Here is a 144,179-nt window from a genome sequence, read left to right as displayed (position 1 = left end):
CAATTATTGGTAATTGTGATTTATACACAGCATGTTTGTTACAATGAATGTTTTATTATATCTTTCAGAGTGGAATCCTCGGGGATGATAATATTGATGTTAAAGAAGAGTATAAAGAGGAGGATGAGGAGTATGGAGTGATGGAGGAGTTTTCAGAAGGACACAAGGATATGATGGAGCCACCTAATACCAGGAACCCACCAGAGAGATGTCCCCGTCCTCTGTACTCCCGGGATTCCACACAGGAAGGTCACACCATCCCTCACCATTACAAGGTTGGTGGGATGGAGCATCTAGAACATGGACTTGTAAAGATGATGTGTGGATTGTTTATGTGACCTTATATTTTACAGATGATATTTTCTCTCATTTCCTTGATTTAGAGTGGAGATCCAATCGATATAGAATTTGAGGTGAAAGCAGAAGAAGAAGAGGCGTATGTGAGGGATGATCAGCAGTCTATGGAGGAGGATGGAATAACGGGGACATTTATAGAGGAGGACACTCCTACAGAGATCAGCACAGGTGGGTCATGAACACTAAATCCATTCCTCCACCCATACTGCTCACTGATTGGTCCAGAGTAGGGCGGGGACTGGGTGATATCAGCCTGTAATCCCCTGGTCACTTTCCTGAGCTGTGTTCCCCGTCCTGTATTCCTGGATTTCTCTCGGATAATCTTCCTTCTCTGTGCTGCAGACACAATTTATGTATCTACAACAAAAAATATAGAAAAAAGCGCCAATCTATGTGTCAAAGAAAAATATATAAACCTTGTGTATAAAGCAGCAACACCCCAACCAAAATTATAAATAATAAATTCTGCAAATTTAAACAATATATCATATAGGCATGCGCTAGAAAAATATATACAACACCAAATAATTAAGTGTCCATAATAAACTGTGAAAGTCCAAAAAAATCAATTTGAAATTCCAATGTGAACTGTGAATGATCCACCACCAAATGAATTAAATAAACTCACCAGAGCTAAATGCTGATCAGATTATAGACCAGCACTTGTGCTCTGGGAGCGATGAATGCAACGATTTCCAAATATTAGATGAAGTAAGTAATCAAATCCCGATGATCAATAATGGCAGTCGGCATAAAGAACAGCATATCTCTATCAGAAGCAATACTCTGCAGCCACAAGGTCTTATATCTCTCCTTTCCAATCCATCTCTCCATAATGTATAGGGTGCACTCAGGGACAAAAGAAAGAAATATAATGGTGGAATACGTTTCATAAAAAGTATATATTTAATAGAATCTCCAATACACTCACAAGAAAGGTGTCCAGACAGACACCAGCTTAAACAGCGATCCACAGCAACTGAGGAACGAGGATCTCCGCTCACCGCGGATCACCTCCGACACACAATAGGAACAGAACGTCCTGACGTCAGCATCGAGTAGTCCATGCCCAACGCGTTTCGTCACCACAACGTCATCAAGGGGCGGTATTGATCATCAGGATTTGATTACTTACTTCATCTAATATTTGGAAATCGTTGCATTCATCGCTCCCAGAGCACAAGTGCTGGTCTATAATCTGATCAGCATTGAGCTCTGGTGAGTTTATTTAATTCATTTGGTGGTGGATCACTCACAGTTCACATTGGATTTTCAAATTGATTTTTTTGGACTTTCACAGTTTAATATGGACACTTAATTATTTGGTGTTGTATATATTTTTCTAGCGCATGCCTATATGATATATTGTTTAAATTTATGTATCTAGACTGGATTTCTGGAGATTCTGGGGTTCAGCTGGCAGCAAAATCTTCATTTCACCATAGACATTACTAGACCTAGGCACCTGGGGTGTGTCTTGGATCTTCTTTTTCATGACCGCGTCTAGTAAGATCTCTGACAGAACAATTCTCCCAGGATTACTTACTCTGTGGTCTGCTGGCTGTGCCGGGTGGAGGGATATGTCTGTAGTGTCTCAGACCCAAGTCACTGAGTGCAGTCTCAGGAGATGGGAGGCAGCGGTGTGGGATCTCTGCAACTTGTCTACAGTAAACATTTAATCTTCCACTGATTACTGAATACAAATATTATGAGTCCTGACCCTTACACTGTATAATTTATATTGTACATTACATACTCCTGACCCCTGCACTATATACTCCATGTTGTACATTACATACTCCTGACCCCTGCACTATATACTCTATGTTGCACATTACATACTCCTGACCCCTGCACTATATACTCTATGTTGTACATTACATACTCCTGACCCCTGCACTATATACTCCATGTTGTACATTACATACTCCTGACCCCTGCACTATATACTCTATGTTGCACATTACATACTCCTGACCCCTGCACTATATACTCTATGTTGTACATTACATACTCCTGACCCCTGCACTATATACTCGTGTGTTGTACATTACATACTCCTGACCCCTGCACTATATACTCGTGTGTTGTACATTACATACTCCTGACCCCCACACTATATACTCTATGTTGTACATTACATACTCCTGACCCCCGCACTATATACTCTGTTGTACATTACATACTCCTGACCCCTGCTCTATATACTCTGTTGTACATTATATACTCCTGACCCCTGCACTATATACTCTGTTGTACATTATATACTCCTGACCCCTGCACTATATACTCTGTTGTACATTACATACTCCTGACCCCTGCACTATATACTCTATGTTGTACATTACATCCTCCTGACCCCTGCACTATATATCCTATTGTACATTACATACTCCTGACCCCTGCACTATATATTCTATGTTGTACATTACATACTCCTGACTTCTGCTCTCCCCCCTCCCCCCACTGCTATATATACACATAATATGGATTGTCTTTTGTTCCCCCCATTTCCTCCCACCTGGACATTTTATATTGGATGATGTGATTGGAGCACAGACTTTTACATGGTGATAATAATCTGATCACATCCTCCAACTTTGGACCCTTAAACAGAAAGCGATAATGAGGGAGGAGTCAATACCCCAATGATGGTGGTCTTCAGGATCAGTCCAGTCTTCATCTTGGTTGTTCTCCCCCCATCCTCACTCTCTGACCTCTGGTGGGGCTCAGCCCCGCTGTTCTTCATGACTAAATCATGGACTAAATAAGGAAGTGCAGTACTTCTTGTGTTGGGAAGATGGTGATGAGTGATAGAGGGGGTGGGGACCCTCGTCCTATAATCCCCTCATCACTGTCCCTCCTATAAAAGACAGTTCTGGTTGTTTCCTCACTCTCTGACTAAGGTCCATGAATAAAGAAATGACCTGGTAGGAGATCAGAGGAGCCATTTCCTAGTTCCCTTGAGGGTGGAATTGTAAGCTCCTCAGAGACCAAGCTGCCTGATGTGGGCAGAGTCCTGGTTTGGGGGAACCAATCAGCTCCTGTCTAGTAATCCTCTTTGTCTTTGTATTTTAGTCCATGGCCGGGAGATGAGGAAAACCTCCGAGGATTGTCTCACTTTGTCTCCAGACTGGAAAGTAGAAGATGAGGACATCACACAGTATAGTCCAGGAGAAAACCCGGCTCCCTCCAATGTCCATCCGGCACCACCCAGTGTAGATGGACCATCGGATTCCTCGTATCCTGAGGAACCTCAGACTGTGCAGGACCGGGCCGGCCTTCCAACAGGGAAGAGGTTCTCCTGTCCTGAGTGCGGGAAGGGTTTTTCATTGAAGTCCAGTCTTTACAGACATCATAGATCTCACACAGGGGAGAAGTCATATTCCTGTCCTGAGTGCGGGAAATGTTTTTCAAGGAAGTCTGATCTTTACAGACATCAAAGATCTCACACAGGGGAAAAGCCGTATTCCTGTCCTGAGTGTGGGAAATGTTTTTCACATAATTCCAGTCTTCAAACACATCAGAGATCTCACACGGGGGAGAAGCCGTACTCCTGTCCTGAGTGTGGGAAATGTTTTTCAGAGATGTCCAATCTTCATAAACATCAGAGATCTCATACGGGGGAGAAGCCGTATTCCTGTCCAGAGTGCGGGCAATGTTTTTCACAGAAGTCCCATCTTTACACACATCAAAGATCTCACACAGGTGAGAAGCCGTATTCCTGTCCTGAGTGTGGGAAAAGTTTTTCAGAGAAGACCAGTCTTTACACACATCAAAGATCCCACACAGGTGAGAAGCCGTATTCCTGTCCTGAGTGTGGAAAATGTTTTTCAGATAAGTCCAGTCTTCACAGACATAAGAGATGTCACACGAGGGAAAAGCCATTTTCCTGTCCTGAGTGTGGGAAATGTTTTTCACAGAAGTGCCATCTTTACACACATCAAAGATCTCACAAGGGAGAGAAGCCGTATTCTTGTCCTGAGTGTGGGAAATGTTTTTCAGTGAAGTCCAGTCTTTACACACATCAGAAATCTCACACGGGGGATAAGCCATATTCCTGTCCTGAGTGCGGGAAATGTTTTTCAGTGAAGTCCCATCTTTACACACATCAAAGATCTCACATGGGGGAGAAGCCACTTTCCTGTCCTGAGTGTGGAAAGTGTTTTTCAGATAAATCCAATCTTTACAGACATCAGAGATCTCACACAGGGGAGAAGCCGTATTCTTGTCTTGAGTGCGGGAAATGTTTTTCAGTGAAGTCCAATCTTTACACACATCAGAGATCTCACACAGGAGAGAAGCCATATTCTTGTCCTGAGTGTGGGAAATGTTTTTCACAGAAGTCCCATGTTTACATACATCAAAGATCTCATACGGGGGAGAAGCTACTTTCCTGTCCTGAGTGAGGGAAATGTTCCTCACTGAAGTCCTGTCTTCCTGTACATCAGGGATTATAACAGGGTAGACAGATCAGACAGGGGTCAGTACTTATTGGGGGGTGGAATGGGAAAAGATGGGGGGAGGGCTATGGCAGATGATAAGAAGGTTCCCATGTTACAAATAACCAGTGGAATTGGTACCATTTGTATGAAAATAAAAAATACACAAAATCCGTGTAAACAAGGTGTCGGTGAATGAAAGTGTTTGCTCACCAATGCCAGAAGTCTGCCCAGCACAATAGGTGAGTTGGAAGGTTTGGTGCATGAAGAGAACTAGGATTGAATTGGTATTGCTGAATCTTGGCTTCATTCCTCACATGACTGGGACATTCATATTCCTGGCTAGGTTCTCTTTCGGAGAGACGGGGGAAATAGGAAAGGTGGTGGTGTCTGTCTCTATGTGAGAAGTGATCTCAGAGCAAGTGTGAAAGAGGACCTAGTTGATGGAGAGTGTAATGAGGCTGAAGTATTATGGGTGGAACCAGGGGTGGACTGACAACTCCTGGTGCCCCCGGGCAATAGGGGATCATGGGGCCACTTTGTCCTTGCCCAAACTCAAAATAGCTAATGAAAAAGGTACCAGGGGCATCTCGTGGGTCCCCCTACTTACCCCGGGCCCTCGGGCAGTACACGAGTTTCCAAATAGTCAGTCTGTCCCTGGGTGGAACTGCACATGGGGGGGCGTACTACAAAGGTCATCATTGTATTTTGTTATAGGCCTCCCAGTGTTAATGAGGAGGTGGAGACTCCGCTCCTCGCAAAGATGGAAAGGGCTGCAAGGGCTGGGACAGTGATAATAATGGGGGATGGGAACTACCTGGAAATTGACTGGAGTAATGGTACTACAGGAACAGTTAAAAGACAGGAATGTGTAAACCTACTACAGGACAATTCTATGGTCCAGTTCATAGAAGCCCCAACTAGGAATGATGCTCTGCTGGACCTGGTCATCTCCAAACATGCAGAGCTTATTACGAATGTCCATATAAAAGATTATCTGGGTAGCAGTGACCATAACATGATTTCATTTATTGTTAGCTGTAAACAGCGAGCACATACGGGAAAAATAAAAATGCTGAATTTTAAGAGCTAATTTTTAAAGGCTGAGATCTGCTTTCCATGACTTAGATGGTTAGGGAATATTGGCATTGATGAACACAACACAGAAATGGGAGTTCTTCAAAAAGACTGTATGTGACCACACTGCAAAATATATTCCCATGGGCAACAAGTATAAAAGGCTACAAATCCAACCTATGTGGCTTACGGCCAAAGTTACAAAAGCGATAGATAATAAGAAAAGAGCTTTTATTAAATATAACAATGAAGGAACGCGATCATCGTTTACACATTACAAAGAATATTATTTACATGTTTCCCTCTGTACAATGCACATCCTCTGCCATTGAAGTGTTACATTTGTTGGAATGGGATTGTGGATCCATCAATATGAGTTCCGGGGTCAAGAATGGCTACATTTGATGTCTTCTTATCAGGCGGACTTTTCCCTGAAGGAACAAACTGAAACAGAAATGTATTCGCTGTTTTTGAGGTTGGGAAAGCTCTTGGAAAAGAAATCGGCACTTTTTTGTCATATTAAAACATTCGATAAGTATGCCCGAGAAAAGATCAACCCACTTGGGTGGAGGATCCAGATCTTTCCCAACATTGAAAAAATAAGTGAGCAATTCAAGAGGGAACGGGAGGAAAGCCTACAATCATGCTCACAGCAAAAGATGTCCATATTGGCTCCGGAATATAATAAACAGATGTTATCATTGGAGAAGGATATTGGAGATGCAGAGAGATTGTTATCTGCATTCACAACACTTTCATTGTATTCTGATTTGGGGAGGAAACTTAGGGAAGGCCTAGCAGATTTGTACAAACACTTATCAATGAAAAAAGAGAATACATTTTGGTGAGATAAAATAGTGTTTTTGGAAGGAAAAGCATAAAGGTGGACGATCCTTCAGTACATGAACCTCCAGAGGAGGCGCTATCACCACTCTACACAGGACACCTTAGAACAGTGGTCGGCAAGCCGTGGCTCGCGAGCCACATGCGGCTCTTTACACACTTTAATGCGGCTCTTCTGTGGGCCGGGCGCCTGCTCCCCTCCCTCCTCTCGGGCGGTCGCCCCAAAAGTCAGGACTCTGCAGCTAGCCTCTGTCAGTGCGCGCCCTGTGTGCAGCCCCGGCGGCCGGCTCTACACAGCTCCAGTCGGGTCATGTGGTATAGGGGGGGCGTGTATTTCTGTGTAGCGCCGCGGCGGCGAGGCAGCATCCTCTCTCTGTCTGCTGCCCTCAGAAGAAGACTGTGCCTCCCAAATCAGCAGCGTGTCATCCGGTAGGTGTAGCAATGGCCTGGCCTGCCTGCCTCTGGGGACTCAATTTCTGTGACAGAAAAAGGAAGGGTTGGGGGGGGGGAATGGAGGGGGGGAGGGGATGAATATGAACTATATGCCTCTGGAACTTGGAAATGAGAGATGTGGGCAGGGCCAGGGAGAGACAAATGAAAGGGGTGACTGATGGCCATCATGGAGGGGGGGGATAATTATGAATTATGTACTCATATGAGAGATGTGAACTGTGAACAGGGCAAAAAGAAAGGGGTGACTGATGGCCATCATGGGAGGGGGGGGTGGTGATTATGAATTAAGTGTGCCTAACTATGGAAATGAGAGATGTGAACAGGGCAGGGTAAAAAGAAAGGCGTGATGGCCATCATGGGGGGGGGGAAATGCGACATGAGGGGGGAGAAATGTGACACGAGGGGGAGAAATGTGACACGAGGGGGAGAAATGTGACATGAGGGGGTGAAATGTGACACGAGGGGAGAAGTGTGACATGGAGGGGCAGAAATGTGACATTGTGGGATTGACATAAAAAGGGTTGATGTGAAAAGGGGGTTGTGGACATAAAATTGCGGAATATCGTAATCTAGGAGCCAACAAAATAAGTTAGTGGCCAGGTTCTGAGGTCAATATATAACAGTACCAGTGAGGACTATTTGAGTGTGTTTTCACATACTTTTATATGTACTTTTTTAGTTGTATCTTGATTTTTATTTCATTTTATGTTGTCATTTTTTACTTTTATTCAACTTGACTGCAGAGCCAGTGCAATGTGTGCATGCCTGTTTTATTACTTTTACTTCTTGCCTACTGTTTGGGTGTATCCATCAAGGTGGAGAACCCTGCTTAAAATATCCATGATGAGCCCCACTCATTTTATAATACTATTTACACACACATAAGATGCCATATATGCGTCATCCACAGATAAATACCAGTGCGTCATCCACAGATCCCCCATAACAGTGCGTCATCCACAGATCCCCCATAACAGTGCGTCTTCCACAGATAAATAACAGTGCGTCTTCCACAGATAAATAACAGTGCGTCATCCACAGATCCCCCATAACAGTGCGTCTTCCACAGATAAATAACAGTGCGTCATCCAATATTACTTCTTTTATGTGATTAAGGATGCCGGTTTGGTGTTGGTGGCTTTATTTTAAAATGAAACATTTTTATAGGTGCCCTGTTTGACATGGCTACAAAGAAAAAACAACGAAAAACGGAAGACGAAAACCGTGAATTTAAAGTGGAATGGACCGAGACTTTCGCGTTTCAGAACGTAAGTGGCTTTCCGACCTGTCTTATTTGTAAAGAAAAATTGGCGCATAACAAAAAATCTAATTTGGAGAGACACTTTACAACAAAACACTTGTCCTTTAGTAATAAATATCCTGTTGGTGATGCAAGGAAGAAAGCAGTTGAGGAACTTCTGAAGAGTCAAGAAAAATCAAGTTCTGCGTTTAATCAGCGGGTGCAGTCTTCCAACTATGTTAATTTTGCAAGTTTTGCGGTTAGTCAAGAGATTGCTAAGAGAGGCAAACCATATACAGATGGCGAATACATAAAACGTTGTTTTATAAGTGCATCAGAAGAGTTATTCAGGGATTTTAAGAACAAAGAAGAAATTCTAAAAACAATTAAAGAGTTGTCATTGTCTGCTAAAACAGTGAAGGATAGAACAGCCAAAATGTCTTCCAATATAACCAACCAACAAGTTGATGATCTTAAAGTGGTTTCAGCTTTATCAATAGCAGTTGACGAGTCTTGTGACTTAAATGATACAGCTCAAGTTTCACTTTTTGTAAGATTTATGTCAGCTACAGGTCCCAAAGAAGAACTTTTAGGATTATTGCCACTGAAAGGTCAAACACGTGGAGAGGATATAGCAAATGCTGTAATTGGTTGCATTGAAAAATATCATATTCCACTTGATAAAATCGTCTCAATTGCAACAGACGGGGCAAAAAGTATGACCGGCGTAAGAAATGGATTTGTTGCTATTATGAAAGAAAAAATTAGTCACGAGATACTTACATACCATTGCATCATAAATCAAGAAGCACTTTGTGCGCAGACATTTCCAGAAGAAATGTGCAAAGTTATGGAATTGGTGACTAAGATGATCAACTCCATTGTAGCTAAAGCTCTTCATCATCGCCAATTTAAAGAATTTTTAGTTGAAATTGAGAGTGAGTACGCAGATCTTCTGCTGCATAACAAGGTACGTTGGTTATCAAGAGGAAACGTTTTGAAACATTTTGCTTCCTTATTATCAGAAATCAAAGCATTTTTCCTCGAGAAGGGTGTTCACTATCCAGAATTAACAAACGATCAGTGGACCCAAAAACTGTATTTCATGGTGGATGTTACTTCCCATCTAAATCAGCTTAATCATAAACTACAGGGGAAAGGAAACACAATTTTTTCGATGTTAGAAGAAGTTATTTCGTTTGAAAACAAATTATCTGTTTTTGCTCAAGATTTTGACAGAGAAACTTTGATTCACTTTCCAAGCCTGTTGAAACATTGCCAAGAAAATAATTCTGATATTGACATTACCTATTTTAAAACAGCACTTTTAAATATGAGGGAAGCTTTTCTCAAGAGGTTTCAGGAATTCAGAAACAGCAAAGCGACGTTGGCCTTTGTTAAAAAACCTCTGGATGCCACTGTAACGGAATTAAATTTTTCTCCCTTTAATATCGACATTGGCAACTTTGAAATGCAATTGCTGGATTTAAAAAACAAAGAACTGTGGAGCTCGAAATTTGAACGTCTTTGTGCTGATTTAGAAAGATTGGAGAAAAACAAATGTGAACTTAGTTCACAGAACAAGTGGTCTGCTTTGAAAGACCTGGAGAAGGAAGATATTTTGATTTTTAACACCTGGAATAGTATTCCTGACTCATTTAATCAACTAAAAAAGCTAGCGTTTGCTGTTCTTTCCTTGTTCGGGTCTACATATTTATGCGAACAATCATTTTCAAGCATGAACCTTATCAAGAGTAAATCGAGAAATCGTCTCATCGATGAGAACCTGGAATCGTGCCTAAAATTAAAAACAACAACATACAAACCTGACTTACTCAAACTATCCAAGGAAATGCAAGGCCAATGTTCACATTAGTGGTTGTGACTTTGTCAGTCATTGTCAGGATGTCATTTTCTCTACATTGTAAGGCAAATTTTACGGAATTTAACGTTATCGATAAATAATATCGTTGTAAAGTTTTTGTTTTATTAGTTGTGTTATTTGTATCCTCCCGACCTATGTGGATACTTGCATGCAGAATATTCTCAATAAAAACTTATTGAAACTAAAAACAGTGTACCATCCTATGTATTTTCAGTTTTAAAAATGTGGCTCTCAAAATAAATTTCAATCGTGGTTTTGGCGAGATTTGGCTCAGTTGAAAAAAAAGGTTGCCCACCACTGCCTTAGAACATGAACCTCCAGAGGAGGCGCTATCACCACACTGCACAGGACACCTGAGAACATGAACCTCCAGAGGAGGCGCTATCACCACACTGCACAGGTCACCTTAGAACATGAACCTCCAGAGGAGGCGCTATCACCACACTACACAGGACACCTTAGAACATGAACCTCCAGAGGAGGCGCTATCACCACACTACACAGGACACCTTAGAACATGAACCTCCAGAGGAGGCGCTATCACCACACTACACAGGACACCTTAGAACATGAACCTCCAGAGGAGGCGCTATCACCACACTACACAGGACACCTTAGAACATGAACCTTCAGAGGAGGCGCTATCACCACACTACACAGGTCATCTTAGAACATGAACCTCCAGAGGAGGCGCTATCACCACACTACACAGGACACCTTAGAACATGAAACTCCATAGGAGGCCCTATCACCACACTACACAGGACACCTTAGAACATGAAACTCCATAGGAGGCCCTATCACCACACTGCACAGGACACCTTAGAACATGAAACTTCTTAGGAGGCCCTATCACCACACTGCACAGGACACCTTAGAACATGAACCTTCAGAGGAGGCCCTATCACCACACTACACAGGACACCTTAGAACATGAAACTCCATAGGAGGCCCTATCACCACACTGCACAGGACACCTTAGAACATGAACCTCCAGAGGAGGCGCTATCACCACACTGCACAGGACACCTGAGAACATGAACCTCCAGAGGAGGCGCTATCACCACACTGCACAGGACACCTTAGAACATGAACCTCCAGAGGAGGCCCTATCACCACACTGCACAGGACACCTGAGAACATGAACCTCCAGAGGAGGTGCTATCACCACACTGCACAGGACACCTGAGAACATGAACCTCCAGAGGAGGCGCTATCACCACACTGCACAGGACACCTTAGAACATGAACCTCCAGAGGAGGCGCTATCACCACACTGCACAGGACACCTGAGAACATGAACCTCCAGAGGAGGCGCTATCACCACACTACACAGGACACCTGAGAACATGAACCTCCAGAGGAGGCGCTATCACCACACTACACAGGACACCTTAGAACATGAACCTCCAGAGGAGGCGCTATCACCACACTACACAGGACACCTTAGAACATAAACCTCCAGAGGAGGCGCTATCACCACACTGCACAGGACACCTTAGAACATGAACCTCCAGAGGAGGCGCTATCACCACACTACACAGGACACCTGAGAACATGAACCTCCAGAGGAGGCGCTATCACCACACTACACAGGACACCTTAGAACATGAACCTCCAGAGGAGGCCCTATCACCACACTACACAGGACACCTTAGAACATGAACCTCCAGAGGAGGCGCTATCACCACTCTGCACAGGACACCTTAGAACATGAACCTCCATAGGAGGCCCTATCACCACACTACGCAGGACACCTTAGAACATGAACCTCCAGAGGAGGCGCTATCACCACACTACAAAGGACACCTTAGAACATGAACCTCCAGAGGAGGCGCTATCACCACACTACGCAGGACACCTTAGAACATGAACCTCCAGAGGAGGCGCTATCACCACACTACGCAGGACACCTTAGAACATGAACCTCCAGAGGAGGCGCTATCACCACACTACGCAGGACACCTTAGAACATGAACCTCCAGAGGAGGCGCTATCACCACACTACGCAGGACACCTTAGAACATGAACCTCCAGAGGAGGCGCTATCACCACACTACGCAGGACACCTTAGAACATGAACCTCCAGAGGAGGCGCTATCACCACACTACGCAGGACACCTTAGAACATGAACATCCAGAGGAGGCGCTATCACCACACTACGCAGGACACCTTAGAACATGAACATCCAGAGGAGGCGCTATCACCACACTACGCAGGACACCTTAGAACATGAACCTCCAGAGGAGGCGCTATCACCACACTACGCAGGACACCTTAGAACATGAACATCCAGAGGAGGCGCTATCACCACACTACACAGGACAACTTAGAACATGAACTTCCAGAGGAGGCGCTATCACCACACTACACAGGACACCTTAGAACATGAACCTCCAGAGGAGGTGCTATCACCACACTACACAGGACACCTTAGAAGTATGATGAAAAATAAAATACAAAGTGCAGCACTTGAAATAAAACTAGAGGGGTGGAATCAGTCTAAAACATAAGAATAATCCCAAAATCCACCAATGTAGATAATAGCTGTCGAAAATGGTAGGATTGTGCGCTCACCAGATGCGCATCGAAATGCACATATAAAAATTCCTCCTTAGGGACTAATGGTGATGATGTGTGATGGTTATCTGTAGAACATCCGTCTAGGAATGGGCAGCTCTGCGGTCGGTGGAAGATGCTTAGCTCCAGAGGTCTCCTTTAGGGTCAGCCACCTGTTTTCAGGGATTCCCTTCCTCCGGGTACTTGTTCAGACTGGTACTCCTCACAGGCTCTGCAGGCTCCATAAAGAAGCCATAAAGATTGTGCCCATAGTGTAGTAGTATTAAAATCACTTCATTTTATTCAGAAACCGTAATCAAATATAAGGGGTGACAGGTACACTGACCATTCCAAAGATGAATGAAACACAAATGATGCAGCACTACTACCATAACAATTCTTCACATATAAATGAATAAGTGAAACAGTGCAAAATTAGTGACACAAATAACATAAACACACAATATTAAATAGTGCCAAAAAACTCATAAAGAATCACGTGTGACAAGTGTCAATACGAGGTCCTAAAAGGACCAAATACCATAAATGGTGCCCCAAGTAATCCAATAGGATCCAATAGTGCTCCAAATCAAACAAGTCACAACAGGACTCAATGTGCTAAAAAACCTCCCACCGGAGCTAAAAATCAGTTCCCACCATATAACACAAAACGCATGTGCATCCCAATAAACGCATAACCTAAGAACTGATCATGCAAACAAACATAAATAAATTAATAAATATATAAAGTCCTGTGAGGTGTCAGGGCAGGGCTGTGGAACGGACAGGTAGGCCTAGTGGCAGGGTAACGCACTGGCTGACGACAACCACCACCAACAGACTGAAGTCCCTCAGGGCGCGGAGTCTAAGTCCCAGGCTGCCCTTCACCAGGGCCCCTGATGGTGGGGATGGACTTGACGCAACCAGGGACCAGGTCGCGGCCCCCGAGACACCCCAGCTGCGGTAATGGCCGCCGCCAATGGCGTGTAGTTGGTGAGAATGACAATAGCGTAGTCAGACAAGCCGGGTCAATAACAACGGGACAAAACAGTACAGAACAGTAGACAGAGAATCACAGGTCACGGGCCGGGTTCAGCAACAGAAGGTCAGATCAAAGGGAAACGCAGAGAATGGTCTTAGTCACAAGCCGAGTCAGAATACCAGAAGAGTCACAAGCGTATACACAGAGCTGTAGCAAGACAAAGACACAAGACACAAGTGCAAAGAGCATGTGCAGATCCCAGGCTTATATGTACTCAGCCACACCCCTCTGGGGGATGGACCTCAGAGACCTGAAGGCATAAAAGATTCCCATCATGCTCAGCAGAAATCCAAGATGAATGCTAGCACATGGAGTAACATAACCTCTGGGAAAAGGTAGGACCTTGACAGTACCTCCTCCTCAAGGGCCCCTCCCCCTCCGCGGCTCAACAAAAGGTTTCCGAGGAAAGCGGGTATGAAACGCGCGGAGGAGGGCAGGAGCATGGACATCCGCGGAAGGAACCCAGGAACGCTCCTCGGGACCATAACCGCGCCAATGAACCAGGAACTGTAATCGGCCGCGCACCAATCGAGAGTCCAGGATCCGGCTCACCTCATACTCCTCATGACCGTCAACCCGAATGGGACGGGGCCGAGGCAGAGAGGTAGTGAAGCGATTGCAGATCAGAGGTTTCAACAGTGATACATGAAAGATATTGGAGATCCGCATCCCAGGTGGAAGGGCAAGGGCATAGGCCACCGGATTCACCTTGCGGAGAATGCGAAAAGGACCGACAAAACGGGGAGCTAGTTTGGGTGTGGGCACCCGAAGATTGAGGTTACGAGTAGACAACCACACCCGATCGCCGACCTGGTATGAAGGAGCGGGCAACCGTCTGCGATCAGCCTGGAACTTCTGACGCTGAGCCGAGTCCCTCAAAGCCTTCTGGATCTGCCCCCATGAAGAACGCAGGGCAGCAAGATGGTTCTCCACAGCCGGAATGTCCTGTGGTGAGAACCTCTCAGGTAATACCGCGGGTTGGTACCCATAGTTGGCCATGAAGGGGGACATCCCGGAGGAGGAGTTGACCGCTGAGTTCCTGGCAAACTCAGCCCAAGGCATGAGATCGGCCCAATCGTCCTGATGGTCCGAGATATAACACCGAAGGAATTGTTCTAAGGCCTGATTGGAACGCTCCGCAGCCCCATTGGACTGCGGGTGGTAGGCTGAAGAAAAGGAGAGACTAATGCCCAACTGGGAGCAGAAGGCGCGCCAGAATCTGGACACGAACTGACTCCCGCGGTCCGAGACAATCACCTTGGGCAACCCATGCAGGCGAAAAATCTCCCTGGAAAAGACCGTGGCCAGTTCTTGCGCTGTTGGTAATTTCCTGAGTGGAATACAATGGCACATTTTGGAAAAACGATCGACGACCATGAGGATGACCGTATGACCCCGAGACACAGGGAGGTCTACAATAAAGTCCATGCCCAGGTGTGACCAAGGACGCTCCCCATTGGGAATGGGTTGCAGAAGACCCATTGGAAGATGCCGTGGAGATTTATTCTGGGCACAGATCGAACATGCCGCTACATAAGAGGCGATGTCGGCACGGAGAGTTGGCCACCAGAACAACCGAGAGACGACCCAAGACAACTGGTTCCTCCCCGGATGCCCGGCAGTTTTGGAGTTATGGTAGGTACGCAGCAGACGGGTGCGCAACCCCTCGGGTACAAAACATCTACCCTCCGGTCTCTCGGGAGGAGCGTCAGTTTGAGCCGCCAAAATCTGCTCCCCAAGGGGAGAAGTCAGACTGGTACGAATGGCAGCCAGGATATGATCCGGAGGTATGACCGAGGTTGGCTCAGAGTCCTCCCTGGACAACTCAGAGTATTGCCGCGATAATGCATCAGCCCTGACATTCTTGGAACCAGGCAAATAGGAGACCACATAGTTGAACCGCGACAAGAACAAGGCCCATCTGGCTTGACGGGGTGTCAATCTTTTGGCCTCCGAAAGATAAGTCAGGTTCTTATGATCGGTAAGAATGAGGACCGGAACTGCGGAGCCCTCGAGCAGGTGCCTCCATTCCTTGAGAGCCAGAATGATTGCCAACAACTCCCTATCTCCAATCTGGTAGTTGCACTCTGCAGAGGAAAGCTTCCTGGAGTAGAACCCACAGGGAAGTAGGGGTCCATCGGGCGACCGACGTTGAGACAGGAGAGCGCCTACTCCTGTCTCGGATGCATCAACCTCAAGGACGAAGGGCAATCCAGGATTGGGATGAGACAGTATCGGAGCCGAAGCGAAGGCGGATTTCAGAGCCTCAAAAGCTACGATGGCCTCGGATGGCCACTCGTGAGGATTGCTGCCCTTCTTGGTTAGGTCTGAGAGAGGTTTTGCCAGCGTGGAGAAATTTCTGATGAATTTCCGATAGTAGTTGGCAAAACCTAAAAAGCGCTGAATGGGCCGAAGGCCATTGGGACGAGGCCACTGCAGAACTGCCGAAACCTTCTGAGGGTCCATGGAGAATCCCTCCGCAGAAATGATGTAGCCTAAAAAGGCAACTTGGGATCGATGGAATTCGCACTTCTCAAGTTTACAAAAAAGTTCGTTCTCACGTAATCGTTGCAGCACCTGCTTGACATCCTGGATATGGGACTCCATGGAGGCAGAGTAAACCAGGATGTCATCCAAGTAAACTACCACGCACTGCTGCAACAAGTCACGAAGGACATCATTTATGAATTCCTGAAAAACTGCGGGCGCGTTACACAACCCGAAGGGCATCACCAGGTATTCGTAGTGACCGGTTCTGGTGTTAAACGCGGTCTTCCACTCATCCCCCTGTTTGATCCGTACGAGGTTGTACGCCGCCCTAAGGTCAAGTTTGGTAAAGACTGTTGCCCCCTTAAGGCGGTCGAACAACTCAGTAATCAAGGGAATCGGGTAGGCATTCTTAGTGGTGATTCGATTGAGACCCCTATAATCGATGCAAGGCCTCAATTCACCACCCTTCTTCTTTACAAAGAAAAAGCCCGCTCCTGCTGGGGAAGTAGACTTACGAATGTGCCCCCGGGAAAGCGCATCCGCAACGTACTCCTCCATGGCCTTATTCTCTGCAACCGAGAGAGGATACACCCTGCCACGCGGAGGAGTGGCACCGGGTTGCAAGGATATGGCGCAGTCGTAAGGACGATGAGCAGGTAAGGCACCAGCGCGTACCTTATCAAACACGTCCTGGTACTCCCCATAATCAGTGGGCAACGCAGAGTCTGAGGAGGCACACAACACCCTAACCGGCCCACGGATGCACCCGGCCCCACACTGTGAAGACCACGAGAGAATCTCGGCAGTTTGCCAATTGAAGGTTGGATTGTGCATCTGGAGCCAGGGATACCCCAAAACCACCGAATAGTGCGGAGAAGAAATCACCTGGAAACAGGCCAACTCCCTGTGAACAGCCCCAATAGCTACCTCAACTGGCATAGTCTCGTGGGTAACCTGCGGTGGTTGCAGGGGCCTGCCATCTATCGCCTCGAGAACCAATGGGGTAACTCGAGCCTGCAGGGGAATGGAGTGCTGGGCAGCAAACGAGCTGTCCATAAACAACCCGCCAGCCCCAGAATCTACCAACGCCTGGGCCGTCACCGAGCCCTCCGCCCAAGAGAGGACAACGGTGATCAGTGGCTTATCTCTGCGGAACGCCGGGGACGAGGAGACTCCACCCAAGATCTGTCCCCGACAGGATCTCAGGTGCGAGCGTTTCCCGGACGGACCGGACAGGACTGCCGAAAGTGCCCACCAAGACCACAGTACAGGCAGCGACCCTCCCGACGCCGAGCGGCCCGCTCCCCCTCGGAAAGGCGAGCAAACCCCAGCTGCATGGGCACACCACCAGACAATCTATCCCCAGGAGGCGTGGGAGGAGAGGGAGGAATGGGTGGGATAGAAAACGCAGGTGCCAGTCGATTGGAAGGCCTCCGCAGGCGTTCCTTGAGTGAAGGCCTCTCCCTGAGCCTGGTATCAATCAGGATCAGGAAGGAAATTAGTGCTTCCAGCTCCACAGGCAATTCCTTGGCTGCGATCTCGTCCTTCAATGCATCAGAAAGACCCTGAGAAAACGCAGCCACCAGAGCCTCATTGTTCCAACCCACCTCTGCTGCCAGGGTACGAAACTCTATGGCGTACTCGGCCACGGTCCGTGGACCCTGATGCATAGACATGAGCAGCTTGGCAGCCGAGGCGGAGCGAGCCGGTACATCGAATACCCTACGGAAGGCATCGACAAAACCGGAAAACTCGTGAATCACGGGGTCATTCCTCTCCCATAAGGGATTCGCCCAGGCCAAGGCCTTGTCTGAGAGTAGTGAGATGAGGAAACCCACCTTTGACCTCTCAGTCGGAAAAGCGTAGGGGATTAATTCAAAGTAAATCCCCACCTGGTTAAGGAACCCACGACACTGACTCGGCTCACCCCCAAAGCGCTGTGGAAGAGGGGCTGAACCGGTCATACCTCTGGACACCGCGGGTGCCGCATCAGCCGCGGCGGTAGGCACAGCAAGCGGAACAGCAGCGGGAGCGACCACCGGAGTGACAACCGGCCTAATAACACCAGGAGTAAGGTGCGCGGTGCGTGCCAGCAGAGTTTGCAACGCCTGAGCGAACTGATCCAACAGGAGATCCTGTTGATCCAGTCTGGCAACCAACATAGGAAGTGAAGGCGTACCTGCACCGTCAGGATTCATGGCACTTGTGTAATGTCAGGGCAGGGCTGTGGAACGGACAGGTAGGCCTAGTGGCAGGGTAACGCACTGGCTGACGACAACCACCACCAACAGACTGAAGTCCCTCAGGGCGCGGAGTCTAAGTCCCAGGCTGCCCTTCACCAGGGCCCCTGATGGTGGGGATGGACTTGACGCAACCAGGGACCAGGTCGCGGCCCCCGAGACACCCCAGCTGCGGTAATGGCCGCCGCCAATGGCGTGTAGTTGGTGAGAATGACAATAGCGTAGTCAGACAAGCCGGGTCAATAACAACGGGACAAAACAGTACAGAACAGTAGACAGAGAATCACAGGTCACGGGCCGGGTTCAGCAACAGAAGGTCAGATCAAAGGGAAACACAGAGAATGGTCTAGTCACAAGCCGAGTCAGAATACCAGAAGAGTCACAAGCGTATACACAGAGCTGTAGCAAGACAAAGACACAAGACACAAGTGCAAAGAGCATGTGCAGATCCCAGGCTTATATGTACTCAGCCACACCCCTCTGGGGGATGGACCTCAGAGACCTGAAGGCATAAAAGATTCCCATCATGCTCAGCAGAAATCCAAGATGGATGCTAGCACATGGAGTAACATAACCTCTGGGAAAAGGTAGGACCTTGACAGAGGTGTAAAACACCTGACAATATACAAAAAAAATATATAAAGTACACAGCAATTCTTCTTTTTTGTGCTGATAAATGTGCAGAGATATCCAAAAATTGCTGAATTCCCCGCTCACCTCCCTCTTGCGACCTGCATAGGGTCAAAAGGCCTTCAGGATCACTAACACATGGACCCTTAATAGTAGGTAATCCTCCACAGCTCTCCGCACTGACCTCCCCTCATGTACAGATTCCAGCACAGGCTCACAGGGCAGCAGATCTCCTCTTCAGGCACATAAGGTGGCTGCAGCCACTTGATCCCTCAGAAAATAGAAGTGAATGCTTGCATAGTGTACAACTATTTATTCACCAAAGTATCACATATCGAATACGCTCACATTTAAAATCATCTTGTACATCACATGTAAATCAAACCTCAGATCAGATGTACTTGCATGGGTGTCCAATGTAAATAAAGAAGGCGTCCGACCGGAAGTGCGTCACCGCCCACGCGTATCATCACGCTTAACACGTGACTTCATCAGGGCAGGTCCTCTGGCCTGTACAGCATGAATGAGGGGGTTTTTTATGTGGCTGGAGCCACCTGTTACACTATGGGGACACAGCAGCTGTATGAACATAGGTTGTCATCTGACAGGTGTGAAGGCGTGGGGAAGTGGCCCTGAATGCTCACTGTCTGTGTTCAGGGCTGTACACCTGCACCCATATGCTTGTCAAATTATGACCTGCAGCATTTCCATTGTGTAACATAGGTTGCCTGCAAACAGCGATAGCCACAAAAACCAACCACTGATTCCCACTCTACAGGCCACAGCACCCATGAGCCCCAAGACCTCCATTACACACACAGCTTTATTTATGAACTCAGTACAGTTTTATCATTTAGATTTCACAGGAATATGGTTGGGATTATGTCCATTAACAAAAGTTTTTAGTGTATTTTACCATAAATATAATTTGGATATTTTCTCTGGCGGTGGGGGGCTGTCAGGTATGCTGTATGGGGCCCCATGATATCTAACAGTGGCCCTGGGTGTATGCTTGTGTCTGTGCCACCTGTATAGTTAGGAAGAACCTTGAACCTCTGCTATGTACCTCAATGGATCTAGGAATTGGACATGTTTTCAACTGAAAATACAACAATTATTAGTAATGTTTCTGCAGCAAATGAGGATCAGCTCCTCAGTGGAGAACAGCGATCTCGCCATGTCCAGATGTGGTCTTGAATTCCACAAAAGAACAATTCACAAAACTAAAACATAGACTTGTAAATGACCACTAAACTCTCCTAACTACACTCCCATCCACTCACACTCCCCACTACCACTTCCAGGTGTGTGCAAACGTCCTGCCGCCAAAGTCATGATGTATTTCCGGTATGACAGCTGCTCTAGCGCATACTCCAACAGCCGTCTTGGCGTTTATTTGTGCACCATATCAATTTTACATGTGGCTCCATTGTGTATGTGACATTCGCAAATATATGTTTGCAGTTCTATTGTGGATTTGGCATTGGTGAATGTATGCTTGCAGCTATACTGTGTATATGACATTGGTGAATGTATGTTTGCAGCTATACTGTGTATATGACATTGGTGAATGTATGCTTGCAGCTATACTGTGTATATGACATTGGTGAATGTATGCTTGCAGCTCTACTGTGTATATGACATTGGTGACTGTATGTTTGCAGCTATACTGTGTATATGACATTGGTGAATGTATGCTTGCAGCTATACTGTGTATATGACATTGGTGAATGTATGTTTGCAGCTCTACTGTGTATATGACATTGGTGAATGTATGTTTGCAGCTATACTGTGTATATGACATTGGTGAATATATATTTGCCAGTAAAGGCCCAAAGTCAACATAAATTGGGGGCCCAATTTATTACTGTTAAGAGGATTGTAGAAAAAGAATAGCTAGCTGCACATTGAACATGACCTATTTATTGGTACATAACATGGTCTTGTGATGCAATAGGGGGCTTTTGGTTTGTTAGTTTGGACATACTTGCATATAGCGCTGTCAATTTACGCAGCGCTTTACATGTATGTGGTAAATTCACATCAGTCCCTAACCCTCAAGGGGCGTACTAATAGCCCTAACTTACATTCATACACATATAGGGCCAATTTTGACAGGATCCAATTAACCTACCAGCATGTCTTTAGAGTGTGGGAGGAAACCGGAGTACCTGGAGGAAACACACAGGCACAGGGAGAAAATGCAAACTCCAGGCAGGAGGTGCCATGGCTGGGATTCGAACCAATGACCCTAGTACTGCCAGGTGGAAGTGCTAACCATTTAGCCACTGTGCTACATTCAACTAGAACATGAAATAATCCCCTCAAAAAATACATAGTCCAAATGTTTTTTGATCAAATACACATTCCACATTTATTTGGACAGCAACAACAAGTAGGCACATTCAATTTCTTGGTGAAGAAAAAAAAAAAGCAGGATTGATGTTGCTAAAATAGAACGGTCCTGCTCATAAGAGCTTACAATCTAAAAGATTATACCTCTAATGAACTGTGCTTTCACAGGATACAGCAGGAGACAAACAGTTAATAGGAATCACTTAGGCTTATCAGCAGAACAAGCTGCAGATCGAAATATCAATATAAAAATACATATGTGCCAAAATAAAAACACCTCCCACCTCCCCAAATCCCCCAGACACACATTTCTCACCATGTTTGTCTGAAAACTGCATTTCATTCTAAATAAAGAAAACTTGGAAGAGCAGAGCAATGGACATGTGTTAGGATTACAATGCAAAGATAATAAACACAATCATTGTACAATAACACACAAACACACCTTAGAAGGAAGAACATGCAAAACATTTACAGCCCACATCAAAACACAGCATGAGTGTTGCCTGGGGCAATTCACCACAATATCTCTTCCTCCCCCAAACACAGCGTGAGTGTGGCCTGGGGCAATTCACCACAATATCTCTTCCTCCCCAAACCACCACAGACAAGGACTTGCAGAAATAATGTGCCTGTACAAGGCAAAAATCACCCACTACTGCAACTCTTTATATAAGGTAGGCCACACCCACCACTGTCATTCATTTGGTCAGAGAAAGTGTTTGCACCTGATGAATCCTCTTCCCACCTGTGTTAACCCTTGGTATACAGGCCCCATAAATCAGAGTAAAAAAAAAAGTTACAGTGAAGTGTACCTGTGCAGCATACAACAGAACATTGAACAGGAATGTGAAAGGGAACCCTATTGGCAATATTTCTTGGCCCTATGGGCACAATTCACTGCAGATTATCGCATGAGTTAAGGCAGTCACATGACCACATCTCGCATGCAATACTGAAAATGTCAATTCAGTTTTGCTAGCATGCAACATTTCCCATAAATAGGAAAAACATTCAGGAAATCAAACATAAAAAGGCCTTACACCCCGGTCACATCAAAGCCGATTTGAAAATTGTGCGACCTACAGTGAAGATGCCGATTTCCTTGTGATTTGCAAGACATCTGACACAGATATCTATGCAAATCGTCACAAAAGTAGTACATGTACTACTTCAGAAATCAGTGTTGGAAACGCACCCATGTGACTGCTCTAATATCAGACAATAGGGTGCAACTTGGCATACGATTTGTAAGTCGCATATCATGCAAATCGCATGCCAAGTCGCATCCAGGGTGTACGATTTCAGGTGCGATTTGGGAATTGAAATTGTACCTGATATCTGATCTAATGAATGTGGATGTGAGTGTCTTAACGTAAGCGATTTGCTGCAGCACAATTTCAAACGTTGTTCTTGTATAACTTTTTCAGCATTTTGTAGCGATTTCACATATAGACTACAATAGAAACCGCAGTGCAAAACACAATTGAAAATTCAATAACTCATTGGTAAATCTACAGAAAACACGGTGAAATTGCCAACAAAAAGCACAATTTTAAATCACATCTAGTGTGACCAAGCAGGTAATTCAACAAAGGAAATAAATCTTTGAAGGCATGCGGTATCTGCATGCTCAGACAAGGGTCTGTTATGGATTTGGGGGGGGGGGACTCCATGCCATTATTTTATAAAAAATTTTTTTATCCTTTTCTCTCTCTCGCTCACTCTTTTCATGGTTTGATAAACTTTCCCAAAAGGGGGTGGAGTGCAAACCAGCATTATCCAATCAATCATTAGTCCAGGCCCTTATCTCATCCCATCATTTGACATTCACATAAGGTGCTACTTTAAAGGTGTTTGAACAGACAAGGCCTAATTCTAATTCACATTCTAGGGATCATTTAGACAGAAAGCAAAGATGCTGCTTTCTGTGGTGTGAATCAATCCTAAGTCCCTGGGCAAGGTCAGTGTAACTAGCCAGATGTCTCCAATGTGACACAAATGTTGTGCTATGTTGCCAATTCTGATGTATGTTGGTTCTATGTATCCCAATACAAAGGATTGCAATACTAATACAGGCGTACCTCGGTTTACCAACGCCTCGGTTAACGGAATTTTTGGTTTCCGAATGAAAATCCATTGAAAATAATGCCTCGGTTTACACAATTAATTTTTTTCACAATACAAAGTGTATGTCGGCACTGATTTTCAAATGCAAATGCCGCCTTTTTTTTTTTCTTCACTATAGTTCACAAGCTTAGAAGTCACTTTCCCCGAAGTTACAGAAAACTTTGTATCTTTTAATAAACTCAAAGTAAACATTGTTTCCTTTAGGGATATAAATTCCAAGAAAACTTTTTATTTTAGCTGGGGGAAGTGACAGGTGAATTTCTGAGCTATAGTGAAGAAAAAAAATGGAGAATTACATTTAAAAACCAGCACTATAATAAATAAAAAACAGCGTGGGGTCCCCCCTCCCATCCACACCAAGCCCTTCAGGTCTGGTATGTATCTTAAGGGGTAACTCCACCCCAAAATGTAAACAAAAAACGGCGTGGGGTCCCCCTCCCATCCACACCAAGCCCTTCGGGTCTAGTATGGATATTAAGGGGGAACTCCACGCCGAAATTAAAGAAAAAAACAGCAGCGTGGGGTTCCCCCCAAAATCCATACCAGACACTTATCCGAGCATGCAGCCCGGCAGGTAAGGAAAGGGGGAGAGAGCGAGCGCCCCCCCTCCTGAACCATACCATGCCACACGCCCTCAACATGGGGGGGTGCTTTGGGGCAGGGGGGCTCCCCCCCAAATCACCTTGTCCCCATGTTGATGGGGACAAGGGCCTCTTCCCCATAACCCTGGCCGGTGGTTGTGGGGGTCTGCGGGTGGGGGGCTTATTAGAATCTGGAAGCCCCCTTTAACAAGGGGGCCCCCAGATCGCAGCCCCCCCCCACGTGAATGAGTCTGCGGTACATGATCCTGCTACTCATTCACAAAAAAACAAAGTGTGGTGTAAAAAAAAAACACAGTACAGGGTCTTTGACAAGTCCTTTATTAAAACAATGTCCCCCAAAGTAGATCCAACGTCAATTACGGCGGCGGCGATCCAAAAAAAGAAAAAAAAAAGTTCCGGTCCCGTCGGAGGCTTCCAGCATTCTGAAAAAAGTCTCACTGACAGCTCTTAAATAGGTTAGGGGGGGGCCAGCCGGGGACCTCATCCGAGAAATCCCGCCCCATTTCTGATAAGCCCGCCCTGGATTCTGATAAGCCCCCCACCCGCAGACCCCCACAACCACCGGCCAGGGTTGTGGGGAAGAGGCCCTTGTCCCCATCAACATGGGGACAAGGTGCTTTGGGGGGGAGCCCCTCCTTCCCCAAAGCACCCCCCCATGTTGAGGGCATGTGGCCTGGTATGGTTCAGGAGGGGGGGCGCTCGCTTGTCCCCCCCCTTTCCTGACCTGCCGGGCTGCATGCTCGGATAAGGGTCTGGTATGGATATTGAGGGGGTCACCACGCTGTTTTTTTTTTTAAATTTTGGCATGGAGTTCCCCCTTAATATCCATACCAGACCTGAAGGGCTTGGTATGGATGAGAGGGGGGACCCATGCTGTTTTTTTTTTTGTTTTTTTTTTATTGCAGACCTTTATTTTTACATTCAGCTGTCAAAATAAATATTATCTAGACCTTCTAAATAAGTAAAATCATTACAGAAATAATTATAAAGGATAAGAAACAAAAATAGAATCAATAGAACTAAGGAAATCAAATTAGAATACATGAAGATATGCCGAGTGCTGTTTATTAAACACAGGAGACGCGACCGAGTGCCGGCTGTCAGAGGACTCCACACACAGGAGATGCGACCGAGTGCCGGCTGTCAGAGGAATCCACACACAGGAGACGTGACCGAGTGCCGGCTGTCAGAGGACTCCACACACAGGAGACGTGACCGAGTGCCGGCTGTCAGAGGACTCCACACACAGGAGACGTGACCGAGTGCCGGCTGTCAGAGGACTCCACACACAGGAGACGTGACCGAGTGCCGGCTGTCAGAGGACTCCACACACAGGAGACGTGACCGAGTGCCGGCTGTCAGAGGACTCCACACACAGGAGACGTGACCGAGTGCCGGCTGTCAGAGGACTCCACACACAGGAGATGCGACCGAGTGCCGGCTGTCAGAGGACTCCACACACAGGAGACGTGACCGAGTGCCGGCTGTCAGAGGACTCCACACACAGGAGACGTGACCGAGTGCCGGCTGTCAGAGGACTCCACACACAGTAGATGTGACTGAGTGTCGGCTGTCAGAGGACTCCACACACAGGAGACGGGACCGAGTGCCGGCTGTCAGAGGACTCCACACACAGGAGACGGGACCGAGTGCCGGCTGTCAGAGGACTCCACACACAGGAGACATGACCGAGTACCGGCTGTCAGAGGACTCCACACACAGGAGATGCGACAGAGTGCCGGCTGTCAGAGGACTCCACACACAGGAGACGTGACCGAGTACCGGCTGTCAGAGGACTCCACACACAGGAGATGCGACCGAGTGCCAGCTGTCAGAGGACTCCACACACAGGAGATGCGACAGAGTGTCGGCTGTCAGAGGACTCCACACACAGGAGACGTGACCGAGTGCCTGCTGTCAGAGGACTCCACACACAGGAGACGTGACCGAGTGCCGGCTGTCAGAGGACTCCACACGCAGTAGACGCGACCGAGTGCCGGCTGTCAGAGGACTCCACACAAAGGAGACATGACTGAGTGCCGGCTGTCAGAGGACTCCACACACAGGAGACGCGACCGAGTGCCGGCTGTCAGAGGAATCCACACACAGGAGACGTGACCGAGTGCCGGCTGTCAGAGGACTCCACACACAGGAGACGTGACCGAGTGTCGGCTGTCAGAGGACTCCACACACAGGAGACGCGACCAAGTGCCGGCTGTCAGAGGACTCCACACTGAGATTTACTATTGAGCAGTGGCTAAAAAGCAAGCGCCCACAGAGGACGTCTAAAATGTGTTCTGCGCATGCGCATTTATATCAGCCAAATAAGCTGCACGGGCGTCTAGTTTTTTACTGTGTTGATTTGTTTTTAAAAAACAATTTTTAACACATTCTTAATTTTTTTTTGAAATGGCAGATATTGTTTAAAGTGAAGTCCTGATATTTGGCAAAGCAAATTTCAATGGGAACGTCTCTGCAGTGATTTTTCATGGTGTTAGACATGCCTCTTACCAAGTCTGCTTTGTGAGTCTGATTCCAGGCGTGTGTCTCGTTAGTAAATTCGATTGGGCGTCTACTTATGGACGCTGCTCAATAGTTAATCTCGTTGCGGGGTAAAAGTAGACGGTCGCTTGTAAAAATTAGACGTTCGCCCACGGATATGCGCCCAGGCACAATAGTAAATCAGGGCCTCAATGTCTCCTATGATTGTTTGGGATGCTTTGAAAGCATATATTAGAGGCACGTGTATCAGAGAAATTTCCAGAATGAAGACTAACTCCAGACAGTGGGAGGTTGAGGCCGGCCAATCTGTAACTAAGGCAGGACAAGCCTATCTTAGCAATACCAACCCTGATACAGAGAGGGGGGTGCTTGCGGCACAACAGTTTCTGCGCACTGTCCAACTTCAGCATGCTGAAAATAAACATTTTTTCCTTCTCAAGCCTTGAGGAGGGGGAAAAGACGGGTCATATTCTCGCAATCATTGCAAAACTCAGTGACCATATTCTCATATCTCTTCTTTAAAACTGCCCTCAACTCAATTGGTCACAGATACCCCCTCCATCTTACAAGGCTTTAGATCTTTTCATGAAACGCTCTACTCTACCAAAGTGTCTTCTGATGACTCTACCATGCGGGAGTTTTTAACACTTCCTCAACTTACTATTCAACAAAGGCAAAAGCTTAATGCACCTCTCACTCCTGAAGACTTGCAGATGGCTGGAGCTTCATACCCCAATTCCAAGGCTCCCGGCGGAGATGGGCTGCTGATGGAAATTTACAAATCTTTTGGGGGAATACTTCTACCTGAACTACTTAAAATACTCCAGGTGGCATTGGAACAGAACTCCCTCCCCATGTTTGAGGCAATAATAGTCGTACTTGAAGCCGGGGAGGGACCCAACCTTAGCAGAATCCTACTGGCCCATATCGCTATTGACCTCAGACCTCATAATTATTACTGAAGTACTGGTGACCAGACTAACTAGGGTTCTCTCTACACTTATTCACCCGGATCAGTCGGGTTTCATTCCTAACAGATCTACAGCAATCAATAGTCATAGGCTTTATCTTAACCTTCAAATCCCTTCTGATAATATGGGTGTAACGGAAGCGTAGGCAGGACAGAGCACACGGAGAAGATGGGGAACACAGAAAACTTTATTGAAGCAACAAATTGACAGACACTCAATGGGGAAATGGCAGGGAGGGTGATGTGTGCGCAAACCAGGGACGATTCCAGGCACGGGGGGTCTTCAGCGACAGGCAGGCAATCTCCCCCCTAGGCTTGGGGCCTCAGCCAAGCTCCCTCCATGACTGGACAGCGGATTGGAGACTCGGGCAACAGGCGGCAACCTACCACTGGGCAGGGGCCTTGGGCAACAGGCGGCAACCTACCACTGGGCAGGGGCCTCGGGCAACAGGCGGCAACCTACCACTGGGCAGGGGCCTCAGGCAACAGGCGGCAACCTACCACTGGGCAGGGGCCTTGGGCAACAGGGGGCAATCTACCCCTGGGCAGGGGTCTCGAGCAACAGGCGGCAATCTACCCCTGGGCAGGGGCCTCGGGGACTCAACGGGACTCTAGCTGTGGAGACTGGCCACAGCACAGCTCCCACCCAGCTTTCTAGGGTCATTGGGTTCACGGGGACTCAACGGGTTGTGATGGCTCAAACACTCAGGGGCACCACAGGTAGCTATACTCCAGGCATGCCATCAGGACACGGGTGGTCAGTGCACACACAGCGGAGACAGTTCAGGACATGAGTGGTCGGTGCACACACCGGGAACAGTTCAGAACACGGGTGGTCGGTGCACACAGTAGGCACAGTTCAGGACACAGGTGGTCAGTGCGCACAACAGGGACGGTTCAGGACACGGGTGGTCGGTGCACACAGCGGAGACAGTTCAGAACACGGGTGGTCAGTGCGCACAACAGGGACAGTTCAGGACACGGGTGGTCGGTGCACACAGCGGGGACAGTTCAGAACACGGGTGGTTGGTGCGCACAGCCGACACAGTTCAGGACACAGGTGGTCAGTGCGCACAACAAGGACAGTTCAGGACACGGGTGGTCGGTGCACACAGCGGGGACAGTTCAGGACACGGGTGGTCGGTGCACACAGCGGGGACAGTTCAGGACACTCACGGTAAGCAGCTTGCAGACCCTCAGCGGCAGGCGGCTCCAGACAGGGATGACCAGCTGTCAGCATTCTAGGGACAACCAGTGATCAGCAGACAGCAGCAGCTCCCAGGGCACTCAGCAGCAGACAGCCTCCAGGGACACGCAGCCACGGACAGTGTGCAGGCTCCCTCAGCAGCAGCTCCCAGGGCACTCAGCAGCAGACAGGGTGCAAGGGTGCCCAGTAGACAGGCTTACAGACTGGCAGGGTCTCAGCTGTGGGGTCTGACCTTTGAGGAGAAGGCTCATGCAGAGCTGTGGAGACTCCCAACCCATGGGTATTGTAGAGGGCTACAGTCCTGACCTTTTGGGGTCTGCAGGGGGAATGGCTGGGGAGGCTCAGTCCCCCTCACCCGAGCCTCCCAGCATCTTTCTGGGAGCAAGATGGTTCCAGCCGCATGGACAGGAGCAGAGAGAGAAGGGCTACTTCCTGTGCGAGAGTTTTGAAAATCAAGTGGGACGTGGCTAGGTTGCCTCGGCAACGGCCGGCCCAGCATTGTCCATGGAAGCTCCCCAGACTTCAGAATGTGCAAGGGGGAAGGGAGGGGTGGAGGGATATGGCGGGGGATGGGAGAGGCACTGGCAGTCCGTGACAATGGGTGACGGTGATTTTGTCTCCTGATGCTGCTAAGGTGTTTGGCAGTGTAGAATGGAGATACCTTTGGCAAGTCTTTGTGAAATGTAATCCTGGGGAACACTTTCATTTTGTGGATTTAATTATTCTATTGTGCCCATTCGGGTTAACAATGCCCTGTCCATCTCATTCACACTAGGCAGAGGAACACGGCAGGGCTGTCCTCTCTCCCCGCTGTTATTCGCTATAGTGATAGAACCTCTGGTGGCTGCCATTGGAGAGGGTCCGGGTAAATGGTTTTTGTAGAGGAGAGCAGATGGAGAAAGTAGCGTTCTATGACGATGTATGACTTCTGTTTTTGGGTGATACATTTGCGTGTCATTGACACACCTAATGACATTAATCAGTGAATTTGGCTCCTTCTCCGGCTTCTCAATAAATTGGGATAAGTCAACCCTTCTCCCACTGGACACCCTTACACATCCCATACCACCTGAAGCTGCGCAGATTGAAATAGTGGCCTCCTTTATATATCTGGGTATTATCATTCACCCCACTCTATCGAATATACAGATCTAAACTGACCTCCATTAATTAAAACATTTCAACAGAAAACAACTAGCTGGACTAAACTCCCTCGATCCGTGGTAGGGAGGTGTAACTTCATCAGAATGATCTGGGCCCCTCAATAACTTTATATTCTGCACAATGTCCCTGTTTGGATTCCTATACGGATCTTTAGAAGATTTGATATGGTGTTTGGCTCCTTAATCTGGTGGATGCCACGCCTCAGATTGAACTAGAAACTCTACAGGAGGCTACAGATATGGGAGGCCCTGAGGTTCCCAATCCTTCTCTTTATTATATTATGGCCCAGTTACAACACTTTCCAGCCTGGCAGGACAATCCACACCCAGACCCGGTCAGTTCACTTCTTCTAGGGATTGTGTCCACAGATCATTTAGTGGAATGCCTGGAAGCAGGTGAGTTCAAAGCCCTAGCACAGTTCCCCACTCTAGCACTGATTGACAGAATTTGGAGCAAGGCCAAATATTATTTCCAATCTCAAGGTTTTATCACATTCACACGTATCCTTAATAACCAGAACTACCCGGAGCTTCTTAAACTGGAGGGGGTGATCTCAGTGGAAAGAGTGTCTTGAGTGGGGGAGGGGTGACAACACTAAGGGAGAGAGTGTCCTCAGAAGGGGAAGGGTGTCCCCAGTGCAGGAAAGGAGGGGAAGGGGTGTCTTCAGTGGAGGAAAAGAGAGGAATGGAGTATCTTCAGTGGAGAGGGTGTCTTTAGTGGAGGAGGGGTGTCCTCTATGGGGGAGAAAGGGGGTGTTCTTAGTGGAGGAGGGGAAGGGTTTTTTGGGTAAATGACACCAGATCAAAGTCCTCCTGAGAAGTTCCTAAAAAGACAACTGTCTTGTCTATGTAAAAAGATAGCTTTAGCTGAATCTTAGAAAGCACAGCTTATTATACGGGGGCTAGGAGGTAAATTGGCCCCAGCTTTGTTTGTGGACAGGGAGGAATTCAATGGTCTGTTTACACAAGTCCTAAACAGAAGCTCCATTGTTCTCTGAGTTTCATTTCTCCAGAAGGAAGAACCTGTTCTGGCTGTACAGATCACACAGGTGGAGTCTACACTGCAGTCTGCATTGTCAGCCGAGCAGCTGAAGGAGTCCAACATCTAAACATCTACTAATCAGGCGTACTCTTGGAGCACCACCTACACAAGACTCACCTCGTCCATCTAGACTGCTCACTAGAGCTTCTTCTACAGCCTCTGACCCATCACTTCCCTCCTCTGCTGGAGGCACATTATTAGAATCTATAGAAGGACAACACCGGCCTCGTATTGTCCATCAGAATCAAGGAAACAGTAGAGATCACAGGGGAGGTAGGAAACATCAACGCTGCAACAAGGGATCTCCCACTCATCCAACCATCCCAACAGATGATTCATCATCAACAGAAATAGATGGAATTGTCACCTTCTCCTCAGCTGGACTGACATCGGGTAAGATGGACCTTCTGGGGAAAGGTTTGGGCTTTAGCCCTAAAGGTATCATGAAGAAGTTTTTGTTGGCAGAAGACTTGTAGAGATGTTTTAGGAATATTAGATTGAAGGGACATTATTCTTGGAGAGGCAATATTGAGGGATCATCTGTAGTCACACCACTGAGTAGGTCTGTCTGAAGTTTACAGACAAAATGGAAGTTTCCACCACCCACTACATATGCAGCAGAAGAAATGTTTCTTCATTTGGATGATAAAGATGGTGACGTATGACAGTCTATAATCAGGAACTCTGGGGTCATATCCTAATAATGGGACCATTGAGGAGAAAGGTGCATTGCCATCATTAGCAGCAAGGTGAGATATAACATTGAAGCCAGCTGATATGGGGGATGGGTGGTCATTCTGGACACAGCCTATGATGACACTGGAGAGTGCAAAGTCTGGTGCAGCTCTGCATAGGAACCAATCAAAGCTTAATTGAACAAGCTGAAGTCAAAACCTGATTGGCTCCCATGCACAGCTGCCCCAGATTTTGCACACTCCAGTTTTAGTAAATCAGCCCCATTGTGTCCATCTGAGATGGTTTGTGCCAGATCCCGGGTTGTGAGTTCCATTCAGTACAATGTCTTTGAGTTGTCTTGCTAGTTGACTGCCCCCTTGTTAGTTGAGTTGTTTGTAGTCATAGAGGTGTTGGGTCATGATGGAATGATGTTGTGTCAGGTGAATGGTAGGCTCTGACCTGGTTTTATCTGTTTGTTATGTCCATCCTTGGAATTAGGGAGGACAGTATGATGTTGGAGTGAGGACATTTCTGTTGTGCGGTCTCTGTTAGTTGTAATAGTTTATTCTCAGAGGCTTCCTTTTGTCCCTGGAGGATGTTTGGGTCGGTGTGTATGATGATATGTTTGGGTCGGTGTGTATGATGATATGTTTGGGTCGGTGTGTATGATGATATGTTTGGGTCGGTGTGTATGATATGTTTGGGTCGGTGTGTATGATGATATGTTTGGGTCGGTGTGTATGATGATATGTTTGGGTCGGTGTGTATGATGATATGTTTGGGTCGGTGTGTATGATGATATGTTTGGGTCGGTGTGTATGATGATATGTTTGGGTCGGTGTGTATGATGATATGTTTGGGTCTGTGTGTATGATGATATGTTTGGGTCGGTGTGTATGATGATATGTTTGGGTCGGTGTGTATGATGATATGTTTGGGTCGGTGTGTATGATGATATGTTTGGGTCGGTGTGTATGATGATATGTTTGGGTCTGTGTGTATGATGATATGTTTGGGTCGGTGTGTATGATGATATGTTTGGGTCTGTGTGTATGATGATATGTTTGGGTCGGTGTGTATGATGATATGTTTGGGTCGGTGTGTATGATGATATGTTTGGGTCGGTGTGTATGATGATATGTTTGGGTCGGTGTGTATGATGATATGTTTGGGTCGGTGTGTATGATGATATGTTTGGGTCGGTGGGTATGATGATACGTTTGGGTCGGTGTATATGATGATATGTTTGGGTTGGTGTGTATGATGATATGTTGGGGTCGGTGTGTATGATGATATGTTTGGGTCGGTGTGTATGATGATATGTTTGGGTCGGTGTGTATGATGATATGTTTGGGTCGGTGTGTATGATGATATGTTTGGGTCGGTGTGTATGATGATACGTTTGGGTCGGTGTGTATGATGATATGTTTGGGTCGGTGTGTATGATGATATGTTTGGGTCGGTGTGTATGATGATACGTTTGGGTCGGTGTGTATGATGATATGTTTGGGTTGGTGTGTATGATGATATGTTTGGGTCGGTGTGTATGATGATATGTTTGGGTCGGTGTGTATGATGATATGTTTGGGTCGGTGTGTATGATGATACGTTTGGGTCGGTGTGTATGATGATATGTTTGGGTCGGTGTATATGATGATATGTTTGGGTCGGTGTGTATGATGATATGTTTGGGTCGGTGTGTATGATGATATGTTTGGGTCGGTGTGTATGATGATATGTTTTGGGTCGGTGTGTATGATGATATGTTTGGGTCGGTGTGTATGATGATATGTTTGGGTCGGTGTGTATGATGATATGTTTGGGTCGGTGTGTATGATGATATGTTTGGGTCGGTGTGTATGATGATATGTTTGGGTCGGTGTGTATGATGATATGTTTGGGTCGGTGTGTATGATGATATGTTTGGGTCGGTGTGTATGATGATATGTTTGGGTCGGTGTGTATGATGATACGTTGGGGTCGGTGTGTATGATGATATGTTTGGGTCGGTGTGTATGATGATATGTTTGGGTCGGTGTGTATGATGATATGTTTGGGGTCGGTGAAATACGGATCATTGATGACTCCTGTCGCTTGTTCAGTTGTTGGACTTGAATTTTGTTGTCTCTTGTTCCTGGGAAGAGTCGTTTGATGTTTAGATATTTCCCATTTGAGTCTATTAATAACAATAAGAATCCGGAGTTTGTTGGCTGTTCTTGTGGTTTGATGACTGTTTGTTTGTAGGGATGGGCTTCATGTTCGAGTTGAACCTAAGTTTGATTTGAACATGGGCCGTTCGTGTGTTCAGCAAACACAAAAAGTATGGGTGTTCAGTGGGCTGTTTGCCCACCATGCCCCACAATGCAATGCGCCCTGACAGTGCATTGTGATTGGACAAAGCAATGCACCTAACCACAAGTCAGGTGCAATACTTTGACCAATCACAGTGTGTGGTGATGTCACATGGGGGCGGGGTATATAAAAACTGTTGTCATGGCCCCAGCTGTCAGACAGCCAGGAGCCAGTGTCGTAAGCGGGGCTTTTTTTCCCCCTTTTTTGGGTAGCGGTGGTGGCAGGATCGTGATTGATGTTGGATCTACTTTGGGGGACATTTTGTTTTAAATGTTTATTTTTAATAAAGGACTGGTCAAAGACTGACTCCTATCACTTTTTTACACTACACTTTTTTTTGTGAATGGGTAGCAGTGTCATATACCGCCAACTCCTTCACATAGGCGGGGGGGGGCAGGATCTTGGGGTCCCCTTGTTAAAGGGGGCTTTCAGATTCCAATAAACCCCCAGGCTGCAGACCACAACATCCACAGGACATGGTTGTGGGAAAGAGGCCCTTGTCCCCATCAATATGTGGACAAGGTGCTTTGGGGGGCTCCCGACCCGAAGCACCCCCCCATGTTGAGGGCATGTGTCCTGGTATGGTTCAGGAAGGGGGGCGCTCACCACCCCTTTCCTGACCTGCCGGGCTGCATACTCAGATAAGGGTCTGGTATAGATTTTGGGGGGACCCACATGCCATTGTTAACCAATAGCCATCCAGCCAATAGCCGTTTGGTGGCCAGGAAAAGGCTGTAGATTTCCAGGTGGAAGCCATATGGTGTCCTCCCACACATGCACAGTTTTCGCACTTGCAGAGCGCGCAGCAGCGCGATCTTTCACCGACTGTGTACCTCGAACATGGCCGATGACAGATCTGAGTATCAGCCCCCGTTGCTGATGCCATGTGACCTGTTGTGACCAATCACAGCAGGTCACAAGACAGTTGTATACAATGGATAGCTTCATTCATGCCATCCATTGTATACTAGTGTGTCTAGCTGTGAATGGTCACAGCTAATCACATGCACATGTCATGTGATTAGCTGTGGCCAAATCACAGCTAAGCGCACAAAAAAAAAAAACCCTGAATGAATCGATGTCATTCAGGTAAATGCTTGCGTGTAAAAAAAAAAAAAATACTGATCACTTCCCCAAAGTAGTACAATGTTACTATGGTAATATTATACTACTTTGGACATAGTGAAATATAAAAAAAAAATAATAAAAAAGAAAAAAATGTAATAAAAATGTAAAAATAATAATAAAAAAAATATATATATTTTTTTTTTTTTCATACTGTCACCAGTCAGTGTCCCTGATCACCGCCATGCCAGTTATATGATGACGCTGTACTGCACTGGTGACAGTATGTAAAAAAAACTGTGAAAATCATTTTTTTCATTTTCCAAAAAATTCTGACAAAAAAAATACAACTTCAAAAAACTCACCATGCCTCTTATGAAGTACGTCGGACTGTCTACTCTGCAAAAAGGGGTCATTTGGGGGATATCTGTACCGTCCTGACATTTGGGGGATATCTGTACTGTCCTGACATTTGGGGGGATATCTGTACTGTCCTGACATTTGGGGAATATCTGTACTGTCCTGACATTTGGGGGATATCTGTACTGTCCTGACATTTGGGGGATATCTGTACTGTTCTGACATTTGGGGGATATCTGTACCGTCCTGACATTTGGGGGATATCTGTACTGTCCTGACATTTGGGGGATATCTGTACTGTCCTGACATTTGGGGGGATATCTGTACTGTCCTGACATTTGGGGAATATCTGTACTGTCCTGACATTTGGGGGATATCTGTACCGTCCTGACATTTGGTGGGATATCTGTACCGTCCTGACATTTGGGGGATATCTGTACCGTCCTGACATTTGGGGGATATCTGTACCGTCCTGACATTTGGGGGATATCTGTACCGTCCTGACATTTGGGGGATATCTGTACTGTTCTGACATTTGGGGGATATCTGTACCGTTCTGACATTCTTGGACCTCAAGAAATTAGATTGGCTGTCAGTACTTCAGGATTGATCAATATTCAGATCTATACCATAGTTTGTGAACTCTATAACTTTCCTACAAACTAAAAAATACATCCTAATTTGGGTTATTTTCACCAAAGACATGTAGCAGAATACATCTCGGCCTAAATTTATGAAGAACAATTATTTATTTGCAAACTTTTATAACAGAAACAAAGAAAAATGTGTTTTTTTAAAAATTTTCGGTCTTTTTTTGTTAATTTAGCAAAAAAATAAAAACTGCAACAGTGATTAAATACCACCAAAAGAAAGCTCTAGTTGTGTGAAGAAAATGATAACATTTTAGTTTGGGTACAATGTTGTATGATCGCGCAATTGTCATTCAAAGTGTGAGAGCGCTGAAACCTGAAAATTGGCCTGGGCAGGAAGGGGGTAAAAGTGCCCGATATGGAAGGGGTTAAAAAAAAATTGTCATGGAAGGTTCCTCTCAAAATCCATACTAGTCTCGATGGGCTTGCTTTTTTTTAATTGCTGGGCAATGCTGACAATTCTTTTGACATTCAGCTGTCAGCGGGGAGCCCCACTGACACCAGGAACATGAATGAATGTCTCACTACTAAAATACCGCGTGACTTCATCACATAACTCATGCCGGATATTAGTAACTGAGCGGTGTCTTCATACTCAGATGCGGTAAGACACCTCTCAGTCCTTTGTGTTCGACATTCACTGTAGAACATTCTGTAGGTTCGGATGTTTGACCGCGACCTGAACAGGGGGGTGTTCGGCCATCACTATTTGTGGTCTCAGGATTAGTAGAGTTGTCTTGGCTATTGCTGGTCTTTGTCTTGTTACATTTCGGAAGCTGATTGGTCTCACCGGTCTGTTGTTCCTTGATGGGTACTTTGTATAAATCATCCTCTTTGATTCTCTTTCCTGATTGTTGAGCTCCATTTGTATCTTTGGTGTCATTATCTCTTCCCTCAGTTGAGGGTTTTCTTGGTGTAATTGTTACATTTTAGACTGAATTTCTAGGATAGATCTGTGGGGGTATTTTTAGTGTTTTTAGCTCTTCTCTCAGCTTCTCATTTACATTTTCTCACTTGTCTTTGAAGTTTTTCTTTTAATTGAACAAAGTCTCTCCCTAGCTGAGATTAAGCTTGTGATTTTTGGATTCTTAGATGCACTTTCTGAACGAACCTGCAAATCGAATCCAAGCATTCTGGTTATCAACTCATAGTCCCACCAGGCATGGATTGAGCAGGTGAACCCCATAATAATACATGAAAACCTAACTTCTCCTAGGAGACTTATGTCTCTCTGGCAGAACTGGCTGGATACTCCGGTACTCACTCCCCATACTTCATTTGTCATAGCTTTTTATAGGTTTAACTTTTTTAGGCCCCTAAAAATGGACCCGGCCAACTGTACCCTACTAAATGGTAACTACATTGGAGGCCGATACTTGGTGTATGATCCTGTAGACACAGGCCTACTTGAATGGTGTCAGCTCTCTATGTATGTACTGGAGAGAGTTACTTGCTGTGTACAGGTGAATTGTTCTACGTTGCTTCTTTTTTCTCTTTTCATTTGTTTATAGAAAGTAAAAGTGACACCAGAGACAAAGCAAGTTATTGTTCTGTATGATCTGTAACATTGCCACAACTGCTTATACATTAGAATGTATGACTCCATTGTCTGGGCTGGATGTTGGATATACTGTGTGCACTTAAAAACTTAAACAATACAATTTAGTTTAATTAAAAAAAATATTTATATATATATATATATATATATATATATATATACAAATGATGATGTACATATGCTTTCTATATATATAACACAGGTGTCAAACACCTGTATCCAGATCCTGCCCTCTAAGTTATTTCATGTGGCCCTTGCACCTCTCCTGCAGGTACCCCCTTGTCTCCTCCCCCACCTTGTCTCAGCAGTCGGCAGCAGAGAGGAGAAAAGAACTCCTCTGCCAAATCCTGCACTTCTCAGTGCAGCTGCAGCATCCCCTCATCTCCACCTCCCTTGGTCTCAGCATTCAGCAGACTCTGGTAATTGAGTCAACTCCTCCTCTGGTCCTCCTCCAGACCCTGCACTTTCTGCTTTCCAGCTCTGCCCCTAAAGGATGTGCACAGTGATGTTAGGGAGGGTGTGGGGTTCTTGGCATCTGATGTAATGGGGGGGTGAGGTGCTCTGGACATCTAGTCTTACAGTTACAACTGGCCCTTTGAGGACAACCATAATGCTGACACAGCCCGCGATGATATATAAGATATATTTAATAATGATCATTAAAAATAAAAACCAACTTTAGCCCTTTTATATAGAATTCTGATTTTTATTTTTTTTGTACAGGTGGAGTGATGAACCACGTTTTTGGTCATGCTGGTCTTCGTGAATACAACTCAGTCACATGGGAAACCAAACATCTGGGTGTTGTAATTGACTGAAAGTTTTAATTGCAGTTCACTGGAGGAGTCACACAGGACACAAGTCATATCCGTGTTCTAAATGTCATAAGTGCTTTGTGTCCTCTTCAACACTGATCCAACCTCAGAGGACAACATGAGAAAAGTCATTTCAGTGTTCTGGAAGTGACAATTGCTTTACAGTAAAGTCCAACCCATGTATACATAAGAGGAGTCATTTCATGCTATTTCTTGTTTGAAACGTGACAAAGATTTTGCAATGGAGGCAAAACATATCACACACCAGAAGGGTCACACTGAAGAGAAGCCATATCAGTGTTCTGAATGTGACAAAGCTTTTACATGGAAGTCACATCTTATCAGACACCAGAGGATCCACACTGGAGAGAAGTCATATCAGTGTTCTGAATGTGACAAAGCTTTTACACAGAAGTCAAGTCTTATCATACACCAGAGGATTCACACTGGAGAGAAGTCATATCAGTGTTCTGAGTGTGACAAAGTGTTTACACAGAAGTCACAACTTACCACACACCAGAGGGTTCACACTGGAGAGAAGTCATATCAGTGTTCTGAATGTGACAAAGCTTTTACACAGACGTCACATCTTATCACACACCAGAGGATTCACACTGGAGAGAAGTCATATCAGTGTTCTGAATGTGACAAAGTGTTTACACAGAAGTCATATCTTATCACACACCAGAGGATTCACACTGGAGAGAAGTCATATCAGTGTTCTGAATGTGACAAAACTTTTACACAGAAGTCAAATCTTATCATACACCAGAGGATTCACACTGGAGAGAAGTCATATCAGTGTTCTGAATGTGACAAAACTTTTACACAGAAGTCAAATCTTATCAGACACCAGAGGATTCACACTGGAGAGAAGCCATATCAATGTTCTGAATGTGACAAAGCTTTTTTAACCAAGAAAGAGCTTATCATACACCAGAGGGTTCACACTGGAGAGAAGCCATATCAGTGTTCTGAATGTGACAAAGCTTTTACATGGAAGTCATATCTTATCACACACCAGAGGATTCACACTGGAGAGAAGTCATATCAGTGTTCTGAATGTGACAAAACTTTTACATGGAAGTCATATCTTATCAGACACCAGAGGATTCACACTGGAGAGAAACCACATCAATGTTCTGAATGTGATAAAACATTTACACAGAAGTCAGTTCTCATAGCACACCAGAAGGTCCACACTGTAGAGCAGCCATATCAGTGTTCTGAATGTGATAAAACTTTTAAATGGAGGGGAAACCTTGTCATACATGAGAGGGTTCACACTGGAGAGAAGCCATATTAATGTTCAGAATGTGATAAAGCTTTTACAGGTAATTCCGGGCTAATCTGTCACCAGAGGATTCACAAGCTTGAGCTGCATAGAGGAAACTCCAGAAGAAGGGGCAATATTAAAGAAGTCACAGCTGTCCCATTAGGTTCACAGTCCCAATGTCTTCCCACAAACTAGGGAAGACATGATGCTACTTGAAAAAAAACTTTGAACAAACAGGACTCTAATGATCGGATTCATTGGGTTTAGTGCTTATGTCCATCAGAAACACACCTAGAAGGCCTGTGAATATTTTATCTTTGGACATTTTTTCAGATAAGCAGCAATGACTGAACTGTATTCCTCATCATTCTCATCTTTATCCTTTTTTATGGAGCATTGACTGAACATGTAATGCATTTTCATCATTCACTAACTGAGCTATGTTCCCGTGTGTTTTCTTCATTGCCAGAATCTGACCAACCAATACATGACCAACAATGCCTCAGTACCAGAGTCTAGGATGGGGTCCTATGGATTCTTGCCAAGCCTCTGAAACCTCATTAGGAGAGTCCATTCCAGGTTCTTTTGAGAACTGATACATAAGCTAGGCTTGAGGGTTCCAGCTAAGCCCACCTTGTCCACACCTCCCATTACATGTACCACCTCCTCTCCCATGATCAATGCCTCCTTTCCATGTTCCATCTCCTCTCATGAATGACATCTTTGCAGGCAGGTCTGTAGCTGAGATACCAGCCAGATAGAGGTCTCTGGTTAGAGAGTAACTTCTTAAGCTGGTGTAGGCCTTCCAACACGGAGTTAATGCTGTTTTTAGGGGATGTATTCAACAGTATCACCTAATCCCAGCTGCCCACTTATGCTTCATTTGGTTTTCTCAAAAGGGATTCTATCAGGTGATGATTGGATGTCCTTGTTATCTTTTTTTTTTTGTCCAGCTATTGCTCATCTCCATAAACTATTCACACGGTACAACTGCAAGAGATCTGAACTTACAAAGTGCTAAGTGTGCGGTCATATTCCTACCATTTCTTCTGGGAGACTGAAATTCCTCTTATTGGGGTTCACCTTAATGACTCTGAATGAACGGATCCCTTTTTGGGGCAAAGTGTGCAAAGAGCACTAATTATTCCTGGAAATGCTAAGACATCGGCACTAAAGTGTAACAACGGGCAAAATCAATAATTACATAAATGGTGCAATCTGTCATTAGCATAAACGTTTTATGTTTTTCCAAGTCTTCCCTCATAACATTTTTATTACCTGTTGACCCTCCCAGTAGATCTGTTTTTTCTGCTTCCTGTAGAAGGCCAAGCTATTTGGCAAAAATTAAAGTTGGGGGGTAGGAAACACCATATAAGACTGCTGGGGGTGCTTACAACTGTCATCTTCCATTCATATGGTGGGTTGAACCTTATAGAGAACCTGTTGCTGTAACTGCTGTAGAAGAGTTAGCTGAAGTTGGACTTCACTTGTTGTGTGTCTTACTTATAATCTATCTAAGACTTCCCTGTACAGGGTGACAACGCTGCTGTGTAATGTTCCTGCAGAATGATCAGTGTTGTCACCCTGTTACAGAAGGTGGGGAAATAGCAGATCTACAGACAGGACCAACAGCTGATACAACTATGTTGCAGAGGGAACTCTGGGAATGCTAATGACAGATTGCATTACACATTCAGTTAGCAGACTTCCTGCTGTTGGTCTGATGTTTGAATTGTGTTCTGATATTTACTGTCCTGCTGTAAAAGGTGTAAATGATTGCCCACATGTTTCCTGTATAGCAGGGACTACAAACTCATATCAGGAATAGTAGGATGGGTACTTACCCAAGGGGGTCAACTTTTTGGATTTGGAAGAAACATTTTACATGGTTTCTGAAATTCCATTAATGACACCAACAAAGAGAGTCTCACTTCACTAACAATAGGAGAGCCAATCACAGGCCAGTAACATTTCATGGTTTCTCAATGTAATTGCAGAATGATTAATCCCCATTGGTCCAATGGATTCCTAGTCCTTCCAGATAACATTTGCTTCTTGTGTGGAAGGAGCACCCTAAAATGTCTTCCCTTCAATTCCACCTATAGCCGTACTTTAGGTTATGTTGCCCCTCCCCCCATATCTGTAAGGGAAAGCCTCAATTTCTCCCAATACTCCCCTGGCCTTCCAGTGAGAAGAAACATTTTCTCTGGATTGGAGATGCTTTATGCAGTGACCCCTTCATAGACGGGATGGGGAATCTAAGATAAGTAAGATGAACCGGTGTACTGGAGTCATGGATCAGATAACCAATGACACCATTGATGTTATAGCAGAGCTGACAGCAGAAGTGGCTCCACCACCTAAGGTGGTCTCACAGAACTGCTTGGCAGCTGACTATCTCTTCGAAGACCAAGGTGGAGTCTACAAATGGTGTTAGATGGAAAGTGTTGTACATTTATATTAGATCATGAGGATCTCAGAAGGAGATATCTACACAAGGAAAAGGAGTTCCAACAGGAACCTGGGTGGGAGGAGGTGGGATCCAATGTTTTGGGTGGGTTTAGTTGGAACCTGGTTGAGTAATATGGCGGGTTTGCTTCTTAAGCCATTAGTTGCTACCATAGTTTTAATTTTGAAATGTTATATATTGCTGTATTTTCTTTCACTGCCATAGTCTATTTTGCTTTTGTTTTTAGTTAAATTCACATTTTAGGCCATATGATTAGTTAAAACCCCAAACATTTTTTTTATTATCTGAAAGCAGAGGCTCTGGAGAATATAATGGTGGTAGTTGCCATTTTTCATGTCACAGAATATTAGTACAGCTGTTTATCAAATACATATTTTCTGTAAAAAAGATAATGTTAGTGCACAAAGAACACAATATATGACCCAATTTGTTTGGTGAAATATAAAATATGAGGTTGGCATCAAGTATATAGATACCAAACATGTCAAACTTTACAAATTGTGCAAACTTGTGAAATGGTGACAAACTTCAGTACCAAAAATTGTTAAATGGTGACGCTTTAAGAGCCTTTATAGGCTACCAGTTCAGATAGTTATCCGTGAACGATGGCCTCAGAATGATTGTTCTCACTTGTGCAATGATATGTAAAATGTGTCGTGTGATTTGTTTTGTATTTTTTTAAATTTTTATAGTGTTACTTTAATTTTTTTTCAACTCTTTTTTCACCTAACATGGCTTCTATCATATATGGGGTTGATAGCCCCCCTGTGATACATATTTCTGGTCACAGGTCCTCTTTAACTAGCTGCCGACCGCAGATAGTCGAATGACGGCTGCACTGCGGCCGGCCAGTTCTGAGTGGACGTCATATGACGTCCTCCCAGAACGCGCTCTCCTGCGTGCCCCAGGGGGAGCGCACCCGGCGATCTCCGTGATCGCTGTGTCCTACGGACACAGCTGATCACGTGATGTGGTAAAAGGCCAATCACAGCGGCCTTTTACCACGTGATCAGCCGTGTCCAATGACACGCTGATCAGAGGGAAATGCAAGTGCCGGTTCTTGGCTGCACTTTCCTCACGCTGTCAGATCGTGAGGAAAGTACTGCCAAGAATCGGCAGTTGTCAGAGCGGGGATCGGCACCGATCATCAGGGCACTGATGATCAGTGCCCTGATGATCGGTGCCCAGCAGTGCCACCCGCAAGTTCCGCCCACCTGTGCCCAGCAGTGCGCCCACTAGCTCCGCCCACCCGTGCCCAGCAGATCACCCACCTGTGCCCAGCAGTGCACCCACCTGTGCCACTCTGAAGTGCCACCTACCTGTGCCCAGAATTGCCACCTACCTGTGCCCAGCAGTGCCACCCACCTGTGCCCACCCACCTGTGCCCACCCACCAGTGCTGCCCACCAGTGCCACCCACCAGTGCAGCCCAGCAGTGATGCCAGTCAGTGCCACCAGTCAGTGCCCAGGGGTTGTGCCAGTCAGTGCCCAGCAGTGATGCCAGTCAGTGCCGTCTATCAGTACCCATAATCAGTGTCACCTATCAGTGCTGCATATTAGTGCCGCCTATCCGTGACGCCTCATTAGTGCTGTCTATCAGTGCCGCCTATCCGTGACACCTCATTAGTGCTGCCTATCAGTGCCCTTTAGTGCTGCCTATCAGTGCCCATCAGTGCTGCCTCATCAACGCACATCAGTGAAGGAGAAAAAATACCTGTTTGAAAAATTTTATAAAAGAAACTTATTTTTTTTCAAATTTTTTGCACTTTTTTTATTTATAGCGCAAAAAGTAAAGTGCCCAGTGGCGATTAAATACCACCAAAAGAAAGCTCTATTTGTGAGAAAAAAATTATCAAAATTTCATATGGGTACAATGTTGCATGACCGCGCAATTGTCAATCAAAATGCGGCAGCGCTGAAAGCTGAAAATTGGCCTGGTAAATAAGGGGGTATAAGTGCCCGGTAGGCAAGTGGTTAAAGAGACATCAGAACATTATTAGACCCCTAATGTCACCTCTGTACCCCAAGAAAGATGGTCAAGCACAGATCATGCCTAATCAGCTCCTTCCCAAACCATAATGACTGAAGAATGACAGCTCTGAACCCAGAAATGACATAATCTCCCACCTCCCACATTCATTCACTGAAGGGGAGATCAGAGATCAGATGTTTGCTGATCTCCTTCTGCTCTCACCGCTGACACCCACCTTGTCTGTCTTGGGCTTGCAGGAAGGACAGCTGAGCCCGGTATACATGGCGGGGGGAGGACCTTCAAAGCGGCTGAATCACTTCCACCAGAAATCTGACAGTTGGCCTAACAAATGTAGACAACCCCCGGGTGCTATAGCTATAAGGCCGTGCTGCTGCTGATGGAAACCTTGGCCGGAGTGAAAGGGTTCCACTAATGTACATCTGCCAAATCTGTATCTGAGGAGACCATAGAAGCAGCATTAGAAAGAAATGTGAGCATGGCTTCAGTCAGGCGATGGTCCTGGTGGTCATGGTCTTGTTCTCCTTCAGGTCCTCTCACCTTGTAGATGGTGACATGGTCTTGTTGTGTGGGAATGAGTAGGAGGGGCTCGGGGTTCTCTTGTACCCAATCAGCTTGTTGTGGATAAATGATTAAAGTGTCTTCTGGGAATTTACAGGGATTTGGATGTTTAGAGGGTCACATAAGTGGGCTGGGCTGGTATTAATGAAGGGCGTGTCATATGTTAATCAGTTTCTTAGCATAGATGATATAAATGGTATAAATAGATCCTGGAAATGTAAACAATCTATTTATTTTCTTCTGTTGTTAAAGTGTCACATTTAATAAAGTTGAATTATAATTTCATCACACAATACTGTGGTCTGGGTTCTTCTACAACACATCCCCCCAAACATGTCCTCTTCCAGTTATAGGGGTCTGGTGGAATGGGACACCAGCTGATGGTATCTCTTAGGCCCCTTGTACATGGGGGGTCCAGCCCCTGTGGGTGCAATGCTGGCATTATAATACACCTGGTAGGCACAGGTACAGCGTCCAGCCCCGCTGCCTGCAGCCTGTCAAAGTCTACACTACAGCTGGACGGGGCTCAATGCTGCACCACGTTTACCTCGTGTTTAGGGGGCTCCGTGTTCAGGGAGAAATGACCGCCATCCTGATCAGACAAAGCATAAAGAAGATGTAGGCAGGTGCAGTCTGCTTCTTCTACTGTAGGGGGCACCCAACCAGGGGGACATCCCAGCCTGGAGAGGAAGTCGGGGGACACTTGGTTTCTCTGTGGTTTCCCGGTTCCTGGAGACTGTGTGGAATGAAGGGGTCCATGGAGTCCTGGAGACATTTTTAATTTTTTTGTTTACATGTTTTAAAAACCATTTATACCTTAAAATTACTTAAAACCCCCAAATATTATATATATTTCTTCACAACAGCAGACACACTAGAGGATGAATTGTTAGTAGTTCTGATGTTTATGATTTTTATTATTTTACACAATATTAGTGCAATGATTTATGAAAGGTACAATTTCAGTTAAAAATACAGTAAAGTTAATTTCTGGGACATAAATGTAATTTATTATCTAAGGTTTCAGTAAAATATAAAAGATACATTTCCCCGCACTGAATATAATGGGATCCCACATAACAGTCGCTGTTCATATTCAGAATTCCTTTCTTACAATGGGATCTTGTGTCCGGATAAAATCTTTTATAGATCCCTTGTGACATTGTGTTCTCATTGTAAAATCCTAGATTTGTAAATCTGTCGCTGATATTTATAATGGTTTTGTCCAGAAAAAGAATGGAGTGATGTGGATAGATGGAAACATATGTATAGATGAGAGATTGGTCTGTTGACTCCCCAGAGCTCCTTTCCATGAGAGATGTTTGTTTCCCCCCCCCAGAGCTGAACAATGGTACGTTCCTGAATGGCCAGGCTGCTGGTTTGTTGAATCCAGAGTCTACATACAAGATGCCTCCACAGTGTACATTGATGGGGCTGGGAAGGCTGGTACATGTTGTTCATTTGCTCCGGGTGCAGGAGATAGGACAGAATCCCATTGTTGCCGGGTGTCCTCGCTTTCCTCAATTCTGTACTCACTTCATTTACAAAAGCAAACTATGTGAGTGGAGAAGGTGATTGTATCCGGCTGGAGCTCAGACCTGACAGGGACTCGGGATTTTGGGCCTCTTACGTCTAAGACAAATATAGTCTGAGTTGGAGAGAAGATAAAATATCATTTCTTCTCAGAGACATTCTGAGGGGTTTTCCACAATTTGTAATTGCTGACAATTCTTTTGTGGACATTCAGCTGTCAGTGGGGAAACCTGCCGACAGATGAGGAGTCATCGGTTAGGGGTGTGACCGCCTGATTTGCGGCCAATCATTAACAACCAGATATATTTCACACAGAATTCAGATCAGTCCATCAATTGTCAACAGATGAGAATTCTAGAGAATTCAGAGAAAGCTCCACCCTCATTCATTCTCCACCAATCATGGATCTCACTCCAGTTACCCAGTCATCGTGGGCATGATTTCCTTGACATCCATCATTGGTGTCAGTGAGATAAAATAAGCCCCATTGTTGGTGTCAGTGAGAACAAAGTGTACCCCCAGCCCAGCATTGGTGGTCAGTGGTAGTACTTACCTGATCCCACCCTCCCACTGCCTCTCTGCTGATGTCACAATTATACTTTCACTGTAGGAAAGGAGATGACGGCTCCCAGCAGTCGGGTATAATTGCAGTGCCTGGTGATGGAACCCAGAGAGTGTTCCGGAGTCATCACCTCACTGCCACTCTGAAGAGTCCTGGAACCTGCCAGACATGGACATGAACATTGGAGAACACTTGGAAACAACAAGATTCAAACTTTAAGACATTTCTTGGAGCTGCAGTTCCTCTGAGTTCCACCACGTGATCTCCCTTCTACCCAGAGAGGAAGTGATGTCAGGTACAGACAAGAAGTGATGTCAGGTACAGACAGGAAGTGATGTCAGGTACAGATGGTAAGAGACGTCAGGTAGACAGGAAGTGATGTCAGGTATAGACTGGAAGTCATGTCAGGTATAGACAGGAAGTGATGTCAGGTACAGACAGGATGCTCTGGGTGAGAGGTGAGTCAATTAGAAGTGGAGAGGAGACATTGCTGTGTCTCCCAGCAGACAGAAGGTGTCAGTAATGAGGCTCCACCTGATGCTGGCTGCTGGGAAGGTATATAATCCCCCCGTAGTTTTCATCAGTTCCTCAGTGTTCTGCCTGTGAGCCGCTTCCCTGCTGGATCCTGCGTCCTGTATATTGTATACTTTCCCCTGATTCTGGTTTCCTGCATCCTGTTCCCCATCTCTGCTCCCCTGATTCCCAGTCCCAGTCCTGCCCGGTGTATGTCAGCTTCCCTCCATTGTACACAGTGTATTATAGTCAGGTTGTTGGGTTGGTTATTTGCTGTCACATTTATTAGTCACTTTTGCTTTGTTTATGGTCTGTGGGTGTCGGAGGGTGTCGTGTACATTAGTAAACTCCACTTAAAGCGATTGTAAAGGCAACATTTTTTTTCTTTTAAAACAAACATGTCGTACTTACTGCTGTGTGTGATGGGTTTGCACAGAGCAGCCTGGATCCTCCTCTTCTCGGGTCCCCCACATGCGCTCCTGGTCCCTTCTCCTGTTGAGTGCCCCCACAACAAGCAGCTTGTTATGGGGGCATCCAAGTAGGCTCGGGAGCGAGTCGCTGCTCTGTGTCTCCACAGAGTCCCCTCTCCCTCCTCATTGGCTGTGATTGACAGCAGCAGGAGCCAATGGCCCCTGATCTTGTCTCAGACAATGAGGAGAGAGAGTCCCCAGCCAAGGATCTTGTGCACATTGCTGGATCAGGATGCGGATCAGGTGAGTATTGGGGGGGCTGCTGCACAGAGAAGGGTATTTACCTTCATATATAGAATGCATGGAGGTAACAAACCTTCTGACTTTACACCCCCTGTAATCACACTCCTCCTACTCCGTCTTATTCCACATTTCTTAGGCATAGCCCACCAATCTGGTCATCCCGGCTGTCGCTGGATACCTGCATTCCTTACAAGGGTTTATATTCTTCACCAGTGTACTCTGTATACTGGACTCTGTACCACAAAATCCTGACCATAGTACTATGCATGCTGGGCAGTATATGACATACTCCTGACCACTGAGCTCTGTACACAGGCCTAAGATATAATCCTGACCACTGCACTCTGGGATGGAAATCACATACTCCTGACCACTGCACTCTGTACACAGGCCTAAGATATAATCCTGACCACTGCACTCTGTACTCTGGGATGGAAATCACATACTCCTGACCACTGTGCTCTGTACACAGGGCTGTATGATATACTCCTGACCACTGCACTCTGTACTCTGGGATGGAAATCACATACTCCTGACCACTGTGCTCTGTACACAGGGCTGTATGATATACTCCTGACCACTGCGCTCTGTACACAGGGCTGTATGATATACTCCTGACCGCTGCACTCTGTACGCAGGGCAGTATATGACATACTCCTGATCGCTGCACTCCACACAGGCCTAAGATATAATCCTGACCACTGCACTCTGTACACAGGAATGTATATGACATACTCCTGACCACTGTGCTCTTTACACAGAGCTGTATGTGATATACTACTGACCACTGCACTCTATACACAGGCCTAAGATATAATCCTGACCACTGCACTCTATACACAGGCCTAAGATATAATCCTGACCACTGCACTCTGTACACAGAGCTGTATATGACATACTCCTTGTGACAATCAGACCCCAGCCCTTCTCACCAAACTCGTGACCAAAGGACTAGCCAATCTAAAACTGTGCTGTCACGTGCATAACAATGCCACACCCAGCTGCACCCTGCACAAAGATTTTCCAGCTAATGGACCACAATCTGTGTACCGGCGGCCTGAGAGAGATTGTTACTGGGTCAGGTTAATTATGCAATGAACCCTTCACACTGCCACCACCGCCTTTTTGTACAGAGAAAGAGAAAACCCGGCAATATCAGCAATAACACTATGATGTTTGAATAATCGTTTGTATACACAATGTCACTGCAGACAGATGTATGCAGATTTAAAAACACATAGTAGCGCTCTTCAGAGGCAGGGATTCTTAGTTGCATTAAAGAGCTTTAGAAACAGTTCAACACTTTCAGAATGTAAGATTATTACTAAAAGGTCAAAAGGGTGCAATAAAAATATTTACAGAAAAATATGTAGCCAATATATATATAAATATACAGAGAACAATAACACAGCAAATAGATAACAGAGAGAAGTTTAGAGGGTTAAAGTACTTGCCACACGTCCTGGGTTAAGCAGATTAGTTTTCAGAGCAAAAGGATTTCTTATCTCCCACTGTCAGTTTCGATGTTAAAATGGAGATTTTTCAACTCACCCCAACTCAGCATTTTCTAGCAACTCCACAGGGTGTCTCCCTGGAGCAGTAAACCAATCGACTCATTTGGGGAGGGAGGTGTAGGTGGAGACCTAAGCTATGACCAAAAACTCTCATAGCTTCTATTATGATTCATAACTTATTCTCGGGGCATTTAGCAGCCTTGAAATATCAGAAACAAGAACGAGCGCTAGATCTATAGGGCAGAAGCAGCTAGCATGAAAGGTAATTCCCTCAAAACCTTCTATATCACTCAGATCTCATATACCATGCAGCGCTAAAATTATTCAATAATATCCTCAAAGTGTGCTTAAATATCGTCTCTATTTAGCCAAAACGATTCAAATAGTAAATGAATATTCAACAATAATACAGGTAGGTGATGAGTCGTGACAGTCTCTTAGATATTTAAATCATAGTATGGTGACTTCGGTGACAGATATAGCTGTAGAATGCACTAACCAGAGAGCGCTTAATATTGCGCATGTAATAGATGGTATTAGGTAATCTGGGGTTGGGCATCCAGGACACAGATCTGTTGAAGAACGCCACCAGAGATAGTAGTATTTCAGCCAATATATCCAGGTTATGCAATCCAGATCCACCAGGGGGAGCCAGCAGTCTAGATGTCATCCAGGATCCAAGGCTCAGGAACACAGATGAATATCAGATGGTTGCAATCTCTCAGAGGGTGCCAGTAATTACCATGTCATCCCAGGGGATCCTTTAGGAGGTGGGCTCAAAGAAAAAAGAGCCCAAGCACAAATAGTTCCATAGTGCAACACCGTTTTTATTCAGAATTTGTATAAAAAAGATAATAGTGACACTTACACTTTTAATTTTCTGTTGGCATCTGGACAGATGAGAGATCCACGTGGCTGAGTCACTGAGAGCAACTTCCTGACATGTTTCGTGCGATGGCACGTTATCAAAGGAAGCTGACTGCTCTCAGTGACAGCTCTTATATAGTGTGGGCGGCGCATGCTCATTAGATGATCGTGACGTCATCGTCAGATGCTCGCGCATGCGCAGATCGTCCGCGCGGCAGCCATTTTGAAGAAGACCAAAAATGCATTGACTTCTATGGGGGATTTTTCTTAGTGGGAAAGGACATGTGAACTCAATCAGTACAGAATCTATGTATTGAGCCACTAATTCTCACGTGTTTAGATGGTTAAATAAACACGTATATTCTAGTTTAAATTGCAGAGATTGTCTAGATCTCTTCCTTTGATTCCCAAAGTTGATTATATCCCCTCATTTATTTATTATAAATTTTACTCAGTATGTTTAATGAAGTGGTGGAACTACAAGTCTCAATTAGCTAGCGATCTCCATAGTATGCGCAGACCACAAATATAATTAGTCAACAGGCATTGAATACTTAATATTACACATTAAAAATAGACTGTATATATGAAAAAACAGTATATGCCTATAAAATAACAATGAATTATATGTATATAAAATATTAATAATCCATAAAAATACACAAAAAATTAATCCAAATTATATCTGTATGAGTATAATAGGATTATAAAACGCTCCATATACATACATAAAATAACATAATAGTTAAAAAATGTAAAATGATGTGCTTGATATTAGTTATGTAAAAAAATATTCTCCCGTGCATATCTTATATTTATGTTCACACCTATAGTTGACAACCTTTAATAAATATATTTGGTAAATAAATGTATAGATAAAAAATGGGTGAGCTACCCAATGCAAAAATAATAAAAAATATTAAAAAACGTCACTCCCTAAAATATAGGATATTTTAGTGGCTGTGAATGAGTTTTCTTACTATTAAGATGAGTATTAAAAATAATGATATAATAAAATTCATAACCATAGACCATTTCCTTCGAAAATTGGAAGAATGTTCCCATAACTGGTATGATTAATTCTAAACAGAGGAGAGTTAACTAGTATCTATATAACAATTAATATCTAATTCCACATTCAAGCCTAGCGGTGCCGAGGTACACAACAGATAAATCCATTTCGTTTCTAATCTCGATACCACACGGCGTTTAAAAATACCCCTCCAATGGCTATTTACAATATCAATTCCCATAAATTTCAAACCGTGCGGATTTTTACCATGGGCTTCCTTAACCCCTTGACGCCGACGTAACACAAATATGCGGCCTCACGGATGTGGGCTTTTTTCCGTGGGGCCGCATATTTGCGTACCTGTCTTTGTGCTGGGAGCGCGCCGCTCGGTGCGCTCCCAGCACCAATACCGCGGTGTCACTGAGAGCCCCGGGTCCCGTTCTAACGATCAGGACCCGGGACTCCCGATTCCGGGTCACATGATCGCTGTGATAGCCTCTGATTGGCTATCACAGTGATCAATCACTGTGCAGCCCGGCCCCCTTGTTTTCTCTCTCTCTATGAATGGAGAAGAGAGATACATTGTATCTCTCGAACTCCTGACATAGGGAGATAAAAAAAAGTTTGTAAAAAAAAAAGAAAAAAAGATAAATATTAAAAAATAAAATAAAAAATAAAGAAAAATACCTAGATCAAGGTTTGATCTAGTTCAGTACCAGGGTTAGTGTTTGGGTCAAGGTCAGGGTCAAGGGCAAAGGTCAGGGTCAGGATTTAAAAAAAAAATTGGTATCAGTGTCAGTTAGTGTTAATGTTAATGGCAGTGACAGTGTGTTTTATGTAAAAAAAAAAGAAAAAAAAAAGACAAACAAAATGCACACTATTGTTTCTGGACTGTACTACGGGTACAAACAACAAATAACATACACATATATGGTATTGCTGTGATCAACAAGAACTGGAGAATGTATTTTGGGTTGTTCTTTGGTGGTAGGTTATGGTCGTAACAAGAAACACACAGTTAAATTTAAAAAAATGTTTTTTTTTTACTATTTTGGCCCAGTTTTCCTTTAATAATAAAAAAAAAATTAGGAGCTATCCATGACCATTTACCACCAAATGAAAGCCCAATTTGTCCTGAAAAAAACAAGGTATAATCCACCTGGATGTACAAAGTAGTTGTGACGATATGTACGGTTTTACTAACACGTCAACGTTGCAGAATTGTGCTTAGGCATTTAGATTTGTTTTACCCTTAGGCGTGAAGGGGTTAAAGTGCATTGATACTGAGTGGTCTTTGAACCCCTTTTTTATATTTGAAAGATGTTCCCTGAGTCTGTCCCGCAACTTTCTTGTAGTTCTACCAATGTATCGTTTCCCACATTCGCATTCCAGTAGATATACCACATGAGTGCTGTAACATGTTATTGTTCCTTGAATGTCATATGTTTTACCAGTGATACTGGAGTGGAAACTCTTAATTGGTTTTTTATGTATTCCATTGTAGGTGCATAACATGCACCTATTGCAGGGGTAGAATCCTTTATGGTTCAAGTTAAAGGAGAGGTTTTTGGGTGGCTTGACAATATTTGGTGCCAGAATATTCCTCAACGGTGGGGCTTTTTTAAATGTGATTTCAGGATGACTGGGTAATGATTCACCAAGTATAGGATCGTTCCTGAGAATGGGACAGTTTTTCTTACTAATTCTAGATACACTTCTATGTTGCAACGAATAGTTCGTAATGAAGGGACAGAATCTTTCATTGTTCCGTTGAACTTTAGGACCAAGGAGATTCTCTCTGTCCAAGTTACCAACTTCTATGATCTCCTTGTCCAAAACTTCAGTATTGTACCCTTTCTCAGCAAATTGTGCTTTGAGAGTATTAACTTGGGAAGTGTAATCTTCTAATTTATCGCAATTTCTGCGAATGCGTAAGAACTGACTCTTGGGGATCCCATTTAGCCATCTGGGATGATGGCAACTAGTTTTTGGGATGAAACTGTTTCTATCTGTGGTTTTAAAAAAACTTTTGGTTAAAATACTTGTCCCTTCTCTAAAAAGTGTTAAATCTAAAAAGTTTATTTCGTAGTAACTGTATTCATACGTCAGTTTGATATTATGATTATTATAATTTAAAGTGTTAAAAAAGTTAGTTAACGTGAATTCGTCCCCTTTCCACAGGAGTAAAATATTGTCTATATAGCGTTTATAAAAAATGAGGTCTGGCCAGTCCCTAGAATAAATAATCTCCTCCTCCCAGTTAGCCATGAAGAGATTGGCTAGGCTGGGGGCAAATTTTGCCCCCATATCAACCCCTGTGGTTTGTAAGTAATATTTGTCGCCAAACCAAAAATAGTTATGTGTCATTGCAAAATCAAGGAGTTCTAGAATCAAGTTTTTTTGTAACATTGAAATATCCTCCGATTCATTTAAGTAAGGATCCACTGCCATCAAACCATCAGTGTGTTTTATGTTGCTGTATAGTGACGCTACGTCCGCCGTCACTAAATACGTGGGATGTTGTAACTTCATAGTTTTCAGGTCCAATAAAACCTGTTTGGTATCCTTTAAAAATGCAGGAGTATTATTAACCAGCGGTTGTAAAAAGAAATCTATATACTCCCCAATGCGTGACGTTAGTGATCCTATACCGCTTACTATTGGTCTTCCTGGCCGTTTAATCAGATTTTTATGGACTTTTGGTAAGCAATAGAAGACAGGTAATCTGGGAGCAATAGGGCACAGGTAGTCCTTCTCTTTTGTGTTTAATATCCCTGCTTCATAACCTCTTTTCAGAATGCACTTAAGAGACTTTTTATACAACATCAGAGGGTTATTCTGTAATACTTGATGTGTGTTTCTATCATCCAATATATCACATACTTGTGTTATGTAATCTTTTTTGTCTAGGACAACCACTCCGCCCCCTTTATCAGCTGGGCGCATAACAAGCTCTTTCTCTTTTAGTAAATCATCCTTCAGTTTCACAATTTCTTTTGGGCCGTTGTAGTCCCATTTATTAATTTTTAATTTCTGTAAATCCTTTAGGACCATGTTCTTAAAAATAGAAATGTGGGAGTGCGGTGGAGGATTAAATAGGGAGGCATTCTTAAGATGCGATAATTTTATGTGTACCTGTCTACACAGGGCTGTATGTGACATGTTCCTGACCACTGCACTCTATACACAGGGCTGTATGTGACATGTTCCTGACCACTGCACTCTATACACAGGGCTGTGTATGACATGTTCCTGACCACTGCACTCTATACACAGGCCTAAGATATAATCCTGACCACTACATTCTATATACAGGGCTGTGTGTGACATGTTCCTGACCACTGCACTCAATACACAGGGCTGTATATGACATGTTCCTGACCACTGCACTCAATACACAGGGCTGTATATGACATGTTCCTGACCACTGCACTCTATACACAGGGCTGTATATGACATGTTCCTGACCACTGCACTCAATACACAGGGCTGTATATGACATGTTCCTGACCACTGCACTCTATACACAGGGCTGTATATGACATGTTCCTGACCACTGCACTCAATACACAGGGCTGTATATGACATGTTTCTGACCACTGCACTCTATGCACAGGCCTGATATAATCCTGGCCACTGCACTCAATACACAGGGCTGTATATGATATACTCCTGACCACTGCACTCAATACACAGGGCTGTATATGACATACTTCTGACCACTGCACTCTATACACAGGGCTGTATATGACATACTCCTGACCACTACTCTATACACAGGACTGTAAATGACATACTCCTGACCACTGCACTCTATACACAGGGCTGTATATGACATGTTCCTGACCACTGCACTCTATACACAGGGCTGTATATGACATGTTCTTGACCACTGCACTCTATACACAGGGCTGTATATGACATGTTCCTGACCACTGCACTCTATACACAGGGCTGTATATGACATGTTCCTGACCACTGCACTTTATACACAGGCCTAAGATATAATCCTGACCACTACACTCTATACACAAGGCTTTATATGACATCTTCCTGACTACTGCACTCTGTACACAGGTATGTATATCATATACTCCTGACCACTACATTCTGTACTCTGGGATTGAAATCACATACTCCTGACCACTGCACTCTGTACTCTGGGATGTAAATCACATACTCCTGACCACTACACTCTGTACTCTGGGATGTAAATCACATACTCCTGACCACTGCACTCTGTACTCTGGGATGGAAATCACATACTCCTGACCACTGCACTCTGTACTCTGGGATGTAAATCACATACTCCTGACCACTACACTCTGTACTCGGAGATGGAAATCACATACTCCTGACCACTGCAAGGGGGGTGATGAAATAGTCATCACCTGTCTAACGTGCAGCATAAAAGAGTTCCAAGGTACATAAGGACAGATGAGCGAGGTCTTATAGGGACAGAGGAAAATAGTCATTTTAAGGGAGGACTGTGAAGGATTTGGTAAAATGCCTATTTGGTTTCCTATTGAATATATATATTTTTTATACACATTTTATAAATATTTACTTTTATACTTTAATACATATGTTGTGTGAATATTTTCTGCCTGCTGGGCTTTGTGGTACTTTAAGAAATCCTTGCTTAAGAAATGTTTCGCTCACACACACCGACCCCCCCCCTCCCATCGTCCCAACTTGAGACAAAGGAATGTTTTTCTTTCTATAGATAAGACTTGGAAGAAGATCACACCTATACCATGACGGAGATTGTTTTCCTGTGGAAATGACCAAAGACTGATATAATACTTATGCTGTTGTCACATGACTCTGATACTGTTGTCACATGACTCTGATGCTGTCCTCACATGACTCTGATGCTGTTCTCACATGACTCTGATGCTGTCCTCACATGACTCTCGCATCATTCTGCATATATAAGTTCACTTTCTCATTATAATAAACTAGAAGTATTCATAGACTGAACATGTGTGTCAGCGTGAGTCTCTTCCAATGTGCGCACATTCCAAAGCTAGCGTCATAAATTAGGAAAGGAACAGATAATCAACGGACATTTTTAGTCCTCTTCTAAATCAATATCATTATCAGGAAACGCAACTCCGACACCCAAGAAGGGCTGAAGTTGTGTCCTTCATTTCCAGGATCTACTGGCCACTCTGCACCCCGACATTTACTGCACTTCATCCATGTCTTTGGGGGCCTCTCATCTCCTTATCAACTGTTTCTTCCATGATGAAGATCAGCCATGGAGTATATCTGAGGTGTATATCAGGGTGTGCTTCTTCCCCACATGAGAGCTGAGATGTCCAGCAACATTCATCTAGAAGACATTTCCCGCACTCAAGGCACTAATACACCTCCAGGGTTGTGTGTGACCCCTGATGTACAGGAAGACAGGACTTCAGTGAGGAACATTTCCCTCAATCAGGAAAGGAAAGTGACTTCAGCCCTGTTTGACATCTCTGATGTTTATATAGATGGGGCTTCTGTGAAAAACATTACCTTCACTCAGGACAGGAAAGTAGCTTCTCCCCCGTGTGAGTTCTCTGATGTCTGTAAAGATCGGACTTCTGCAAAAAACATTTCCCGCACTCAGAACAAGAATATGGCTTTTCTCCTGTATGAAATCTCTGATGTGTGTTAAGGCCGGATCTCCCTGAAAAACATTTCCCGCACTCAGGACAGGAATACGGCTTCTGTCCAGTGTGCAATCTCTGATGTGTGTAAAGATGGGACATCTGAGAAAAACATTTCCCGCACTCAGAACAGGAATAAGGCTTCTCCCCCGTGTGAGATCTCTGATGTATGTAAAGATGGGGCTTCTGTGAAAAACATTTCCCACACTGAGGGCAGGAATGTGGCTTGTCCCCAGTGTGCAATTTCTTATGTCTGTAAAGATTAGACTTATCTGAAAAACATTTCCCACACTCAGTACAGGAGAAGCTCTTCCCTGTTGGAAGGCCGGCCCGGTCCCGCACAGTCTGAGGTTCCTCAGGATACGAGGAATCCGATGGTCCATCTACACTGGGTGGTGCCGGATGGACATTGGAGGGAGCCGGGTTTTCTCCTGGACTATACTGTGTGATGTCCTCATCTTCTACTTTCCAGTCTGGAGACAAAGTGAGACAATCCTCGGAGGTTTTCCTCATCTCCCGGCCATGGACTAAAATACAAAGATAAAGAGGATTACTAGACAGGAGCTGATTGGTTTCCCCAAACCAGGACTCCGCCCACATCAGGCAGCTTGGTCTCTGAGGAGCTTACAATTCCACCCTCAAGGGAACTAGGAAATGGCTCCTCTGATCTCCTACCAGGTCATTTCTTTATTCATGGACCTTAGTCAGAGAGTGAGGAAACAACCAGAACTGTCTTTTATAGGAGGGACAGTGATGAGGGGATTATAGGACGAGGGTCCCCAACCCCTCTATCACTCATCGCCATCTTCCCAACACAAGAAGTACTGCACTTCCTTATTTACTCCATGATTTAGTCATGAAGAACAGCGGGGCTGAGCCCCACCAGAGGTCAGAGAGTGAGGATGGGGGGAGAACAACCAAGATGAAGACTGGACTGATTCTGAAGACCACCATCATTGGGGTATTGACTCCTCCCTCATTATCACTTTCTGTTTAAGGGTCCAAAGGGTCCACATGAAGACACGTTTCTCAAACACTAATACACAAATGTAAAGGCTTAATAACACCTAGGTTCAGGGGGGATAGGTAGGAACAGACAGGAGGCAAAACCCGATGCTGGATCAATGTGAAGGAAAGCATGACAAGTATGGGTGGAGGAATGGATTTAGTGTTCATGACCCACCTGTGCTGATCTCTGTAGGAGTGTCCTCCTCTATAAATGTCCCCGTTATTCCATCCTCCTCCATAGACTGCTGATCATCCCTCACATACGCCTCTTCTTCTTCTTTAACCTCAACTTTGATGTCTATCAGATCTTCACTCTGAACCAAGAAAATGAGAGAAAATATCATCTGTAAATATAAGGTCACATAAAAGAACTCCACACATTGTCTCCATGAATCCATGTTCTAGATGCTCCATCCCACCAACCTTGTAATAGTGAGGGATGGTGTGACCTTCCTGTGTGGAATCCCGGGAATACAGAGGACGGGGACATCTCTCTGGTGGGTTCCTGGTATTAGGTGGCTCCATCATATCCTTGTGTCCTTCTGAAAACTCCTCCATCACTCCATACTCCTCATCCTCCTCTTTATACTCTTCTTTAACATCAATATTATCATCCCCGAGGATTCCACTCTGAAAGATATAATAAAACATTCATTGTAACAAACATGCTGTGTATAAATCACAACTACCAATAATTGTCATCATCTACCTGATGATGGTGAGGGATGGTGTGACCTTCCTGTGTGGAATCCCAGGAATACAGAGGACGGGGACATCTCTCTGGTGGGTTCCTGTAGCTGGATGACTCCACCATGGTGTCCTGGTACAGATCTTTGTGTTCTCTTAGAAGCTCTGACTCCTCAATCCCCCCATCCTCATCCTCCTCCTCTTTTATCTCTTCTTTATCCTCAACTTTAGGATCTCTCAGGTTTCCACTCTGAATATATAATAAAAATGCCATCAATGGTAACAATGCAGATAATGTACAGATCCTAATGATACTATCAGTGATTGTTCCTCATCTACCTGATGATGGTGAGGGATGGTGTGACCTTCCTGTGTGGAATCCCGGGAATACAGAGGACGGGGACATCTCTCTGGTGGGTTCCCATGACTGGATCCATCTGTAGGAAACACACACACTGACTGAATCCATTGTTTCTATGTGTTTATCAGATGATGGGGGATCTAGGTGGATCCTCCGTACTGCTCTCTCCTTTACAATAAAGTCTCCTCTTACCCGGTGATGTGAGGGGCGGCTGATTGTCCATCATGACGTCCTTGTAGAGATCCTTGTGTCCTTCTAAATACTCCCACTCCTCCATGGAGAAATAGACAGTGACACCCTGACACCTTATAGGAACCTGACACACACAATGATACAGTCACCATCCAGACACATCCCTTGTCTGTTACTGGAGAATGTCCCAGAATTCCCGGCACCGCTCACCTCTCCTGTCAGCAGCTCAGTGATCTCTCTGGTGACTTCTAGAATCTTCTTCTTCTTTCTCTCTTCTATCAGGGAGGGAGGTGGAGGCAATGTGATGTCATATGATCTCCAGACTTCACAGGAGGAAAACTCTACATCTGAACACAAATAGTCACATCAAATGATATTCCCAGAATCCTCCTCACCTCTCCATTCAGGTCTCCATTTTATTAAAGCCCCACTTCAGGCTGAGGTATAATTCCCCCCCACAGGACCCCCACACTACGCAGGGTATAGGCTTGTTGCAGCATTCTGATGTCATCACATACAACGCAGGACCAACAGTCCCACTTTACATGTGAGGATACCAAGGGACCCCACATCCTAAGAGCATCAGAAAAAAGCCAGATGGAGGGACATTAGGAGGAGGAGCTGTGAGGTCAGTGTGATGTCATAGGATTCTCTGACTCTGGATGGAGGGACATCGGGAGGAGGAGCTGTGAGGTCAGTGTGATGTCATAGGATTCTCTGACTCTGGATGGAGGGATATTGGGAGGAGGAGCTGTGAGGTCAGTGTGATGTCATAGGATTCTCTGACTCTGGATGGAGGGACATTGGGAGGAGGAGCTGTGAGGTCAGTGTGATGTCATAGGACATATAGACTCTGGATGGAGGGACATTTGGATGGGGAGATTTGAGGGGTCCTCTATATGAGGCTCCCATACAAACCAAATCCTTGTTCCTGGGTGCGTCCTACCTCTCCTAAACTGAAGAGTGACCTTTGACCTTTACCATCCAGAAATCTGTCCGGAATCTGTGGAAGTAAGCTGTCATGTGATCAGGTGACGTGCGGAGGAACGGAGTGTAAATAGCAGACAATTGTCTCCAGAGCCCCTAATGGTGGGGATGGATTTGGCGGCATGCTGGTACCAAGTTTCCTCCCCCTAGGGTCACTGCAGGTGTGGAGAAAAGCTGTGTAAGAGGATATGGAGGAGAGATGAGGAGGAGATCCAGGAATCAGGAGAAAGGTCAGGGCAAGCAACAGACGAGCGCATCCAAGAGACCAAGCCGGGGTCACTACACAGAAAATCAATCCAAGGAAACAACAGGCAGGACGAGGAATAGCAAGAAGGAGCTGAGAGACAAATGAGAATATTGCTCAGCCAATGGGAGATGATCTCAGCATGACTTCCATCATGAAGGAGATGAGGGGGAGGGGAGGAAGTCACTGAAGGTGACCATAGATCCATGGAAATTCAGCTGGTTCAGCAGGGATCGCTCACATTTCCATCCATGTGTGGCCACTGCCGGATAAAAGCCCTTCCCCCAGCAGCTGCAGCCAATAGCTTCAGTGCTGATCTGTGTATTCTAAGAGCGGAGGAGTCCCCCCATTGTCAGAATACAAGAGTGCAGCGGGGAGGATTCCCCCATCCACCTCCAATGTGTGGATGGGGGAATCGCTTCTATTTCCTTCCATGACCTTTTTGTCTCCCAGTCCCTTAACCTACTAGCAATTACAGAAACCTGGCTCCAAGCAGCAGATTCTGCTTCCCCCGCAGCACTTCCCTATGGAGGCCTCCTCTGGACCCACTCACCCAGACCCAGTGGTCGGAAAGGTGGTGGGGTTGGTTTGCTTCTGTCCCCACTGAGCACCTTTCAAGTCCCCCCTAACCCTCCCTCTCTATCCTTCTCTTCTTCCCAGACTCACTGCATCCGGCTGTTTTCTCCCATTTTTCTGAGGATTGCAGTGATCTATTGGCCTCCTGGACCCGTGTCCCGCTTTCTTGATGATTTCTCCGCCTGGCTACCCTACTTTCTCTCCTCTGAGCTACCCGCTATCATTCTCTGAGATTTTACCATCCCCATTAATGTCAACAACCCGGCTGCATCCCAACTCTTCAACATAACCTCATCTTTTGCATTAGCACAATGTATACCGTCCTCCACTCACTCTGATGGGAATACATTACACCTTGTTTTCTCCCATCTTTGCACTCCCTACAACCTCACAAACACCCCCTTTCCTCTCTCTGATCACAATCTCATCACCTTCACAGTCTCCTCGTCTTCAAACACCTATCCCTCCAAGCAGCCAACAATTACCTGCAGAAACCTTCACAACTTGAACCCGGCTCCTTTCCACTCTGCAACTGACCAACTCTATGACAGAATCTCTCCCCTGTCCTGCCCTGACCTGACCACTGCTGTCTACAACAGTTCACTATCATCTACACTGGACTCACTTGGTCCTCTAACAACACGAAGCATCAGGCCCCGACCATTACATCCGTGGCAGACTGACCACACCAGAAATCTTAAACGACATAGTCGTGCGCTGGAGCGATTGTGGCGTAAAACCAAATCTCAACAAGCATTCACCAGATATAAATCTGTTTTCTTTACATACAATTCCTCCCTCCATGCTGCCAAACAAGACGACTTTGTCACTCTCATCAATAGCTTGTCATCCAGTCCTCGTCGTCTCTTCTCTACTTTTAACTCTCTACTTTCTCCACCTCCACCCAGCACCTCACTTACTGCTCATAAGATTGCAAATAATTTCAAAAACAAGATTGATGCAATTCGTAGGGGCATCTCCACTGCACAGACATCCATCCCACTTAGCATACCTTATACTAAACCTCCCTCAACACTTTCCTCTTCTGACCTCGCTACTACCGAAGAGGTCACTAAGGTTTTCTCAGAAGCCCATCTCACTACCTGCCCCCTGGATCCTGTCCCCTCACAACTACTACGGTCACCCTCTTCTTCCATCCTATGCTCCCTCACTCACATCTTCAATCTTTCCCTCTCTATTGGTGCCTTCCCCTCCCCTCTAAAGCATGCGCACATCACTCCCATACTTAACAAGCCCTCCCTGGACCCCACCAACCTGAATTAGTTAAGACCCATCTCCCTGCTGCCATTTACCTCTAAACTCCTAGAACGCTTAGTCTACAATTGCCTGAGCTCCCACCTCACTGACAACAACAACCTTCTTGACACCTCCTCCCTTGGTTACTTGATAACCTCCCATGGCTTTAAGTACCATCTCTATGCTGATGACACACAAATCTATCTTTCTACTCCTCACCTCACCCCTTCAGTCTCCTCCTCACCTCACCCCTTCAGTCTCCTCTCCCTTTACTAACCTACTAAGTGACATATCGGCATGGATGTCACTCCACTTCCTCAAACTCAATCTTTCCAAAATGGAGTTCATACTATTCCCTCCAGCCCGTGCCCCCTCCCCTGACTTCTCCATCAAGATCAATAATACAACCATCAGTCCCTCCCCTCATGCCAGGGTACTAGGTGTAATCCTAGACTCCCATCTGTCCTTTCAGCCCCAAATCAAATCACTGTCCAAATCTTGTAGACTTCACCTCCACAACACCTCCAAGATACGCCCGTTCCTAACCTCAGAAACTACTAAGCAACTTATTCCCTCCCATGTTATCTCTCACCTTGACTATTGTAACTCCCTCCTCATTGTCCAACCTCATCGCAGGCTATCCCCTCTTCAGTCTATCATGAATGCTGCTGCCAGACTCATCCACCTTACTAACCGTCCTGTATCAGCCACCCCTCTCTGCCAATCCCTCCACTGGCCTCCATTCAGTGTCCTCCACCCCTCTCTGCCAATCCCTCCACTGGCCTCCACTCAGTGTCCTCCACCCCTCTCTGCCAATCTCTCCACTGCCTCCACTCAGTGTCCTCCACCCCTCTCTGCCAATCCCTCCACTGGTCTCCACTCAGTGTCCTCCACCCCTCTCTGCCAATCCCTCCACTGGCCTCCACTCAGTGTCCTCCACCCCTCTCTGCCAATCTCTCCACTGCCTCCACTCAGTGTCCTCCACCCCTCTCTGCCAATCCCTCCACTGGTCTCCACTCAGTGTCCTCCACCCCTCTCTGCCAATCCCTCCACTGGTCTCCACTCAGTGTCCTCCACCCCTCTCTGCCAATCCCTCCACTGGCCTCCATCCCTCTCTGCCAATCCCTCCACTGGTCTCCACTCAGTGTCCTCCACCCCTCTCTGCCAATCCCTCCACTGGCCTCCATTCAGTGTCCTCCACCCCTCTCTGCCAATCCCTCCACTGGCCTCCACTCAGTGTCCTCCATCCTGCTCTGCCAATCCCTCCACTGGCCTCCATTCAGTGTCCTCCACCCCTCTCTGCCAATCCCTCCACTGGCCCCCACTCAGTGTCCTCCACCCCTCTCTGCCAATCCCTCCACTGGCCTCCATTCAGTGTTCTCCATCCCTCTCTACCAATCCCTCCACTGGCTTCCCATTGCCCAACGGATAAAATTCAAAACACGAACAATAATGTATAAAGCCATTTATAACTCCGCCCCAAATTACATCACTGATCTCGTCTCTAAATATCACCCAATCCGTACTCTTTGCTCCTCACAAGACCTCTAGCTCCCTTGTCTCCTCCTCCCATGCTCATCTCCAGAGCTTCTCCCATCCTCTGGAACTCTCTACCCCAATTTATCACCTACTCTGCTCACTTTTAGGTGATCTCTGAAAACCGATCTCTTCAGGGAAGCCTATCCTGCCCTCAGCTAATAATGAAATCTTCTACTCTTCCAACCAGTCCATCCCCCACAGTTACTACCTTTTGTACCACCAGCCCCTCCCTCTTAGATTGTAAGCTCCCAGGATCAGGGCCCTCCTATCCCTCTTGTATTGAACTGTATTGTTGCTGTATTGTCTCCCATTATATTGTAAAGCGCTGAGCAAACTGTTGGCGCCATAAATCCTGTATAATAATAATAATATTTTTTTCTCTCATCCCGCTGGCTGAACGATAAAACTGAACCATGTAGGCCAGCTTTGGGAGCAAGATATATTATCATCAACTCCTCCCCCTGAAGGGGTTTATCTGGGTTCCCACACTATATATGTGTGTATCATCATCTGCTGGATATAGAAGATGTCACAGTGACTATGGAGGAAGAGGATAGACATGACTATGGAGGAAGAGGACAGGCATGACTATGAAGGAAGAGGACGGACACGACGGGGGGGGGGGGGTTACTGGGTGTAAATAGGAATAACATCTTATTACCTCCTCTGCTGCTACTTCCACCGATGTCTCTGTTTCTTTGTGCCACATGGAACTTTGTCTTTATTCCAGGTCACTTCCTGTCTGTACCTGACATCACTTCCTGTCTGTACCTGACCACTTCCTGTCTGTACCTGACATCACTTCCTATCTGTCTTCCATAGAGACTTCCTGACTGGGTAGAAATGAGATCACCACCTTGTGGAGCTCAGAGGAACTGCAGCCCCGAGAAGCGTCTGGTAGTGTAGATCTCATTTGTTGCCACAAGTTTTTGAAAATTTAAGAAAAAAACAAAATATGTTTTCTTTTCTTTTTTTATATTTCAAAACCTTGTGATAAAAAATTAGATCTGCAAAATACTCACCATGCCTCTTTTTAAATTCCTTAGGGTGTCTACTTTCCAAAAAGGGGTCATTTGGGGGGGTTGGTGCTATCCTGGCATTTCAGGGCCTCGAAACTGTGATAGGTAGTGAGGAAGTGAAATGAGGAAGTTACGCACCTTCAGGCTTTCAAAGTGGTCATTGGATTTCAGGCTCCTGTATGTGGCTAGGCTCCCAAAAAGTCTCACACATGTGGCAGAAGCAGAATGTATTTTGGGGTGTAATTCCACATATACCCATGGCTTGTGCGAGAAATAAATCATTTAAACTTTGTGTAAAAAATGTTTCTGTCATTTTCCAGAAACTTGTGGCAATAAAATAAATCTTCCATGGACTCAATATGCCTCTCAGCAGATAGCTTAGGGTGTCTACTTTCCGAAAAGGGGTAATTTGGGTGTGTTTGTACTATTCTGGCATTTTAGCACCTTAAGAAATGTGATGAGTGGTCAGAAAGTAAAAGCTGTAAATTCCATTATCTCTCCCATAGTTTGTAGACGCTATAACTATCACACAAAGCAATCAATATACACTTATTGGGATTTTTTTAACCAAAAACATGGAGCAGAATACATTTTGGCCTAAATTTATGAAGCAATTTTAGTTTTTTTAGATATTTTTTATGACAGAAACAAGAAAATATTGTTTTTTTCCAAAAAACATTTTTTCTCAAACTTTTTTTGTTTATAGCGCCAAAAATAAAAAGCGCACAGGTGATCAGCAAAAGAAAGCTCTATTTGTGTGAAAAAAGGACATAAATTTCATTTATGTACCATGTTGCATAACCGCGCAATTGTCTGTTAAACTAGCGCAGCGCTGTATAGCAAAAAAATGGTGTAAATTGCAGTATCTCTCCCATAGTTTGTAGACGCTATAACTATCACACAAAGCAATCAATATACACTTACTGGGATTTTTTCACCAAAAACATGGAGCAGAATACATGTTGGCATTTTTTTTTTTGTTTACAAATGGTTTTATTTTGCAAAAGTAGACTGTAAAACAGTACATTTTCAAATGATACTTACAGCAAAAACAAGGCACTTTTGAAAAATACAATACAGAAAAGTATATTAACATAAGAAAGAGAAGAAATAGAAAAGAATAGATTGCAAGTACATGAAATATGTAGACGATAAAGTAGGTTGAATGATACATCTGTCAACAGTATATGCCAGTCAACCTTCACTTGGAATGCTGTTAATCATGCAATAAATGTCTACAATCCCTCCATGATTCTCATTTTATATCAAATAAGTGCATCCCATCCAGTAATGTATAATGAATACGTTCCATGAGCATCACAGCATCAACCCTGCGTAAAACAGAGGCCAAGGGTACGGCATTGGACCTCCAATGTAAGGCAATGGCCCATAAAGTGGCAATACAAATAGTATGTATCAGTCTCATAGTGGCATCAGAGACCCCCAAAATATGAGCCCCCAATAGACAGGTCTGTATAGACAATCGTACCGGGATACCCGCCAGTGAGGTAGCCACCTCAGATATCTTACGCCAAATCAAAGATATGGTCGGGCAATCCCAGAATATATGAACCAAAGTACCTGTGAGACCACAGCCCCAAAACATAAAGGGGACACCTGAGGGAACAATACATGTAGTCTTGATGGGGTATAATACCATCTGGTTAGAACCTTGAGGGCCGTCTCATGGACAGAAAGAGATCTAGAACACTTACATATGTTATCCACCATGGAATCCCAATCCTCATCCGAAAAAGTGATACCACCATCCTCCTCCCATCTTCGTCTATACAAAGGGGGTGTAGGAGAAAAACAGATCAAAGATTGGTGATAAAGATCAGAAATAAGACCCTTGCCCCTGGGAGAGACACGGCTGACACGTTCAAAAAATGAAATCGGAGAAGAGGGTATAAGGCCAAAATGTGAATTAAACAAATGTCTAATCTGTCGGTAACGATGGTACTCACGAAGAGGAACATCAAAAAACACAGGCAGCATATCAAAAGTAATAGAAGATCCTCCTCTTTGAAAATCAGATAATCTAATAAAAGATCGATCATACCACCAACGAAACGACTGTGGAGGAGCTAGTAGGTTAGAATAACATTGTTCAAAAATACCCAAAACTTCTTGAGGTAGAGATGAGATAGCGCCCGAGTTAGTGCGTAGCTTATAGACATGTGAGGGGCGCAGAGAGTGATTCAATTTCCTTGCAAACATAATGGATGCTGAGTTGCTATGCAGCAAGAACGAGGCCTTCGACCAGCGGAGAGCTTTTTCAGTCTTTTGAGAAAGCAGAGTATTCAATTCTAAACGCTTTTGAGATAGTAACCGTTTATTAAGAAGAGATGGATTAGCAATATGTGTTTCTAATTCTCGGGTAAGTTGCAGAATTTGCTGCCATCATTTTCTATTTCTGGAAGGAGCCATGGAGATAAGGTGGCCACGTAGGAACACCTTATGGGCTACCCATAGTGTGGCTGGAGATATATCAGGAGTAGAATTAGACTGAAAATATTCTTGAATAGATGTGACCACCTCCTGGCGAGAGTTAATATCAGTGAGCATAGAGTCATTAAGTCTCCAAGAGAAGGGGGTAGGTGCCAATCCTACAAATGTGATAGATAAGGCCATTATATTGTGATCCGACCAGGGGCTCAAGTGAATACAAGCTGTCCTAGAATTAGATAGTAAAATGGGGGTGCAGTAGATATAATATAATCTGACATAAGAGTCATGTGGGTGAGAATAAAATGAGTAATCCCTGGCTCCCACATTATGTGCCCTCCAGGTATCAACCAACTGGAGGGCATCCAGTTTTTTAGTGAGGGATTTTGGGAAAGTTTGGGAAGATTGCGAGGGAGAGCTATGGTCCAAAAGTGAGTTTGCTACCAGGTTAAAATCACCACCCACCAATAGATGGGGGGATAAAAACCTATCAAGAATGCTAAAAAATTGAGGAAAAAAGGAAGCTTGTGCCGAATTAGGCGCATAGATATTAGCGATTGTAAGTTCACGACCCGAAAGAGTGCCGTTAAGAATGATAAACCTACTGCCCGGATCACGGTACACATGTTGAACCTCAAAAGGGAATGAATTATGCTACAAAAATGGCTACACCTCTGCTTTTAGAGGAATGTAAAGTGTAATACCCCTGCCTATAGGATTTATGAAAATATGTCGGGTGTTTTGCGGCTGCAAAGTGGGTCTCCTGTAGTAAAATAATTTTAGCCCCTAATCGCTTATATTGAAGAAAGGGTGTTTTGCGCTTGTTTGGTGAATTGAAACCCTGGACATTATGCGAAATACATTGAATAACCATGGCAACACGGAAATAATAGCTATCGGCATAAAAGTACATATTGACAGGACATCCCTTAGAACTATTTGGCTAGACATTAGAATCAGCAGATCCACAACAGACAAAGCAATAATCTGTAGTGACAATTTAAGGAACATCCAGACCCCGGTGTGGGCGCCAGGACATCCACAAATCAGCACAAAACCATTATCATGTACTAAGGCTTTATAAAGAAGAAAGATAGAAAGCAATAGAGATGAGGTTTTAAGAACTTCTACAATTAAAAGGTTAGCTAGAAAACATGGATCAGGTGGGCCTTTTGCCATACCTGAAAAAACAGAAAAATCAAACATCAAAGGGCCAATCAGGCCCAAACCCTGACACTGTAAAGCATGGAAACCAGAGCCGCCACCCCACAATCGGGAGGTGACATCTCTGGCCATGCCAGATAGCAGGGTGGGGTCATGTGTCCAAGAGTCTTAAGACCATGAACATACGGGAGGTGTAATATAGATCCGAAGACCTTAGTTAAACTTTAACACATCCAGATATAAGTACCAAAAATGCAAACATAATATGCAGGATATAGAGACATCTCAGCAGTGACCAAGAAAAACATCCAAAGGATGTATGAGACACAAACGAGCAAAATCCATCAATAACGGTTCATCCTGGTTCTTGTCTGACTCTCCTCCGTTCTCTTCTTGGAGATGGAGTGTGCCATATTGGAGATACCCGAGGAATGGAAAGAGGACGTCGAGGAGAAGGAGGATCAACCAAGCCCAATTTGGCCAAAATATCCTGGCCCTCAGGGAGAGAGGTAGCTGTGTATGTGCTTCCATTGTGGGGGACTATCAACTTAAAGGGGAAGCCCCATTTATAGCGGATCCGAGCTGAAAAAAAGGTGGACGTAATTTCCTTCATTTTTCTGCGTCTCTCCAACGTAGCTGGAGAGACATCTGGGAATATTTGCAAAGCGGAGCCTTCAAAAATGATTGTTGGGATATTGCGGGCAGCCCTGAGTTTTCTTTAATCAGGAAATCCTTCATACAAAGGACAATGTTGTGAAGTGGTTTATCGTTAGGAGGTTTTGGGCGCAGGGCTCTGTGAATGCGGTCACAAGCAAAGGACCCGGAGTCATGGTCCGGAAGGAGTGATTGGAATAGCTTGGTCATGGCTTTTGAAAGGTCATTCACAGACTCCGGGACTCCTCTGACTCGCAAATTATTCCTGCGGTTACGATTATCAAGATCCTCAACCTGTGCCTGCAATTGTGCAAAGGCTGTCTGTAAATGATCGTGATCCCTGGAAAGCTCACCATGAGCTAGGCTGAGTTCATCATGTTTGGTTTCCAAGCGGTTGGTTCTGGAGCCCAATGCCGCTATTTCCTGGGATAGAACATTCGTGCTCTTGTGGAGTTCTGATTTAAATTTAGCAGCTAGCTTAGTGTACATAGTTTCCAGGCAAGATTCCAAGTCCCCCTTGGTAAGTTGCTGTGCACATTCAGTGTCCTGAGTTAATGTATGAACTACGGTATTCTGCGTGGGACCGGATGGAGATGCTCGTTCTGTATTATCTTGAGACATGTTGCTTATCTCGTGCGTTTTAAGTAGGTATGTCGTAAGGGCCTTTTAAGCTTGTCCCTTCTTTTTCTTGGTGGATGGCATATAGGAAGTCCTTTGGGGGTGATCAATTGAAAATTAGATGTCCAAGGAAGATACCCCAGGAGACCTATAACGCCCTAAGCAGGTACGATGATAGTCACATGGATGCGGTCAGGTACATCAGCAGAATCGTTATATTGTAAAAATGATTATCAAGCCGTAGAAATGCAGAGTGGACATAGGCTGCAACAGGCTCCCCCAATGAGACCAAGGATCCAAGAGCTGGCTCCAATTCCCACCACAGGAGGCCTTTGGGCCCAGCAGGGGTCACATTCACAGGGGGAGGAGCACGTGGACCAGACAGTGGGAGCCACGGACCACCAAACGTTGGAGGGGGATCAGAAAACCAGCCCCCGCCCCCACTATACTGCTTGTACTCACTGCGATCCAGATGGGACAGGATCAGGGCTGGATGGAGCAGGTCACACTAGGCCACAGGCCTCCGCTGCCTCAGAGGAGGGAAATAAGGTCCGCCGCCCCCCCAGATATAGGGAATGGTCCAGGTGCCTCCGATGCCCCAGATGGGTCCACCTCCACCCAGATGGCTGCGGATTCTGTGCTGGGGCTCCGCAGTGGCACCAGGCCTTGGACCTCCGCAGTCGTGGAGAGGGGTAATTCAGTCTGGATCCCCTCTCCCAAATGCAGAGGATAGTGCGGGAGCCCCCCTGTGACTCAGATGGGTCCGCGGTCGCCAGATGGCAGCGGAGATGAGGCCAGGGAGCCAAGGCTCTGCAGCCGCACTAGGCCGTGGATGTCCGTGATCGTGGAGATGGGCAATAAAGCCCAGATCCCCTCCTCCAGATGCAGGGGACAGTGCAGCAGCCTCCAGCACCCCGTACGATGCCCCCGCTGCCTGGATGACAGCGGATTACAATCCTGGGCGCCGGAGCTCTGGATTAGGCGGCCGCTCCGGTCGCCATTTTGGACACGCCCCGAGAAACGACTTTCTTGTCATCAGTGATGGAAATGTTCCTCTTTGAAGTCCTGTCTTCCTGTACATCAGGGGTCCCACACAACCCTGGAGGTGTATTAGTGCCTTGAGTGCGGGAAATGTCTTCTAGATGAATGTTGCTGGACATCCCAGCTCTCATGTGGGGAAGAAGCACACCCTGATATACACCTCAGATATACTCCATGGCTGATCTTCATCATGGAAAAAAGTTCATAAGGAGATCAGAGGTCCCCAAAGACATGGATGAAGTGTGGGACCGGGTCGGCCATTGATATCAGGAGAAGAATAAAAATGGAGTCCTTCCCTGTGATTGGCTGAGTACATTTTGTGGTGGGAGATTTCACAAACACTTGGAGGTCTTTTTAAAAATAAATATTTCTACCTCCTGTATACCGGACACTTCCACCCCTTCCTGCCCAGGCTGACTGGTAACTATCAGCACTCTCACACTTTGAATGACAATTACACAGTCATGCAACATTGTACCCAAAATATATTTTTATCATTTTTTCACACAAATAGATATTTATTTTGTTGGTATTTAAACACCACTTTTTACCATTTTTCTTGTTTCTTGTTTTTACAAATAAATGGTCTTTCCTTATAAATGTAGACAAAGGTGTATTCTGCACCATTTCTTGGGTACAATAACCCCAATCAGTGTCTATGATTCAGTGTGTAGGAGAGTTATAGAGTCTACAAACTATGGGATAGATGTCTGAAAATCCATCATGTCTGATGACGGCAGATCTCATTTCTGAGGACCAAAAACACCAGAACGGTACAAATTGTCAGAACTTTATCTGTGAGGAAATAATCCGTATACAATTCATGGAAACAGGCGGGATCTGGAATGAAGGAGATTCCCTACTAATTCTCACAAAGTAACCGACATCCCAGTTCTGTATTTGTGATAATTGGAAGATGAAATAAAACGCAATAATGTGCAAAAATATATATTTATTAATAATATAAATCAGTACAAAATGGGGATGAAATATAATAGGTGATGATAAATAATAAACAATACAAGATAACAGTACAATGATCTAATCCACAATAATGGGGAGAAATACAAGCCAGCAATTACTTCCAAATATTAATGAATTACATCCAACTGTCTGGAAATGTCGTGTAAGAAATCAGTAACTCAGCAACATGTGACAACAGATATACAAATCCCCCCCGTGATCTCTCTACAGCCAGATATTCAACGCTCAACGTGTACCTTGGCATGACTTGATCTGGAATCCCATACACAGGACAATCCAATCCGCTTACAATCTGAGATGAAGATGTAATGTTACATGAAGTAGTCTGCCTTGTCATATATATACTGTATACATCCGGATAAACCATTGACTAGAAGCCAGAATCAGCCTATCGGGCACTTCTACCCCCTTCCTGTCCAGGTCAATTTCCAGCTTTCATTGCTATCACACTTTGAATGACAATTGAGCGGTCATGCAACACTGTACCCATATGAATTTTTTATTATTTTTTTCTGATAGAGCTTTATTTTGGTGGTATTTAATCACCTCTGGGTTTTTTTATTTTTTCTTAAGCAAACCAAAAACCACTGAACATTTTGAACAAAAAAATTGTTTTCTTAGTTTTTGTTATAAAATTTTGTAAGTAAGTGATTTTTCTCCTTCACTGATGTGTGCTAATGAGGCTGCACTGATGGGCACTGATGAGGAGGTACTGCTAGGTGGCACTGATGGGCACTGAAAGGCAGCACTCATATATGGCACTGATAGGCAATGACTGGCACTGATAGGCGGCACTGATTGGCATTGATAGGTGGCACTAACTGGCACTTTTGGGTGACACTGAAAGGCAGCCAAATGGGCACTGATATGTGGCATTGATGTGCACTGGTAGGCAAATATGTGGCATTGATGTGGCACTGGCATGTGGCACTGTTCAGCACTGACAGCTGGCACTGATGGACACTGACAGCTGGCACTTCTGGGGCCATACTGATCATCAGTGCCCTGATGATCAGTGTACATGTCCCCTCTGCAGAATGACGATTACTGGCTCTCCTCTCCTCTGTCAGCGTGACAGCTTGTGAGGAGAGAAATGCCGATAACCAGCATTTCCCTGTTTACATGTGATCATCTGTGATTGAACACAGCTGATCACATGACCAAGCCGACATCTTCGGCTCTTTCCAAGGGACACAGCGCACCGCCGATCGCCGTGCTGCATGCTCCCAGAGACAAACATGCGTGGTGAGAATGGGAGGACATCATATGATGTTGATTTAGTCAGACACCCTGTGGAGTTGCTAGAAAAAGATAAGCTAGGCTGAGTTGAGGTGGGTGAGAGTTGAAGATTCTCCCTTTAACATCAGAACAAACTTTGGGAAAAACGCCCTTTTGCTCAGAAAACTTGAAGTTGCTTAACCCAAGGCTTTTGGCAAGTACTTTATCCCTTTAAACTCCTTTCCGTTATCTCTTTGCTGTTTTATTGTTCTCTGTATATTTATATATATATTGGCTACATCTTTTTCTGTAAATATTTTTATTGCACCCTTTTGACCTTTTAGTAATAAATCTTACTTTCTGAAAATGTTGAACTGTTTCTAAAGCTCTTTAATGCAAACTATGTATTCCTGCCTCTGAAGAGCGCTACTGTGTGTGTTTAACCCTCTGTATAACCTGCCTGTGGTGACAGTGGTGTATAGATGAATATTCAACCATCCTAGTGTATTGCTGATATTGATGAATTTTCTCTTTCTCTGTACAAAAAGGAGGTGGTGGCAGTGTGAAGGGTTAATTGTGTAATAAACCTGACCCAGTAACAATCGCTTTCAGGCTGCTGGTACATCAATTGTGGTCTGTTAGCTGGAAAACCTTTGTGCAGGGTGTGGCATTGTTACGCACGTGACAGCGCGGTTTTAGATTGGCTAGTCCTTTGGTCATGAGTTTGGTGAGAAGGTCAGGGGTCTGACGCCGCGCCCATCACATATTAGCTGGCAGCGTATGTGGGATAGTTGCATTAAGAGCTTTGGTGAAGTGTTAGGAATTAGCTCTGCACTGAAGGATTGTAACCTTTGTGGAAACAGTCCTTAGAGACAAGCGGTGCACATGTTTTATATAGAGAGAGAAAGACATATAGCAACAGCTCCTTCGTTTTTCTGCTTCCTATTCTATCTTTGCTTGCAATCATGCCTGGTGACGCAGAATACAGGAAAATGAGCAAAAGTGATTTGAGTGCGGAATGTACCTCACGAGGAATGGACATTGGTCGCAAAACTCGTGAAGATTTGATTCGGGACCTACAGGAGCATGATAGCCGAGCAGACCAGAACTCGGGGGAACTTGACCATGAAGGGGTTCCTGCTACCCCAGATCCCAGGGGCTCAGAGATGGCCTCGCAGGATGGGCATACAGAGACTGACACTGGAGTATCATCAAATGTTATCTTCACACCACCACCTGAGTGGGCCAGCACCGGAGTGCCTGCAACCAGTAGAGACTCTCCTCAGATGCAGGAAGCCCTGAAATGCATCATGGAGACAGATCCTGGGGCATACTTGCAGTTCCTTGACTGCCAGGCAGAGAGGAACGCCTTGGTATATGATATACTCCTGACCACTGCACTCTGTACTCAGGGCTGTATATGATATACTCCTGACCACTGCACTCTGTGCACGGGCCTAAGATATACTCTTTAACCCTGCACTCTATACACAGGGCTGTATCTGACGTATTCCTGACCACTGCACTCTATACACAGGGCTGTATCTGACATATTCCTGACCACTGCACTCTGTACACAGGGCTGTATAGGACATACTCCTGACCACTGCACTCTATACACAGGGCTGTATAGGACATACTCCTGACCACTGCACCCTATACACAGGGATGTATATGACATACTCCTGACCACTGCACCCTATACACAGGGATGTATATGACATACTCCTGACCACTGCACTCTATACACAGGGCTGTATATGACATACTCCTGACCACTGCACTCTATACACAGGGTTGTATATGACATATTCCTGACCACTGCACTCTATACACAGGGCTGTATAGGACATACTCCTGACCACTGCACTCTATACACAGGGCTGTATATGACATTTTCCTGACCACTGCACTCTATACACAGGGCTGTATAGGAAATACTCCTGACCACTGCACCCTATACACAGGGATGTATATGACATACTCCTGACCAGTGCACTCTATACACAGGGCTGTATATGACATGTTCCTGACCACTGCATTCTATACACAGGGCTGTATATGACATGTTCCTGACCACTGCATTCTATACACAGGGCTGTATATGACATACTCCTGACCAATGCACTCTATACACATGGCTGTATATGACATACTCCTAACCACTGCACTCTATACACAGGGCTGTATATGACATACTCCTGATCAGTGCACTCTATACACAGGGCTGTATATGACATACTCCTGACCACTGCACTCTATACACAGGGCTGTATATGACATATTCCTGACCACTGCACTCTATACACAGGGCTGTATATGACATACTCCTGACCACTGCACCCTATACACAGGGCTGTATATGACATAGTCCTGACCACTGCACTCTATACACAGGGCTGTATATGACATACTCCTGACCACTGCACTCTATACACAGGGCTGTATAGGACATACTCCTGACCACTGCACTCTATACACAGGGCTGTATATGACATACTCCTGACCACTGCACTCTGTACACAGGGCTGTATATGACATACTCCTGACCACTGCACTCTATACACAGGGCTGTATATGACATACTCCTGACCACTGCACTCTGTACACAGGGCTGTATATGACATACTCCTGACCACTGCACTCTATACACAGGGCTGTATATGACATACTCCTGACCACTGCACTCTATACACAGGGCTGTATATGATATACTCCTGACCACTGCACTCTATACACAGGGCTGTATATGATATACTCCTGACCACTGCACTCTATACACAGGGCTGTATATGATATACTCCTGACCACTGCACTCTATACACAGGGCTGTATATGACATACTCCTGACCACTGCACTCTATACACAGGGCTGTATAGGACATATTCCTGACCACTGCACTCTATACACAGGGCTGTATATGATATACTCCTGACCACTGCACTCTATGCTGATGACCTGGGAAGGCTCTCAATGTGTCATCTATGAACAATTTATGATGAAGACGTTTGTAACTCACAACACAATTTTGTTATTTCATTCAATAAACTTTTTATTGTAATTATATTTTTAACAAGATTGTAATCATAGAATCAGGAAATAACAAAGGAAGAAATCCGATTGGTCAGGAAGATCCCTTGTCTGGAATGTGGGGGCGGAGTCATTATTATTGGTGTACAATACAATACACAACGTGTTCCATTATTATAACAAAGTATTGTAGAAAAGATCCCAACATAGAAAATGGGGGAAAGGAGGAAATAAAGGCGGATATGAAGGGGAATCTGTGTACGGGGAACACCTTAACAATCACCACCATTTTATTCTCCAGGGCCTCTGATGTCACAGAATAGATGTTTGGGGGTTTATCTCATCTTCAGGACCAAAATCTGCATTTTCCCATGTGTGCAAAATCATGGAGAAACAGCTCTGGCAGTGAGAGGGTTAATGTGGGCTAGATGGGATCCCTCTGCTGGGGTGACATTAGAGCTCCCCCTAGCTGCAGCCTGGTAATAACATTGCTGGGAGGTCTCTTCATTTCTCTGCTCCATACTTCCCGTCTTTATAGAAACGTCTCCTGACATTTGGGGGTCTATTCATAGAATGTTTGTATAGCAATTCCCTCAGTGAGAGTTCATGTCCATTCCTCCTGTGTGAATGGGGGAACCAATGTTATTAGGATCACATCTGAGCTGCTGGAATGTCTTCCATTCATGGAAAATACATTGAAAACTTCTTCTCCTGATATCAATGGCCAACCCGGTCCCACACTTCATCCATGTCTTTGGGGACCTCTGATCTCCTTATGAACTGTTACTTCCATGATGAAGATCAGCCATGGAGTATATCTGAGGTGTATAAAGGGTGTGCTTCTTCCCCACATGAGAGCTGGGATGTCCAGCAACATTCATCTAGAAGACATTTCCCGCACTCAAGACACTAATACACCTCCAGGGTTGTGTGGGACCCCTGATGTACAGGAAGACAGGACTTCAGTGAGGAACATTTCCCTCACTCAGGACAGGAAAGTGACTTTTCCCCCGTGTGAGACCTCTGATGTGTGTAAAGATTGGAGTTCTGTGAAAAACATTTCCCACACTCAGAACAGGAATATGGCTTCTCCCCTGTGTGACATCTCTGATGTTTGTAAAGATCGCCCTTCTGTGAAAAACATTTCCCGCACTCAGAACAGGAATATGGCTTCTCCCCTGTGTGAGACCTCTGATGTGTGTGAAGACGGGACTTCACTGAAAAGCATTTCCTGCACTCAGGACAAGAATATGGCTTCTCCACCTTGTGATATCTCTCATGTTTATGAAGAAGGGACTGCCGCACAAAACATTTCCCGCACTCAGGACAGGAATATGGCTTCTCCATTGTGTGTGATCTCTGATGTGTGTGAAGATGGGACTTCACTGAAAAGCATTTCCTGCACTCAGGACAGGAATACGGCTTCTCCCCCGTGTGAGATCTCTGATGATTATGAAGTTTGTACTTCTCTAAAAAACATTTCCCACACTCAGAACAGAAAAATAACTTCTCCCCCGTGTGAGATCTCTGATGTCTGCAAAGACTGGACTTCACTGAAAAACATTTCCCACACTCAGGACAAGAATACGGCTTCTCCCCCGTGTGAGATCTTTCATGCACATTAAGCTCTGATTTTTGCCAAAAACCCTTCCCACACTCAGGACAGGAATGTGGCTTCTCCCCCATGTGAGATCTTTTATGTGTGTAAAGATTGGACTTCACTGAAAAACATTTCCCGCACTCAGGACAGGAATACGGCTTCTTCACTGTGTGAGATCTTTCATGCACATTAAGCTCTGATTTATGCCAAAAACCCTTCCCACACTCAGTACAGGAATACAGCTTCTCCCCCGTGTGGGATCTTTGATGTGTGTAAAGATTGAACTTCACTGAAAAACATTTCCCACACACAGGACAGGAATACGGCTTCTCACCCGTGTGAGATCTCTGATGACTATGAAGTTTGGACTTCTGTGAAAAACATTTCCCGCACTCAGGACAGGAATACGGCTTCTCCCCCCTGTGAGATCTTTCATGCACATTAAGCTCTGATTTATGCCGGAAACCCTTCCCACACTCAGAACAGAAAAAAAGCTTCTCCCCCGTGTGAGATCTCTGATGTGTGTGAAGATTGGACTTCACTGAAAAACATTTCCCGCACTCAGGACAGGAATACGGCTTCTCCCCCGTGTGAGATCTTTTATGCCTATTAAGACCAGATTTATAAAGGAACCCCTTCCCACACTCAGTACAGGAGAACCTCTTCCCTGTTACAAGGCCGGCCCGGTTCCTCACAGTCTGAGGTTCCTCAGGATACGAGGAATCTGATGGTCCATCTACACTGGGTGGTGCCGGATGGACATTGGAGGGAGCCGGGTTTTCTCCTGGACTATACTGTGTGATGTCCTCATCTTCTACTTTCCAGTCTGGAGACAAAGTGAGACAATCCTCAGGGGTTTTCCTCATCTCCCGGCCATGGACTAAAATACAAAGACAAAGAGGATTACTAGACAGGAGCTGATTGGTTCCCCCAAACCAGGACTCTGCCCACATCAGGCAGCTTGATCTCTGAGGAGCTTACAATTCCACCCTCAAGGGAACTAGGAAATGGCTCCTAGGAGGGGATTATAGGATGAGGGTCCCCACCCCCTCCATCACTCATCGCCATCTTCCCAACACAAGAAGTACTGCACTTCCTTATTTAGTCCATGATTTAGTCATGAAGAACAGCGGGGCTGAGCCCCACCAGAGGTCAGAGAGTGAGGATGGGGGGAGTACAACCAAGATGAAGACTGGACTGATCCTGAAGACCACCATCATTGGGGTATTAACTCCTCCCTCATTATCACTTTCTGGTTAAGGGTCCAAAGTTGGAGGATGTTATCACATTATTATCACCATGTAAAAGTCTGTGCTCCAATCACATCATCCGATATAAAATGTCCAGCTGGGAGGAAATGGGTGTAACAAAAGAGAATCCATATTATGTGTATATATAGCAGTGGGGGGAGGGGGAGAGCATAAGTCAGGAGTATGTCATGTACAACAGAGAGTATATAGTGCAGGGGTCAGGAGTATGTAATGTACAACAGAGTATATAGTTCAGGGGTCAGGAGTATGTAATGTACAACATAGAGTATATAGTGCAGGGGTCAGGAGTATGTAATGTACAACACAGAGTATATAGAGCAGGGGTCAGGAGGATGTAATGTACAACATAGAGTATATAGTGCAGGGGTCAGGAGTATGTAATGTACAACATAGAGTATATAGTGCAGGGGTCAGGAGGATGTAATGTACAACATAGAGTATATAGTGCAGGGGTCAGGAGTATGTACTGTACAACATAGAGTATATAGTGCAGGGGTCAGGAGTATGTCATGTACAACATAGAGTATATAGTGCAGGGGTCAGGAGGATGTAATGTACAACATAGAGTATATAGTGCAGGGGTCAGGAGGATGTAATGTACAACATAGAGTATATAGTGCAGGGGTCAGGAGTATGTAATGTACAACATAGAGTATATAGTGCAGGGGTCAGGAGTATGTCATGTACAACATAGAGTATATAGTGCAGGGGTCAGGAGTATGTCATGTACAACATAGAGTATATAAAAAGTCGAAAAATGAGCGCTGGATATAATCTGAAAGGAGCTGCTAGAATAAAATGTAAAAACCTCTAAAACCTTCTAAAACATATAAAATAAACATGCAGCACTAAAAAATGTGACAAAAACATAGAAGATATAAATCATTGGTGACTGAGTCAAACTATGTTATTGATAGAATGTAAATGGCTGTCTGTGATTGTCTCAGTCTATAGCAGTAATCAAACATATAGTAAATAAATGAAGGCACTGAGGCGTTTGGCACAATAGAGTTGTGGGAAACATCCCAAGTTGGCGTTTCAAGGTGCAAATAGTGAAGAAATATTCAGTTCAGGTGTATTCAGTGGGGATCCATGATGGTGTATTAGAATATATGGCTGTAGATTGTACTCACCAGAGAGCGCAAATCAATGGGCATTTGAGATCATTAGGACAACTCCTGGTCATCAGCATCAGGTTACTGGAACGCCGGGACATCTGCATCAGGTTACTGGAACGCCGGGACATCTGCATCAGGTTACTGGAACGCCGGGACATCTGCATCAGGTTACTGGAACGCCGGGACATCTGCATCAGGTTACTGGAACGCCGGGACATCTGCATCAGGTTACTGGAACGCCGGGACATCTGCATCAGGTTACTGGAACGCCGGGACATCTGCATCAGGTTACTGGAACACCGGGACATCTGCATCAGGTTACTGGAACATCGGGACATCTGCATCAGGTTACTGGAACGCCGGGACATCTGCATCAGGTTACTGGAACGCCGGGACATCTGCATCAGGTTATTGGAACACCGGGACATCTGCATCAGGTTACTGGAACACCGGGACATCTGCATCAGGTTACTGGAACACCGGGACATCTGCATCAGGTTACTGGAACATCGGGACATCTGCATCAGGTTACTGGAACACCGGGACATCGGCATCAGGTTACTGGAACACCGGGACATCTGGTGGGCATCACTAGGATAAGCAGCACACCATCAGGGCATCCAGGCACCAGGATTGCACTTAATCAGCCACCAGGGGGAGCCACACTTGTAGGTAAAGCCAAGTCACCATGGATATCCTTGTAGGGACGGCTCATGACAAAGGAATCAGAGCAAAAAGAATGTCCATAGTGTAGTAACTTATTAAATAATGGGGTAACAGAAGGAGATGCAATGTAACTCACATTAAAATCAAAGTGACAGTGGTTTAAAGATGGCTGCCAGCCGTCCACATGGGCCGTGCCGTGTGATGTCTATGAGGCAGCTTCCTTACATGTTTCGTGCACCTGCATGTTATCAAAGGAAGCGTGCCTCTCCTCATGACAGTTCTTATATAGTAGAATGCGCACTTGCGCAGTACCGTCCGCTACCGCCATTTGTGCATGAGCGAAGCATGCGAACGGCGGCCATCTTATTGTAGCTCAATATGCCAGGCAACATATAGGAGAAATCCCCATTACGAGAAGACAGAGGAGAGAGATGGTCTCCACTCTCGTTGGTATTATGGACAACAATCTTAATGAAAACAGCCGAATAGAACGATAGATATCAGGCTAAATAGATACAAAGGAGGACAATCCTCAGGTATTGATATAAAATGCCCAAATAGAAAACAGGAGGAGTTCCATACCATATAGTCTGTGGGACTACAAGTGCCAGGGAAGAGTGGATATAGGAGATTCCTACAATGTTGCTGTGGCATAATGTGCGGATGTGCATCAGTAAAATGGGCAATAAATATCAAGTCAAATCTAGATACAGGAGACAACTGGTATTACAGTAACCAAATTCTGTCATATTAATAATTCATAGATAAATAATAGTCATCAAAAAATAATCAAATGTGACTGATAGAATAAACAAATGGTAGTATGATCATAAAAATAACAATAACAAATGGATTAAATCGTATACTAAAAGTAATTAAATAGAAAATAATCATCAAATGTTAGTTACTGGATGTTACTGATAAAAGCAGGGAAAGGGATGTTCCCATCCTAGGAATATGGACAAGTCAATAGTAGGATCTCTGATGTGACATCATAAAGTATACAGAGAGATCAGAAATAATCCTGAAGATCAGATAGAGACGTGACTATATTACATGATATAATAATTATATATGTTACTGATAAAGCAGGGAAAGGGATGTTCCCATCCTTAGAATATGACAAGTCAATAGTAGGATCTCTGATGTGACATAATAAAGTATACAGCGAGATCAGAGATAAACCTGAAGATCAGATAGAGACGTGACTATATTACATGATATAATAATTATATATGTTACTGATAAAGCAGGGAAGGGATGTTCCCATCCTTAGAATATGACAAGTCAATAGTAGGATCTCTGATGTGACATAAAGTATACAGCGAGATCAGAAATAAACCTGAAGATCAGATAGAGACGTGACTATATTAATATAAAAATGTTCCGTATTTTCCGGCTTATAAGACGACTTTTTACACCTTGAAAATCTTCTCAAAAGTCGCGGGTCGTCTCATACGCCGGTATACGGCATGCTGACACTTTCTAGGGGGGCGGCGCGGTGCCGCCGCCGCCGCCCCCCCCCCCTTCCTTTCAAGGGACACTAAGTACAGGGGTGGACAGGGGCTGCTGTTTCTTACCTGGCTCCGGTCCCACGACGATCCGGTCCAGGAAGCACAGCTGCTCCTTCATTCGGTTCGGCTACTGGATGTTCGCGTGGCTGCTCGGCTCCGCCTCCTCACTGGTAATTGGCCGCCAGGCACACAGGCGGCCAATCACCAGCGAGGAGGCGGAGTCGAGCGGCCCCGCAAAAATCGAGTGAAGGAGCGGCCCATAAGTGTGCCGTACAGAGGTGCTGCTGCAACCACATATGCTGGCTGCAGCAGCACCATACTGGAACAGGGGTCAGCAAGTGTCATTGGTGTCAGTGGGAGGAATAGTGCCCCATCATTGGGGCATTATTCCTCCCACTGACACCAATGATGGGGCACTTTTCCTCCCCCCCACTGACACCAACGATGGGGCACTATTCCTCTCCCCACTGACACCAACGATGGGGCACTATTCCTCCCCCCCCACTGACACCAACGATGGGGCACTATTCCTCCAACCCCCACTGACACCAATGATGGGATACTATTCCTCCCACTGACACCAATGTTGGGACACTATTCCTCCCACTGACACCAATGTTGGGACACTATTTCTCCCACTGACACCAAAGATGGGGCACTATTCCCCCCACTGATACTAATAATGGGACACTATTCCTGCCACTGATACCAATGATGGGGCACTATTCCTCCCACTGACACCAATGATGGGGTGCTATTCCTCCCACTGACACCAATGATGGGGCACGATTCGTCGCTCTGACACCAATGATGGGGAACTATTCCTCTCACTAATACCAATGATGGGGCACTATTCCTCCCACTGATACCAATGATGGGGCACTATTCCTCCCACTGATACCAATGATGGGGCACTATTCCTCCCACTGATACCAATGATGGGGCACTATTCCTCCCACTGATACCAATGATGGGGCACTATTCCTCCCACTGATACCAATGATGGGGCACTATTCCTCCCACTGATACCAATGATGGGGCACTATTCCTCCCACTGACACCAATGATGGGGCACTATTCCTCCCACTGACACCAAAGAAGGGGCACTATTCCTCCCACTGATACCAATGATGGGGCACTATTCCTCCCACTGACACCAATGTTGGGACACTATTCCTCCCACTGACACCAATGATGGGGCACGATTCCTCCCACTGACACCAAAGATGGGGCACTATTCCTCCCACTGATACCAATGATGGGGCACTATTCCTCCCACTGATACCAATGATGGGGCACTATTCCTCCCACTGACACCAATGATGGGGCACTATTCCTCCCACTGACACCAAAGATGGGGCACTATTCCTCCCACTGATACCAATGATGGGGCACTATTCCTCCCACTGACACCAATGATTGAGCACTATTCCTGCCACTGACACCAATGATGGGGCACTATTCCTCCCACTGGTGTGCATTGGAAGAGGGGTAGTCTTATATGGCGAGTATAGACCAAACACTACATTTTAACAGGAAAAGTAGGGGGTCGTCTTATACGTTGGAAAATACGGTATATTAATAAAATAATGAGTCATGTAAAAAAATAAAATAAAATAAAAAATGACATAAAATATTTTAAATCTATTTTAAGATAATAAATAGATATGACAAATGTAAAACGGATATCAAGAGTATAAATACTAGGTAGAATGAAAATATAAAGGTGGTATGTAAAGAAATGATACATGTAGGACAGAAATAAATTACCTGGTGCCGATAAAGCACTTTATATCAAGGTCGATATTGAGGCCCAAAGGGGTATGAGTATGTAATAAATAAATCCATTTGGTCTCAAGCCTTGAAACTGCTCGGCGTTTGAAAGTGCCTCTCCAATGCTTCTTCACAGTATCTATGCCTATGAATTTGAGGCAATGCGGGTTCCTGTTATGCGACTCTCGGAAGTGCAAAGATACTGAGTGTTCCTTAAAGCCCTTCTTAATGTTGCTCGGGTGTTCTCTAAGCCTATCTCCCAATCTCCTGGTAGTCCTGCCTATATACTGCTTTCCACATGGACACTCAAGGAGATATACAACGTGTGTACTATTGCACGTCATAACCGTTTGGATGTCATACACCTTGCCGGTGATGTTGGAACGGAAGCTTTTCACTGCTTTCTAATGGATCCATTATTAACACATAACATGCATCTGTTGCATGGGGAAAATCCTTTTTGGTTGAGGCATAGAGAAGGCTGTTTAGGTGGGTTGACAGTGCTGGGGGCTAGGATATTCCTCAAGGGGAGAGCCTTCCGATACGTGATCTAAGGCAGACCAGGTAAAACAGTGCCTAAAACTGGGTCGTTTTTAAGGATTGACCAGTTTGTCTTCATAATTCCAGCCACTTGTTTATATTGAACCGAGAAGTTTGTGATGAATGGACAAAATCTATCACTCTTATTGCTTTTTATCGGAACAAGAAGGTCTTCTCTATTGAGGTTGCTCACTTCTATCATTTCTGTTTCCAGAGTAGCGGCATTGTAGCCTTTTTCCAAAAAACATTTTTTAAGAGTTTCTGTTTGTGTGATATAGTCTTCAATTTTATCACAATTTCGGCATATATGCAGAAACTGTCCCTTGGGGATATTATCCAGCCATCTCCTCACTGTCATGAGGAGAGGCACGCTTCCTTAGATAACATGCAGGCACACGAAACATGTAAGGAAGCTGCCTCAGACATCACACCGCACGGCCCATGTGGACGGCTGGTGGCCATCTTTAAACCACTGTCACTTTGATTTTAATGTGAGTTACATTGCATCTCCTTCTGTTACCCCATTATTTAATAAGTTACTACACTATGGACATTCTTTTTGCTCTGATTCCTTTGTCATGAGCCTTCCCTACAAGGATATCCATGGGGACTTGGCTTTACCTACAAGTGTGGCTCCCCCTGGTGGCTGATTAAGTGCAATCCTGGTGCCTGGATGCCCTGATGGTGTGCTGCTTATCCTACTGATGCCCACCAGATGTCCCGGTGTTCCAGTAACCTGATGCAGATGTCCCGGTGTTCCAGTAACCTGATGCAGATGTTCCGGCGTTCCAGTAACCTGATGCAGATGTCCCGGTGTTCCAGTAACCTGATGCAGATGTCCCGGCGTTCCAGTAACCTGATGCAGATGTCCCGGCGTTCCAGTAACCTGATGCAGATGTCCCGGTGTTCCAGTAACCTGATGCAGATGTCCCGGTGTTCCAGTAACCTGATGCAGATGTCCCGGTGTTCCAGTAACCTGATGCAGATGTCCCGGTGTTCCAGTAACCTGATGCAGATGTCCCGGCATTCCAGTAACCTGATGCCGATGTCCCGGCGTTCCAGTAACCTGATGCAGATGTCCCGGTGTTCCAGTAACCTGATGCAGATGTCCCGGTGTTCCAGTAACCTGATGCAGATGTCCCGGTGTTCCAGTAACCTGATGCAGATGACCAGGAGTTGTCCTAATGATCTCAAATGCCCATTGATTTGCGCTCTCTGGTGAGTACAATCTACAGCCATATATTCTAATACACCATCATGGATCCCCACTGAATACACCTGAACTGAATATTTCTTCACTATTTGCACCTTGAAACGCCAACTTGGGATGTTTCCCACAACTCTATTGTGCCAAACGCCTCAGTGCCTTCATTTATTTACTATATGTTTGATTACTGCTATAGACTGAGACAATCACAGACGGCCATTTACATTCTATCAATAACATAGTTTGACTCAGTCACCAATGATTCATATCTTCTATGTTTTTGTCACATTTTTTAGTGCTGCATGTTTATTTTATATGTTTTAGAGGTTTCCATGTCTTAAAATGGCCGCTGCCGGCATTTTGCCCTTTTGTCAGCCGGTATTTAAGGTCTATGAGCACACACGTCCGTATCCCTGTTGAAAAAGTCCGGATGTGACGAAACGCGTCCGGGGCACGTGACGTAGTGATGCACTGACGTTTCCGGAAGTGCTTCAGCGGCCATTTTGGTTTCTGGTACACGCGGTTGTTCCTATCCCTAAGGACTTCCATTTACCACCAATGGAGGTGGCTCTGAGACTCCTTTTCTATGTAGACGCCAATTGTATTGGAGATACTGCCGATTGTGGATGCCGGTTGTATTTCTCCCATTATGGATGCCGATTTCAGCCTTCTTATATGTAAGTTGCTACAATAAAATTGTGTTTTATTTGATCCTAATACTGACCCTTGGTCTGTCTATGAGGTCTGTGGAAAGTATCCAGAGAAGCATATGCCATTTTGATGCAGCTCCATCCCACTTATGGGTTCAATGCTGGTTATATTTACATTCGGGTAATTATGCATTTTTACTGCGGTCAGGGGGTCTATTTTAGTTTCATTTTCACGATTGCTGTGGCACTGAGTTACCTTGTATGTGGCAGGAGAGGCACATTTATGTTATCCTGAGATAATACACTATGTTTAGGTTTTGTTTATTTGAGGTCTATGAGGAATATCTGGAATCCATCACCGACCCTTTCTGGAATCTAAGCTATTTGGATCTGCTTGGAGTATTTGGATGACTGTTTGCACTATTTGTGGACTTTAAGTTTATTCATTTTATTTATTTATTCAAGTCTGCTATATTATTCAGTAAACTGATACGAGGCATGGAGGAGATCAGCTATGAGGAGAGATTAGAGGAACTGAATGTATTCTCTACTGAGAAGAGGAGATTAAGGGGGATATGATCTCCATGTATAATACATAAGGGGGGGGATATGATCTCCATGTATAATACATAAGGGGGGGATATGATCTCCATGTATAATACATAAGGGGGGATATGATCTCCATGTATAATACATAAGGGGGGGATATGATCTCCATATATAATACATAAGGGGGGATATGATCTCCATGTATAATACATAAGGGGGATATGATCTCCATGTATAATACATAAGGGGGGGATATGATCTCCATGTATAATACATAAGGGGGGATATGATCTCCATGTATAATACATAAGGGGGATATGATCTCCATGTATAATACATAAGGGGGGGGGATATGATCTCCATGTATAATACATAAGGGGGGGATATGATCTCCATGTATAATACATAAGGGGGGGATATGATCTCCATGTATAATACATAAGGGGGGGATATGATCTCCATGTATAATACATAAGGGGGGATGTGATCTCCATGTATAATACATAAGGGGGGATATGATCACCATGTATAATACATAAGGGGGGATATGATCTCCATGTATAATACATAAGGGGGGATATGATCTCCATGTATAATACATAAGGGGGATATGATCTCCATGTATAATACATAAGGGGGGGATATGATCTCCATGTATAATACATAAGGGGGATATGATCACCATGTATAATACATAAGGGGGGATATGATCTCCATGTATAATACATAAGGGGGGATATGATCTCCATGTATAATACATAAGGGGGATATGATCTCCATGTATAATACATAAGGGGGGATATGATCTCCATGTATAATACATAAGGGGGATATGATCTCCATGTATAATACATAAGGGGGGATATGATCTCCATGTATAACACATAAGGGGGGGATATGATCTCCATGTATAATACATAAGGGGGGATATGATCACCATGTATAATACATAAGGGGGATATGATCTCCATGTATAATACATAAGGGGGGATATGATCTCCATGTATAATACATAAGGGGGATATGATCTCCATGTATAATACATAAGGGGGATATGATCTCCATGTATAATACATAAGGGGGGGATATGATCTCCATGTATAATACATAAGGGGGGATATGATCTCCATGTACAATACATAAGGGGGGGATATGATCTCCATGTATAATACATAAGGGGGGGGATTGCTGTAGGAAAGTCCTGGATTCTTTCTTGGATACACAGAATATAACTGGATATAACATTTATAGGGAAAGTTGATCCAGGGAATATCCGATTGCCTCTCAGGGGGTCAGGAAGGAATTTTTCCCCTGCAGGAGGAGATTGGATCGTGCTTTGCTGGGTTTTTGCCTTCTGGTGGATCAACTGTGGGTGTCGGATTATAACTTTTATTTTTAATGGTATAACTAGATGGATGTCTTTTTTCAGCCAGACTAACTATGTAACTATGTAGGTCCCACACCGCTGCCTCCCATCTCCTGAGACTGCACTCAGTGACTTGGGTCTGAGACACTACAGACATATCCCTCCACCCGGCACAGCAAGCAGATAACAGAGAAGGTACCCTGGAGGAGTTCGGCACAAGGCAGGAGACCCCAGTCACATGTCCTGGGTGCTACATTATGCAATGCTTAGAGTAAAAATCAACATTTTTCTGCCAGCTGAACCCCAGAATCTCCATAAATCCAGTCTAGATACATAAATTGTGTCTGCAGCACAGAGAAGGAAGATTATCCGAGAGAAATCCAGGAATACAGGACGGGGAACACAGCTCAGGAAAGTGACCAGGGGATTACAGGCTGATATCACCCAGTCCCCGCCCTACTCTGGACCAATCAGTGAGCAGTATGGGTGGAGGAATGGATTTAGTGTTCATGACCCACCTGTGCTGATCTCTGTAGGAGTGTCCTCCTCTATAAATGTCCCCGTTATTCCATCCTCCTCCATAGACTGCTGATCATCCCTCACATACGCCTCTTCTTCTTCTGCTTTCACCTCAAATTCTATATCGATTGGATCTCCACTCTAAATCAAGGAAATGAGAGAAAATATCATCTGTAAAATATAAGGTCACATACACTTCCACATATCATCTCCACAAGTCCATGTTCTAGATGCTCAATCCCACCAACCTTGCAACAATGAGGGATGGTGTGACCTTCCTGTGTGGAATCCCGGGAATACAGAGGACGGGGACATCTCTCTGGTGGGTTCCCATGACTGGATCCATCTGTAGGAAACACACACACTGACTGAATCCATTGTTTCTATGTGTTTATCAGATGATGGGGGATCTAGGTGGATCCTCCGTACTGCTCTCTCCTTTACAATAAAGTCTCCTCTTACCCGGTGATGTGAGGGGCGGCTGATTGTCCATCATGACGTCCTTGTAGAGATCCTTGTGTCCTTCTAAATACTCCCACTCCTCCATGGAGAAATAGACAGTGACACCCTGACACCTTATAGGAACCTGACACACACAATGATACAGTCACCATCCAGACACATCCCTTGTCTGTTACTGGAGAATGTCCCAGAATTCCCGGCACCGCTCACCTCTCCTGTCAGCAACTCTATCATCTTCTTGGTGACTTCTAGAATCTTCTGTGTCTTCTGTCTTGTAGGGATCAGGGATGGAGGTGGGGGGATGGTGATGGGATTCTGGATTCTCGAGGATCTTGTGGTCATACGATGAGATCTCCTTCTGGTGTCATTGTCGGTAGATTTCTTCATGACTCCTGTACAGTTCTGTGTGATACAAAGATAAATCTCACTCTCCCATAATCCCTCACTTCTATGGTCAGCTCTAGATTTATTCTCCAGGGATTGGCCACAATGTGCCGACTCAGCAAAGGACAGACATCTCCATCCAATGATATGATGACAATGGGGTCAGCTTTATAGCTCCTTCTAGAAGTCATATAATAGAGTCACTAATGGTTTACTAGTAAGGCTCACTGACCCACCAGGAAATGTCACCCATGGATTTAGTGGTCAGTGGGCGTGGCATGCTGGCAATCATGGGTCTCCCTGATTGGACGAAAGCTGAGATTGTTCTCTTCTATAACCAATGCCGCCATCTTGTGCTATAACCAAATCTCATAGAGTCCGGACACTTTATGTATTCATAGTACTTGTGTGGATGTCGTTATTGATTACAGAACATCAGAAGACTTCAAGTGACTCTGAATACCTCCCAGTGTACAGCCGAGTCAGATTTAACCCCTTCATTACACTCACCTCTCCAGTCAGCAGGCTGAGGATCTCCAGGGTGAGCTTCAATATCGTCTCATTCCGGGGAAATTCCTTCCTTACAATCTTCACAAAACCCAAAGTCTGCTGATTGTCCATCATGACGTCCTTGTAGAGGTCCTTGTGTCCTTCTAAATACTCCCACTCCTCCATGGAGAAATAGACAGTGACACCCTGACACCTTATAGGAACCTGACACACACAATGATACAGTCACCATCCAGACACATCCCTTGTCTGTTACTGGAGAATGTCCCAGAATTCCCGGCACCGCTCACCTCTCCTGTCAGCTGATGGACCATCATGGTGGTCAGTTCCAGAATCTTCTGCTCTTTCTCCCTCTCAGGTATCAGAGAATGAGATGGAGGCACCATGGTGAGGCTCTGGGTTCTGCTCCATCCTCCTGAGATTGGCTCCCCACTAGACTTCTTCTTTACAACATAATCCTACAGATCAGGAGACAAATAAAACAATATCAACCACCTGACATCATCTAAATGTGTGCAAAAATAAAATGGTCTATTGACCAGAATAGACAAGAGTGATGTCATGTGACCTCCCAGAATCCTCCTCACCTCTCCGGTCAGGTCTGTGTTTTATTAATAGAGATAAGAGTGATGTCATGTGACCTCCCAGAATCCTCCTCACCTCTCCGGTCAGGTCTGTGTTTTATTAATAGAGATAAGAGTGATGTCATGTGACCTCCCAGAATCCTCCTCTCCTCTCCGGTCAGGTCTGTGTTTTATTAATAGAGATGAGAGTGATGTCATGTGACCTCCCAGAATCCTCCTCACCTCTCCGCTCAGCAGGTAGATGATCTCCAGGGTGAGGTTTAGTATCTTCTCAGTCATGTGACTCCGGTCCTCCTCCATCCTCATTGGTGCCATCATGTGATCTATACAGGTCTCCTTGTAGACGGATAACTTTGGGAAATGAAAGTAAGAATGATTTGGATGGTATTGGTCACACAATAATAGGATGTGGATGTGAGGGGGGAATAGGAGGGTTGCTGGACATTGAAGGACTACTCCCCCCATGGGAAGACATTTTGTTTGGACTGTTTAGTGTTTACTACAATTTTGGGGTCCGGGGCCCCTTTTCTCTGTTGGGTTTGTTTGGTCTCTGAACTGGTTTTGATGAGTATTAGATCTGCAGACAAGGAATGATAAATATGATCCTTCCTATGACTAGTTTGCTCTGAGGCAGTGCTGTGAGGTCAATGTCGGCTCATCATGCAGGGATGGTCACTTTACATCACCCGACGCCCGGGACATGTAGTTCTGGGGGCCGGGCAAGTATTGTGTTTAATCTTTATCCCTGCTGAGGGCAAGCCACAGGGCTCTCCTTTCAGGTGCCAGCCTCTGCCACCCCATGTGTGAACCTCTCCTGTACCTACTATGCTTCCCCGGCTCTGCTTGCCCATCTGTGGGCCCGGGTCAGCGGGTGTCGGAGGGTAGAGGAGATGGAGGAGAGCGGACATGTTCACTCCCTTCTTGTCCTGACCCAGAAGTGATGTTATGACAGATTTCCCAACCATCGAGGCCGGCAAAGAATGTAATGCGGTGCGATGTGCTCTACATTACATCCAGTGGAGTACAGGGGAGACACTGGGGGTCTTTTAGACCCTGGATGTCTCAATAAAGAGAACCTCTCATCAAAAGTCATCACATAGAGGACTTTGTCCCCTTAAGTAAATTTTTTTTTTAATTGTAAAGAATTAAAGTTACACCCAAGTACATAACTCCTCCCTTTAAAAAATGTTGAGGCCCCCCCTCCCCCACATATATGAACACCCAAATGTAAGAGCACACGCTGGAGCGCCTACATGTGATAACATTGATTGTGATACAAGTTACATATCGCCGGTCACACCAGAATGAGAGGATAATTCTAGGAGCAGACCTCCTCCGTACTCTATACTGATGACCTAGAAGGGGCTATAAATGTGTCCCCTATAGATAATACCGGGGACTAAAGGTTGTCACCATTTCAGCACACACAACTTAAGGTTTGACATGTTGGATATCTATTTACTCGCTGCAACCTCGGCTTTTATATTTTTACACATAAATGGGTCATTTATTGCTTTTTTGTGCCCTGAAATCAGCTTAAGAGTATTTTTTACTGAAATTTGGCATTTCCTAGACTTTGTGATAATATTTTGTGACATAAAAAATTAGAACTGCCACTATTTTATTCTCTAAAGTCTCTACTTTCAGAAAATCGATAGTTTGGGGGTTTTGTGTCATCTTCAGGATAAAATGATTTTTTTAATGTGCAAAAAATGGCTCTGGGAGTGAAAGGGAGAAAGGATAAGCTGGACACTCCCCTTTCCTGAGGAGCAGCCAATCGGTTCTCATTACACTGCAAGGTCTCTCCCCTCCCTGCTAGTCCTGGGTGCGGTGCTGGAGACAGGCGGGGGAGGGGAGGAGGAGATAAACAGAACAATATTACACATTTAAGTTGCTATAAAGCGCCTTTTTTAAAGCCGAAAACATTCCTAAAAGAGCCTCAGAATTATATACATTTGTTGTAAATAGGAAATAACATCTTATTACCTCCTCTGCTGCCACTTCCACCAACGTCTCCTCTATACTTCTTCCTACCTCAACTCTCATCTGGAACTTTCTGTCTGTCCCTGACATCACTTCCTGTCTGTGCCTGACATCACTTCCTGTCTGCATTCCAGAGAGACTTCCTGTCTGGGTAGAAGTGAGATCCCCACCTTGTGGAGCTCAGAGGAACTGCAGCCCCGAGATCCAACCCATAATCCCCATTCCCGTATATTATGTACCTTACAGGGATACTACGGGAGATGAAACATTACTGAATAAAGGAAGAAGAAATAAATGTAACTCTTATGTAACCAACTGTTCAACAAACATCTCTTATTACATATATTATTTTTACAGTATTTATAAAGCACCAATAGTTCGCTCAGCGCTGTACATTACAAAGGGGGACAGAACATGTGACAGTACAATACCAATACAATGCAAAACATGAGGGGTTTGAGGGCCCTGCTCTTTCGCGCTTACAATCTAGGAGGGAGGGGATGGAGGTACAGGAGGAGATAGCTGTGGGGGATGGAGTGGTAGGAAGAGTGGAGGAGGTCGGCAAGTTATCAGGGGGTGGGGTAGGCTTCCCTGAAGAGGTGGGTTTTCAGGGTGCGCCTAAAGGAGAGGAGAGTAGGTGATAGTCTGATGGGTTGGGGTAGGGAGTTCCAGAGGATGGGTGACACCCTGGAGAAGTCCTGGAGGCGGGCATGGGAGGAGGAGACCAGGGAACTAGAGAGAAGGAGGTCTTGTGAGGATTGGAGTGTGCGTGTTGGGTGGTACTTGGATATTAGGTCGGTGATGTAGTTCGGGGCAGTATGGTGGACAGCTTTGTATGTCAGTGTTAGGATTTTGAATTTAATACGTTGCGCAATCGGAAGCCAGTGGAGGGATTGGCAGAGGAGGGTGGCGGAAACGGAGCGGTTGGAAAGGTGAATGAGTCTGGCAAATGTGTTCAGGATCGACTGAAGCGGGGATAGCCAGCGGTGAGGCAGACCAGTGAGGAGGGAGTTGCAGTGATTGAGTCGTGATATGATGAGGGAGTGGATGAGCTGTTTAGTGGTTTCTGGGGTTAGGAACGTGCACATTTTGGCGATGTTGTGGAGGTGGAGTCTGCATGAGTTACTTAATGATTGGACTTGGGGCTGGAAGAATAGGTTGGAGTCCAGAATGACACCAACTACTCTGGCCTGCGGGGCGGGTTTGATGGTGGCATTGTTGGATGTGATTGAGAAGTCAATGGGAGGTGGTGTCCAGGCTGGGGGGAAGACAAGAAACTCGGTTTTGGAGAGGTTCAGTTTAAGGAAGTGGAGCGACATCCAGTCTGATATGTCGCTCAGTAGGTGTGTGATTCGGGCTGAGACCGAGGGGGTGAGGTGGGGGGTTGAGAGATAGATTTGTTTGTCGTCAGCATAGAGGTGGTAGTTGAAGCCGTGAGAGTGTATGAGTTGGCCAAGGGAGGAGGTGTAGATGGAGAAGAGAAGGGGCCCGAGGACAGAGCCTTGAGGGACCCCAACAGAGAGGGGGAGTGAGGGGGAGGTGGTAGCATTATAGGTAACACTGAAAGAGCGTTGTGACAGGTAGGATGAGAGCCAGGAGAGAGCGGAATCTATGAGGCCGAGGGAGTGTAGTTTTTTGAGGAAGAAGGGGAGTGGTGGACGGTGTCGAAGGCCGCAGAGAGGTCAAGGAGTAGGAGCACTGAATAGTGGCCATTAGCTTTGGCGATTAGCAGGTCGTTGGAGAGTTTGAGTAAGGCAGTTTCAGTGGAGTGTAGGGGACGGAAGCCAGACTGTAGGGGATCGAGGAGGTTGTTGTCGTTGAGGTGAGAGCATAGGCGGGTGTAGACTAAGCGCTGAAGGAGTTTGGATGTGAATGGGAGCAGGGAGATGGGTCTGAGGTTGTTCGGGTCATTGGGGTCCAGGGAGGGCTTTTTAAGTATGGGGGTGATGTGTGCATGCTTCAGAGGGGAGGGGAAAGTGCCGGAGGAGAGGGAGAGATTAAAGATGTGGGTGAAGGAGCGTAGGATAGAGGGGGAGGGAGGTCGTAGGAGTTGTGAGGGGATAGGGTTGAGGGGGCAGGTGGTGAGGTGGGCATCAGAGAGGACCTTGGAGACTTGCTCGATGGTAGTAAGGTCGAAGGTGTGGAGTGTTGAGAGGGCTTCAATATGAGGAATGTTGGGTGGGGTGGAAGTGGAGGTCAGAGCAGTGGTGGGGCTGTGGAAGAGGGGTGATGAGGGGGTAGCTGTGTGAGAGGGGACGGGGTTGGAGGGAGTTTGAGCAGTGATGAAGTCCCTGTGGGTTGTGTCGAGGGAGAGGGGTGATGAGGGGGTAGCTGTGTGAGAGGGGATGGGGTTGGAGGGAGTTTGAGCAGTGATGAAGTCCCTGTGGGTTGTGTCGAGGGAGAGGGGTGATGAGGGGGTAGCTCATATAGAAAAGTTTTACAAACACAAAATACAAATGTATAGCTAATGAGACAGATCCCACCAAACCTGATCCTTCCAGGGAAGAAAATGCAAAAATACATCCTAAAGTATAAAAATATATATCAATCCACTCATAATGAACATCATCTTCTGGAAGTGTCTGCAAATCCATCCATTTCATACACATTTAATTTTTCATTTTCTCAGCAGATCTCCTGCAGCTTATTAGCTCCCATTTCCCTTTCTATGTCTCAGCGGATCTCCTGCATCCTATTAGTACCCATTTCCAATTTCATACTAAAGTCAATAACCTCCAATAGGTACAGGTAGCATCCTAGCAACTGACAGATTAATATTCAGAATTATATTCCAAATGCAAAGATACCAAACATGGCAAACCCTTGTCATCCAGGAGGAAAGAGACTGCTTCTTCTGTCTTGTAGGCACTAACATAGTGATGTAAGGTCTTGTGTGACTCATATTAAAATGATCTATACGAATATATACTTCATATTAATGTGCCCAGTTCCTGCTGAAGTTTATGAATTGTATGAAAAATGACTTGTGGAATGTACGTTTTATGGCACGCTCTATCTCTTATATCCTAACAGGTCATGACTGAGTTATTGTTTTGTGATCAGGCAGAGGAAAGTGGTTTTCCAGCAGACCCCCTGGAACCAGACTAATTAATGGTTTACAGCCCTGGAGATGATCTATCTGTGTTTTATTTACGATAAGAGATCCTGTTGACCTCCGTTCGACATACAGCTATGCATTCCATGGACAAAGGGAGGACAGGAGAGAATATGGCTGAGAACGAACAAGATGGCTGTCATGTACAACGTTCGTGTCTCTATTGCACACAATCATCACAGAAGGAGGTCCTGATTTCTCTATATAAATCTATTTTTCACTAGATGGGTCCACAGAAGGAGGAAGGAGGTCCTGATTCCTCTATATAGATCTTTATATCAATAGAGGGGTCCCCGTCAGGAGGAATGAGGTCCTGATTCCTCTATATAGATTGTTATATCACTAGAGGGGTCACCGGCGGGAGGAAGGAGGTCCTGATTCCTCCACAAAGATCTATATATCACTAGAGGGGTTACCAGCAGGAGGAAGGAGGTCCCGATTCCTCTATATAGATCTTAATATCACTAGAGGGGTCACCGGCAGGAGGAAAGAAATCCTGATTCCTCTATATAGATCTTTATAACACTAGAGGGGTCCACAGAAGGAGGAAGGAGGTCCTGATTCCTCTATATTGATTTACATATCACTAGAGGGGTCACAGGCAGGAGGAAGGAGGTCCTGATTCCTCTATATAGATCTTTATATCACTAGAGGGGTCAAAGGTGGGAGGAAAGAGGTCTTGATTACTCTATATAAATATTTATAACACTAGAGGGGTCACCGGCAGGAGGAAGGAGGTCCCGATTCCTCTATATAGATCTTTATATCACTAGAGGGGTCACCGTCAGGAGGAAGGAGGTCCCGATTCCTCTATATAGATCTTTATATCACTAGAGGGGTCACCGGCAGGAGGAAGGAGGTCCAGATTCTTCTATATAGAACTTTATATCACTAGAGGGGTCACCATCAGGAGGAATGAGGTCCCGATTCCTCTATATAGATCTTTATATCACTAGAGGGGTCACCGGCAGGAAGAAGGAGGTCCCGATTCCTCTATATAGATCTTTATATCACTGGAGGGGTCACCGTCAGGAGGAAGGGGGTCCAGATTCTTCTATATAGAACTTTATATCAATAGAGGGGTCACTGGTGGGAGGAAGGAGGTCCCAATTCCTCTATATAGATCTCAATATCACTAGAGGGGTCACCGGTGGGAGGAAGGACATCCCGTTTCCTCTATATCGATCTTTATATTACTAGAGGTGTCACCGGCAGGAGGAATCAGGTCCTGATTCCTCTATATAGATCTTTATATTACTAGAGGGGTCACCGGCAGGAGGAAGGAGGTCCTGATTCCTCTATATAGATCTTTATATCACTAGAGGGGTCACTGGCAGGAGGAAGGAGGTCCCGATTCCTCTATATAGATCTTTATGTCACTAGAGGGGTCACCGGCGGGAGGAAGGAGGTCCTGATTCCTCCATATAGATCTATATATCACTAAAGGGGTCACCGGCAGGAGGAAGGAGGTCCTGATTCCTCTATATAGATCTTTATATCACTAGAGGGGTCACCGGCAGGAGGAAGGAGGTCCCGATTCCTCTATATAGATCTTTATATCACTAGAGGGGTCACCAGCAGGAGGAAGGAGGTCCCGATTCCTCTATATAGATCTTTATATTACTAGAGGTGTCACCAGCAGGAGGAAGGAGGTCCCAATTCCTCCATATAGATCTATATATCACTAAAGGGGTCACCAGCAGGAGGAAGGAGGTCCCAATTCCTCCATATAATCAATATATAATGGTGTAGCGCTAAATAAATACTAACATTCTGATGGATTTGGTAAAATGCCTATTCTGTTTCCTGTTTAAAATATACATTTTATAAATATTTACTTTTATACTTTTTCATATTTCTAAATATATGTGTTCTGCGTATATATTTTTGTCTGCTGGGCTTTGCAGTCCTCCTTAACTTGTTTGCTCAGAGTGATGCTCTCAACCCCTCCCTTTGCACTGAAAGGATTTCACTTAGGCTTTGAGTATGTGAAGGGGAGTGAATAGATAACGGGATGAGAAGCAAGCATCAAGTTTCTACATTTCTCCTATATTTCAGCCAAGCAAAATGTGCCTTTTAGAATGTGACTGTATATACGTAATAATGACGTATACTCTATTGTTTTCTATGTATAAAAGGTTAAGCACCGCCCTGCAATAAACAGAGATGAGATGATGTGAAAGTGGTTGTACTGGACAGTTGTCCGTGTAATTATTTTCCAGCGTGCACGCAATCCATATCTCAAAATTAGGAACAGCAGCAGAAATCCTACCCTGAGCCCGATTGTGGTTCTCACAACCTTTTTAACATAAATGACCAAAATCAGGCTAAATATGATGAATAAACAATCATAAGTGAAAAAGTGTACCAATAATAAATTAGTGCACACACACAATCAATATAAAAGGATAACCCCAACTACAGGGACCAAACTAAGTGAATAACATAATTAGTGCATGTGTACAAAAACATCTGTGAAAATATTATATATATATCTATCCACTAATAAAAAGTCCACAACAGTGACCACAAGGGCCAGCTCACTTTAGGGTAAGACACGCTTTCCCAGGAATAGGATCCTGGCTCTCAGGGTAGCTTGTACGGGGACTCTGAGTGCAGCCAGCAGTGGATCGGGAGTGCAGGTCGGTGATCGGAGGTGGAGTGACATGCTGTGGACCCTGTGCTCACCAAGCTCTCAGGTATGAGATCACAAATGAGTTATGATCCTGTGTGGGTGAACTACTATTACAAGTACCAGGGGATTGGAGGACTCAGGAGGATAAAAGCCTGTGGGATATCCAGGAGGGTCCATCCGGTGGTGACGAGGCTATTCCTGGGAAAGCGTGTCTTACCCTAAAGCGAGCTGGCCCTTGTGGTCACTTTTAGGAGGTGAGGGGGCACTTTGGATGTTTTTGGATTCACGAGTTGTTGGCACTGGATTCACATTTATTTAAATGCAAGTTATTGCTGTGGAGCACTAATCAACATTATTGGAACAGTGTGTGGACTTTTTATTAGTGGATAGATATATAATATTTTCACAGATGTTTTTGTACACATGCACTAATTATGTTATTCACTTAGTTTGGTCCCTGTAGTTGGGGTTATCCTTTTATATTGATTGTGTGTGTGCACTAATTTATTATTGGTACACTTTTTCACTTATGATTGTTTATTCATCATATTTAGTCTGATTTTGGTCACTTATGTTAGTATTTATTTAGCGCTACACCATTATATATCGATTATTTAGACTTTATGGTTGAAGGGAGGTGTTAGCAGCTTAGGGGTAGGGATTTTTCCATTCAAGCGCAGGGGATTGTTCTCTTTTTAATTCCTCCATATAGATCTTTATATCACTAGAGGGGTCACTGGCGAGAGGAAGAGGGTCCTGATTCCTCTATATAGATCTTTATATCACTAGAGGGGTCACTGGCAGGAGGAAGGAGGTCCTGATTCCTCTATATAGATCTTTATATCACTAGAGGGGTCACCGGCAGGAGGAAGGAGGTCCTGATTCCTCTATATAGATCTTTATATCACTAGAGGGGTCACCGGCAGGAGGAAGGAGATCCTGATTCCTCTATATAGATCTTTATATCACTAGAGGGGTCACCGGCAGGAGGAAGGAGGTCCTGATTCCTCTATATAGATCTTTATATCACTAGAGGGGTCACCGGCAGGAGGAAGGAGGTCCTGATTCCTCTATATAGATCTTTATATCACTAGAGGGGTCACCGGCAGGAGGAAGGAGGTCCTGATTCCTCTATATAGATCTTTATATCACTAGAGGGGTCACCGGCGGGAGGTAGGAGGTCGCAATTCCTCTATATATATCTTTATATCACTAGAGGGGTCACCGGCGGGAGGTAGGAGGTCCCGATTCCTCTATATAGATCTTTATATCACTAGAGGGTTCACCAGTGGGAGGAAGGGGGTCCAGATTCCTCTATAGATCATTATATCAATAGAGGGGTCACCGGCAGGAGGAAGGAGATCCTGATTCCTCCATATAGATCTACATATCACTAGAGGGGTCACCAGGAGGAGAAAGTAGGTCCCAATTCCTCCATATAGATCTATATATCACTAGAGGGGTCACTGGCGAGACGATGGAGGTCCCAATTCTTCTATATAGATCTTTATATCACTAGAGGGGTCACCGGCAGGAGGAAGGAGGTCCTGATTCCTCCATATAGATCTATATATCACTAGTGGGGTTTCCGGCAGGAGGAAGGAGGTCCCGATTCCTCTATATAATCTTTATATCGCTAGAGGGGTCACCGGCAGGAGGAAGGAGGTCCTGATTCCTCCATATAGATCTATATATCACTAGTGGGGTTTCCGGCAGGAGGAAGGAGGTCCTGATTCCTCTATATAGATCTTTATATTACTAGAGGGGTCACCAGCAGGAGGAAGGAGGTCCTGATTCCTCTATATAGATCCTATCACTAGAGGGGTCACCAGCAACCTCATGTAGAATACTGTGTCCAGTTCTGGAGACCTCACTCACATAAAGGTATGATAAGATAGAACGAGTCCAGAGACGGGGAATACAAATAGTGATATCAGGAGAGACTTCAGGAACGTAACATGTCCAGTCTGGAGGAGAGAAGGGAAAGGGGAGACATGACTGAAACCTTTACATACAACAAGGGAGTGAATAAGGTTCAGGAGGGCAGGATTTTCAATATGAAACCAAAATGAAGAACACGAGGACATGACCTCCAACTAACTGGAGGAAAGTTCACAACTAATCTCAGAAAGTATTATTTTACTGAAAGAGTAGTTGATGCTTGGAGTAAACTTCCAGCAGAGGTAGTGAGCCAGTGACAAATCACAGAGATCATCACAATAGTACACAATGAATGGCTATGAATGCAAGCCATTCATTGTGTACAACTGTCATGTGATCACTGTGATTGGTCACAGCAATCACATGGTACTGGGCTGGCCTGGTACAATGATCTGTCATCTGGTGGACACAGCAGGTGACATATCAAGATACAGCAGTGCCACTAGACTTGGAGGACTTCATATGATGTCCACCCAGGATGGGAGAGATCCCGCTCAGCTGTCATTCTGCTATAGGTCTGGTGGGAAGCAATTCATTACAGGGGACACTGTACAGGTTCTATATGTAGTCTCGGGGGTCCCTGTGGAAGTCCATGTGTGGACATTTCTACCTATGATAAATGACAGGCTAAACCCACCTAGAGACCTGGGGACACTGTGCAGGTTCTATATGTAGTCTGGGGGTCCCTGTGGAAGTCCATGTGTGGACATTCCTACCTATGATAAATGACAGGTTAAACCCACCTGGAGACTTTCTCCACACCTGGAGTGTGCTGAGTTCTTGGAGAACGTCTACACAGTGTTTCCAGATTGGCTTTATCACCCCAACGAGCTCGCTCCAGTTCATGGATGTCATCATTATGTTTGGAGGATCTCACCAGTCAGGAGCCTTTCCTGTCATCCTACATGTTCCCTTCTGAGGATTGTTCTATCCTTCCAAACAAATGTATGAAATCATGGATGAGTCCTCCTTCTATGTGATCTAGAAGATCTTCAATCACAATGTCTTTATGGATGAAGTGGATGGCCCAGTTTATATATTATTTATTGCTTTACAGCTTTATTCCCTCCAGGATTCATTCTTTATTTATAGAACCATTCAAGGAAGTGTTCTTACTGTGAGAGATCTCCACCACCATTCCTCTGTGACCATTACATCCTTGTCATTTATGTCTAACATCTTCATTATGAGTGGATTGATAGATATTTTTATGCTTTAGGATGTATTTTTGCATTTTTTTTTACCCAAAAAGATCTGTTTTAGAGGTCTCTGTTTTATTAGGTATTTTCTTTTTATCTTGTGTTCTGTCTCTTTAAAACTTTTCTATCTGTAGTAAAATATATTATATAAACAGTTGGTTGCATAAGAGTTAGGTTTATTGTTTCTTACTTTTTTAGTTCTTTTTGATCTTCCCTGGTATCTCTGTAAGGTAGATACAATGCAGGAATGGTTATTAGGGGACGTTTCTCGGGGCTGCAGTTCCTCTGAACTCCACAAGATGGTGATCTCATTTCTCCCCAGACAGGACTTCTCTATGGAATACAGACAGGAAGTGATGTCAGGTACAGACAGGAAGTGATGTCAGGTACAGACAGGACACTCCGAGAGGTGAGTTGGGAGGAAGCAGATTGGAGACGTTGGTGGAAGTGGCAGCAGAGGAGGTAATAAGATGTTATTTCCTATTTACACCCAGTACCCCCCCCATCATGTCCGTCCTCTTCCTCCATAGTCATGTCCGTCCTCTTCCTCCATAGTCACGTCCATCCTCTTCCTCCATAGTCATGTCCGTCCTCTTCCTCCATAGTCTCGTTTGTCCTCTTCCTCCATAGTCACGTCCGTCCTCTTCCTCCATAGTCATGTCCGTCCTCTTCCTCCATAGTCTCGTTTGTCCTCTTCCTCCATAGTCACGTCCGTCCTCTTCCTCCATAGTCATGTTCATCCTCTTCCTCCATAGTCACGTCCGTTCTCTTCCTCCATAGTCACGTCCGTCCTCTTCCTCCATAGTCACGTCCGTCCTCTTCCTCCATAGTCATGTCCGTCCTCTTCCTCCATAGTCACTGTGACGTCTTTTATCTCCAGCAGATGATGATACACACATATATAGTGTGGGAACCCAGATGAACCCCTTCAGGGGCAGAACATTCCCCCACTTCCGGGGCCGGAACATTCTCCTCATTGTGGAGATAAATTCTAGTAATATGGTCCTCTAAACAAACAGCACTGACAATAAATAGACAAGACAAGGACCATCCTGACCATACATGGCCTACAAAGGGCAATGATGACACTACACAGGCAGCCAATGGGCAATCATTACACTATGCAGCCAACACAATGATGGAGTGCCGGGGTCAGGAGTATGGAGCATAGAGCCCCTTACATTGCTGCTCAGGAGGAAGGAAACAATCCTTTGTAACAGAAAATGTATATAAATCTGAGGTGCGTTTAGGAATATCTGGGGTTTAAAAAATAAATGGGGCTTTATAGCGACTAAAACATTTAATATGTGTAACATTGCGCTGTTTCCTCCTCCCCTCCCCCGCCTGTCTCCAGCACCACACCTGGGGACTAGCAGGGAGGGAAGGGACCTTGCAGTGTAATGAGAACCGATTGGGGAAAGGGAAAGGGGAGTGTCCTGCTTATCCTTTCTCCCTTTCACTCCCAGAGCCATTTTTGCATTTTTTGCACATTTAAAAAATCATTTTATCCTGAAGATGACACAAAACCCCCAAAATGTAGGTTTTTTAAAAGTAGAGACTTTAGAGAATAAAATAGCGGCAGTTCTATTTTTTTATGTCACAAAATATTATCACAAAGTCTAGGAAATGCCAAATTTCAGTAAAAAATACACTTAAGCTGATTTCAGGGCACAAAAAGCAATAAATGACCCATTTATGTGTAATAATATAAAAGCCGAGGTTGCAGCGAGTAAATAGATATCCAACATGTCAAACCTTAAGTTGTGTGTGCTGAAATGGTGACAACCTTTAGTCCCCGGTATTATCTATAGGGGACACATTTAAAGCCCCTTCTAGGTCATCAGTATAGAGTACGGAGGAGGTCTGCTCCTAGAATTATCCTCTCATTCTGGTGTGACCGGCGATATGTAACGTGTATCACAATCAATGTTATCACGTGTAGGCGCTCCAGCGTGTGCTCTTACGTTTGGGTGCGCATATATGTGGGGGAGGGGGGCCTTAAAATTTTTTAAAGGGAGGAGTTATGTACTTGGTTATAACTTTAATTCTTTGCATTTAAAAAAAACATTTTTACTTAAGGGGACAAAGTCCTCTATGTGATGACTTTTGATGAGAGGTTCCCTTCATTGAGACATCCAGGGTCTAAAAGACCCCCAATGTTCCCCTGTACTCCATTGGATGTAATGTAGAGCACATCGCACCGCATTACATTCTTTGCCGTCCTCGATGGTCGGGAAATCTGTCATAATGTCACTTCTGGGTCAGGACAAGAAGGGAGTGAACATGTCCGCTCTCCTCCGCCCCCTCTACCCTCTGACACCCGCTGACCCGGGCCCACAGATGGGCAAGCAGAGCCGGGGAAGCATAGTAGGTACAGGAGAGGTTCACACACACGGGGTGGCAGAGGCTGGCACCTGAAAGGAGAGCCCTGCGGCTTGCCCTCAGCAGGGATAAAGATTAAACACAATACTTGCCCGGCCCCCAGAACTACATGTCCCGGGCGTCGGGTGATGTAAAGTGACCATCCCTGCATGATGAGCCGACATTGACCTCACAGCACTGCCTCAGAGCAGACTAGTCATAGGAAGGATCAGATTTATCATTCCTTGTCTGCAGATCTAATACTCATCAAACCAGTTCAGAGACCAAACAAACCCAACAGAGAAAAGGGGCCCCGGACCTCAAAATTGTAGTAAACACTAAACAGTCCAGACTAAATGTCTTCCCATGGGGGGAGTAGTTCTTCAATGTCCAGCAACCCTCCTATTCCCCCTTCACATCCACATCCTTTTATTGTGTGACCAATACCATCCAAATCATTCTTACTTTCATTTCCCAAAGTTATCCGTCTACAAGGAGACCTGTATAGATCACATGATGGCACCAATGAGGATGGAGGAGGACCGGAGTCACGACTGAGAAGATACTAAACCTCACCCTGGAGATCATCTACCTGCTGACCGGAGAGGTGAGGAGGATTCTGGGAGGTCACATGACATCACTCTCATCTCTATTAATAAAACACAGACCTGACCGGAGAGGTGAGGAGGATTCTGGGAGGTCACATGACATCACTCTCATCTCTATTAATAAAACACAGACCTGACCGGAGAGGTGAGGAGGATTCTGGGAGGTCACATTGTGATGGATTTGGTAAAATGTCTATTTTGTTTCCTATTGAATATATATATACGCTATTTCTATAAGTTTTATAAATATTTACTTTTATACTTTAATACATATGTTGTGTGAATATTTTCTGCCTGCTGGGCTTTGTGGTACTATAAGAAATCCTTGCCTAAGAAATATTTGCTCACAGGAACAGACCCCCTCCCACCGTGTGATTTGGAAGACAAAAGAATGTTTTTCTCTTTTTAAGATAAGACTGAAGAAGATCACACCTATACCATGACGGAGATTGTTTTCGTGTGGAAATGACCAATCAAAGACTAATATAATGCTTATGCTGTTGTCACATGACTCTCGCATCATTCTGCATATATAAGTTCACTTTCTCATTATAATAAACTAGAAGTATTCATAGACTGAACTTGTGTGTCAGCGTGAGTGTCTTCCAATGTGCGCACATTTCAAAAGCTAGCGTCATAAATTTTGGACAGGAACAGATAAGCACTGGATGATTAAGTCCATGACTAAAACAACATGACATCACTCTCATCTCTATTAATAAAACACAGACCTGACCGGAGAGGTGAGGAGGATTCTGGGAGGTCACATGACATCGCTTTCATCTCTATTAATAAAACACAGACCTGACCAGAGAGGTGAGAAGGATTCTGGGAGGTCACATGACATCACACTTGTCTATTCTGGTCAATAGACCATTTTATTTTTGCACACATTTAGATGATGTCAGGTGGTTGATATTGTTTTATTTGTCTCCTGATCTGTAGGATTATGTTGTAAAGAAGAAGTCTAGTGGGGAGCCAATCTCAGGAGGATGGAGCAGAACCCAGAGCCTCACCATGGTGCCTCCATCTCATTCTCTGATACCTGAGAGGGAGAAAGAGCAGAAGATTCTGGAACTGACCACCATGATGGTCCATCAGCTGACAGGAGAGGTGAGCGGTGCCGGGAATTCTGGGACATTCTCCAATAACAGACAAGGGATGTGTCTGGATGGTGACTGTATCATTGTGTGTGTCAGGTTCCTATAAGGTGTCAGGGTGTCACTGTCTATTTCTCCATGGAGGAGTGGGAGTATTTAGAAGGACACAAGGATCTCTACAAGGACGTCATGATGGACAATCAGCAGACTTTGGGTTTTGTGAAGATTGTAAGGAAGGAATTTCCCCGGAATGAGACGATATTGAAGCTCACCCTGGAGATCCTCAGCCTGCTGACTGGAGAGGTGAGTGTAATGAAGGGGTTAAATCTGACTCGGCTGTACACTGGGAGGGATTCAGAGTCACTTGAAGTCTTCTGATGTTCTGTAATCAATAACGACATCCACACAAGTACTATGAATACATAAAGTGTCCGGACTCTATGAGATTTGGTTATAGCACAAGATGGCGGCATTGGTTATAGAAGAGAACAATCTCAGCTTTCGTCCAATCAGTGAGACCCATGATTACCAGCATGCCACGCCCACTGACCACTAAATCCATGGGTGACATTTCCTGGTGGGTCAGTGAGCCTTACTAGTAAACCATTAGTGACTCTATTATATGACTTCTAGAAGGAGCTATAAATCTGACCCCATTGTCATCATATCATTGGATGGAGATGTCTGTCCTTTGCTGAGTCGGCACATTGTGGCCAATCCCTGGAGAATAAATCTAGAGCTGACCATAGAAGTGAGGGATTATGGGAGAGTGAGATTTATCTTTGTATCACACAGAACTGTACAGGAGTCATGAAGAAATCTACCGACAATGACACCAGAAGGAGATCTCATCGTATGACCACAAGATCCTCGAGAATCCAGAATCCCATCACCATCCCCCCACCTCCATCCCTGATCCCTACAAGACAGAAGACACAGAAGATTCTAGAAGTCACCAAGAAGATGATGGAGCTGCTGACAGGAGAGGTGAGCGGTGCCGGGAATTCTGGGACATTCTCCAGTAACAGACAAGGGATGTGTCTGGATGGTGACTGTATCATTGTGTGTGTCAGGTTCCTATAAGGTGTCAGGGTGTCACTGTCTATTTCTCCATGGAGGAGTGGGAGTATTTAGAAGGACACAAGGACCTCTACAAGGACGTCATGATGGACAATCAGCCGCCCCTCACATCACCGGGTAAGAGGAGACTTTATTGTAAAGGAGAGAGCAGTACGGAGGATCCACCTAGATCCCCCATCATCTGATAAACACATAGAAACAATGGATTCAGTCAGTGTGTGTGTTTCTTACAGATGGATCCAGTCATGGGAACCCACCAGAGAGATGTCCCCGTCCTCTGTATTCCCAGGATTCCACACAGGAAGGTCACACCATCCCTCATTGTTGCAAGGTTGGTGGGATTGAGCATCTAGAACATGGACTTGTGGAGATGATATGTGGAATTTGTATGCGACCTTATATTTTACAGATGATATTTTCTCTCATTTCCTTGATTTAGAGTGGAGATCCAATCGATAAAGAAATTTGAGCTGAAAGCAGAAGAAGAAGAGGCGTATGTGAGGGATGATCAGCAGTCTATGGAGGAGGATGGAATAACGGGGACATTTATAGAGGAGGACACTCCTACAGAGATCAGCACAGGTGGGTCATGAACACTAAATCCATTCCTCCACCCATACTGCTCACTGATTGGTCCAGAGTAGGGCGGGGACTGGGTGATATCAGCCTGTAATCCCCTGGTCACTTTCCTGAGCTGTGTTCCCCGTCCTGTATTCCTGGATTTCTCTCGGATAATCTTCCTTCTCTGTGCTGCAGACACAATTTATGTCTCTAGACTGGATTTATGGAGATTCTGGGGTTCAGCTGGCAGCAAAATGTTGATTGTTACTCTAAGCATTGCATAATGTAGGCACCCAGGACTTGTGACTGGGGTCTCCTGCCTTGTGCCTGACTCCTCCAGGGGACCTTCTCTGTTATCTGCTGGCTGTGCCGGGTGGAGGGATATGTCTGTAGTGTCTCAGACCCAAGTCACTGAGTGCAGTCTCAGGAGATGGGAGGCAGCGGTGTGGGACCTACATAGTTACATAGTTAGTCTGGCTGAAAAAAGACATCCATCTAGTTGTATCATTAAAAATAAAAGTTATAATCCGACACCCACAGCTGATCCACCAGAAGGCAAAAACCCAGCAAAGCACGATCCGATATCCTCTTGCAGGGGAAAAATTCCTTCCTGACCCCCCCGAGAGGCAATCGGATATTCCCTGGATCAACTTTCCCTATGAATGTTATATCCAGTTATATTCTGTGTATCCAAGAAAGAATCCAGGACTTTCCTACAGCAATCCCCCCTTATGTATTATACATGGAGATCATATCCCCCCCCTTATGTATTATACATGGAGATCATATCCCCCCCTTATGTATTATACATGGAGATCATATCCCCCTTATGTATTATACATGGAGATCATATCCCCCCTTATGTATTATACATGGTGATCATATCCCCCTTATGTATTATACATGGAGATCATATCCCCCTTATGTATTATACATGGAGATCATATCCCCCCTTATGTATTATACATGGTGATCATATCCCCCCCCATGTATTATACATGGAGATAATATCCCCCTTATGTATTATACATGGAGATCATATCCCCCTTATGTATTATATATGGAGATCATATCCCCCCCCCCCTTATGTATTATACATGGAGATCATATCCCCCCCCCCCTTATGTATTATACATGGAGATCATATTCCCCCTTATGTATTATACATGGAGATCATATCCCCCCTTATGTATTATACATGGAGATCATATCCCCCCTTATTTATTATACATGGTGATCATATCCCCCCTTATGTATTATACATGGTGATCATATCCCCCCTTATGTATTATACATGGAGATCATACCCCCCCTTATGTATTATACATGGAGATCATATCCCCCCTTATGTATTATACATGGAGATCATATCCCCCCTTATGTATTATACATGGAGATCATATCCCCCTTATGTATTATACATGGAGATCATATCCCCCCTTATGTATTATACATGGAGATCATATCCCCCCCTTATGTATTATACATGGAGATCATATCCCCCCTTATGTATTATACATGGAGATCATATCCCCCCCTTATGTATTATACATGGAGATCATATCCCCCTTATGTATTATACATGGTGATCATATCCCCCCTTATGTATTATACATGGAGATCATATCCCCCCTTATGTATTATACATGGAGATCATATCCCCCTTATGTATTATACATGGAGATCATATCCCCCCTTATGTATTATACATGGAGATCATATCCCCCTTATGTATTATACATGGAGATCATATCCCCCTTATGTATTATACATGGAGATCATATCCCCCCTTATGTATTATACATGGAGATCATACCCCCCCCTTATGTATTATACACGGAGATCATATACCCCCTTATGTATTATACATGGAGATCATATCCCCCCTTATGTATTATTCACGGAGATCATATCCCCCTTATGTATTATACATGGAGATCATATCCCCCCTTATGTATTATACATGGAGATCATATCCCCCCTTATGTATTATACATGAAGATCATATCCCCCTTATGTATTATACATGGAGATCATATCCCCCTTATGTATTATACATGGAGATCATATCCCCCCCTTATGTATTATACATGGAGATCATATCCCCCCTTATGTATTATACATGGAGATCATATCCCCCTTATGTATTATATATGGAGATCATATCCCCCCCCTTTATGTATTATACATGGAGATCATATCCCCCCCCCTTATGTATTATACATGGAGATCATATTCCCCCTTATGTATTATACATGGAGATCATATCCCCCCTTATGTATTATACATGGAGATCATATCCCCCCTTATGTATTATACATGGAGATCATATCCCCCCTTATGTATTATACATGGAGATCATATCCCCCCTTATGTATTATACATGGAGATCATATCCCCCTTATGTATTATACATGGAGATCATATCCCCCCTTATGTATTATACATGGAGATCATATCCCCCTTATGTATTATACATGGAGATCATATCCCCCTTATGTATTATACATGGAGATCATATCCCCCTTATGTATTATACATGGAGATCATATCCCCCCTTATGTATTATACATGGAGATCATATCTCCCCCTTATGTATTATACATGGAGATCATATCCCCCCCTTATGTATTATACATGGAGATCATATCCCCCCCTTATGTATTATACATGGAGATCATATCCCCCCTTATGTATTATACATAGAGATCATATCCCCCTTATGTATTATACATGGAGATCATATCCCCCCTTATGTATTATACATGGAGATCATATCCCCCCTTATGTATTATACATGGAGATCATATCCCCCCTTATGTATTATACATGGAGATCATATCTCCCCCTTATGTATTATACATGGAGATCATATCTCCCCCTTATGTATTATACATGGAGATCATATCCCCCCCTTATGTATTATACATGGAGATCATATCCCCCCTTATGTATTATACATGGAGATCATATCCCCCTTATGTATTATACATGGAGATAATATCCCCCCTTATGTATTATACATGGAGATCATATCCCCCCTTATGTATTATACATGGAGATCATATCCCCTCTTATGTATTATACATGGAGATCACATCCCCCCTTATGTATTATACATGGAGATCATATCACCCTTATGTAATATACATGGAGATCATATCCCCCCTTATGTATTATACATGGAGATCATATCCCCCCCTTATGTATTATACATGGAGATCATATCCCCCCTTATGTATTATACATGGAGATCATATCCCCCTTATGTATTATACATGGAGATCATATCCCCCCTTATGTATTATACATGGAGATCATATCCCCTCTTATGTATTATACATGGAGATCACATCCCCCCTTATGTATTATACATGGAGATCATATCCCCCCTTATGTATTATACATGGAGATCATATCTCCCCCTTATGTATTATACATGGAGATCATATCTCCCCCTTATGTATTATACATGGAGATCATATCTCCCCCTTATGTATTATACATGGAGATCATATCCCCCCCTTATGTATTATACATGGAGATCATATCCCCCCTTATGTATTATACATGGAGATCATATCCCCCTTATGTATTATACATGGAGATAATATCCCCCCTTATGTATTATACATGGAGATCATATCCCCCCTTATGTATTATACATGGAGATCATATCACCCTTATGTAATATACATGGAGATCATATCCCCCCTTATGTATTATACATGGAGATCATATCCCCCCCTTATGTATTATACATGGAGATCATATCCCCCCTTATGTATTATACATGGAGATCATATCCCCCTTATGTATTATACATGGAGATCATATCCCCCCTTATGTATTATACATGGAGATCATATCCCCTCTTATGTATTATACATGGAGATCACATCCCCCCTTATGTATTATACATGGAGATCATATCCCCCTTATGTATTATACATGGGGATCATATCCACCCTTATGTATTATACATGGAGATCATACCCCCCTTATGTATTATTCACGGAGATCATATCCCCCTTATGTATTATACATGGAGATCATATCCCCCCCTATGTATTATACATGGAGATCATATCCCCCCTTATGTATTATTCATGGAGATCATATCCCCTCTTATGTATTATACATGGAGATCACATCCCCCCTTATGTATTATACATGGAGATCATATCCCCCTTATGTATTATACATGGAGATCATATCCCCCTTATGTATTATACATGGAGATCATATCCCTCCTTATGTATTATACATGGAGATCATATCCCCCTTATGTATTATACATGGAGATCATATCCCCCCTTATGTATTATACATGGAGATCATATCCCCCCTTATGTATTATACATGGAGATCATATCCCCCTTATGTATTATACATGGAGATCATATCCCCCTTATGTATTATACATGGAGATCATATCCCCCCTTATGTATTATACATGGAGATCATATCCCCCCCTTATGTATTATACATGGAGATCATATCCCCCCTTATGTATTATACATGGAGATCATACCCCCCCTTATGTATTATACACGGAGATCATATACCCCCTTATGTATTATACATGGAGATCATATCCCCCCTTATGTATTATTCACGGAGATCATATCCCCCTTATGTATTATACATGGAGATCATATCCCCCCTTATGTATTATACATGGAGATCATATCCCCCCTTACGTATTATACATGGAGATCATATCCCCCCTTATGTATTATACATGGAGATCATATCCCCCCCTTATGTATTATACATGGAGATCATATCCCCCTTATGTATTATACATGGAGATCATATCCCCCCTTATGTATTATACATGGAGATCATATCCCCCCTTAATCTCCTCTTCTCAGTAGAGAATACATTCAGTTCCTCTAATCTTTCTTCATAGCTGATCTCCTCCATGCCTCGTATCAGTTTGGTTGCCCTTCTCTGTACTTCCTCCAGTTCCCCAATGTTCTTTCTGTGAATTGGAGCCCAAAACTGAACTGCATATTCCAAATGAGGTATTACTAATGATTTGTACCCGGGGGGAGGGGGGGGATATCTCTCTCTCTGGAGTCTATACCTCTCCTAATACAAGAGAGGATTTTGCTCACTTTAGAACCCGCAGCTTTTCATTGCTGCCATTATTAGGCTGGTAATTTACCAGCACCCCAGATCCTTCTCCACCATTGACCCCCCCCCAGATCCTTTACCATTGACCCATCCAGATCCTTCTCCACAATTGCCCCAAGATCCTTCTCCACCATTGTCCCCCCAAATCCTTCACCATTGTCCCCCCAAATCCTTCTCCACCATTGACCCCCCAGATCCTTCTCCACCATTGACCCCCCCAGTTGTACCCCCCTAGTATGTATGATGCATATTCTTAGCCCCCAAGTGCAGAACCTTACATTTATCACCATTAGCCCTCATTGGCCCCATAGCCCCCCAATTACACAGAGCATTGAGGTCGGCTTGTAAGTTGGAGACATCCTGTAAGGACGTTATTCCCCGGCACAGCTTGGTGTCATCTGCAAAGACTGGAATGGGGTTTATAATCTCACACCCCATATTGTTTATATATATATTAAAAAGTAAGGGTCCCAACACTGAACCCTGGGGTACCCCACTAATAACACTGAACCTTGGGGTACCCCACTAATAACACTGAACCTTGGGGTACCCCACTAATAACACTGAACCTTGGGGTACCCCACTAATAACACTGATCCTTGGGGTACCCCATTAATAATACTGAACCTTGGGGTACCCCACTAATAACACTGAACCCTGGGGTACCCCACTAATAACACTGAACCTTGGGGTACCCCACTAATAACACTGAACCTTGGGGTACACCACTGACACCCCCAGACCATTCAGAGTATGAATCATTAACCACTACTCTCTGAATACGATCTTTAAGCCAGTTTTCTATCCATTTACATTCAGATTTTTCCATCCCCATAGACTTTACCTTACACATTAGCCGTGTGTGGGGAACTGTGTCCAAGTATACCACGTCCACCGCCACCCCTCTGTCCAAGTATACCACGTCCCCCACCACCGCTCTGTCCAAGTATACCACGTCCCCCACCACCGCTCTGTCCAAGTATACCACGTCCACCGCCACCCCTCTGTCCAAGTGTACCACGTCCACCGCCACCGCTCTGTCCAAGTATACCACGTCCACCGCCACCCCTCTGTCCAAGTGTACCACGTCCACCGCCACCCCTCTGTCCAAAGATACCACGTCCACCGTCACCCCTCTATCCAAGTATACCACATCCACAGCCACCCCTCTGTCCAAGGATACCACGTCCACCGCCACCCCTCTGTCCAAGTATACCACATCCAGCGCCACCTCTCTGTCCAAGTATACCACGTCCCCCACCACCGCTCTGTCCAAGTATACCACGTCCACCGCCACCCCTCTGTCCAAGTATACCACGTTTTTCACGGAAGTCTAATCTTCACACACATCAGAGATCTCACACGGGAGAGAAGCCATATTCCTGTCCTGAGTGTGGGAAATGTTTTTCAAAGAAGTCTAATCTTTACGCACATCAGAGATCTCACACGGGGAAGAAGCTGTATTCTTTTCCTGAGTGTGGGAAATGTTTTTCAGAGAAGTGCATTCTTCAAACACATCAGAGATCTCACACAGGGGAGAAGCCGTATTCTTGTCCTGAGTGCAGGAAATGTTTTTCAATGAAGTCCAATCTTTACAGACATCAGAGATCTCACACGGGAGAGAAGCCATATTCCTGTCCTGCGTGTGGGAAATGTTTTTCAAGGAAGTCCCATCTTTACACACATCAGAGATCTCACACGGGGGAGAAGCCGTATTCTTGTCCTGAGTGCGGGAAATGTTTTTCACAGAAGTCCAGTCTTCACACACATCAGAGATCTCACACGGGAGAGAAGCCATATTCCTGTCCTGAGTGTGGGAAATGTTTTTCAAAGAAGTCTAATCTTTACGCACATCAGAGATCTCACACGGGGAAGAAACCGTATTCTTGTCCTGAGTGTGGGAAATGTTTTTCAGAGAAGTGCATTCTTCAAACACATCAGAGATCTCACACAGGGGAGAAGCCGTATTCTTGTCTTGAGTGCAGGAAATGTTTTTCAGATAAGTCCAGTCTTCACAGACATCAGAGACTTCACACGGGGGTGAAGCCACTTTCCTGTCCTGAGTGAGGGAAATGTTCCTCACTGAAGTCCTGTCTTCCTGTACATCAGGGGTCCCACACAACCCTGGAGGTGTATTAGTGCCTTGAGTGCAGGAAATGTCTTCTAGGTGAATGTTGCTGGACATCCCAGCTCTCATGTGGGGAAGAAGCACACCCTGATATACACCTCAGATATACTCCATGGCTGATCTTCATCATGGAAGAAACAGTTCATAAGGAGATCAGAGGTCCCCAAAGACATGGATGAAGTGTGGGACCGGGTTGGCCATTGATAGCAGGGTAAGAATAAAAATGGAGGCCTGACCAAGAGCACTGGGCTAACTTTTCATTGGGGTGCAGCCTATATGCTAGCGATGGTTTGCACCTAATTGGAAGGGGGTCTGCTGTGCTGGGGGAGGGGTTTATGGGAAGGCTGGAGGAATATATAAACTAGGATGGAGGAGGGAGGGAGAATTCGATTATAATGAGGAAGACAGATCAGACGGGTCAGTACTTATTGGGGGGTGGAATGTGGAAAGATGGGGGGAGGGCTATGATAGATGGTAAGAAGGTTCCCATGTTACAAATAACCAGTGGAATTGGTACCATTTGTATGAAAATAAAAAATACACAAAATCCTTGTGAGCAAGGTATCGGTGAATGGACAAGGTGTCAGTAAATGAACAAGGTGTCAGTGAATGAAAGTGTTTGTTCCCCAATACCAGAAGTGTGCCCAGCACAATAGGTGAGTTGGAAGGTTTGGTGCATGAAGAGAACTAGGATTGAATTGGTATTGCTGAATCTTGGCTTCATTCCTCACATGACTGGGCCATTCATATTCCTGGCTAGGTTCTCTTTCGGAGAGACGGGGGAAATAGGAAAGGTGGTGGTGTCTGTCTCTGTTTGAGAAGTGATCTCAGAGCGAGTGTGAAAGAGGACCTAGTTGATGGAGAGTGTGATGAGGCTGAAGTATTATGGGTGGAACTGCACATGGGGGGGCGGTACTACAAAGGTCATCATTGGAGTTTGTTATAGGCCTCCCAGTGTTAATGAGGAGGTGGAGACTCAGCTCCTCCCACAGACGGAAAGGGCTGGGACAGTGATAATAATGGGGGATGGTAATGACCCAGAAAGTGACTGGAGTAATGGTACTGCAGGAACAGTTAAAGGGCAAAAATAAATAAACTTACTACAGGACAATTTTATGGTCCAGTTCATAGAGGCCCCAACTAGGAATGATGCTCTGCTGGACCTGGTCATCTCAAACCATGAAGAGCTTATTACGAATGTCCATATAAAAGAACATCTGGGTAGGAGTGACCATAACATGATTTCATTTATTGTTAGCTGTAAACAGCGAGCACATACGGGAAAATAAAAACGCTCAACTTTAAGAGAGCTAATATCCCTGGGAGGGAATATTGGCATCACAATGAACACAACACAGAAATGGGAGTTCTTCAAAAAGACTGTATGTGACCACACTGCAAAATATATTCCCATGGGCAACAAGTATAAAAGGCTACAAATCCAACCTATGTGGCTTACGGCCAAAGTTCCAAAAGCGATAGATAATAAGAAAAGAGCTTTTATTAAATATAACAATGAAGGAACGCGATCATCGTTTACACATTACAAAGAATAGAACAGAAGATGCAAAAAGGAAATAAAGGCACAAAAACTGAAAACAAACGACAGAAAGATATCAGGACGACCCCAAAACATTCCTCCAATATATGAATAGTAGAAAGGTCCGGTCCCAGCATGTAGGCCCTTTACAGAACCATCTAGAGGGGGGGGGACAAAGAGAAGGACAATGTATGAAATCCCTTCTTCAGCTCTGTGTATACAAAGGAGCATGGGGGGTGGTACTGACACCCCCCAGATGATCCACATTGGCTCACAATTGATATGATCCAGAAATATTTGTACAGAATAAAGGTGAATAAAGCCCCTGGACCGGATGGCAGACACCCACGGGGCCTTAAAGAATTCAGCTCTGTCATCTCACAGCCATTGTTTCTCATTGTTAGGGACTCTGTAATGACTGGCATAGTACCACTGGATTGGTGTAAGGCCAATGTGGGGCCAATATTTATAAAGGGGACAAAATCTTTCCCAAGTAATTATAGACCTGTTAGTGTAACTTCTATAGTTGGGAAGATACTGGAGAGTTTAACCCCTCCCCCTCCTGAGGATTTACCCCCCTTCCTGACCACGCCTCTTTTTGCTTTCGGCGCTGCACTAGTTCAACTGATAATTGCGCGGTCATGCAATGCTGCACCCAAACAACATTTATGTCCTTTTTTTCACACAAATAGAGCTTTCTTTCGGAGGTATTTGATCACCTGTGCTCTTTTTATTTTTTGCGCTATAAACAAAAAAAGACCAAAAATTTTGAAAAAAAAACCAATATTTTTTACTTTTGGCTATAAAAAATATATAGTAAACTCAAAGTTAGTTATAAATTTAGGCCAAAATGTATTCTGCTCCATGTTTTTGGTAAAAAAAAATCCCAATAAGTGTATATTGATTGCTTTGTGTGATAGTTATAGCGTCTACAAACTATGGGAGAGATAATGGAATTTACACCATTGTTTTACTATACAGCACTGCACTAGTTTTACTGACAATTGCGCGGTCATGCAATACGGTACATAAATGAACATGTAACTAAACTCTTCTTTAAACATAGATGAATCTATCCCAATATACAATAAAATAAAAAAATTAATTGTAAAATAAAATAAAAATCCCCAAAAATTATATATCAAACTGAATGTCCCAAAAAATAAATGTCCAAAATGTCTCTGTAAAGATGTCTTTCCAAATTCCAAAGCAAACTCGTATCATCTTTAATCATCCAGTATGGAAATTCCAAAATTCTTCATGAACCTCAAAAAAATAAACTTCTGATAGTGTATTACCTTTATACTGAACATACATGTAAAATAGTGAAAGAACCGCGTATCATGCCAACTGCATACCGTGAGCTCACACGTGAAAAACAATTCCTCTACCAATATATCAATCTCTGAATATGTAAATACACTCGTGACAAGAATCAGAAGAGTGACCATTCCAAGTCCAAACGATGAAACGTGATCACCTCCAAATAGTGAGGATGGAGAATAACCCAAATCTCTAATAGTGAGCTCTACAAACTCAATAATAGTGACCAATAAAGTGCTCTCCTCCAACTGGTGCAACAATGGATCATTCCCCTCTGGAAATAAATCACAGGCTTTCAGGGGATAGTCGCACTCTCCAGGCTTCCTAATGTTCCTGTTGGCACTCTTCCATATTCCTCATCAGGTGAGATAGGAGACAATCAGCGCTATATAGTAACATAAGTCAATATTTATTGAATATCTTACATTACAATTGAAGAATATCAGCTTCCAGCATTCAGAACAGCTCAGGTGTAGTCCTATGTATAGAGAACCGTATGTTCCCACTTCCAAAATGGCCACCACCACACTTCCGGTTTTGCGTGAGTGCGTTAGACGTTGCGTGTCCCAATGTGTTTTGTCACTTCCTGGACTTTTTCACACGGGATCAAGATGTCTGAGAGGTGGTTCCTTATATTCTGTCCCACATCATGGGCAAGAAATCGAATCCGCCATCTTACTATATGGAAAAATGGTGGCATGTATATCTTTATTCCCATTCCCTATACAAGCACTGCAATCCCTATACGAGCACTGCAATCCCTGTACGAACACTGCAATCCCTATACGAGCATTGCAATCCCTATACAAACACTGCAATCCCTATACGAGTGTTTTAGTCATGGACTTAATCATCCAGTGCTTATCTGTTCCTGTCCTAATTTATGACGCTAGCTTTTGGAATGTGCGCACATTGGAAGGGACTCACGCTGACACACAAGTTCAGTCTATGAATACTTCTAGTTTATTATAATGAGAAAGTGAACTTATATATGCAGAATGATGCGAGAGTCATGTGACAACAGCATAAGCATTATATTAGTCTTTGATTGGTCATTTCCACACGAAAACAATCTCCGTCATGGTATAGGTGTGATCTTCTTCAGTCTTATCTCATAGAGAAGAAAAACATTCTTTGTTTCCCAAATCACACGGTGGGAGGGGGTCTGTGTGTGTGAGCAGACATTTCTTAAGCAAGGATTTCTTATAGTACCACAAAGCCCAGCAGGCAGAAAATATTCACACAACATATGTATTAAAGTATAAAAGTAAATATTTATAAAACTTATAGAAATAGCGTATATATATATATATTCAATAGGAAATGAAACAGGCATTTTACCAAATCCATCACAGTCCCCAATTAAAATGACTATTTTACTCTGTCCCTATAAGACCTCGCTCATCTGTCCCTATAAGACCTCGCTCATCTGTCCTTATGTACCTTGGAACTCTTTTGTGCTGTACGTTAGACGGGTGATGACTATTTCATCACCCCCCTTGCCACAGACTTTGTACATAAGGAAGTCAGATGCTATCCCTACAAAATTGTGAGATTACTATTGGCGGAGAGGGACCGTAATGGGGTATAAGGTTTTTCTCCATCTATCATGTGGGGATCCTCTTGCTCCTGGTTCAGGAAGGTAGGTGTTCTGTTGTCTACAACTTTGCTCATCAATTTCCTCACACATGGTATAACACAGCATACAACCAGGACCAGGAGAATCAGAATTATTAGTACAGTTACCCCTATTTGGGCAAGTATCTTTTCCCACCCACTCATCCAACTGAAATATTGATCCCACAAGTCTGTGATCCCTGAATTCTTTTTCAACTCAACTGACAGATCTTCCAATTTCTTCATAGACAGAGTAACCTTACCATTCGAGCCAGCATTGTCAGGAATATATGTACAACATGTTCCGGTTCCTTCTATCATTTTACAGACACCTCCTTTTTCTGCTAGAATCATGTCCAGAGCCATTCTATTCTGGAATGTCATGTAGGATGTAGGGGCTAACTGGTCAACGATTCCTTGGAGGGCATCCCTGGTGTAATTCACAAACCTCTGTTGGTTGTAGTATATGTAATTTATCTAATCTACATTTTTATTAACAGTTATCATGGGAATCAGGGATTCAAAGCCTGCTTTACTTGGTCTCTGGCTTTAAATTTATTAGACACCCCCCTTGGGACTCCAATGGCATCTATATACACATGTGGGTCAAAACTACCAGAAGGAGCTTTTCGTTTCCTCCTACGGCCAGGCGTTGGGTCAGGGGTATTTTCTGCTAGGATGTGGAGAGGCATAATGGCCTTTGCAAGGGCATACTCACCAGTCCAAATCCCTTCCAATCTTATTCTAATCTTTTGGTCCCCAGTAATCATCCATGACACATATGTATACCTGGTCACTACTATTGGAACATGCTCGTTGTGTCAAGATCATATAGATTATGGTCATAGCACCACATGGGATCTATACTACAGAAATCAAAGGTGTAAATAGCTACATGAGTGTTGGATGAGTTGTACCAAAATATAGTGGTGTCACCTATATTTCGGTGATATCCACCTGTTGAGCCTCTGTCAGACTCATTAGAAAAAGGATATACAACATAGTTGTCATGGTGTACATGACACCTTTTCCTCAGGGTTTGGGACATTCTTGCAGTGGGAGGCGTGTATCCAAGTGTTCTTCCCGGCCACCTTGTCAGAAGGGGCTGTGGTCAGCAGAACTTGGAAGGGACCATCATATCTTGGCTCAAGGGAATGTTTCCTCATAAATGTCTTTACTAATACCCAATCTCCGGGTAATAGGCTGTGAGTTCCTGTATCTGACTCAGAATCTGGAATGGAGAAAACACTTGGACATGGATACGGGTTAATTCACGTGATAATACAGTCACATAATCAGTTAACACATCACATTGTAATTGCAACTGTTCTGGAAAATAACAACCAAGTCTGGGGGCTGAGCTAAACAAAATCTCATAAGGGGATAGGGAGTGTTCTCCTCTTGGTGTGTATCTGACACTACATAGGGCAATAAACAGACTGTCTGGCCAACTCATGCCAGTCTCTTGGGCCATTTTTTAGCATTCTTTCTATTTTTTCACTACTTTGGGGGTGATAGGGGGTATGGAACGCCAGAGTGACTCCTAATGCCGCCCATATTTCATTGCTTACTGAAGCTGTGAAGGCGGGGCCCTGGTCACTCTCTATCACCTTTGGAAGCCCATATCTGCATACAACCTCAGTGAGGAGTTTCTTCGCAGTTGTTTTAGCAGTCATGTTAGTTACAGCAAAGGCCTCTGGCCAGCTGGAAACCATGTCCAACACCACTAGGGTGTACTCAACCACCCACTCTTTGGCATCTGGATATGGTCAATTTGTATCCTATGAAAAGGGTATAGGGGTTTGGCCAAGTGTTTCTGTAGTGTCTTCTCTGTGCGTCCCGGATTGCATTTTTGGACAGATGGCACATGTTCTGCAAAAATTGTTCGTCAATGTGGTGATTCCAGGCGCTATATCGTACTTGTTAATAAAAGAGTTCATGAGGCTCTTTGACAGATGGGCTGCTCCGTGTGCCCACTGGACTACAGCTGGAAACATATTCTTGGGTAAACAAAGCCTCTTGTTGCACTCAAACAGACCGTCTTTGAGAATAGCTCCTCTCCATCTCCAGCTTTCTTTTTCTTCTGAATTTGCTGCTTCTTGGAATTCCTTGAGGTAGCTTCTGTCCACAGGTATGGTCTGTAAGGTGAATATTGGTTCCCACTCTCCGGTCACCTCTCCTTCCATTTCTGGTGATCCCATGGCCGCTCGTTTTGCCGCCAGATTATTGCCTTTGGCTTCTGAAGAGTTTAATTTCCCATGAGCTTTTACCTTCAGAATAGCCACTTGAATGGGTAGAAGGAGTGCTTCCAGCAGTTGTCCAATGGCTGCTCCATGTCTTTTGGACGTACCTGCCGCAGTCATAAATCCTCTTGCCTTCCATGTGGGTCCAAAGTCATGGGCCACCCCAAAGGCATATCTGGAGTCTGTGTAGATATTGGCCCTTTTTCCTTCCACCATCTGGCATGCTGTTGTAAGTGCTTGAAATTCAGCTCCCTGTGCAGATATTGCTGGCGATAGGGCTCTTGCCTGTAGGACTGTGTCTGCAGTAGTGACCACAAATCCTGTATAATATTTGCCTCCATCGTCTGCATATCTGGAACCATCAACAAAAAAGGTGAAGTCTGGGTCCTGCAGTGGTGTTTCACTCACTGTGGGGAGATGGAAGATTTCCATTTTCATCACTTCAAGAAAATTATGAGGCTCAGTGGCTCCATCATCCTCTCCACTTTCTGCATTACCTTCATTACCCCCCTCAGCAATTGGGAGGAGAGTGGCCGGATTCAGGGTTTGGCAACGCAGGAGAGTGACATTATCAGGAAATTGGAGGGAACACTGTAGTCTAAGATGCCTCGTTGTGGACAAATGTTTAGGTTGGACTTGGTTTAAAATGGCAGCAATGGCATACGGTGCCAGAAGAACAAGTTCATGTCCCAGTACGATATCAGAGGTCTTATCCAGCAGAGCTGGAGCAGCAAAAACTGCACGCAGACACGAGGGTGCTCCTCTAGCCACTGGGTCCAAACGGCATGAGTAGTAGCCTACAGGTCGTAGGCAGTTTCCGTGGGTCTGGGCCAATACTCCTGTGCCATGGCCTTGGCGTTCAGACACGAACAGTTTGAAAGGTTTCTCGTAGTCTGGTAGACCTAGGGCTGGGGCTGAAGAAAGTAAGCGTTTTAGAGCCAAAAAGTTGGAGGCGGCCTCTTCGGACAGATGGAAGGGCTCAGACTTGAGAGCATCGTAGAGTGGTTGCATAAACCAAGAAACATAAGGAATCCATGACCTACAGTAGGATATGAGGTCAAGAAAGGCATGGAGTGGCTTCTGGCCTAAAGGGAGTGGCAAGTTCTGGATGGCCTTAACTCTTTCCTCCGTAAGATGCCTTGTTCCATGTGAGAGGCAGTGGCCCAGGAACACGACTGTTGTAGAGCACCATTGCAACTTCGGTTTAGAGGCCTTACAGCCTTGGTGTGCCAAGTAACATAGTAAACTCTCTGAGGCTTCTTCAGCCGTGGGCAGGTCATCAGCACAGAGGAAAAGTCATCCACATATTAAAGAAGGACCACTGCCGAATGTTCCTTTTGCCACGTGCCCAGTATGGTGGTCATGGCTTTGGCAAACTGGCTCAGGAAATTTTGCGCCCCCTTGTGGCATAACTGCCCAGGTGTATTGCCGCCCCTCATGGATAAAAAAACGAAGAAATATCTGCAGGAAAGATACACGGTGAAATACTTTGCTGTTGGAGGTACCCCTGTGAGTAAAGTGTGGGGATTTGGAACGATAGGTGTCTCTAAGACAGTGGCTTCATTCACTGCTCGGAGGTCCTGTACCATCCTGTACTTCTCTGGTTCTCCTTTGGGTGTCTTCTTTTCTTATCGGGAACAAAAGTGTATTACATGGAGAGGTACAAGGTATGAGTGCACAGTTTACCACAAGGGACTTGACCTGCTTCGAAATGGCCTTGGATTGCGCTGGTTTCAGTGGGTACTGTGGTTTCCTGGGTAGGGGAGCTCCAGGCTTCAGTTCCACCATAATTGGGGGTACCTTTTAAACGTCCAATATCTTTGGGTCCTGTGGACCATAAACAACTTTGGATTCTGCTCAGCACATCCGGTGCTACGTAGAATGTACCATTGACTTGTAAGACCGGACACACTGGGTAGAGGCGGCTCACTCGAGGCGTTGGCCTTCCATTTGTCTAATTTGGTGTACCAATATGGCCGCCTCCAGGAAGTGTACTGGGCTGGGCAGGAAGGGACAAAGCAGGAGCAGCAGGATGGCTGCCATCAGGAAGTGTACTGGGCTGGGCAGGAAGGGACAAAGCAGGAGCAGCAAGATGGCTGCCATCAGGAAGTGTACTGGGCAGGGCTGGGGTGGTGGGCATAAAGTAGGCGTTAGATGAAGGGCAGGGCTGGGGTGGTGGGCATAAAGTGGGCGTTAGATGAAGGGCAGGGCTGTCCCTCCCCTCCTCCACCCCACATTCCAACATAGGGCGGTGGTTTTAGCACACTTCCAATTACAATTTTGTGATACACATACATTATACAATCGCCTTTTTCTTGAATTTCTTCTAACTATCCTTTATGCAACGCTTTTACAGTTTTGTACCAAACGTCTGTCACGTTCAGCAAACCTTTATCACATAACATTCCTCTCTGTTCCTACAATGATTTATGCCAGTCCTGACCTTCAGCTTACAAACTTTCGCTACTTTAGATAACTTTTTAACTGCTTCACTTCCTTCACACCTCTTCACAATATGACATGCCAGTAATCTTTTTCAATATTTAACACATTAATGGTACACATAAACAGTTTTTTTTTTTTTTATTCTCTGTAGCAATACCTGTTCTGTCCACTACTCTTTGTGGATAACTTTGGCTACATTATACCAAGCTTCTTGCTGTCTTCAGCAAAATTCTTTGTCAACTAAGACATCTTTCTTCTCCTTTTTTTTTTTTTCTTCGCCATTCTTTTGGCTGTAAACGACCTCCCTTATCTGTGATTCCACATACTTTCACTAACTTAACTAATCCCTTCACATACTGCTCCCCCTCCCTCTGTGCAACCAGGTCACGTGCTAACATTCCTTTCTAGGGGTCTTATCAGCGTCTGACCCATCTCCTCCTGTCTCTGGTCCTTCCTAACAAAAATCTAAGACACTTCACAGGCTGCTGTCCAGACTTTCCTTAACCCTTAACAAACCCCAACCTTCTGTTATGAACGGCAAACATTAACTCACAGACACACATTTAGGACATAACATATCAGTCTATCTTGGTGGGCTATGAGTACAGATCACTGAGTAAATCTTCGTAACCCACACAAACAGTTACGGCACCCCGCTGTCACACTACAGTGACGTGTAACCCGCCACCTCCTCTCTTGTGGTCAACACACAAGGTTACCACACACCCAGAGAAATTATGTGTCAAAACCCTCAGTAGGTCCACTCCTCTTCCACCTCAAGACTGATACATAAAAACACACAACAGAGACCCAGGTAACAGATAAGCACATGCAGGTATATTTAAATAAACTCCGGGCAAGCAAGGTTACCTGCTTTTAGTGACCTTTAGCAGCCGTACTAGGCACAGGTATGAATCAACAACAAAGACAGGATAAGCAATGGTAAGATAGCAAAATATATCTTACCATGCTCCAGAGGCGATCAATCTCCGGCCTGTCCAGTTTGACTGACAGCTAATGCCCTTTTCATGTCAGCTGGCTGCAGGTTCATTACTCAGAGTTCCCGGGTTTCTTGGCACCAATTGTTTTAGTCACGGACTGAAATCGTCCACTGCTTATCTGTTCCTGTCCTAATTTATGATGCTAGCTTTGAAATGTGCGCACATTGGAAGGGACTCACGCTGACACACAAGTTCAGTCTATGAACACTTCTAGTTTATTATAATGAGAAAGTGAACTTATATATGCAGAATGATGCGAGAGTCATGTGACAACAGCATAAGCAAAATATTAGTCTTTGATTGGTCATTTCCACACGAAAACAATCTCCGTCATGGTATAGGTGTGATCTTCTTCCATCTTATCTTATAGAGAAGAAAAACATTCCTTTGTTTCCCAAATCACATGGTGGGAGGGGGTCTGTGTGTGTGAGCAGACATTTCTTAAGCAAGGATTTCTTATAGTACCACAAAGCCCAGCAGGCAGAAAATATTCACACAACATATGTATTAAAGTATAAAAGTAAATATTTATAAAACTTATAGAAATAGCGTATATATATATATATTCAATAGGAAACAAAATAGGCATTTTACCAAATCCATCACACCCCCACTTACAACCCGTGTCCCCCTCCTCACCCCATTCATCCTTCCTTCCCCTCATCACTGAACTGTCCCCACCTTTATCCTCTGTCCTTCTCCCTTCCCCCTCTTCAGCCCCATTTTGATCTCACTCACTCTTCCTCGTTATCACCTCCCCACCCCATCACCCTTTTCAGCTCCCAGTCCCCCACTTCACCATCGTTTCCCTCCTTCATCCCCTCCTCATCTCCCCATCCACCTATCACCTTCCCATCCCCCTCTTCTCCTTTCCAGCTTTTTGTCCCCTATTCACTTCCCCCTTCTACACCCTCCTTACCCCCTCCTTGCTGCTCCAGTCACCTCCTCCTCACCCTCTCTTCTCTCTCACCTCCTTTTCCTCCTCCTCACCTCCTCTTCTCCCTCCTCTCTCTCCTCACCCCTCTTCATCCTCTGTCCCTCTTCTCCCTCCTCACCCCCTATCCCTCATCCTCACCCCCTCTTCTCCCTCCTCACCTCCTTTTCTCCCTCCTCTCTCTCCTCACCCCTCTTCATCCTCTGTCCCTCTTCTCCCTCCTCGCTCCATATTCTCCCTCCTTGCACCCTCTTCTCTCTCCTCACCCCTCTTCTCCCTCCTCACCCCCTTTTCTCCCTCCTCACCCCCTATCCCTCCTCCTCACCCCCTATTCCTCCTCACCCCCTCTTCTCCCTCCTCACCCCCTCTTCATCCTCTGTCCCTCTTCTCCCTCCTCACATCTCTTCATCCTCTGTTCCTCTTCTCCCACCTCCCCTCTTTTCATCCTCTGTCCCTCCTCACCCCCTAATCCCTCCTCCTCACCCCCTCTTCTCCCTCCTCACCCCCTATTCCTCCTCCTCACCCCCTATTCCTCCTCCTCAGCCCCTCTTCTCCCTCCTCACCCCTCTTCATCCTGTCCCTCTTCTCACCCCTCTTTGTGCAGTGCTCCAGGCTGTGTGAATACACGTGGCTATATATTGCCTCCTGGCTGCCTGTCAACAGCTCTATGAAAATTGATCCACCACGGATCACTCTTCAGAGGGGTGGTAAGGTCTGCTGAACATGTAAATAAGCCCTAAAAGCTGTCCAGATAACCAAATCCATAAATGCTGCCAGTGATGAACGAGACCTCGGTGTCTGTCTGTATTGTGGTCAATCTTCCTGTGTGTAGTTATCACATCTGATTGTACAATAGATCATCAATATGCTTCTTCTAGAGTCACAAGCTTTTCAAACGAATGCCCCACCCCTAATTAAAGTGCATTCTCCACCCATGATGGTTTGCTGGACACAGAGAAAAAGAAGGTGTCCCTAGAAATTTATATGGAATGTTGGCTACTATGTAGAGGGGTCACCTCCACTCCCACCAAGGGGGGGATATCTGACTGCCTAGTCCAGCCTTCCTCAGCCAGGGGTCCTCCAAAGGTTTCTCGGGGCTTCTTAGACAAATAGGATTTTTGGTTGACCTGTAAAAGCCATTTGTTGGGTACATGACGGGACACACAGCATCTTATTACATCCCTACTATCCTGCACCACCTACAGGTGATTGGACACTGGAACAACAGACAGGAAGTCCCCTTGTAGTGCGTGACTCTTATGTAGTTCAGGTAGATATCATGGTTCACTGCTCTTTTTTAGGAATTTAACTAGCAAGGCCTAACTAAATAGAAAGGAAAACTTAGAAAAATATAATTAAAAAGTCATTGTAAAAATATAAACTTTGCCTACCTTAAAAGTGCACAGTGTCTGTCAGTAGAGCAGTGAACGTGTCAGTAGAGCAGTGAATGTGTTAGTAGAGCAGTGAATGGTGTCAGTCAGAGCAGTGAATGGTGGCAGTATGGCAGAGGATGATGGCAGTAGAGCAGTGAACGTGTCAGTAGAGCAGTGAACGTGTCAGTAGAGCAGTGAATGGTGTCAGTCAGAGCAGTGAATGGTGGCAGTATGGCAGAGGATGATGGCAGTAGAGCAGTGAACGTGTCAGTAGAGCAGTGAATGGTGTCAGTCAGAGCAGTGAATGGTGGCAATATGGCAGAGGATGATGGCAGTAGAGCAGTGAACGTGTCAGTAGGGCAGTGAATGGTGTCAGTCAGAGCAGTGGATGGTGGCAGTATGCCAGAGGTTGATGGCAGTAGAGCAGTGGATGGTGGCAGTATGGCAGAGGATGATGGCAGTAGAGCAGTGGATGGTGGCAGTATGGCAGAGGATGATGGCAGTAGAGCAGAGGATGGTGTCAGTAGGCAGCGGATGGTGTCAGTAGTTTTTAATTTTAAATTATATTTTTTACAACTTTATTTTTTTTTTATTAGTTTTTACCATTTTATTTTTGTGGTTTTATTTTAACAACTCTGTTGTGGAATGATTCTGTTCATTCACAAACTGAAGCATAGCAAATACAGTTTACTATGTCTCAGTTATGAATGAACACAGCGAGTGATCAGCGCTCCCAATCACCATCTGGAAGATCATCCACAGCAGCCGGTGGGGAATGAGAGGATGAGAAGTCAACAGCACTGATGGAGAGCACACAGAGTGGCCAGGCAGAAGAAGGAAGGGGACAGGAGGAACATTGGGGGCTGCATTTACTGGAACCAATCCCCTTTCCTCAGGTAGCAGCTGACTGCCAGCTTGAGGGAGAAGCTGGCTTTCATCTGCAGCGTGAGAAGGGATTGGTTCCAGTAAATGCAACCCCTACTCCTGTGCAGGTCCAGAAGGCCAGCAATGAAGGGATGCAATCTACCCATCACCTACCTCTGGTCAACAGGTAAATCATAATCAACGGGTTGCCAATCACCTCTGAACGAAGAACTGACTCCTCCAGAGACAAATGCTGGCAGCTGAGGAAAGTCCACCCTGAAAACTTCTATTTCTGGAGGGTGCATGGCTACTAGAGCAGGAACACAAAGAACCGGACATCTGGGGCCTCTCTAATGAATTACATATGCCCAGCCATGGTGTTATCTAATTGTGCCCTCACAGGGACCTTCAGTCATGTCAACCAATGCAGGAAAACAAGACTAAGCACCCCCACTATCAGAGCATTGGAAGCAGCAACCCCACCTACAACAACCAAGTCTTGTGGTAATAAAAAGGGAGAAAGCAATCTCAAAGACAACCAACAGTCCAGAATCTAATGATTGTGACCTCCCATTCCACGCCATCAGGACATTTCATAGTAAAGGCCTGGAATAGCACTGGGAAAAAGGTAGCCTACTTCCCAAGAACCTCGGGTAAAATCCAATGAAGGAATTCTTACCAGTGACCTGAACAAAGTCACCTGAGTCTACCCGGGAGGAAGAACCACTCTCACCTGGGCAGACTTCAGGGACAGGTCCCAAAATTCCAATCAGGAGTAACAAAGTGAGCCTGGAGTAGCGCACCCAAAATGGAGAACCCAACCAATCTCTGAGTGGGCATCAGGAGAGACTCATTGAGGAGGATTTACTAAAACTGGTGCAGCTGTGCATAGTAACCAATCAGCTTCTAGGTTTTACTGTCAAAGCTTTATTGAACAAGCTAAAATTAGAAGCTGATTGGTCACTATGGACAGCTGCACCAGATTATGTGTACGCCAGTATAAAGTAAATCCCCTCCCAGTATGTTCCAATAAAAGAGTAGAGAAGTAAGTCATCCATTTACCCTACAATAGGAATACCCAGAGTCCATTAAAAGACCCAGAATCAGAGCCAAGACCCTAGTGAACCTCTGGGAATCAGGAATTGTGGACAGGTCAAACGGTAAGGACACAAACAGGAGATAACATTCCTCCATCATAAATGTCAGGGACCTCTGGAAAAGGAAAGAAACAGGAAGTTGGCCCCCTTTATGTCCACTGATGCCCGGAAGACTCCCAGCTGGAGAGAGCATATCACTAGATACACAAATTCCATCTAGAACTTCCACTCATGAAGAGAGCTGTCACAATGACTTCAGATCCAGAATGAGAATCTGAATCTCCTCTCCTTTAGGCGCACCCTGAAAACTCATCTCTTCAGGGAAGCCTACCCCACCCCCTGCTAACTTGCCGAACTCCTCCACTCTTCCTACCACTCCATCCCCCACAGCTATCTCCTCCTGTGCCACCATCCCCTCCCTCCTAGATTGTAAGCTGGAAAGAGCAGGGCCCTCGATCCCCTCATGTTTTGCATTGTATTGGTATTGTTCTGTCACATGTTCTGTCTCCCTTTGTAATGTACAGCACTGAGCGAACTATCAGCGCTTTATAAATACTGTATAATAATAATAATAATGAGATGACCATCACCGTTTGGTATTGAAACCATAGAAGGTTTGAGCCTAAAGTAGGAACCTCTTGTCCTCTGTGAAATCACTCCCTGAAACAAATGAAGATCACGAGTTTGTGAAGGAACAAATCTGTTATGCAGAATGAAGGGAAAAGGTGAGGAGCAGAAAGGCTCAGAATTCCAACTCATAGTCAGGCCCCACCATGCTCAGGTGAGAGGAGTGGAGGTGCCTCTTCAACTGAAGTCTTGTTTAGCTGGAGTGAATTCTCAGGACTCCTAATGGAAATGGGGAATACGGAGGAAAGCATGAAACTTGAGAGCAGCAATGGAAACCTTTTTGTTGAAGTAGAAGGAGCAGCAGATTGTTGGAAATGTGAGCTTTCCCTACCCCCCGACAGCACCAGAGTGGCCCCTCTTCCCGATAACTTCTGAATAGAGTAACTATTCTTTTGGTTGAGATCAGAGATTGCCGGCTCTACTGGAAGCATACACCCTCTCTGAGTGAACTCGCTCTCCCTGGGGCATTGCAGAGTCCATGAAGAAGTCTTTCCTTGACCTACTTCCAGTATAAAATGTCATCTGGCTCTTGCTTCCTACATCAGGTCCCTTCCATAACAAGGAGAGAGGTGAAAGGGAACACATGTGTTTGTGACCTAAAAGGTCCAACCGGCACCAATCCCAAAAGCTATGCTATCCCTTAACCAAGCAAATATAGATTCTTCCATAATCACACAGGAATCGGAGGCAAGATATCCCTAGAGGTTGCAGAAATACCTGATAGGTGATTAGAGTCAGAGTCTCAAAAAGGAGACCTTGACCCGACCTTTCTGCCGTCTAGTAGACATAGGCCCTGCTGACCCATATAGTAGGACTGACAATCCAGCGATCCTGGTCCGCTGAGAAGGCACTGTGCCCTGGTTACCCCAGTTGATCACTCACCCAGCCTACCAGTGCCCACTGCCACTCCCAATCATGAAGGTGTGTGCTGGTGCTGCCCCCAAGAACCTTGTGACCAGTCATTGTGTCTACCAGTAGGAGTCATCCAGGCTGCAACCATGTACATCTGGGGTGTGTGGGCCTGTGGGGGAGAACACTGCCAGCTGCTTACAGCATTTGGAGACTCTCCATGAATACTCTGCATGTATGGATGTGCTGCCTGACATGGAAACAGGCACAAGCACCACCTCACTTCTGTCATCCTCGCCTACACTGCATATATACGCTTGCAGCACAACGTCCAGACAAGGTGGAGGAGAAAGAACTTCGACTACCACAGTAGATGCCAAAAGTCTGCCGGGCCTTTCAGAGCACCACTTCCACTATGTAGTGCTCCTGTGGCCTGAGGAGGCACCTAACAATGCAAGAGTGTAGCGCCATCTAGTGTTCATGAATTGGAAAGAGTACAGCAGTGCCTCATTATTGCCACTAGATGGAGATGATGACTATAGGAAATCACTATATGAAATAAAATACAGCCAATATTCATCATGCCTAAGCAAAGGTGTGTCATATTCATTCAACAAGTAAAAAAAAAAAAGCCTGTAAATAGTTACGAAAGTTAACACCACAAACTGTACTCAGCCAATGACAGGGCAGGACTCCATTTTTATTCTTCTCCTGCCATCAATGGCCAACCCGGTCCCACACTTCATCCATGTCTTTGGTGACCTCTGATCTCCTTATGGACTGTTTCTTCCATGATAAAGATCATCCATGGAGTATATCTGAGGTGTATATCAGGGTGTGCTTCTTCCCCACATGAGAGCTGGGATGTCCAGCAACATTCATCTAGAAGACATTTCCCGCACTCAAGGCACTAATACACCTCCAGGGTTGTGTGGGACCCCTGATGTACAAGAAGACAGGACTTTAGTGAAGAACATTTCCATCACTCAGGACAGGAAAGTGGCTTCTCCCCCGTGTGAGATCTCTGATGTCTGTAAAGATTGGACATATCTGAAAAACATTTCCCGCACTCAGGACAGGAATATGGCTTCTCTCCTGTGTGACACCTTTGATGTTTGCAAAGACTGAACTTGTCTGAAAAACATTTTCCGCACTCAGGACAGGAATATGGCTGCTCCCCCGTGTGAGATCTCTGATGTGTATAAAGATTAGACTTTACTGAAAAACATTTCCCGCACTCAGCACAGGAATAAGGCTTCTCCCCTGTGTGAGATCTCTGATGTGTGTAAAGAGTAGACTTCTGTGAAAAACATTTCCCGCACTGGGGACAGAAATATGGCTTCTCCCCCGTGTGAGACCTTTGATGTTTGCAAAGACTGAACTTGTCTGAAAAACATTTCCCGCACTCAGGACAGGAATGTGGCTTCTCCCCCGTGTGAGACCGCCGATGTTTGTAAACATTGGACTTCCGTAAAAAACATTTCCCGCACTCAGGACAGGAATATTTCCTTTCCCCCTTGTGCAATTTCTGATGTGTGTAAAGACTGGAATTGTCTGAAAAACATTTCCCACACTCAGGACAGGTATACGGCTTTTGCCCCGTATGCGATCTCTGATGTCTGTAAAGATTGGACCTTTGTGAAAAACATTTCCCGCATTCAGGGCAAGAATATGGTTTCTCCCCTGTGTGAGATCTTTTATGCACGTTAAGTTTGGATTTGAAATGGAAACACTTCCCGCACTCATTACAGGAGAAGCTCTTCCATGTTGGAAGGCCAGCCCGGTCCCGCACAGTCTGAGGTTCCTCAGGATACGAGGAATCCGCTGGTCCATCTACACTGGGTGGTGCCGGATGGACATTGGAGGGAGCCGGGTTTTCTCCTGGACTATACTGTGTGATGTCCTCATCTTCTACTTTCCAGTCTGGAGACAAAGTGAGACAATCCTCGGAGGTTTTCCTCATCTCCCAGCCATGGACTAAAATACAAAGACAAAGAGGATTACTAGACAGGAGCTGATTGGTTCCCCCAAACCAGGACTCCGCCCACATCAGGCAGCTTGGTTTCTGAGGAGCTTACAATTCCACCCTCAAGGGAACTAGGAAATGGCTCCTCTGATCTCCTACCAGGTCATTTCTTTATTCATGGACCTTAGTCAGAGAGTGAGGAAACAACCAGAACTGATACATAAATTGTGTCTGCAGCACAGAGAAGGAAGATTATCCGAGAGAAATCCAGGAATACAGGACGGGGAACACAGCTCAGGAAAGTGACCAGGGGATTACAGGCTGATATCACCCAGTCCCCGCCCTACTCTGGACCAATCAGTGAGCAGTATGGGTGGAGGAATGGATTTAGTGTTCATGACCCACCTGTGCTGATCTCTGTAGGAGTGTCCTCCTCTATAAATGTCCCCGTTATTCCATCCTCCTCCATAGACTGCTGATCATCCCTCACATACGCCTCTTCTTCTTCTGCTTTCACCTCAACTTTTATATCTATCAGATCTTCACCCTAAACCAAGAGAAGGAAAGAAAATAAAATATAAGACAATATATTATTATTGTGACATCACATAAACAATCCACACATCATCTCTACAAGTCCATGTTCTAGATTCTCCATCCCACCAACCTTGCAATGGTGAGGGATGGTGTGACCTTGCTGTGTGGACTCCCGGGAATACAGAGGATGGGGACATCTCTCTGGTGGGTTTCTGGTATTAGGTGGCTCCATCATATCCTTGTGTCCTTCTGAAAACTCCTCCATCACTCCATACTCCTCATCCTCCTCTTTATACTCTTCTTTAACATCAATATTATCATCCCCGAGGATTCCACTCTGAAAGATATAATAAAACATTCATTGTAACAAACATGCTGTGTATAAATCACAACTACCAATAATTGTCATCATCTACCTGATGATGGTGAGGGATGGTGTGACCTTCATGTGTGGAATCCCGGGAATACAGAGGACAGGGACATCTCTCTGGTGGGTTCCTGTAGCTGGATGACTCCACCATGGTGTCCTGGTACAGATCTTTGTGTTCTTTTAGAAGCTCTGACTCTTCCATCCCCCCATCCTCATCCTCCTCCTCTTTTATCTCTTCTTTAACCTCAACTTTAGGATCTCTCAGGTTTCCACTCTGAATATATAATAAAATGCCATCAATGGTAACAATGCAGATAATGTACAGATCCTAATGATACTATCAGTGATTGTTCCTCATCTACCTGATGATGGTGAGGGATGGTGTGACCTTCCTGTGTGGAATCCCGGGAATACAGAGGACGGGGACATCTCTCTGGTGGGTTCCCATGACTGGATCCATCTGTAGGAAACACACACACTGACTGAATCCATTGTTTCTATGTGTTTATCAGATGATGGGGGATCTAGGTGGATCCTCCGTACTGCTCTCTCCTTTACAATAAAGTCTCCTCTTACCCGGTGATGTGAGGGGCGGCTGATTGTCCATCATGACGTCCTTGTAGAGATCCTTGTGTCCTTCTAAATACTCCCACTCCTCCATGGAGAAATAGACAGTGACACCCTGACACCTTATAGGAACCTGACACACACAATGATACAGTCACCATCCAGACACATCCCTTGTCTGTTACTGGAGAATGTCCCAGAATTCCCGGCACCGCTCACCTCTCCTGTCAGCAGCTCAGTGATCTCTCTGGTGACTTCTAGAATCTTCTTCTTCTTTCTCTCTTCTATCAGGGAGGGAGGTGGAGGCAATGTGATGTCATATGATCTCCAGACTTCACAGGAGGAAAACTCTACATCTGAACACAAAGAGTCACATCAAATGATATTCCCAGAATCCTCCTCACCTCTCCATTCAGGTCTCCATTTTATTAAAGCCCCACTTCAGGCTGAGGTAAAAGGAATTCTGACATCATTACATAAAATGAAGGATCAACAGTTCTGCTTTGGTTTTGAGGATGTAAAGGGTCCGCCCATATCCTAAGAGTACTGGATAAAAAGAAAAAAGAACTGGATTGAGGGAGATTGGGAGGAGGAGCTGTGAGATCAGTGTGATGTCATAGGATTCTCTGACTCCGGATGGAGGGACACTGGGAGGGGGAGCTGTGAGGTCAGTGTGATGTCATAGGATTCTCTGACTCTGGATGGAGGGACATTGGGAGGAGGAGCTGTGAGATCAGTGTGATGTCATAGGATTCTCTGACTCCGGATGGAGGGACACTGGGAGGGGGAGCTGTGAGGTCAGTGTGATGTCATAGGATTCTCTGACTCTGGTTGGAAGGACATTGGGAGGAGGAGCTGTGAGGTCAGTGTGATGTCATAGGATTCTCTGACTCCGGATGGAGGGACATTGGGAGGGGGAGCTGTGAGGTCAGTGTGACGTCATAGGATTCTCTGACTCTGGATGGAGGGACATTGGGAGGAGGAGCTGTGAGGTCAGTGTGACGTCATAGGATTATCTGACTCCGGATGGAGGGACACTGGGAGGGGGAGCTGTGAGGTCAGTGTGATGTCATAGGATTCTCTGACTCCGGATGGAGGGACACTGGGAGGGGGAGCTGTGAGGTCAGTGTGATGTCATAGGATTCTCTGACTCTGATTGGAGGGACATTGGGAGGGGGAGCTGTGAGGTCAGTGTGACGTCATAGGATTCTCTGACTCTGGATGGAGGGACATTGGGAGGAGGAGCTGTGAGGTCAGTGTGATGTCATAGGATTCTCTGACTCTAGATGAAAGGACATTGGTAGGAGGAGCTGTGGGGGGCGCTCTGTGAGATTTCTGTACATTGCTCCCAGGTGCATCCCACCTCTCCAAACATGAAAGATGAACTTTGTCTTTGGGCTTTTCCAGGACACATCATATTTCTCAGATCTCCGTGTACTCCAGAGACTTTACTGATCACATTGTAGGATGAATATCTGAGACTGGGATCATTATGGAGAAATATGCTTTCAGGACATTTACTACAAATGACATTTTTCTCTCTTTCTTCCTATTTGAATCTTATAAAACAAAGACATAGTTATTCCAATCCCCTTAAATATCCCCCCATCCCCCGCCACTAACTAAAGTCATAAAATCCATTAGTATAGACTGATGAGGTGAGAAGGTGACACCTCTCCACAATGAGGGGAATGTTCCGGCCCCGGAAGTGGGGGAATGTTGTGCCCCTGAAGGGGTTCATCTGGGTTCCCACACTATATATGTGTGTATCATCATCTGCTGGAGATAAAAGATGTCACAGTGACTATGGAGGAAGAGGACGGACATGACTGTGGAGGAAGAGGACAGACGTGACTATGGAGGAAGAGGATGGACATTATGGGGGTTACTGGGTGTAAATAGGAAATAACATCTTATTACCTCCTCTGCTGCCACTTCCACCGTCTACTCTGATTCCTCCTGACTCAGCTCTCACTCAGATCTTACTATTTATTCCTGACATCACTTCCTGTCTGTACCTGACATCACTTCCTGTCTGTCTTCCATAGAGACTTCCTGTCTGGGTAGAAGTGAGATCGCCACCTTGTGGAGCTCAGAGGAACTGCAGCCCCGAGAAGCGTCTGGTAGTGTGACCCCGGCCTTGTGCTGGGTGTGTATAGACTCTAGATCCTTATAGAGGGGTCACCTCCACTCCCACCAAGGGGGACAGAAATATATGACTGCCTAGTCCAGCCTTTCTCAGCCAGGGTTCCTCCAAAGGTTTCTAGGGGCTCCTTCAGCAATGAACAATTCCTGTCTCTTAGTAACAAATGTCATCAATGATCTGTAAAATCCATTTCTTGGAATACATCACAGGACACGAAGCATCTTTATAAATCCTTCCTAACACTGTTATGCCCACCTACAGGTGATCGGACATTGGCACAATAGACAGGACGTCCCCTTGTAGAGCATATCTCCGACATAGGAAAGGTTTGTAGCAAGCCATAGCCCATAACAGGAGGGGACGGATCTCTGGGATTCCTGAGGGACTCCAAGAAATGGATTTTACAGGTAAACCACAAAATGTCATTTTCTTTGTCGCACATCACAGGACACAGAACATCTTTTACATTCCTTACTAACAGGGATGTCCCACCTAGAACATGAGGGGAGGACAACAAGCCAACAGGTCCCAAAAACAACCAGAAATAGGAAAGAACCTCATGCAGCAGCCTGCAAAAACCAATGTGTCCAAAGGGAAGAGTCCTTAGTGACTCCAACATCCACCTGGTAACATCATAAAGAGTGCACCGAAGACCAGGTAGAGGCTTCACCAACATGATACACTGAAGGTAGGTAGTGTCATCCCTTATAAAGGGGGAACCTGTCCTTTCATACTGGAAACTGGAGCAACAAGCCGACAAATTCAGGGAATAAACGTAGACATGGAAGCTGCGGGATCCTTCTATTCGGTCCTCAGGAGCCACAAAGAGAAATCCTGTTGCCAAATTGTGACTGTCAACTACAGGTAACCTGATAGACAAACAAATACCCAACATGATAAAAACCTATTCCCCCAGTTACTGAGCCTGAGGACAAAGGGAGGTAATACACTGTCCTGGCTGAGATGAGGGTAAAGGGAGGTAATACGCTGTCCCGGCTGAGATGAGGGTAAAGGGAGGTAATACTCTGTCCCGGCTGAGATGAGGGTAAAGGAAGGTAATACGCTGTCCCGGCTGAGATGAGGGTAAAGGAAGGTAATACGCTGTCCCGCCTGAGATGAGGGTAAAGGGAGGTAATACGCTGTCCCGGCTGAGATGAGGGTAAAGGGAGGTAATACGCAGTCCCGGCTGAGATGAGGGTAAAGGGAGGTAATACGCCGTCCCGGCTGAGATGATGGTAAAGGAAGGTAATACGCCGTCCCGGCTGAGATGAGGGTAAAGGGAGGTAATACGCCGTCCCGGCTGAGATGAGGGTAAAGGAAGGTAATACGCCGTCCCGGCTGAGATGAGGGTAGAGGAAGGTAATACGCCGTCCCGGCTGAGATGAGGGTAAAGGAAGGTAATACGCCGTCCCGGCTGAGGGTAAAGGAAGGTAATACGCCGTCCCGGCTGAGATGAGTGTAAAGGGAGGTAATACGCTGTCCCGGCTGAGATGAGGGTAAAGGAAGGTAATACGCCGTCCCGGCTGAGATGAGGGTAAAGGAAGGTAATACGCTGTCCTGGCTGAGATGAGGGTAAAGGGAGGTAATACGCTGTCCCGGCTGAGATGAGGGTAAAGGGAGGTAATACGCCGTCCCGGCTGAGATGAGGGTAAAGGAAGGTAATACGCCGTCCCGGCTGAGATGAGGGTAAAGGAAGGTAATACGCCGTCCCGGCTGAGATGAGGGTAAAGGGAGGTAATACGCTGTCCCGGCTGAGATGAGGTAAAGGAAGGTAATACGCTGTCCCGGCTGAGATGAGGGTAAAGGGAGGTAATACGCTGTCCCGGCTGAGATGAGGGTAAAGGAAGGTAATACGCTGTCCCGGCTGAGATGAGGGTAAAGGAAGGTAATACGCTGTCCCGGCTGAGATGAGGGTAAAGGGAGGTAATACGCTGTCCCGGCTGAGATGAAAAGGTTGAAACCCCTTTAGGTTAAAAAAAATAATAAATAAAAAGCTAAGGTAAAAAATCCATCTTTGTGAAAGAACAAAGGGAACAAAAGGAAGGTCCTGAATGGGCTCAAACAGAGAATTCTGTAAAAACAGAAAGAGATCCCATAGAAACAATGACAGGCTGACCGGAGGAACAACATACATGACATCTAGTACCAACGCATGCAACTAGAAAGTGTAATGCAATCAGCCACTGAAAGAAGAGACTGCCAAGGCTGAAATCTGACTCTTGATTATACACAAGGCCAGGCACACATTCACCCCCCACCCCAAGAAGGAAACCAAGACACGGACCAAAACAAGGAGGAAACCTCTTAGGTCAACAAAACACAAAATATGATTGTAAAGACCTGCGGGAAGTCTCCCTAAGTTAGAATTCCTAGCCTTCAAAAGAGCAGAAACAACAAAAGGCCTAGATACTTCTGTCTCTCAAAACCCTTTTGGCTGCAATAGTCAATCCAGTATGCCCACTGACACCATAAGGCTGGAAAAATCAGGCTTTGTAACAGCAGGGCTTGACTATCTGGAGATCCAAGGACTTGTGTAGAATCAAAGAAAAAACATGAAGCATGAAGTAAGGAGGGGAACAGTTCCAAAATTCTAAGGCTTGGTTCACACTGCAATGAACAGCTGCCGGAGGTCTTTACTGCTCAGCCTTTGGGCTGGGTACATTCCCCTTGCCGTACCATCTGGTAGCCTGGTGTATGAGGGATTCCTAGATCACAGGTGATGAGTGAAGACCATATAGTAAGAATCCAAATCCACGGCATCGCTCCCACCCTGCACCTCCTAATGGACCATCCAGGTGATAGCACTTGTACCCCGTCTCCTCTCCAACATGAAATTATGAATAGGAACAAAAAGATGAAGAGCTGCACTCTGTAATTAATAATTGTAATTAGCTCCCTCTTGATATTTCTTTCTGCTCATGACGACATAACTCCATACACATGATCTTCACCTGATAAACCAAACTCCCAAAATATGTTTCACCCCAAATGGGCTCGCTCACATAGTGTAGGGTTGGGGCCACTCTATTCTTGTGAATGAGCCCATTGGGGTGACACACAGAATAAAATATGAAGAATGGGCTGATTACGGAGTGTGACTCTTCATCTTCTTGTAGACGGTATAGTCACAGATGAGAACACAGGAGACCAAGTCCATATCTCATGCTTCCTAATTTATAGAGATAATATGTGGGCTCTAACCCTGTCCAATCACCTCTGGGGGGTGTTCCCTCCTCAGCCCTGGGGTTGGCTCTGTCTTCTGAAGGTGCCATGGGCTACATGGACTCACCGTTTCTGGTGTCTGGGTTGGCGATGTGATTTCCAACACCATTGCTTCAGCCTGATCACAACATATTCAGTCACAGCATGGCTGTCATGAGCAGACCCCATAGAACCATGTTAGGGGCCCCTATGGGATTCTGTACTCCTGACACATACCATTTTATATAAGAAGGACAATCCTTTGCAGCCAGTGGGGAGCCCAATGTGCACAAATCTCTTCTCCCCACTGGGGTCGTAGTCAGCACATCAAAATATTTCCTTTGACGCTCAGTGAGGTGACAGATCATTCATCCGTATCTATGTCTACAGGGATGTCAGATCATTATTGCCATCTAGGTGTTCATTCCTCCAATCTTCACACTCCAGAGCCAACTATTCTGATTTTTATATTGGAACCATTTGTCTTCTACTGACCACTAAATGAAGAGAACACTGTATCTGTAATACTGAACATTGAATTTCAGGAATATCTGTCATATCATGCCACCTTTACAGGGGATGTTACATCCCAACCATTGCTGGTGTCCTCCATGTCTATGGTCACCTTACAGAGAGTATCTGAGATATGTTCCAGAAGGTCCTGCCAACATTCCATACCAGACCCTTATCTGAGCATGCAGGCCAGGCCATGAAACAGGTGGGGAGGGGGTGTATTTCCTGCCTCTTGAACCATACCAGGTGACATGACTTCAACATGGAGGGGTAACTTTCCGGGGGAGTGACAAGGACAAGGGTCTCTTCCTCTTACATATACCTGTATTTATTCACAAAAATGTAAATTGTAAGAAACAAAATTTAAAAAAATGTCCTATGCTGTACATCAATGTCAATCATGAAGTGTGATGCCCTTCAAAAGAAAAAAATCTGATCTAATATGAGGATCGGGGCCATTTCTCAACTGGAGTTCCTTGTATCCATATAACAGATGTGTGACAGGACTAAATCTGCAATTACATTTTACTGCAAAATCAAAGGGGCCAAAATTGTTCTCCCCCGAGCAGTCATATATTTCTGTCCCCCTTGGTGGGAGTGGAGGTGACCCCTCTATAAGGATCTACAGTCCATACACACCCAGCACAAGGCCGGGGTCACACTACCAGACCCTTCTTGGGGCTGCAGTTCCTCTGAGCTCCACAAGGTGGGGATCTCACTTCTACCCAGACAGGAAGTCTCTATGGAAGACAGAAAGGAAGTGATGTCAGGTGCAGACAGGAAGTAGATGGGAGATGTTGATGGAAGTGGCAGCAGAGGAGGTAATAAGATGTTATGTTCTATTTACACCCAATAACCCCCCGTTATGTCCGTCCTCTTCCTCCATAGTCATGTCCGTCCTCTTCCTCCATAGTCACTGTGATGTCTTTTATCTTCAGCAGATGATGATACACACATATATATTACTATCCTACTAAGTGACATATCGGCATGGATGTCACTCCACTTCCTCAAACTCAATCTTTCCAAAACTGAGCTCTTAGTATTCCCCCCAGCCCATGCCCCCTCCCCTGACTTCTCCATCAAGATCAATAATACAATCATCAGTCCCTCCCTCATGCCAGGGTACTAGGTGTAATCCTAGACTCCCATCTGTCCTTTCAGTCCCAAATCCAATCACTGTCCTAATCTTGTAGACTTCACCTCCGCAACATCTCCAAGATACGCCCGTTCCTAACCTCAGAAACCACTAAGCAACTTATTCCCTCCCTTGTTATATCTCGCCTTGACTATTGTAACTCCCTCCTCATTGGCTGACCTCATCGCAGGCTATCCCCTCTTCAGTCTATCATGAATGCTGCTGCCAGACTCATCCACCTTACTAACCGTTCTGTATCTGCCAATCCCTCCACTGGCCTCCATTCAGTGTCTTCCACCCCTCTCTGCCAATCCCTCCACTGGTCTCCATCCCTCTCTGCCAATCCCTCCACTGGCCTCCATTCATTGTCCTCCACCCCTCTCTGCCAATCCCTCCACTGGCCTCCATTCAGTGTCCTCCTCCCCTCTCTGCCAATTCCTTCACTGGCCTCCATTCAGTGTCCTCCACCCCTCTCTGCCAATCCCTCCACTGGCCTCCATTCAGTGTCCTCCACCCCTCTCTGCCAATCCCTCCACTGGCCTCCATTCAGTGTCCTCCTCCCCTCTCTGCCAATTCCTTCACTGGCCTCCATTCAGTGTCCTCCACCCCTCTCTGCCAATCCCTCCACTGGCCTCCATTCAGTGTCCTCCACCCCTCTCTGCCAATCCCTCCATTCAGTGTCCTCCACCCCTCTCTGCCAATCCATCCACTGGCTTCCCATTGCCCAACAGAAAAAATTCAAAACATTAACAATAACATATAAAGCCATTTATAACTCTCTTGTCTCTAAATATCACCCAAACCATACTCTCTGCTTCTCACAAGACCTTCTACTCTCTAGCTCCCAGTCCATCCCCCACAGTTACTACCTATTGTACCACTAGCCCCTCCCTCCTAGATTGTAAGCTCCCAGGATCAGAGCCCTCCTAAGCCTCTTGTATTGAACTGTATTGTTGCTGTATTGTCTCCCGTTATATTGTAAAACTGTTGGCGCCATAAATCCTGTATAATAATAATAATATATAGTGTGGGAACCCAGATGAACCCCTTCAGGGGGAGGAGTTGATGATAATATATTTGCTCCCAAAGCTGGCCTACATGGTTCAGTTTTATCGTTCAGCCAGCGGGATGACCATAAAAACTGAAGTGATTCCCCCATCCACACATTGGAGGTGGATGGGGGAATCCTCCCCACTGCACTCTTGTATTCTGACAATGGGGGGACTCCTCCACTCTCAGAATACACAGATCAGCACTGAAGCTATTGGCTGCAGCCGCTGGGGGAGTGGCTTTTATCCGGCAGTGGCCACACATGGATGGAAATGTGAGCGATCCCTGCTGAACCAGCTGAATTTCCATGGATCTATGGTCACCTTCAGTGACTTCCTCCCCTCCCCCTCATCTCCTTCATGATGGATGTCATGCTGAGATCATCTCCCATTGGCTGAGCAATATTCTCATTTGTCTCTCAGCTCCTTTTTGCTATTCCTCGTCCTGCCTGTTGTTTCCTTGGATTGATTTTCTGTGTAGTGACCCCTCTGGTGTGCACACCGACTACTAGTGTCATGAACTGCCCTATTGCACATCGAGACTACCCTTACTTGAACCGCCCCGTGGTGTGCCCAGAGTATAGCTACCTGTGATGCCCCTGAGTGCTTGAGCCATCGCTACCCGTTGAGTCTCCGTGAGCCCGATGTCCCTAGAAAGCTGGGTGGGAGCTGTGCTAGGCCAAACTCCACAACTAGAGTCCCGTTGAGTCCCCGTGAGCCCGATGTCCCTAGAAAGCTGGGTGGGAGCTGTGCTAGGCCAAACTCCACAACTAGAGTCCCGTTGAGTCCCCGTGAGCCCGATGTCCCTAGAAAGCTGGGTGGGAGCTGTGCTAGGCCAGATTCCACAGCTAGAGTCCCGTTGAGTCCCCGTGAGCCCAATGTCCCTAGAAAGCTGGGTGGGTGCTGTGCTAGGCCAGATTCCACAGCTGGAATCCCATTGAGTCCCCGTGAGCTGTTGTCCCTAGTACGTTGTGTAGGAGCTGTGTTGAGGCCAAATGCCACAGCCAAGTTCCCGTTGAGTCCCTGTGAGCCCGCTTACCGTGGGTGTCCCTATGAGTCACATGTTGCGGAGTGCCATGAACTGTCCGGATTGAGTGTCTTTCAGAGTTCAGTAAAGTTTTTGTGTGTTCCCCGTCTTCTTTGTGTGTTCTGTCCTGCCTACGCTTCCGTCACAAGGAGCTCTGGAGACAATTGTCTGCTATTTACACTCCGTTCCTCCGCACGTCACCTGATCACATGACAGCTTACTTCCACAGATTCCGGACAGATTTCTGGATGGTAAAGGTCAAAGTTCACTCTTCAGTTTAGGAGAGGTAGGACGCACCCAGGAACAAGGATTTGGTTTGCATGAGAGCCTCATATAGAGGACCCCTCAAATCTCCCCATCCAAATGTCCCTCCATCCGGAGTCAGAGAATCCCATAACATCACACTGACCTCAAAGCTCCTCCCAATGTCCCTCCATCCGGAGTCAGAGAATCCTATGACATCACACTGACCTCACAGCTCCTCCTCCCAATGTCCCTCCATCCAGAGTCAGAGAATCCTATGACATCACACTGACCTCACAGCTCCTCCTCCCAATGTCCCTCCATCCAGAGTCAGAGAATCCTATGACATCACACTGACCTCACAGCTCCTCCTCCCAATGTCCCTCCATCCAGAGTCAGAGAATCCTATGACATCACACTGACCTCACAGCTCCTCCCCCCCAATGTCCCTCCATCCAGAGTCAGATAATCCTATGACATCATACTTACCTCACAGCTCCTCCTCCCAAAGTCCCTCCATCTGGCTTTTTAAGTGTTCTTGCAGGG

General features: G+C 45.1%; 4 protein-coding genes, 1 long non-coding RNA gene and 1 pseudogene across 5 annotated transcripts; 3 read left to right on the top strand and 3 right to left on the bottom strand.

Annotated features, from left to right (window-relative positions):
* The first annotated feature begins 38,946 nt into the window (after window positions 1-38,946).
* Window positions 38,947-41,186, top strand: LOC149451516 (uncharacterized; annotated as a pseudogene).
* A 35,215-nt stretch (window positions 41,187-76,401) lies between these two features.
* LOC149451512 (uncharacterized) lies at window positions 76,402-132,894 on the bottom strand. The gene is made up of 3 exons (XM_089690583.1): window positions 131,983-132,894; window positions 78,288-78,426; window positions 76,402-78,212 (listed from the first exon to the last, which is right to left on the bottom strand). The coding sequence occupies exons 1-3, from the start codon at window positions 132,837-132,839 to the stop codon at window positions 77,379-77,381; spliced, it is 1,830 nt and encodes a 609-aa protein (XP_089546709.1). The 5' UTR covers window positions 132,840-132,894; the 3' UTR covers window positions 76,402-77,378.
* Window positions 89,565-91,457, bottom strand: LOC149451515 (uncharacterized). The gene is made up of 5 exons (XM_089690566.1): window positions 91,333-91,457; window positions 90,817-90,984; window positions 90,527-90,730; window positions 89,843-90,034; window positions 89,565-89,756 (listed from the first exon to the last, which is right to left on the bottom strand). The coding sequence occupies exons 1-5, from the start codon at window positions 91,426-91,428 to the stop codon at window positions 89,565-89,567; spliced, it is 852 nt and encodes a 283-aa protein (XP_089546692.1). The 5' UTR covers window positions 91,429-91,457.
* On the top strand, window positions 102,359-105,533 carry LOC149451514 (uncharacterized). The gene is made up of 3 exons (XR_016315022.1): window positions 102,359-102,445; window positions 104,825-104,951; window positions 105,363-105,533. It is a non-coding gene; the product is annotated as an uncharacterized LOC149451514 (long non-coding RNA).
* LOC149451513 (uncharacterized) lies at window positions 105,917-107,317 on the top strand. Its single transcript, XM_089690564.1, has 4 exons — window positions 105,917-106,065; window positions 106,152-106,355; window positions 106,848-107,039; window positions 107,126-107,317. Exons 1-4 carry the CDS (start codon window positions 105,970-105,972, stop codon window positions 107,315-107,317), a joined length of 684 nt encoding a protein of 227 aa, XP_089546690.1. The 5' UTR covers window positions 105,917-105,969.
* Window positions 132,895-133,236: 342 nt separating the features above from the next.
* On the bottom strand, window positions 133,237-134,021 carry LOC149451511 (uncharacterized). Its single transcript, XM_089690572.1, has 3 exons — window positions 133,796-134,021; window positions 133,510-133,716; window positions 133,237-133,389 (listed from the first exon to the last, which is right to left on the bottom strand). Exons 1-3 carry the CDS (start codon window positions 133,949-133,951, stop codon window positions 133,237-133,239), a joined length of 516 nt encoding a protein of 171 aa, XP_089546698.1. The 5' UTR covers window positions 133,952-134,021.
* Between the last annotated feature and the right edge of the window lie 10,158 nt (window positions 134,022-144,179).

This window comes from Staurois parvus, unplaced genomic scaffold, assembly GCF_062004578.1.
Source record: "Staurois parvus isolate SC_StPar_1 unplaced genomic scaffold, SC_StPar_1.0 ptg000534l, whole genome shotgun sequence".
In the NCBI taxonomy this organism is placed as follows: Eukaryota; Metazoa; Chordata; class Amphibia; order Anura; family Ranidae; genus Staurois; species Staurois parvus.
Note: the sequence above shows the minus strand (reverse complement) of the source record. Positions and strands in the feature narration are given on the sequence as shown.

Coding starts and splice junctions, on each gene's coding strand:
- LOC149451511 (XM_089690572.1), bottom strand. CDS start 133,951: ATGGAAGAGTCAGAGCTTCTAAAAGAACACAAAGATCTGTACCAGGAC. Junction 133,717..133,795: donor CCATCCCTCACCATCATCAG/GTAGATGATGAC, acceptor TATATCTTTCAG/AGTGGAATCCTCGGGGATGA. Junction 133,390..133,509: donor CCATCCCTCACCATTGCAAG/GTTGGTGGGATG, acceptor CTCTTGGTTTAG/GGTGAAGATCTGATAGATAT.
- LOC149451513 (XM_089690564.1), top strand. CDS start 105,970: ATGGTGCCTCCATCTCATTCTCTGATACCTGAGAGGGAGAAAGAGCAG. Junction 106,066..106,151: donor TCCATCAGCTGACAGGAGAG/GTGAGCGGTGCC, acceptor TGTGTGTGTCAG/GTTCCTATAAGGTGTCAGGG. Junction 106,356..106,847: donor TCAGCCTGCTGACTGGAGAG/GTGAGTGTAATG, acceptor TGTATCACACAG/AACTGTACAGGAGTCATGAA.
- LOC149451515 (XM_089690566.1), bottom strand. CDS start 91,428: ATGATGGCACCAATGAGGATGGAGGAGGACCGGAGTCACATGACTGAG. Junction 90,985..91,332: donor TCTACCTGCTGAGCGGAGAG/GTGAGGAGGATT, acceptor CCTGATCTGTAG/GATTATGTTGTAAAGAAGAA. Junction 89,757..89,842: donor TAGAGTTGCTGACAGGAGAG/GTGAGCGGTGCC, acceptor TGTGTGTGTCAG/GTTCCTATAAGGTGTCAGGG.
- LOC149451512 (XM_089690583.1), bottom strand. CDS start 132,839: ATGAGGAAAACCTCCGAGGATTGTCTCACTTTGTCTCCAGACTGGAAA. Junction 78,427..131,982: donor AGTCTTTGCAAACATCAAAG/GTGTCACACAGG, acceptor TGTGCATGAAAG/ATCTCACAGGGGGGAGAAGC. Junction 78,213..78,287: donor TGTGTGGGAAATGTTTTTCA/GTGAAGTTCAAT, acceptor GAGTGTGGGAAG/GGTTTTTGGCATAAATCAGA.